Below are 144,179 nucleotides of genomic sequence, written 5' to 3' on the forward strand. Positions count from 1 at the left end.
AGTATTGCCACGCAGTTCAAAAGCCAGCATCTTTGACTGTATGAGGGGCTGCATTACTACATATGGCATGGCACATTAATGCTGAACAATACAGGTTTGGGAGCAACATATGCTGTGTTGGTGAATTCTTCTTTATGGAATGCTTTAAAATGTCAATCCAAATTCTGCTTGTAATACAAAAGTCAGGCTCAACAGTGCAAGAGTCTGGGTACTAAAGTGGCCTGATTGCAAGCCAGATCTGCCACCTTTTGAAAACATTTGGAGTATTATGAAATGAAAACTTGAAAAAGTGACACCGAACTGCAGAGCAACTGGATATTCTGTATCAAGCAAGAATGGGGAAAATACCTTTTGCTTTCAAAACTCAATTTCCAAACCCCAACAGAAGACTATTTGAAGAACTGTGCAAAACAGAACATACTCGGACTATGTTTTGCTTGAGTTTCATTCAAAATGAGCATAGTATTTAAAAAAAGGCTTAAGTCATGACTGTCTTGGGATTCAAACACATTTTACACAAATTTTCAACAAGCTATCAATTTATTTGTTGATCCCCCACCTCCATGTTCACCTTCTCTTCCATCTGAAAGCTGTTATTCACCGAAACCAGCACCTATATAAACCAGATAAAGTGTTTTCAATCTGTCCTTCATTATAGATAAGGCCAGCCCTCTTCTTTTTTTCTCCAGAAGAAACAGCTGCTAGAGTTTTGTCTCCTATCAGGTATCAAGCAGATGAAAGGTAAATTGATAACACTTCTCGTGTTGGATTAGGTCAGAACAAATCAATCAGATATAGATTCTCGAGTTCAGCAAGTCCATAACAGTCATTCGGTGAAATCAGCTCACAGAGAGAACAAAAGACACAGATAACTTATTTTTTTTTCTGCCATGATTTAGGGGCTTATCAGTCCAAGCATATGGCCTGTGTGATAAGTCTGATTCCAGGTGGCTGTGTGACACTTTTTCCAAACACAAGGCTACTGCTTGCTTCACCCCTCCTACTTTAAAATATACCTTCCTACCTTAACACGATTTGTTTAAAGAAATACATTTAGATTGCGTGTGTTTTTGCAGACAGGTGTGAAGTCCCGCCACAGATTGTACTATTGTCTTTGTAAATCTACACCTATTCTGTGACAGCTCAGACAACACAAAACATGCTTCAAATTGGTGCACGCAGCAGACCGGAACCGACAGACCGATTTGCAGGGAGACCTGAAATGTGACTCTGTCTCTGAGATGCCTGCAGTATGTCATGCTGTATCAGGCAGAAAGACTGGCCTGGACTCAGGCTTTTAAAATGAAGGTTTGATTGCAGATATTGTGTTACAGCTGGAATTTTGCCACTTAAGGAGCATCCTCCTCCTGAAACACGTTCTATCAATGCAGAGCCTCAAACTGGACAAAAAGAAGGGCTGAAGGAAAAGGCCCAATAAATAAATAAATAAATGTGAAGTGTTGGTGACTTGTTTTGAACTCAACTGCCCCCATAATATAACATTAGAGGTAATGCGTGAATGAGCGAACTCTACTGGACAATAATTATAACACACGACTGCGCACACTTGATCAAACCACACAAAACAAGGCACCAGATTCTATCGATAAAATGCACGACGTTCATTTTAATTAAGTGCAATATACATGATACATGACAAGAAAAAAAAGACAAGATGGGGACTCTGACCTGAAATCATAAGAGCTTGAATAAGGGCAACTGGACTTCGTTTTGGATCTAGAAGTCCAGTTGTCCCTATTCAAGCTCTTATGATTACCATGACCTGTACGACTGAGAATCTTCATCAACACACTCCGACCTGAAGGATCTGGAAAAAACGTCAGAAAGCTTAGGTTTTGTGCTCAGATGAGAAGTTCCGGCGGCGCATCATCACATGTCATGTGGCACGTTCTGTGGCGCAGCCGCATCAGCTCAGTGTAAGCAGCGCAGACCTCTCAAACTTTTCAGCGCATTCATGCCCTCATGTGTTGAGACTTGTAAAACAAAAACAAAAAACACAAGGTCCGTCCTAACTCGTTCCTGCGAAGAAAAGTTGTCTGCGCAAACTATGCGCGTTGACTGCCCGCGTTCCTCGGCGAGAAAGGACCCAGTCAGTCAAACTTTCAACCTTGGCGAGATGTCGCAAAGAAAGCCGCACACGGGTCACCGTGGTCAAAGTTTTTGTCAGAAAGGATGCGGACTTTTGCTGTCCAGTAACGACAGCAACAAAGGGGGACACTTTTGTGTGGAGGCGCTCCGGGCCGTCAACGACGCGTTGGAGGAAAGAGGCGCAACTTTGGAACATGAATCCCGGATGGCGAGGCTCAGGTGGAACAGGAGGGAGCAGTCCCTGTTAGCCCAGGTGACAACAGTACAACACGAAGCTCAGCTCGCTGCCCTCAAGTACCAACGGAGACTGCACTATTACTTGCTGCACATCAACAGTATCACAGAACAGATTGTTGGATACTGCCAGGTGAGAGGACATTTCATGTGCACATTTGATGCAGCAGTAATGGAAACTGTAAGTTTAATGACTTCTCTTTGAGTTCTCTCAAATACGCTGAGCACACGTTTGTTTGTTGACTAAATTAGAGTGACTTCAGCGCAGCAGCTGACATGCAGAACCAGGCATCTGATAAAATAACATGTGCAGAGGGAGAGCCGCGGGAAGCGCCACAGGTAAGAGGAGAACTCTAATTCTTCCCAACAGCTTTTCTGTATGTGCCCTTTTCACACTCGTGTCCCTGCTGCTCCTCTCACTGGCAACGCATCTCATTAATGCAATGTCCCCTGAGACGCTGCTGGTGTTGCCGATGCAGGATCTGGGACATCAGGACTTTTTCTGCCTCTTGTGGTCTTGGAATAAGCTTCTTACTCTGTTTCACCTGCTGGCTCTGCTTACTGTTAGCCAGACATTTCCTCTTGTAAATGTTGACTTTGGGATCACAGTCTGACTGACGATGGCTTATAGTAGGTAATCTCCCCTCACACCCTTCTGTTTATCATTTGCTATGGAGTGGTCTTTTATCTCCTGCAGCAAGAGTGTGTGTTTATGAGAAGGAAATTTGTTCCATAAATACCAGGCTGTTGGGCCTTTGCATATCGACTGCACTATGCTAGAGGACTCTGTTCAGTCTGTGTTTTCTTCTCTGGGGAACTTGAGAGATGATTCCAAAGTAGTCTTTATTTTTCTGATGTCATAGCTTGATTCTTAGATCACTGCAGATCAACTTTATCTGTCATCAAAAGGTAGTGAAAAATCATGGATGTATTTAAATTCAACATATGGAACATTGTTTACAGGGACAGTATGAAAGTGAGTGTGCTGAATCCGACTTGTGATTAGTTTCATCACTTACTCATATTTACTTTTTCCCTAATGAACTGATTGCAGCTTCCACTCCCGAAAACTCTTTATTGGTACAATAGAAGATGAGAAAGGCTGACAAAATAGAAGAAGCAGGAACTGAAATATGCCATGGACCGACTCTATATTACTTGCTGCAGCTCTGCTAAAAGAAAAAGAATCGCATTTGATATTAATATTCTGGATTAAACTTTAATCACTGTCTTTTTCCTTCTAAGCTTTTACATAATGTGTTTTCTTGAGACTACATTGACATCATTTGTCATTTTTTTTGCAGTCTCATCCATGCCAGTTGATAATTGATAGGCTAAACCGTACTTACTGCTCTGAGTCCTGGTTGTTGCAAGGATTTATTAAAACCTCTCCACTGTGGCTGCTGAATCTAATATTAGCTCTTGTTTTAGTAAGCCCATGAGGTAGTCTAAAAGTTTGTGTTATTATCCCTCTGGCTGGGACCTTTGGTTGTGTTTGGGCTGCTGTTGAGGGTGGATGGGTTTAATAGTGGTAATGGTCACTTAAAGTATCCCGCTAATTGCCTACAGCATGCCGGGAGTGCAACAGGCTTGGTTTTGATTAATGTGGAAAACTGCTTACTCTCCGGCCAAAACTTGGCAACATGGCAGCATCTATTTTTGGCCCTCTTATTTCTTGCCTAAGAGCTCCTCTCTAATGCGTCTTTAATAGTTTTGTCACTGTGTGTTGCTTTCCAAATGGATTTTCCAATACTTGAGAGAGCTGGGTTGCAGTTCAGGAAGTAAAGCTTTAAAGTTGGCCCTAAAAGTTATGGGCGTCTCTTTTAGGACAGTAGAACTGGATAACTTGTTAACATCCCAGTAGTAGTTGTGGAACATTTAAGGTCCCTCTGTTTGGCTTCAAATCAAGCCTATTTTCCCCATTGCTGAGCTCAGTTTCAAGTTTTATATTCTTATATGGGACACATTAAATGTTGAATTTTTTCACTAATTAATTTTAGAAAACTGTTGAATTGTGTTTTTTAGCTTAATTTTGCTTTATGACAGCAGCACTTGAGCTTCATATGTCTAACAAGTTTATGCCAACCTAATAGGCATGTTCCAGCATGATCAGACATTGTCCCCCCAGAGGTTGGTGTGGCATCAGAAATGTTTGGTCGATTCAATCTCCTAGTAAATGTGGAGCTTTGTAGAGTTGGTCGTGAATCAAATTGAGAATTCAGTTCAAAATCCTCCTTGTTTGTAAAGCTTAGAATGATCTGGCTGCAGAATACATCAGTAAACTTTTAATGCCTAATATTCGTGCGAGACTCCTCAGATCCTCTGATCAAAGCGTACTATCTGTTCCTTGATCTTGATTGAGTGCACAAGAGGACTGTGCTTTTGCTGTCCTGGGTTCCAGACAATGGATAAAACTTCCTTTGGGAGTCAGGATGGCAGATTTTCTGAGGTGCTTTAAATCGCATCTGAAAGACCAGACGGTTTTCTTTTGGAAGTATTTTTCTGTCTGACTTAAACATTTCAAGATTCTGCTAGGTGCTGCTTTACATTGTTTCACTATGCTCCTTGTTTTAAGTGTTGTTGTTCTTTTTTTTTTGCTTTGGTTTTAATATAAAACACTTTGTAACCCAGATTTTGAAAAGAGGATATACATGAATGAAAATTCCTTGACAGTATTTGTCTTCTGATCAGGTGAAGGTTGAGGAAAGTCCACTTTTCGGTTTTCTTTGGTCTTCATGTAGTTTTAGGTCATTATCCTGCTGCAGAATGAATCTTTCTGCAAACCAGAGAGTGTAGCATGTCTTTGAAGAAGTATTAGTCACCATGTTTCATTGTTTGATACATGGTCACATATTTCTGCTTCCTAATTGTCCCCTTACTCATTATCTTATGTTAGAGCCACTAATTTGTAAGCTTTCTGCCCTGTTGATTCAGATTCAATCATAGCAGAGAAACAGCTCTAAATTAACTTTGGAAATCTTAAGTAATCTTAAGTTTTAGGTCTGCTAGATCGTACTTCTGCCTTTGACAGTGTTGATCATGGCAGTTTATTTCAAAAGCTTTAGGAATCAGTTAATTTGACAGGTCCTTAACTGGTATTTAAGGGAGTTAAAGTAACATGTTTCAGTAGGAAATTCTTGAAGCTGTAGAAATGAAAACTCCCTCAGGGGTTCCACAAGTGTGAGTTCTTGGTCTGCTTCTCTTTAACCTTTATGTGCCCCCTCTTGGTAGTTGTAAAAAATTCTATGTCTTACCATTTATATGTATCAATTTCCTCCGCTGATCTGACTTCTCTTTACAGTTTTACTGTATCAATGACAGCTGAACCTCCAGAAACTTTTTAGAACTCCATGAAAACTAAACTGAAATAGTTGTTATTGACCCAAATAGTCAGAGACAGAGAATTACTTCGTACTTGTCATTGTTGTCACTGAAACAGTCAGAAACCTTGTCATTATTTAATTTTTTTGTGCGGATTTTATTTTATTTTTTCTCGAAGTTGGTTTGAACCTAACAGATGCTCTCATTGTAAATGGGAATTTCAGCTCTATTCTTTTTTTTATTGCTGGACTCTCGCATCTTTGTCACAGGAAGCATCTGGCTCGTGTTCATTACGATGGTTGTATAAAATCTGGCTCGAAGGAGGAATTTTTAACATCACAAGTAGTGTAGCTGGGACTCTTTGTCTAATTCACATCTTTATAACAGTGCAAAGTGGAAATTTTGAAGTCTACATTGCACTGACCTTCAGTGATATTGGAAAAAACTCTTACTCTGCTTCTGAAATTAAAGATTTTCCTGTTTATAGTCTTGATTTTTCAGTGAGAGACGAGGCATGAATATCATTTGATATTCATGTGATTTATTATACTTTCAAGGAACGCTTCCCAAATGTGTTCATATTTGCGAAAGACATCCAATGTTTGAGCAGATTTGATGCCTAGGTGAAGGTTTCTGAGAGCTTGTCTTATTGTTTTGAGCTTGAAATTAGAGAAACCAAGTGAAGAGAGTGTTGAAAGACTGACCTACGAGTGTGAGTCACAGTGTACTTTCCCCATGTCCCATGTACCTCAGAGATGTACTGATCTAGATCTTACTGATTGTGTGCTCACTGGCCTGATAGAAAATGTAGCTGGTGGTTGTGAGTCTTGCTGAAAGGTCAGCTTTGTTGTAAAGGCAACAGGGTTAGTTGCAAAAACCATACTGCCCTTTGCTGGCCATGCAATGTGCCCTTAAGTTTACATAAGACCAGATGAAACCACAGTTGATGTAAAACTGTCCTGCAACTCTTCTCGTCTCCCAAATCCACACTTTTTTTTCTTGTTGGTACAATGATTGCAGACTCAGAGGGCATTTTCATGTTATTCCCATCAGACGGCTTGTTTTAATTTCCTTTACCAAAACCTGCTAAAAAGTGAGGGGAAATCTAGTTTGCTGACCCAGAATATATCGGTACCAGGTAGGGAGAGGAGGAGAGGAAAGGAAAGGAGAGGATACACAAGTATCTGTGTCTTGCATGACAGGCGGAAACAAAGGCAGTCCAGTTCGTTTGCTGCCACTAAAAAATATAACAAGAAAGGACTGAGAGAAGAGAGTCTGCATTCATGACAGTTGATTTGATTTTTTCTTTCTTTGATACTTTAAGTTCCCAAATAGAATTAGCAGCAACTGAATTTGTTTCTTTCTTACGAAATTGTGGAATTGGCCTCTTGGAAGGAGAAATCAGTTACACTATTTGAGAAATATAGAAAAAATACATACACATTTTCCTATGTTGCTTTAAACAAAGGCAGATATCTAACGGTGGCGTCACTTGGGCCCACGGTTGTACACATCTTTTTGCTGCCTGTCTAGACAGCTTTATAGTCTCTTTGTGCTCCAATTCCCCAAAGCATTTTGTTGAAAATGGAAGAAATTGCTTGAGTTCACAAAAAAAAGACATAGGATTACAGCTTGCTGTCTGTTACACTCACATCTGGGAGATTGAGGGGAACCCCCCCCCCCAAAAAAAAAATCTTTGCTGAAATGGATATTGAGTTGATCACAGCCCTGAGCTAGAAATATGGGCTTGTTATGTTCTGTGTGGTTTAGCCCCCTGGAGGTGTTTTCTGTACCTGTTCTGCTCTGTTTGGGATGCCATTTACTCAGAATTTACTCCATGTAAACTGTTTGTCCTTTGCCTGTTAGAGAGAGGGACCGCCCTGCTCACCATTTCCTATTTCCTTTCCAGTTCCAGCACTCACCAAGATGCTAAAACAAACATCAGTGTTCCTTTACGTAGATTTATCAGTTGGATAAATTTGATACAGATAAGGACTTAATTTTTCAGCCCTCCTTTAACAGACATATTGTTTAATAGCTTATTATTAGCTCCCTGACTATTAATAGGATTTTCATTAGTCAGAGGAATTTTCAATGTTTTCACAGGTGTTGGTTTGGCAAACGAGCTGTTATTCCAAAGCTGTGAGGCAGATATTGAGATGTGGATAATCCACAGTCCGACATTGTGGATTTGGACCAAACCAAGGGCAGTGGCTGCGTCATGAATCGTCTTTTTGTCCGTAGATGTGTGTGTTCTTGCGTGCATGCGTGTGTTTACTTTAGCTGTTTAGGTCTGTTGTTTTAAGCAGGAGGTGTGAAGAAGAAAATCATTCCATAACACACCACCGTGCTCGTAAAAATGACAGCTTGGCCCTGCCTCCTGGAAAACTCCTTTAAAAATGTTACTTAGCATAATCTGTGGGCTGTTAAAGGGTGACCTTTAATTTTTTTTTAATTAAATTAAGTTTAATTCAATTAAATGATCCCCTAGACTTTTTAACACCGATGAAGGTAACAATGGTGAGCACTTGTCTCATGGACAAATAATACAAATCGGTATAATTAATGCATGTGACTTTATGCATCCTTTGAATTCTTTTTTTTCCTGAGGTACAAGTTTGCAAAGCCAAACTGCTTCATTGCAGTAAACGATACCAGTGGTTTGGTAATTAAACTGAATACATTGCTAACTGTAACATTGAATCACTTTGTGTGCAGTTTATTGTAGTATATATTGTACTATATAGTATATATAGTAGTATATGCAGATTTTTGTGTGCATCTTTCCTAGCAGATGTTCAAATTTTTGTGAATCGCAGCTCAATTGTGTTCTGCAGCACAGCTCTGGGGTAACCTTTGGCGACATGATCCTTTAGTTAATCCTGATGAAGAAAACTTGAGTTTGTGTACAAATTATTGATTGTAGCCCGCTGTTCTCTCCTGCCTCTCGGTTAGATTATCGAGTTCAGGATTCAACCACCAACATCTGGAAAAGAGCCTAGTGTCAAGGAGGCTATAAACTAGGAGGCTGAAAAAGAAACTGATGAAATTTCCAGGTCACTTCCCACTGTGATGTTTTGAGGTTCCTTTGCGCTGACACTGCTTACCTTTGTTAGGCCTCCTCAAAGACACACACATACATACACATTCATATAACGGCACGCTTGCAAATGGTCGGCAATAGATGAAATCCTATGCCTCCCACTCCACTTAAAACTCATGTCAGGCAACGTTCCTTTGTAATGGAGGAGTTCTCGTGCAACCAAACACTTGAGAAAATGACTTGTTGTTTGTGGTCAAATACAAACTCAGTCGCCCCCTCTGTTCCCATCTTTGCTACCAGTAGGGGGTTCGATTAGTCACCGACTCGATGCCCTTTGAACTCACACAAACCGTACTGATCTCTCTCAGCTTGATAAACATGTGGCTTAACGTGCAGCTGTTACAGAGAAATTACACTAAAAGGCCTGAGTCATCATGTTCACAGTAGTACACAGTCAGCTGTGTGTGTACATAACTGCACATAAACACAGCAGTGGTCACTTTGTCATCAGTTCCTGTCAGCTTGTGTGGACTGTGTAATGAAGTAAATCTGTGGATACACCTTCCACGGTGAGAACCAAGAGTCACTGCTCTTCAGCCGAGTAAAGTGATGAGTTATTGCTGATTTTGTTTGGTCAAGTTAGTACAAATCCGTAGTTTTCTTTTTCTTTTTTTTTTAACCAGGAGGAAACCAGAGTAAATGACTGATTACAGTTAGTTTTTTTGCAAATAGTGTCTATTAAAGACTCTACTCACTTGCCCACAGCTGAAACGAACCTTTCCTTTCAGCTATTGATTTCTACTTTTCTACAAATCTAGAATTTCACATGTTTGAGTAATTGGTTGGTTGTGGCCGTGAGCTGTCTGGACACAAAACTGGGGCTTTAAACTGCAGGAATCATCCACATAGGGTTTTGAAATGCCCTTTTGTGGATCTTGCTGGTCCTCCCATCACGGCTTTTATTAGACAAGACCGCGACGTTACCATTGACCTTTCCGTGGTTGTGCATCATCATCTGAACTTTCATCTGCAAAGTGAATGAAGGCCACCTCTGCTGTTGTCGACAGGAGGATTAGAGCTTAATTACATCTGGGCAAAGGCTGCTCATACATTCAGAGAAACAGCTATATAATGGGAGACTGGAGCACCACATTAGGGTGGTGTTGAGGAATGGGATATAAGCCTGTGTAATATGCCAGGTGCGTCGAGGGTATTAGCAAACACTGGCAGGGCCCTGTGCGTCTGCCAAGACAAGGGATCAAAACATCCATACTTCTTTCCCTGCCCTGGTTCCATCTCGAAGGCCAACAGAAGGGGAGACATTACAAGTGTAAGCACAAAAAACAGTACACACAGCAACACAAACACAAGCCGGTAGAGCTCTAAGACTCTGCGATGTAGCATTATGCTGCACCGCACATTGTTTTGGTTTCATTTTTTCATTATCGTTAGATGTAACGATATTTGTTGTTGAGATTTCTGCCTTTTCCCTGGTACAAGAAAGGAATTTCTGTCTGTGGGACATACACCACTGGAAAAACAACCCTGGAAAACCTTCCATTCCTATATCTTGAGGATCAAAGTATCCATGTTTGCGTCTACTGTCAGAAATGGAATATAACAAATTATTTAACCACTGTTTTCATAAGCGTGCAATGCCAAAAATGAGAAAGGTTTCTGTTACAGTACATTTCAACTAACCCTTCGTCGAGGGAATGGTTCCTTGTGCACAGAGGTTGTCGTACAGCTACCCAGAAAAGGCTGGCTTCTCTGGCTTCTCTGGCTTTAGAAAGAAAATGTAGTTGTCTTAAGAAGTCACCTTAGGTTCCCTTGAACATGTGGAATGGGAATGTAGGGTGAGGGGTTTTAAATTGGTTGTTGTCTGAAACCTCACTGCAGGATGTCACTAAATCCAACTAACTGCAGCCGCTTTGATTCCCCATTATTTCTGAAAATTCACACATGCCACTATGATCGGTTTTCAGTTGTAGAACTTTCAAAAGGACACTGTTGATAAGAATGTGGACAAACTCAACTAAACCTGACCCTACTGTATATCACAATACAACTGAACCAAGAAATAAAAGGTAAAATGTAGCATTTGTAATTTAATTGTTTTTGGAGTTTAAAGCTTTTTCAGCAGATTATTTGTCTAAGGCAGGGCCCTTTGTAATTGCCCTTATAATCGCCAGAGTGATGATTGCCTGTTGCGTCTTGATCTTTTAGGATCTTTTGAAGGCTTAATGTATTACTTCAGTCAGATAGAGCAGCCTAATTCTATTCTAATCATTGCCTTCTTGACATTGCCTGAACTGAGAAAGGTTTTTAATTGGCTAAATGGCCTTGCAAAGAAATTGAGTATGAATATGCACTATGATTGCTGCTGTTCTACTGACAGCAGTCATAGTGCAAAGTCAAATCCTTGAAAGGAGAATATTTGTTTTAATCACACTTAAGTATTCTTTTTACCTATGAATTATGCTATCATATCATTAAACCTTTTAAAGACGTTTGATATTAACAAATGATGTGTGAAGTCAGTGGTTTCTTATATAGTAGGTTCTAAAACAGTATTATCCTGACTAGTACATTTATGTAAACATGGCAACAGTCAGAGGGAGCAGTTGAAAATACTTTTTTTTTTTTTTTTTTTTACATGTTTAAACTTGTCGAACAGCTAAGTCGAGAGATTTGCACCCTTGATGATACTGTACATGCTGAATGTACATGTTCAGTGTTTTACAAAGTCAATTTTCATATTTCCGTATCCTGACCAGCAGTATCTTTGTTATATTGCTTCATTCCTTGCAAAAGATGACGCATAGATTTTTTCATAACAGAAAATATTGCTCTATATGTGAACAAAAAGTGGTCTAATATACAGATTAAGCTAAAAAAAAAATTTAGTTGACTGAAATTCTTTAAGACAATGTAATGTAGTGCTTTTTATTATGGCACATATCGCCAACTTGTTCATTAGTAAAAGGAGCATATGAGAGTGTGGCAGGCTGAAATGTGTTTTTTTTTTCTTTGTTATTTCTCTGTGCACATACGTCAGTGTTTCTCTGCCCCATTTCCTGCTAATTGATATCAACCAGGAGGCCGATAGCGATCTGCATGTGTGTTTGTGTGACTACCACCAGAAGCCGAGCCAGATACATTGGACCACAGTACAAATGGTGGTGTTGAGTCAGCATGCTGAGGTCACAGCACTGGTGTTGGTACCAGACCTCCATCTGGCTGTGTTATCGCGCAGCCACTCCAATCTCTCACTAGATCTGATTCTATCTCAGCACTCAAGATTGGAGTTGGCTTTGTCGCAGTCTCTCCACATTGAGAACGCACCGGTAGGCACGTCATGCAATTCTCAGTAAGTAGCACTTGTTTTGCAGATTAAGTTGAAACGAGGAAAAATAAGTATTGCTGCGCTCTACTGCTCAAATCCAAACCACAGCTGAACACAAGTGGAAAGTGTAATGGTGGTCTCGCACCAGCAGATGGCAGAAAGTACACGTGTGCCTTGTGTCTGTTGTCTGCAGTTCTGTGCAGACCATGGTGGGGCTGTTGTTGATTTGTAGTCCTTCATGTTTGGCTGCACATGTGGATGCTGCATGCATATATGTGTTGTTGCTCGTTTGCTCCAACAGCGATTCCTCATTTTGGGGTTTTAACTCTTACTATGTCCTGAAAACCCAAAATGTGTGTTTGAATGTAGGCGTTTTTTATAATAATTATAGTTGAGCACTTTGTTGTGTGCAATTGTACATTTTTGAGGAACAATCTTTTGAAAGCAGAATTACGTCTCTCTCACTGCACAAAAAAAGATCAAGAAAATGGCATATACGCGCACCACCTCTACAATACTTGAAAGGACTTTAATGGAGTTTAATGCACTGCTGTGCTCACCCTCACCTCAAGTCTTTTCCTCTTATGTGACTCATCAAAGCTGTGCACTCTGTTTCTGTTCTGTTGATTTTTATGAATTAGAATCATGTAGCCTTTACATTAGGGTATGCCAGTTTGTCTTTTGTATATGTACGACTTAGATCGACATAGCAAAGTGTTATGAGGCACTCAAAAGTATCATATAGATGATCAATGGAAACACTGTGGAGTGTTGATTTTTAGTTGCTTAACAGCTTCCACCGGCCACACTGACCCACTGGGAGAGCAGAGACACACTCTCCTGTTGTTCTCCCCATTAGCCTGCACAGGTTGTTGATTAAGTTTCAATAGACTCTAGTTGGTTTCCTCCGGTTTGCCTCCTAATGAATGCCAGGGATGATTTGGCTGCGATTGTCTTTCCTCATCACTGCAAATGACTGTTGAATGCTGCAGCATTGTAAAATCAATAGTCTTGGACTATCAGAGCCTCGAACACGCGCAGTTTACTGATGAGACTGATTTGAAGTGTTTAGCTGCGTGTATGTTTTGGATGTGACTGTGAAAGAAGGAAATGAAGTCAGACAGCGTACTCATCATATAAACGATTGTATGATTTTTTTTTTATTTCACACATGATCATTTACTCCAGGATAACATTTTTGGTCTTTATGGAAATCTTGGCCCTTTTAAAATGTTGGCAAAATGGCAAATGTTTTTTTCTTCTCAACAAAGGCAGCACTTTAAAGGGTTGTCAGCTATCAGTCTGTTGCTTATCAAAGTGAATAGTCAGCTCCTTATTGTTTTATGTTTTTTTTTAATTGGCTTGAGCTGATACATGCAAGCAAAGAAGGAAGAAACAGCTTTTCAGTGCCGTGGATGTCAGTGGAGATAATGAGACTTTATTTCTCACTCTCATTCAGCATTGTATTGATTGATTCCTTAATTTGCTATTCTCTTTGTCTTGAGTCAGACGGGGAACGTACTTGGTGATTCATCATTTTTGTCGCTCATGGAATTTTTTATTCCAGTTTCACCCTGTATGTCTTTTTTCTGCTTTGCAATGTTACGTTATTTCAAGGGTCTTTCCATCTTATTCGTGTGTATGTTTGTACACAACCAAAGGCCATAAATCAGCCCTCCATTTGCACTCCGCATAATGTATCTCATGTTTCGATGAGGAAATGTGGGTGATCCTATGAATAATACAAGCTGCTCGGTCTTTGATGCCAGTGCAGATTGTTATAAAGCAGGTTTCTCCCAATGTGGGCCAACCATGAGTGCCAGAGAGCCTGGTACATTAGCTGTAGACGGCTGGTGATAAATCAGGTGTTCACAGAGAGGATTGCTTGGCACTGGGAGCTCCCTTCGGAGGCCTCCCAGAGCTGTACCATAAGGTGAGGCAAGGCATTCAGAACACCCTCCTTACCCTGTACCCCAGGTCTCAAGGGTGGCTTTTAATCGCCACAAATGGGTGGGAATAACAACTGTTGTATTTCACATTCTGTCCGATAGTTACAGCCTCCTGTAGCTTTTACGACAAGGAGATGTCAGGTTCTGGCCATAATTGGCTCTTCTATGGGGATTTTATGAGTCTGTTTACTCTGTCTGTACTTGTCTCTGGGATGCGCTGCTCTCCTAAGGGCCTCCTGGGTTGGCTGGTTGATATACTTTAAGCTTGTGTCTATGTAGTGTGAGGATATGCAATGATCATATACTGATTGATGTGCCTATACGGCCAAAGCCAGGGGTGTTTGGCTTTATCTCAACCCAAATCTGACCATCCTAATTCACTGTGGCACCCTCACATCTGTCACTGAGCTGATGTATCGCTGCCGTGTGGCCCAATCCAGGACTGTAATTTCATACTTTTCCATACAGCAGGGTTTCCCCCTGGTAGAGTGAGTGAACTGTAAGTAACCTCTTTTCTTGTTTTTAACCATACAAGCTTGTAGTTTATCCTCCCAGTACATGTTTCTGTCACAATGCAAAATTCCTGCAACCCACAGCAATGCACACCCACTTCTCCGGCTGGGTTGTAATAATTCATGCACCCAGCCTGCTGCACATGGAAGCATGATGCTCTTATCAACAGATGGAAAAACTATTAAACATAATTTGCTTGTGTGGAGAAAAATTGCAGTGCATCTCTCAACGAAATGAGCCATGGAAGAATAAGCTTTGTCTTGTGATTTGTGTTTATTGTTTGATGTTAAAATATGATGATGTGATAAGAAGATGTCCTAAAAATGTTAATTGCATCATTTAGTCCTGCACATTAAACCTTAGAAAGTAAGTTATTATCTTGTGTTTCCTTTAATTTCACTCCTTTGATGACAATGCTCGGGAGTCTAGGCAAGGAGCCCAGTCTTATTGTACTATTTGATACATAGTTGTTTCCCAATCCAGGCTTAGAAATTGTGAGATGATAATCTTTTGGCAGGCAGTTGCTTACTATATGCATTACTATACGAGAGATGCAACCAGTGAGTATTTAATCATGGAGTCTGTGTCAAAGTAGTTTTCTAACTCTAACCAAGTATTTTTAACTCCTAACTGTGAACACTAGCAGGTGGGAGTGAAGTAGAGAAGTAAATAATCATGGAAATAGAAAAGTAAAAGGGCTGTTGAAAAGACCGTGCAAGTCGGGATCTGAACCAGATGTCTTGCTAGAAGGCCAACAGGTTTAAGACCACCCATCGACCCCTTCAATGGCATTTTTGTCCAATAGTGCAAGCTTTGGACATCATTACGTGACAGAAATGAAAACATCATGAGTAACCTAACTGCAGTTGTATCGTAGTAGAGGACTGAGGATGGAAACCATAGCTATTGTACAATTAATGAGCCTTTTTTTGTATAATTGCTGCATATTTTCACATGGACCAACATACCTATTCACTTATCTGTCGTGAGATCGAGCTGATGTTGGTGAAAGGAACAAACTAGATGAACTGGAAGCTTATTACCTGCAAACTCATTGAGAAATGAGGTTTCTTGCTCAGCAGAGTGAGAGCCACCCTCTTTTTAATGTCATATTTTACAGTGGTCTTGTGTACTTTTCCGGTGTCTGCCTCTGCATCATATTTGGCACTTTCACGAAAAGGGTCTAAGATGAGTCATTTTCAAGTTTTTCCCTCAGTGGCTTTGAAATAATCTCATATTTATCTCTTGCTGTTCAAAGTTTAAGCTTTATTGAGCCCCAAATCTGATTACTGGATTATCTGTCACAGCTCTGCTTCTTGTTAATGAGAATAATTAACAGTCACAGGATCAATCCCCTATTGCAGACAGTTGTTTTTTTCCCTTAATTGTCTTAATTGTTTGGGTAGTCTGGCTACATAAATTAATGAATTGGTTCAAACCCTACTTAAAGTAATTTCCGTATTGCTTCTCCTTACTTTTTGTTGTCGTCTTACTGAGCTTCCACCAAAACTCAGCTCTGCACTTCCCTCTAATCACCAGCATGTTACTACTTTGGTACCCGCAAAGTCCCACAACACCGCATTAATTATTTATGATGATAAACATTGGAAGAAAGAAGGGCATGTTTGTGTAGGCAAGGCTGTGTGTGTGTGTGTTCCAAAATAACTGTGTAAGAATGAGCCACAGTACTGAGACGGCCGTCTCCCCATTGTCTTCACAGTTCCTCGCACTCGCTTCCTGCGTGACACCATCAAACTGATACCGTTGTGCTTTATAACACACAGCTGGCTGCCAGTGACATGCGCATGTAATTATCCTTGCGTGTGTATGTATGTCTGCTTGTGTACGTGTGCGGCCACATGCTGTGCGGTGCCGCTGCCGCACCTGTTTCATGTGTCGTATCATGCTCATCTTTTGACAAAGCCTTACAGGCCTCAGTGCCCCAGACATAAGCTCATACAGCTTATACACACACACACACACATGCACATTTACACCTTGATGAATAATTAAGGAGGTGCCATGTAGATAAGAGGCCAGTGTACCTCGAGGAGCGTCTCAGCCTCCGTGTGAAACATTCTCGGATTAAACACTCTTTGTTTCCTCTGTCTTTGTGTCAAGGTTCCATCTGGCTGAGAACATTTGACGTGACTGGCAGCAGTCGACAAAATGGTGCAATTTGAATGTTTAGCGCAGCTGTACTACACACGCAGATGGTTGGTCTTAGTTATCCAAGTTTTTAAGTCATCTGTTTAAGACATTTCACTAAAATTCTCGCAGGAAAAAAATAAAAAAGACGACTGAAAAATCTGGAGGTAACACTTCTTGTCAGAAACCGTGTCCTGAACAGAGTTCACTGCTCTTTCTGGACCACAAGCACCCTTTCAGTTTTACAAACGCCATTCTCGAACGGTGTAGGCACCAAAAACCAAAATAAAATCTGCTTCAGTCATTTAAACGAATACCCCAAAATCTTGGTAAATCCAACTAAAACTATTTCAGTACCATGGAAGAGTGTAACATATATTTGACTGAACCTACCCTTTAAATTCTCTATATATATTTTTTTGTATCACTTAATAAAACCCTTTACCAAAAGTCACAGAATAGATAAAAATGATAAATAATTAGAATAACTCATGATGAATGCCTCACTGTAGTGCTGAAACAGCAAACATTTCCAAGGAAACATCAGTGTGTTTGCATATCAGGTTGTAGCACATCATCAGTGTGTAATTGAGGATGCTGTTATCACGGCAGTCAGAGTACTGAGAGCCATTAACTGGCTAGTCTTTTATGACATTCTGTATTATGGATGCCTTGTGCGTGCAGTCTCATCAGAGGCTGTAAACATCAGCCCAGTCAGCAAAGTCCACTCATTAAGAGACATTTAAATGTAATTATTTATTGATGCCTCTTATGATCTATTGTCCGGGCTGCTCCGATGTGGCTTTTTATTTTTCATGTCATGATGCCTGGTCTCTAAGATTGTCCAAGTTAACAGCTGTCTTAACTGTAAAAATGCTAATGAATGTGCCCTTTTGTGATGTTGGAAAGGTCAAAGAGAGAAGAAACAGAAATGGAGAATAAACATTTTTTTCTTTCTTTTTTTTTTTTTTGAGGCACTATAACAAGCTGGAGTCTCTTTTGAATCTTTTACTGAATAATTCTGTGTTTGCAGGGATGTTCATCACTTTAGAAAAGTTCACGCTGTTGTCTGGCCTCATATAAGACGAGCGTTGAAATGAAAAATGATGCAAGTCATGAGAGCTCGCATTTAGATAAGTGGGTTGCTGTGTCTGTGTTGCTCAGCAGTTCTTGAAGGATTTCAGAAATCAACACAGATTTGACTAGCGTAGCTACATTCTTAACAAACAGAGGATTTCACGCATCATGTAAAATTTTATTGGCCATTTTATGAGAGACTTTCATGGGGGGGCCAATGAAACTCTCCTGTTTGACATTTGCTAAAGCCAAGATGATAAAGCTGTTGAACCGACGCATTTTATGGAAGACGTTTTTGCTCACTTAAGGTTTTATTAGAATACAGGAAGGCACACATAACCTCACACAGCCACGAATGGCTGTGAACTCGGGCTGAGAGAAAGTCATTAAGAGTTCAAGAGCTGTCGAGGGGATGAATTAGGTTGTTCATATTCTCTCAGTACTGTCACAGCTGCTGTCATGCCAAACCTTCCCCTTGACATTTCAGTTGGCAGTAGAAACTACTGTATGAGTGGACTGAATCATTCTTGTTGAAAGGGACATGTCTGCAGATAACTCACTGAGATTGATTTCTGTGGCCGTACTGTACCTTTGGTTTCAGTCGTTGTGTAGTGCGTAGATTTTACTCAAAACAAAGCTGAGTTGTTCTCTAAGACTGTACCAGACACACGGTTCTTTGACCAAAAATGTTGTAAAGCACCCAGCAAACATACCGGTAATACGATTGGCTGAATAGTTACTCCTGAAATATCAGTCCTCTGAGTAGGTGTGTATGTAATATAAATGTAATTTGTTTTAATTTCCAGTGTTAACACGCTCTCATTGGCTCTAAACTCAATCAACATCTGAGGCTGACCAAATAATGCAGACATGTAATGTGCTGATGTTTTATTATGGACAACAGGAGCAATAGAATAGCAATACCATTATCAGACCTACGCTGTAACATATCAAGATGCAACATAGATTGATACAAATGCCTCCTCCCATTTGATTTATAAGTAACTAATGCCAGTGTCAACGGAGACCGTTGTGACCTATTAAAGTTGTCTTTAGCAAAAGCAAAAACCCAACTCGTGTTTCCTCAACTAGTGATGGATAAGAACAGAGATTAGATGAGATGCTGCATGGAGATCCATGCTTTGCGCTACAATCCTACATGCATAATCACACCGTGTTATTACAGGAATATCAAGCAACGGCATTCACAAGCCCAACATGGGAGGAGGCAACAGAATGTGTGTAAATGCAGTGCTGTAGACTGTGTACAGCAAAATGCCTTTTTTCTGATTAAAAAAAAAAAAATTCTCACTTCTGCATGAAGAGAATTTTGAGGTCGTATTTCTCCTCAGAAGGATCGAGACTTCTTGAGAATTGTGATTTTATGCCCCTCCCCCAAGTGTGACTGTATTTCATAATAGTTGCCAACAGTTGCGAATCTATTTCTCGTAATATTCTGCTCAGTCTTTCCTTGCCGTCTCTATCAAGGTTAAATAAGCAATCGAATCAATCAAATAGCTATCCATCAAAGAAAATAATGGGAGAAAAATGCACTGAACCTGATTAGAGACCTGTAATTTTTCAAAAGGACTTCACATCCATGGGCTATAAATTGCACAAACAATTTCTTATATGACATTACGCATGAATAAATGTGGGGTTGGGGCTCATGTTGAGGATCACAGGGGGTCTAACTGATTATAGGTGGATCCAGAGGGATTGGCCTGCCTCAGCAGATAAAAGACGTTTGGCAGTATAGTGACAGGCTCCATTCATCAGACACAGAGGTGGCACGTCAACCACTTTTACACAGCACTGCTCGCTGACGGATGACTCTGCCGCTGACATGAAGACATCTGAGGGACTGTCATTACCAAGGTGCGCCTTAGTTAACTGTGGGCGCAGTACCAACTGAAAATCAGTGGGACTGCACACAAAAAGAAGACATCAAGGTTAACTTCAGTTACTCGAAAGTTTGAATCTGAATAGATTTTTTTCAGTTCTGGCAGAGTTCTAAAATTATACCTGTCGTTAGCCTGTTCATACACTGAAATACCTTATCCTTACACTGCTGCAGAGCCAGTTTCATGAAGTAATGTGTGGATGTATATCTATATATCTGTATATCTCTTGTGGATTCCTAGCTGCATGGGCTTGAAGGGATATTATATTTTGATTTAAGTAGGGTTGTGGGAAGTACTAATGAGCAGTGTCAGTGTCTTATGTGCTGTAGACAATGATCAGAGGGCTCTTAGTTTGGAGAAATAGGGATAAATTTGGACAGGGAAGGTAAGCTAACAATCACCCAAAACGGGGCCATAAAAATTAAAATTTTCGTCATTTGAAACAATTCAATCCCCTCCAGTTTTGTAGGGGTTTACACAATGCTATGCTTATTATAATGGCTTTTACAGTGTATTGCTTAACTATTTTCTCAGCTGAAGAAAGTCTGTGTTGCAACGCTGCTCAACATGGCTGCCCAACCTATTCTGTTGCTGGTCAGCTAAGTCTTCAGACTTGTTGGATAGCTTCCTGCTTTGCAAGATTTAAAAGATTTTACAGGCCAGAACACACCAGTGGTGCAGTGTTCAGCATGTCATACAACTTGTGTCAAATGCCACCAATAGCATTGATAGGAAACACCGCGATCTGGCCTGCGTGGGTCAAGGACTGTGGTGAAGGACCCAAATGTGGTCAGTTTTTGATTAATAAGTTAAAAATGTATGTTTTGATCAGTGATATGCTGTCTTGAGTGTTGAGAGGTTACGCCACGCCACGTTATTGGTCGTTGCCGTTTGGCCTTCTGGTTGCTATTGTGTAATAGTAGCCACTGTGCATGTATTGACTCTTAGCAACACAGATGTTTCTCCATTGACAAAATAAACAACTGCCTGATGCAAAAGGGACGCAGTTTAAAATTCGCTATATATGTAATCTAAGTTGAAAGGTTCGAGCCGTTTTAATCAGATAATTATATGGATGCTATTTTACAATCCTTCCTAATCGGTGCCCATGTGTTCCCACATACCATCTGTGCTGTGGAGTCTGTGGATCATTACCTGGCTCTGCCAGGTTCTCTTACAATTTGAACAGAGATGTAACCATGCAAAAATGCAGCGCTGTCTAATTGACATGGATTTGTTTTTAATGACTGGCATCATTTGGTTGTTGGCTCAAGCAGTATTAGGCTGAGGAGAGAGGGAAGCATGCGGTGTTAATAGGAGTACTGTGGCCAAAGGTCACTGTTAAAGCTCATATTTGTATTTCATGTGATTTCTGTGGCTGAGTCACAGACCATTTTTCCTTCTTTTTAATGGGGATGGCAGTAATTGCAAATCTAATGGAAGTTCACTCTCCTGCTAGTTAGCTTGGAAACAGTGGCTTGCTGCTCGTTTACATATTGAAGGGAGGACAAGAGTGTCCACAGTTAGAAAGCCATTACATTAAATGCATTGCTACTTTATACTGTTTGACACAGTACTACCAACCCTTCTTTTTACTGACAGAGCTGGTAGCCTAGGAGGATTTATCCTGCTTATTTAGTGGCGTACACGCAGCTCCATTTGAGGATTAAAAGATAAACATAATTAATCCTCTTTAATTCGATAAATTGCAATATTTATGTTGATGGTATCTCACCTAGTCAGAGACCCAAACAATCAACCATCATTACAGTATCATACTAGAATCTAAGCTTTCATATGATCAATAATGTGTTTTTCGAGGCTTCTTGCTAGATTTAGAAAATAAATTGACAAAAAAAAAAAAAGAAGAGTTAAACCGCTCAAAACCGGTTTAATTTTTCTGGTGGCTTGCAGTGACCTGCAGAGAAATGGTGGACTACTAACATATTGCATTGACCGATAGACCAGCGCATCAAGTATGTCACAGGGCCTCATGTACCACAAGAGATATGGGAATGTGACGGCTACAGATCATTAGGATCCCACAGCTGGGAGAATAGCCTTCAGTCAAACATTTATCTCCAGTCGTAGGCACCCTAGCTGAAAAGTCTTTGTTCGCCCTCAGTACCACTGATGGAAGTCATTCCTTTTCCATGTCCTCTGAAATCAATGTAAAGAACGAATCTGTCAACCTCTTCTTCATCTCCTGCCATGGCTGAAAAAAAGTGCTTTCCAGTTTCACCCTGTCCTCTTTAAAAGGATCCAATTTCCCTTGAAAATCTTCCACCTAGTCCTCATTAGAGATGCACATATCCTGTCACTTCATTTCCTCACCATCAGATCTTCCGCCTCTTTCCACAAACTACCCTTCAATTAGTTCAGTTATCAGGAGTCTGGGGCTTAACCTGAGATAGTGAACAAAACTGACTTCAGCCATCATTTCAACAGACCTCATTGCATGTGAGGACGCACTGTAAAACTCATTTTTTGTGAGCAGTAAATACCGTCCATAGAAGTTATTTAATTTTTACTGAAGCATGTTATTCTTGAAGTGAAATGTACAGCGATGGATACGTGAATGTAAAATTTAGATCAATAATGGGTGAAGTCTAACAACATTATCTCATGTTTGACTAGTTTTTTGAGCTTGCTTTCTCTGATTTAAGTTTAATAACCGTATTGATTAATTCCAGTGGTCGATAGTGGTCCCATTATAGCATTCTCACTTGGTATGCCAAGGAAGTTTCTGGTGCTGTGAGGAGTTACTTTGACAAACAAGGAAATATTGCTCTACATGTTTTACTTGCAAATTTTGTTTGCACAAACTAAGCAAAAAAGGCGTCTCTTTTTTTACACCGTAGGTCTGTATGTGATTCTGCCAAAATGCTGCTGGCAGACCCACTGCCGTTCAACCCGTGTAGCTTATGCATCCTGCTGTTGCTGCCCTCAGAAGTGTGTCTTGCTTAAAGTTTGTAGTCAGCAATCTTGTCATCCCCGCAAATGTTTGACCTCAGCCGTATGACGTCAAGAAATACACAGCGCTCCCTCCTGGTCTTTCATATGAAGTATGACAACTATTTTAGAAGGAAAAAAAACAAACAACCAAGGGCATGTTTTGAAGTTATGGCTGAAACTGCCACTCAGAGGAAAAATATTCATCATGTTGCTGGTTATGTGGTAACAAAGATGCTGTTAACAACTGAAGTGTGGCCATCTTTTTCGAAAGATCATGAATAAATCCCTACAACTTGTTAAGCTGTATGTACTGAGCCACACACTTTTAGTTTTATTTGTAAATGTCATCATTGGTAAAGCACTGTAAAGGGAATGCTGCATCTGTCATATTAGTAAAGGTTATGAAATTAGATGGGGCCAATAAATTCAAAGCTTATTGTTGTCTGACTTCATAAACAAAGTTAACAAAAAAAGAGGCATTAGTTTTCATAAAAATTAGTGCAGTAATGTAACTAATTACTTCCTAATTGCTTTGACCCTGTGATCAAATTAGTCACTTTCAAATGTGATGTTTAACCAACATCATGTTGGTGCAGATGGTTCAGCATGATGACAAGGCTATAAGAGCTGTGAAGAGGCACTTAAACTCTTTCCGTGATTTTAAAAAGGAGCGTCACTAAGTGCCGTAACATTTGAATTTTGTAGGCAAAAATGATCGTTCTGGACATTGTAAAAGTTGCTGGACATTTTTTAACCACTGTCGCTGTTTAATTCTATACTTCCTTGCGGCTGAGTTTTTATAGGTAATAAGTTGTGTAATGAAATCACAAATCACAGCAGTTTTATAGAGCAGATTCAGTGGAATAGTTTTTACAGTGTACCCACCCTTTGGCTGGTGACTCTGGGAAACGTTAGATTTCTATTTAAGACAGGATGGTGTTATATTTAAGTCCCTGGAGAAATAATAGTGGTCTACAATACGAATGTCATTGGCTTGCCCTTTATGTTTATGGATGGGAGGCTATGTTCTGAAGATCTATAGCAAGAACACTGCTGCGTGGGGTTACTATACATAAGGGACTGCAAATTAAAAGCGTGCCATCCATTGGGAGGAAAATAGTGTCTTCAAAGATTGTTAGAATGCTCTTTATATGTCATTGTGCTTCTGCTGCTTAAAGTCTTGTAATGCTAGGTGAGTCTGTACAGCACTGTGCTTTATAGCATTTATGCTTTAACGGGACGTTCTTTGTGACAAATGTTCCAAAAAGCTTAGCTGCTCTCAGAAAGTCTGTGGTACAGCGTTAAAAATTAAAGCATGAAGTTTTTCTTTTTTTTTTTTTTTTTTGTCGTTGTTTTTCAATAAAATTGTTTTTGGGGTTTCACAGCAGCAGCTTTTGTGCAGAAGTGGAATCGGCATTGGTGTTCTCCGGAGGATTCGAAACAATCAGCAATTCTGATTGGTGTGCAAAATATGATGATCGAATCGTTTGCAAGGATGTAAAATTCTTCAACTGTTCAATGAGTCGGCGACGATATCCAAACAATCTCCTCATGTATAATTGCACATTCTGTACCCATGGTCCACCTACCCATTAAGTCATTTAATTTTGAATCTCATTTTCATGAGAGGGCTGGTTTGAAGGGTGGGCATCATTAGATATAAATTAGATTGCTGTGGGTTGCCATGGAGGAGACCTATCTGTGGGGTTACCAGGCAGGGGGAGCAGTGTGTGTGATGATGCCAGGTGGGAGGAGTGGGTGGATGAGCAGGAAGGTTAGAGGATATGGAGTTGATTACTTTGGGTTGCCATGGCGGAGCAGACTAATACAGCAATATCCAGCTGGTTTTCCTTGGCTGCTGTATGAATGGGAGGGTGATGAGGATCTTAAAATGAAGATTAGATTGGTTTCATTTTCCACCAGTGCAAAGTCATCTGCATGTGATGGCAGTTAATAAACAAGCTTTTCACTTGTTTGGGTTTTACTTTTTGATTTTCAATTGACCCCCTAGTTAGATGCAAATTTCAACAATAATCTGTCTGCTAAATGAGATTCTCTTCAAGTCTCTCCTATCCTCCTTTTTTTTCCTCTGTACTCCACCTTTCAATCAAACACTTAATTTCTTATGGTCTCCCTCTATGCCTTCTCCCCCTGCCTCTTCATGTTTACCTCTGGTGTAGTTTGCCCTGATTGTCTCTCCCACTGGTTGATGAGAGTGTTGATTGGCTGAAGTTGGTCTCCGGGATAGGGTCAGCGAGGTTGGCACTGAGCCGTCCAGGCGCGCTGTGTGATAGCGGCCCGAAATCAGGCAAGATGAGACGGCGACTCTCTAGATGCTTATTTCTGATCATGACCACAAAAATGCACGCAGAAACACACAAACGCACACCGAGGCGTCCAAAGCTGCTCTGACTTTTATGACTGTGGCGCTCAAACACTCAGAAAAAGGTGTCTCTGATTTGGAAAGAAGGAGAAAAGCTGAAGAAGTAAACAAGTACTTTAATGGAGTATGATGGTACAGTAAAAATACAAGCTGGCATTGGAAGAAAGAGAATAGCTGAAAATGAGAAATATAAAAGGAAATGGAGAATGTGTGGCACACTGAAAAATGAAATATTTGCTTAGATTTTGAATAATATCTTATCTCATTGATTTTCAGAGATAAGGCTGATATGCAGGCACAAAAAATAAGGATGATAGCATCTCTTGTCTACAGCTTTTTAATCAAGCAGCATCAGTGACTGATATGTATGAAATAAAATTCCCAATTCAATCAAAAACCAAGGTTTCATTTCCCTGAAACAAGTAGCAAGAGAAATAAACATCAGCCATCTGTTTGATATCCTCTCTTCTGATTGACTGCAATCCTCTCACAGATAGAAAAGCAGGAGATGGAGCTCTGCATTATCCAGGCCGTGGAAGGAGAGTATTAGCATAAGAAATAAATAATAAAAACACAGGTCGTCTTCCAGAATTGAGTTAATTGACGTTAATCAGAGGCAGTGTTTTTGCATGCCGTGGTTGTTGCCTCTGTGGATTGGTCTTTGTTCTCCTCAGACACCTTTTAAAGTTTCTTAATGAACCCCCCGACTCTGTGACCTGGGATCTGTTCTGAGGATCTGCCTTGACAGTTAATTACAGTCTGAAGCCGGGAAGCGTCTGCGAGGTGGTGGTACTGCACTGGCATCGACGTGGTCTGATAACACACCGCCCAAAGAATGGAAATGCTGGTGATGTGGGGATGTTTGTTGTCTCTGTCTTTTACTGAACTCGACTGAAGCCTTACAAGGAGAATATGAGGATTCTTGTTCACACAGCAGTACAGTGTCCTGCAGCAGCAAAACTTAGATTAGGCCACAAAAGCTTTGTTGATTTATGCCGTGTGGACACTGTAAATCTTCATCGATCTGCACAGAATATTTACACCCTGACATCATTTCTACATCACTTTAATCTGTAGATTCTATAAAGCGCAGTCACAAGAGCCAATCTAATGTCTTATGAGCAGCACGAGTAAAGAATAGGAGGAGGAGGATTTTCACCTCTTCTGAATACAGCGTTTCATTATGTTGTGCTTCATGTCCAGGTCAGTTCACATACTTATTAGGAAGGCAAGGCAAGGCAAGGCAAGTTTATTTGTATAGCACAATTCAACAACAAGGTGATTCAAAGTGCTTCACAGAGACATTAAAACAGAAGAAATAAAAAGCACGATTTAAAATTTAAACAAAAGAAGGAAATAATAACAATAGATAAAATCAGAAAAAATTATATATATGAAAGATAAAATCAATAGTTAAAACATGATTCCGTTTTGAAACTCAAGCTTATTCAAATGCAGCTGAAAATAGACTTTAAAACCTGGACTTAAATACACTGAGTGTTTCAGCTGATCTGAGGCTTTCTGGGAGTTTGTTCCAGACATGTGGAGCATAGAAGCTGAATGCAGCTTCTCCATGTCTGGTTCTGACTCTGGGAACTGATAAAAAACCGGATCCAGATGACCTGAGGGGTCTGGAAGGTTCATAGTGGGTCAGGAGGTCACTGATGTATTTTGGTCCTTGACCATTCAGAGCTTTATGGACCAGCATCAGAACTTTAAAAGGAAGGCATATAAAGGAGAAATTCTATGTCTGCTTGATGATATTAGCACAATTAGTGTGACCATAAACATCAAAACCGAATCAAATTGGGGAAAAAGAAGCAGTTGGGAGATTTTTATTTTTAATACCTCAGTATAGATTATTGTTCAAAGAAAGTCTGTTATTTTGCTGGAATATTATGTTTTTCAAGGTTCTCTCAATAATAAAGTGTAGCCAAAGCTTGTTTAAGTTATGTCTCCGAGATAAAATGGAATATCAATCTTGCCTGCTAATAAATAAACAGTTGTCACGAATGCTTTGATATATAATGATGGCTCACAATTAATAGAAGGCCCCAAATAGACAGATTGCAATTGGTTATTGGCCCATAAAATCTTGATTGGAGCGTCAAAGCCTTTATGTCTGATTAACTGAAGGGATCTTGCTTGAGAGACTGATTTTGGTTGGCAGCTGAAGCAAGCTTGTTATAATTCAGTTAATGTTTTTAAAAACGTGTGTTGATTGTCAATGATTTAATTGTTGCATCATAGAGTTAAAACTGAAATGATGGGCTGAAGACTCGCATCCTAAAGTAATGTGCAGATCTTTGAAGATCGTCCGCCTTGTGTCAGTTAACAGCATCACAACAGAACAGGCCTGAGAGTATTAGTTCAGTTTGAATATGTTCATTGAATAAGGAAAGAATATTTTGGCTGTGCTTCACTAATGTCACTGGGATCTTTGCCTTTGTCCAAGTGGATTTTCTGGTATGGTACAGAATTCCCTGATGCGAATATCACGAGACAAAGTCAGGGGATTTTAATAGGCATTGTTAAGAATTCAGAGAACAGCAGATAATTGAATAACTGGATCATTTTAGTGAATTAGTACATTGTATAAGCTTATTTAAGGCTTCATACTGATAATAGGGAACTATTTCAAACCAGTTGGTTTCCTTTTGGCCTTATTGTTTCTTTTCTTTTTTCCCCCAGTGCAGAGATCGCTTGTATAGTGTCACATACTGTTTTTCTGGCATTATTAAATTTACCTCTGGTATTAAACATCTCTCTAACCTTATGCAAATGTGAAATTTTTTCACTTTCTACAGTAACTTTTCAGAGGATTTACTATTTATCTGGAAACAGTATTTAAATTCTGCTCTTGTGAATAGTTCACGCAGACTACACAGTGTGACTGCTATAAAGACAAATAAAACTGTTTTTATCCTTTTTATTTGAACAAACCTGGGGTGTTAAATCCCCGGAGTTGCACATAAACATTCCAATCTTCCTGTCTTTAGTCATGTCAGACCTAAACTTACTTTAGTGATTTTTTATTTTTATGCTTTCCATTAGCGGCCCAATAGGATGCCTGGTTATATAAAAGAATATTAAAGAAAAGATTAATTCATCCAGTGATTCAATTTTGCTCCTACGAGGGAATATAAAACCCAGACTTAAATTTGTTGTTGCGCTGGCACTGCTGTAATTGAATAGAAAAAACGTTTTCTAATGTTCACATGGAGTTTATTCCGTGCATGTGGATAAGAAACGCATTGCATGCTTAATAAACCATAGACGTCATTTTTTTTTTATTAGAGCAGGTTAGAGCTGCAGGTCAGCAAATAGACCTAATGGTGCAAAAAATCAACATAAAACTGGAACCATATGCAGTGTCCTGTGCCCGGATGTTTATGAGCTCTGAGCTGGGCTTACAGTAAATCACCTCTTATAATCAGGCCCATTGCTATTGGTCGCATATAAGACGAGTAATATGAGTTATATCCCCATATTGCATAGCTGTCATCCCCTTCATTCAGTCCCCCTCACAAACCAGTGCAAGGCTATCAGCAACGACCTTGCCACTGCACCCCAGCTCCAGGTGGAAGTGATAGATATTCACTCTCTATGACAGCCGGTCCTTTCTGTACAAGAAAAGCCATATTGATTCATGGACCAATAAATACGCACACAAGCGGTTTTACTTCAGCTGCTCCTCCCCCTCTATTTGGACGCTCCTGCTCTGTATTATTTTTTTTTTCTTTGTGTTCGCTTGGTCAGAAAAACATTTAAGTTCTGTCTTATCAGCTGATCAGGACTGTGCCAGGCTCAATGGCAGAGACAATGGAGGGTCAGTGGGAGGCTGTGCTTCAGCCTCCAATGCTGAGGTCTTATCGTGGCAAGCTTCATCAGTGGCTGCCAATCAAAAGGCTCTTGGGTCACCCATAGAAAAAAGGGCCTCATCGTTGTGTTTTGGAGATAACAGGACAGCCTCCTCCATCCTGAAGGTTCACTCTGCTCAATGGATTAGATATCGATCATAATAATCCTGAAAATTGAGTTATTATTTTCCCCATGTGTCATTACAGATGTCCGTGCCAACTCTCCTTTGCAGTAGGTGAACACTTGTGGCAAATTTATATTTGTGTCATCAGTCAAAATGAAAAAAGAAGAGTAGCTGCTTTGACCTGCAGGCCCTCTGCTGTTATATAAAAGTCATATTGATTTTTGTAAATGTGAGACATTTATTTATGGTGTGTAAGTGGCTATAAGTGGTGGCAATACATTTTTAAGTGTCCACAAATTCTTTGTTCATTTCACTTCATCAAAAACACATGCACTAGGCATGGGATGGTATGAGATTATTTGGTTATTATAGAACTCAAATAAAAGTTAATAATTTTATTTTTTTTTTTTAATTAATTTTGCTGAAAATTTGTACTACAAATATAAGAGCAAGCTGATGTTGGATTATTAGCCATGTTATCTGCCTTAGTAGCAAGCCTATAATAGCCTGTTTATTCAACCAATGCTAGGGAACAGGTCTGCATGTTTAGTCTTTGACAAGTCATAAAAAATGGCAAAAATGACATTTAAGACATTTTTTTTTTTGAAACCGAGATTTTTTGAAAGTGTATAATGCCCTGAAACTGGAAGCAAACCTATTGACAGCACTGAAATGAAAACAAAACTATTCCTATTAATCAGACACTAAAAACACTCTCCAAAACATCTCTTGTTCCAGTTGTATTTGGAAAAAGTGTCAAATTCTCCCATTGGATACCTCATTAAATATATATTTTTTTCTGTAATCCTTTTGGTGTCAATAGCTATGTCCACTCTTGATCAGTGACGCATATACCAGGCCTCAAAGATATTAGGGCTGTAATCAATCAAAGATTATTGGTCAACTGAAACCCTGAAATTTCAACTAATCGGCTAACTCGACTCTGAGAGGGTTTTGCATCACGTGCATCTGCGCAATATAATAGCCCATGACTACCGAAAATAGACTGATATCAGCACAATAAGGCAATCAAACACAAAAGGCAATTCACGGTAAATTATCTTTATTAAACATCCCAGATCAAGACAAGTGCAAACGAAATAAAGCTGTGCATTACTGCATTAGTTTGGATGATAGAGGAGGCTTAACATCCAGCGTGGTCTGGGTGTGTCTGAGGGATGCTGCCGTTGTTGAGGGCGGGTGCGCCTGCAGTTACAAAATGAAAAAACGATTATTAGACTAAAACAATTAAATATGTTTAACATGATATTAATAGCCTATAATATTGAAATATTATCGTTTTTAGATGATACACCATGTTTGTAGCCCAGCTGTGATTTACAAACTGTTGTTTGCGAATTTTGCATTCGACTCTTTCCCCTCCATCTATTTTGGTAAAATTCTGCCACACTGCCGATGTCTTTGACATGGATACTAGAGGAGGACTCACTGTAAATGAAATGCTTAAAATAAAAATAGATATTCAGCAAACCACCGGACGTTGAATAATATGGACGTTCTTCAATCTACCTGTCTCTAGTGGGTTGGGCTAATCCAACATAGTGAAAACAAGGGGGGTGTTCTCTGAAGACAGGCTGTTACCTATAAAACAGGGGTACTCTGAAAACACCCCCATTAGCACTTGGTACTTTCCTGTATGAGACTGTATGAAATTAACACAGCAAAAAATCGACCAATCAGCAATTAGTCGACCAGTCGACTAGGACTTTACAGCCCTAAAAGATATATGTTCTTCTTTCAATCAGGCTTTAAGTATCACTCTCAAGTTCCACCTTCTTGTCCAAATACGATCAGCGCTGTTTAAACAAGACTTGAGATGGCAATGCTAAATCCAAGGTTTCAAAGTGGAAGTTCACTAACAGGTGGTTCACATCATGCTGGGCAAGCCTACTTCTTTGTTTCTCCGAAAGATCCACCCCATAACAAGGTGTAACATATGAAAGGAGATGGTGTGCATGACTCGTGTTCATGAATGTATGGTGCAATTCGATTTCAGCCAAAGTATGCCATTACCAAAGCGACCAATATAGGTTCACCTGCTTAAAACATGCTACACTGTGACATTTGCACATTCCTCACACATTTCTTTTAGAATATAAATCTTTATTAAGAAGTGTCTCACCGATTTACAGCCAAAATGATCTTTTAACCAAGCAGAAAGATTGAAAAATGAATTTTTCACTAGATTGTGCCTCGAGACTTGCATGTTTTTTGGTGAATATGCAATCTATATCTGTACTGCCTGGCGCAGTCTCAGGATGCCTTGATAGCAATACAGTCCCAGACATAATATTGATTTCTAGAACATTTCTCATCAAATAATAAATTACACCTGGCATGTCATAAATTACGTTTCACATGTCCTTACAGTGACCTTTGATTGCCAACACAGTAGCTCAAAGTACATGCCACTACATTTCACATTGATAAGAACTGGATGTTGTTGCTTAACATGTTTTGCTCGGCGCACTTAACTGCTGAGATTAGATCCTGTCACTGGCAGGGACAGCCATCCATCATGATTAGCACTATTGGCCTTTCATAGTAAAAGGATGGTGAGCTAAAATACTGTATGTGCCTGGCCAATTCATAAGCGGCTGAGAGAGAAATATCACTGGTGTCATTTCCTCCTACCTTGAGCTAGTTAATTTCTGATGTAAATGTGCATGTCATGGCTAAATATGTTTCTCTGATATGTGATTTCTTCTTGATTTATTGGCAGCACTGTCTTTTTATGGTGTTTTATTCAACACCGTGGCCCTTTTCACAGTGCATATGTTAGCAGAAATGTGGTGTTTGTTAAATTTTTGCATGAGATATGATTCAGTCTAGTCTATTGAAAAGCCCACAACCCATCATCTAAGATAGAAATAAATTCATAATTTTTCCTAGAAGTTTTTCCGTGTCATTGGAATGAACTAGTTATCATTTACTAGTTTATTCTAATGATGCTGCTTGACATCGTCTTAACTGGGTGACTTTAACGCTCCACGTCTGTGGTAGTTTCAAAATCAAATTATGGCTTAACTGCAGCAAACCTTACCACAATGGGAGCATATCCAATCACATTTGTGTGAAAAATGAGACGGGCCATATTTTCAATTACATTTCAGCATAAAGGGATTGCTAATCCTGTCTCCCATGCTGCCAGAAGCTGTTAATGAATTTGCTTATCCTCCAAGATACCGATGTGACTTGACTCCGCTTGGGAGAAACACAGAAAGCAGCCCGTTTTTTTGTAGTTCTGCTCACACAATATCGTGTGGGATCGTAATGCAGGTAAATCTATTCACAACCAGGTTACACAGTTTGTTTTGCTGAAGCTGCTGCTTCTGTTTATGTACAAAGTTGTATCTCGTGATCTAATCTTATGCTGAAGCCCCGAGCCATAGTTTGCTGAAAGCCGAAGCCCTCTCTGCCAGCTTTGTCTGTTTGCTGATTTATTTGATTGAAGATATTTTCTCATTCCCAAATTTATTTTTTACTGCTAGGAACTCAAAGCTCTGATGGCTACAAAACAGTTTGCACATGCATGAATTTGTGGGCTGCTAAGGGAGTTTTCTCACATTACTTTATGTAAATGGTATTTACTTAGTGCTATTGATTTATAGTGTTTTTAGTATTTCAGAATAAATTGAGAACTTCATCCAGCAGGATGATAATTTGTTAGGTGTTTTTAAAAAAAAAAATGGATTGATTTATTTTTTTTCTTGAAAAAGATATTCATTCAACCATTTTCTATACCTGCCTTATCCAATTCAGGATCGCGGGACGGTTGAAGCCCATCCCAGCTCCTATTGGATAAGAGGCAGGATACACCGTGAGCAGATCACCGAACAGTTGAAACGAGACATTCAATTGTTCAACTGCCTTCGATAAAAGAATAAATCAATAGATCAAAACACAGAATGAAAATGCCAAATCTACATTTAGAAGCAGACACGATTTCACTATTTGCTTAATGGTATCAATATGAAAACATAGATTAGTAGAATGGTACAGCCGAGGCTGAGAACATTTCATTAGTCTCAACAATGCTGGTCATGAGGGGATTTTTACATAAAGGTCACACTATTGCAGGATTATCTCTGGCCCCAAATGATGACTATGATTGTTCTTTGTTTCTGATTTATTTAGATGGCTTTTCTTATTAGAACTACAGTCCAGAGAACAATGTTTTTAATATGAGCAATAATGAAAGACATAAAACCAAAGAAGTATTTAGCATTTCTGCTTTAAAAATGGCCCTAAAAGCCTTATTATTAGAAAAGGAAATAAGGAATTCTTTGGATTTCTTTTCTAGGGATTGCGATCCTCCTAAAACCCTCAGTATAATCACATATTTTCTGATTTGATCCATCAAAATGTACGAAGCCTAGGAAAGCGCTATCAAAAAATAATTTTCAGCTATTTGTTTTGGTGGGGAAGTGACAGTCCATAGTTTACCCTGAGGGGAGCGTCTGTGTTAAATTTCTATATGTTGTATTACATTCAATCTGTCCAGTATACTGAAAATTTAAATATTTTATTGAAGAGCAAAGTGGTGGACCAACTGACTGACATTATCTTGACAAAAGCCACACCGTTAGAGGCTAAAATCTTGTTGGGACTAAATCTTCATTTCCATTCGTCTTTGACAATAAAACACCTATTTTGCTTCAGTTTGAAATGTGACCAGCTGAAGCGCAGATTGCTTTGATGCACCAGATCTGGCTCCCATTAAGGGAGCAGATCTGGTCTTTTTGAGACCTGAAGGTCTGAACTAGTCAGCAGTTAGCTTAATGATGGATGCTGTATTAATGCTGCTGGTCCCTGTCTATCATCACTGTGCATTACGCAAATTAGAAAAAACAAACACACAGTCACAAAGTCAACCTCCCCACCCACATCCCCAACACACTCACATTTTTTTCAACACCATGTTGTCTGTGCTCATACCGCTAATAGGCTTATTGTGTGTAACTGTGTTATTACTTTGATGATTGGCAAAGTTCTATTGAATTTACTCCAGTGGATCTACAGATGAATGACATCATCCCATCTGGCTTACATCAACAACGCTTTACATTTCTCCTAAATGATAAATGGGGTTTTCACTGTCAATCTGCTTTCGTCTTTGTTCCCTTTTTTTCTGCATGACAATAACTGATTTCAGAGTATATGATAACCGTGAACGAGCTGAATCGTATTTAAGCCGAAAGCACACTATCTGGTGTTTGTGTGGGCGTTTATGTGTGGGTTGTCTGTCTGAGAGGTTTGTGGCACATATATTCAACATGCATGAGCAAACATACATACACACACACCAGGGTGACACGGTCACTGTCATTAGACCTTCACAGGCATCTGCTCATTCCTGCAACGTGACGTGATCCTTCACCTTCTACATGACAGTTGCCCATTTAAGACTAAATTTATGCCTCCCGTGCCCTTTATCAGTGCATTCGTGGGGTGGGACTAGGGCGAGCAGACAGAGGGCGTCACTCGGTGTCCTAGCTTTGATTTGTGTTAACGCTTTTACTGAATCAGACATTACAATGACATGTTAGGCTTTTGAGAAGCGTTAATGGATGCCGAAGAAATGAAGGTGCTGTGTGTGTACATTGAATAACATCCTAATAAATCTTGTTAACTGGCAGCTGCTTCAACTATATAATAGTCATGTTCAATACTATTCCAGTATAGTCTCCTCAAGTATAAAAGTATCTCTGATCAAGTTTATAAACAAAACATCTATTTTTTTTCAAGTTCATACTAGTAAAACACTACATGTATCATGTTTTTTTTTATGGGATATATTATGAAAAAGGTAACTTTTATAATGGAGCACATAATTGGTAATAAGTTAGTTTACTTTCTTCAGTTCTAAGGTTTTAAGTATCAAGACATGGAAAAAAAACACCTAGACCTTACCAGGTCTTAAAATGTGGTAGATATAGCCTCAAATGAACAACACATAACATATTAGAATATCATTACTATATTAAGCAAAAACTAAGACAAACTACTAACATTGTGAAAAAGCTCCACTGCTTCCATTGGAATTAATAGGGTAAGTAGCAGTCAGATACAGGTCATCAAAAAGAAAAAATAAACTAAAGCTACATCCCAGTCTCTACAGGCCTTAGTTACTGTGTTAAATGTTAAAGATTATGACTGCACAAGACTGAACAAGTATGGTTTCATTGGAAGAGTTGCCAGGAGAAAGCCTTGTCTCGCTATAAACATGACAGCGCAGTTTCAGATTTGTAAAGTTTTGAACAAGCATCTGAACAAACCACAAGACTTCAGAAGCAGCATCCCTCTCCAAAGTGGAGATGTTTGGTCTACCCAAGTGTTAAGCATAGTGGTGGAAGGATGATGATTTGGGCTTGTTTTGCAGTCACAGGACCTGGACACCTTGCAGCTATTGAGTTGATCATGACCTCCTCTGAAAACTAAAGTATTCTAGAATCAAATGTGAGGTCATGTGTCTGACAGCTAAAGTTTGGCTAAAATTAGCCACCTAATACCCACCGAGGTGTTGCAATGGTCCTGTCAAAGTCCCAAACTCAGTTTGATTGATATTCTTCGCTGGACATGTGTTGTTGTTCATCTGAAGTTGTGTTTACCTACTTTTAACCCCTTCCCTTTCAGGTAAATCTTTCATACACACATATCTAAGGCATCCCTAAAGCAAATTGGAAGCAGGAAATGCTTAATTTTTGGCTCGTTTGAGACCTAATTCTCTAAACTTTTTTCCCCTGAAAGTCAGTCGTCGTATATTCTTCTTCTCTCTTTTCCGTAAATGACTGAAATCTTACATTCTTGTAAATTACACTATATTGTGAGCTTTTAGCTGAAAAACATGATTAGACCATAGCGTGATGCCTCACTGAGTCTCTATGAAAACTTCTATTATTACAGCATTTGATCAGTATATGTTCAGATGAGGTCCACAGAAAATGTATCCATCTTTGACATCTCCTACCTCTCAGACTCATCTTTGTCACCAGGACTGCATATTTCCACAGCATCTGGAAATATGTTTTTTGTGGTTTTGTGCAGGCAGATACGGTCAATAACACCGTTCAATGACTGTGAGAATTCCCAGTTCCTTCAGATTCATGTCCAGTCTCCTCCCAAATGTTCTTTAGGAGCTCTCTGTCCCTATGCCCAGGTGAGGTAAGATCACAGATGTGTTTGTAGTTCTGTACACATTCACACAGCCTCTCTTCAAGAAGAGATTTTTGACATTTCTGTTTTTGTCCTCTTCTTGTTTGTTCCTTTCGCCAGTTGCATGTGAGCTATACTGCACAACACTGCCCTCACGATTTCTGGTAGTACTGCTCCATTTGCTGCATGAAATGAATGCAGAGGGACTGAAGGCTCCGTCGCTATGCCTGCGTATTTAATGTTGAGCATAAATGATCCCTAATGAGCCGTTATGTTGAGGGGTATGAACTAACAGCTTATACGACTGTTGAGCTTTTTTTGGTCGTGCCACATTTTGACATCAGGAACGTGGGCTCAAATAAATATTTCGCTTTATACACACGTGTGCACAAAGAATTCACAAATGAATCACTGCAGCTATATTGCTTTACACAGTACTTTTTTTCTTTGGAGATTTAAAGTTAAACATGCATATTTGATGTATCTATCCCCAACAAGCACATTTATAGCTGATTCAGTGTATATCTAACATGATAAAAAAAAAATTGAAATCACTATAGCAAGACTATTTATATGCAAACTGGACTTATAAGAAAGAATGTCTGAAAGATGAGGTTAAAAGATGACAACTGCTGATTGATGCAACAATAGCATTCTGTGGAAATATATTGAAAAAACAATATTTCTTTTGAGCTAAAAGTTTCTCTGAACTGGACTTTTGGGACTTTTGTCAATGAAAAAATGTTTTCTTGGGAAAATATTGATTAGGCCAGGAGAGTTTATTTGTAGAGCACAATTCGTACACAAGACAAAGTGCTTTCGTGATTAGTAGTTTATCAGTTGTAAACGAGTTTCAGTATTGGAATTGCTGTCTCATCTGTGTGGTAGTGTGAGCTCAGTTGACTGTGTGTGCTATTGTAAGCTTTCAGGCTAGGTTCTGCATTCTCTTTCTCTTTAAGCATTACTAAGTGTCTTAGATGCATGTTTATGTGGAAGAGAAAAGCTGTACTACCAAGCTGTGCTCAATGGAAGAGATTGGTGTTGTAGAGTAGTCTCTCTGCTACCTAACACCATAACTAGTACTGCATTGCATCTTCTGTCACTACAAAGCTGTGGAGGACAGCAAGGTGTGAAGAGAGGCTAAAAGCAAAGATAGCCTAGTGTCAAGATTTTAAGAGATTCCCCCACTTCTACTCTTCCAACCACCCACCAAAGAGCTCTATCTCTAATCTCTATCTTTTCTCTTATCTAGACACTGTGACGTTAAAGTTTGTTCTTTACTTGTCATTTTCTGTGTGTTTAAGTATTACCGCCATCAAAATATAAACTGGGATGAAACACATCGACAAAATGATGACAATGAGTTATCTTTTTGGATGACTTTGTTTGGATTTGTTTAGCTTCTTTGGGAATTAAAAATCTGATCATTATTCAGGGAAAGAGATGAAAAATAAAAGGAAAACATACACCAGGTGAGGGATTATTGCATTGTTATCACTGCTGCATGAGGTCTGCGGGGACTGTCAAAGCTCTGCGTTTTACTGAAAGACTTTGTCAGTGTCTGAACAGACACTTTTTATATTTCCCTGGTGGCTGCAGAAACTTCAAAACATTGACGAAGAGACTGTGAATAATTTAGTAGACAGCCTACTTGGAGAAGGTCACCTCTTTGTTACTCTAAAAATGTGAAACTTCTTAGCGTTGCATAATCTTCCATTGTTAGTTTGTCCTAAAGCACAACACAGTCGCGTGTGTGTCCAAACTTGACCCTTGTGATATTTGAACATGTAATTTACAAAACAATTTAGATGGGAAAGTTCAGCCCAGTTCTCGCTTAAGCTATTAAATCTGACATGGGCTGAAATAGGAGTAGAGCGAAGGACTTTGTCAGTGGACCATATTCAGAGACAGTCCTTCTAGCAGTACTTTAATTGCAATAATTAGATTTTTAATTTGATGATAATGTGTTCTAGTTAATCAAGACATGTACTAGCTGTGCTGTCATATGGTAACATATTCCATCTGTCTCTCTATTACAACAAAGAAGTTAATAAAAATTAGCTCTAATGGACTAAAGCACTTGATTTTTCATGCATTTTAGTTTTATTTCGTAACCATCTCACTATACCATATAAGAGGTAATATATGTTTCCTGTTCTCCCTTCAAAACTTAAACTAGTTCAAGTTGAAAAACCGCTCATGACTTTCAAAGGCATATATTAAAGGTTAAATGGGTTAATGTCACATAAGACCCATCCTTCCTTCTCTTTTTTTTCTGTTCCATCTGTTTGGAGCCCTCTTCACCTCTTCTCTGTGGGGGAGAAAGTGTGAATGGTAATAGGGACTGACGATCATTGCAGGCTAATGCTGCCATTACCCAACCTTTGACAGAAGAAGCCATCGGCAGGTGTTATCAGAACCAGCTGTGAGGGCTGAGGGTATGCATTAAACATTGCAGTAAGCCTGGCACTGTGTTATAGACATTTGTGGCACACATACATTCAGACAGGGTTATAGCATTCTGCAGAATCTGGCTCAACTTATATCCTTCAACCTGAAACACAAAAGTAGAGTCAAGATTGTTTGGTAAACACTACTGTACAATACCAAATGTGGTATCACTGACTTATCTGCAAGTGTGTAGGAATATGAATCAGTTCTCTAGTCAAGATCAGTCGCAATCATATGCATACGACCTTATCAATTCCTTTACTGATGCCGGCAGGTGCTGTAGCCATGTGCATCGCTTGGAAATGACTTTTAGGACAGCCAATAGCTACTTTCTTTACTGAGGAGTTGGCTAAACTGGTCTAAATATGTTGCCATAAAAAGTCATAAGAAGTAAGAGTCATAACGAAGAGAACAAAGTGATCCAAAAACATGGCGGCAAAAATTAGAAAATAAATATCTGTATAGCGTGTTTTTCTTTGACAAAGAGAGCCTAAATGAAAACTATATTTTCTAATTTCCTCCATGTTGAATGTTGACAGAGAGATTGTTGCTACAGCTAACATTAGCTCTCAGACAGCTGGCAGCTTAGCAGAACCCCTTCACACTTGCTGCACATGCAGGAAAGTATTGAGCAAGGAAAACAATCAACGTGGCATCAGAAAATTAGTATTTTTTTGAGATTGGCTCTTTGATGGTTCAGAATAGTCAGTTGCATGTCGATTATTGCAGTCTATTCAGTTTAGTTGACAAAGACACACAAAGTTTGGGGTTTGAGATTGGAGCAGTTGTCTTGAAGCTCAAAAACTTAAATAGTATACTTATCATTGGAATCTTAGCAATTCTTGTTAACCTCAAGACTTTGCTCCATCTGCACTCCATCTTCTCATGCCATGTTGACTTTCATACATACTGAACCTTCTATGGAAACTTTCATATGTAACCTCTGGGGATCTTTTGTTGTAAGTGCTTTGCTTGATTTTATGCCACGTTAAGAACAGTACATACAAAACATGACCTGGAAAACAGTTGGCATCTGCTAATTGTCTACTAATACTAACTGATTACTACTAATACTAATGGTTTGGATTGAAACTTATGAAACGGCATCTGAGAGTTATAGCAGATTATCTGATGAAGAGTGGTGAAAAGTTACAATATTTGTCTTCTCTCTTCAAAGTGTTATCAGATGCTTAACAACAGTAAGAGGGAAAAAAAAGAAACCTCTTTGTAAGTATGTTGTTGCCAGTCAAAGCATCCTCACACAGTGTGGGAGTAATTCTGAAGATTTATAAAAGAAAAGAAAAAAATGACACCATGGAAAACGCTTAATACTTAAGAGTAGATACTTAGTTATTTTTCCACGGCTCATAAAATCTGTTTGCAGCTCTGATGGTGCAAGGATCCTTGAGTGTAAACATAATTGAACTATTAATAACTCCAGTCATGAATTGATACATGCTTTATTTTCACTAATTGCACTAACTTAGACTTCTTTTGAGGACTTCAAGAGTATTGTAAAAAGACCTGCTCTGGAGATTCCATTCACAGGGGAGTGTGTGTATTTGCATGTGCTGTGGTGGTTAGCACCGTCACCTCACAGCAAGAGGGTTCCAGGTTCAACTCCCAGCTGGGGCCTTTCTGTGTGGAGTTTCTCTATGTATGCGTGGGTTCTCTCCATGTACTCTGGCTTCCTCCCACCATCCAAAAACATGGTTAATTGGTGTCTATAAAATGGTCCTTAGGAGTGAGTTTGAGTGTGTGTGGTTGTTTGTCTCTGTGTGGCCCTGTGATGGACTGGCAACCTTTCCATGGTGTACCCTGCCTCTTGCCCAATAACCACTGGGATTTAAGCTGTTTGGTGTCTTTTATTGTTAGAAACTAAAACAAGAACCTAACTGTTGCTAATATCATCAAATGAACAAAGTTTGTTAATGCATTTGACTTTCTTTCTTTTTCAAAATTGATATTTTTGCAGGGTTTGCAGTGCTATTTTGTGTAGTTTATCAGCTGTTATTCGGTGTAAAGCAGCATCAGCATGCAATATTAGGTCAATTGTCACAAAAGGGCCACCTGTATGTGTCAGCCAAGCTCGGTAAGGATGAAGAATTACTGCTATATGATATCTAACGCTGTTGTTATTTGACTAGATGTCTTTGGTCAGGTATATACACGTACACAATGAAAGTACAATGTTTCATACGCTGGTCTGTGTACAGCACATGCAGGGTCGGGTTGCTTTGGGATGAGGTGGCGCAGGATGCGGTCTGAAGGAGAGACAAGAAAGAAAAATTTGAAGGAGGCATGAAACCATATTGTATTTTGCTGTTTGATATACAACATACTTCGAGGAATTCAAGCATGCAGGCGATAAGGTGGCTCTGTCTGTCACTTGCTGGTTTTACCTGATAAAGTTGCCAGACTCTCCAGTAAATTATAGATGCTGGTTTACTTTGATGAGCCTCTCCTGAATTTAATCTGCCTGTGACCGGTCCACCAACTGCTCTTACATATTCATGTCTGTCCAAGTACTTACAAATTGCATACAAGCAGAAACTGGAAGGTATTGTTGTTTTTTGCTGTATGTGCTGTGCTTAAAAAAAAGAAACAGGTAATGCAGTATTTTTGTCAAATTTAGAATAGCGCATATGAAAAAACTGTTGATATGAATGTTAATGGGTGCATTCTTAAAGAGAGCATTCACATCATCAACTTGAATATCAGAATTCCCTGTGTGACACGCACAGGTTCTATCTCAACAGTTTTGAGTACTACCCCCACCCCCCCACCCCCACCCCACTGAGAGCTCTCAACCTCCAACACAGCTTCTAAAGGCTCGAGTGGTGAATTGGGACAAATGATATTTAAATCAAAGCTGCCTGAGCACAAAATGGAAATGAGGATGAGGTCTGGTAATTGACAGGAATTCATAACCATCAAACACCCAGTGACATCCAGCAAGTCTCACACTATGTGAACACGCGGATAGTGGATGATTAGGACTGTGTATTCAGATGTTGCAGCTCCCCTCTGGTATGGACCGATACAGAAAACAATGGAGCTGTTGGCTTTTATTTTTATGCATTTAGTCTAAGGGGTGACCCTGAATTTGTTCAGCAGAAATTTTATTTATTGAGTGCAAACATTTACTGAAAGAAACGCACTGTCACGCCAGGTTAACAGCCGTGTGAAATGGGTGTGATTTACTGCATATTATTGCAATATTTTATTTTTCTGTGATATATATGGGGACATTAAAGCAGCATTATGAATAATTTGTTGAATTTGGAGCCTGATACAGGTTTGGAATACAACTGTACTGCTGCTATATGTGAAGGGTTGTAACTGCTGTACATTAACCGGACAGCTGCCCACAGGCTTCTGTTCCAAATCTGTGCGATTTATCTGACAACAAAGTAGCATGTCAACTGACAAGGTTAAGTAGTACTAAGGGATTTTACACAAATAGGTCCACTGCTTTTTTTACAAACATGCCACTAATCTGCATAGTTTATTTTATTGTATTTTTCAAGATGAACAAATAATGCCATTTTCCTAATGAGTTTTTTTTATCTCATAGGACATTATTGGCTAAGAGTTTGAATATAGAGTACATCTTATTGAGTAGCATGACTTAACAGGCACTAAAGAGCACTTACTTCTTACACCAGGATAAAACATAAAACAACAATGTGGGATATTCTAATGGATTAGGAACAGCCACACACCCAGATTTAGCAGACCTACATGTATTCCTTTCAATGTAAGTTTGGCAAACTGCTAGTCTATTGAAATGGACTAAGTGGGCCAGCAATCAAAAACTACTGAGTTTAAAAAGAGCAAACACAAGAACAACACCACAAGATGTGGCAAGCTAACCCATTTTGTTCAAGTATTATTAACTATTACTTTGCCATTATTTACTAGTCCAACAACAGCTTACTGTCTGTCACACAACCATTTATCTCACAAATCTCTTGCCAACTAGTAAAGCTAGTCCAAGAGTTGGTCTTATTTAAATGAATGCAAACTAGACATTCCATATTTTCCCTATTTAAAGTACATACACCATCAGAATGATTGTGAATCTCTTATTTTAAGATATAATTCCTACATTATTTCACTTTAAATTTCAGATTTGAATGTTTTATATGAAAGAAATAGTAAAACTGCATTGACTGGGATTATTTTGTTGGGCAGTGAAAAGTAAAGTACACTTTAAAAGAAAAAAAAACAACAAAAATGTTTTTTTTTTCTTGTACTTTAATTACTTCCAAAGCACTGGAGAAAAATGCCCTATGTGCCTTTTACTGAGGGAACATCATTAATGCTCCCTTCCTCGGGGGTAAAGCTGTTTCCTACGCTGCTCTGTCAGCAGCGGCGGTAACAGCAGTGTGCAGAATAGCTGCGTAAACTTAGCCTCATAGTAAAACTCTTGTTCTTTATTGGTGTACCGACTAACAAGGGATGGAGCGCATATCACTGTGGTAGGCCTGCGAGAACTCCTTTCTGAGTGGCCAGGCAGCTGCTGCGTTCCTGTCTGTCTGAAAGAAATTATTTTCTCTGTTGCGGTAGGCTTAAATGCATTTAAATAAATTAACTCACCTTTCCAGTCTGGTCTTCCTTTTCATGACAAATAATCTGTCTCTGCCCATTTCTCATTTTCTTTTCTCAATTTGCCGTGCATTCAGAAGCAGCATGTCACTCACCAGCAAAGAATAACAGTAAAAAAAAAAAAAAATACTGAGGTTGCAGTTTGCACTAATGGGAAATGTAGACTGTTTATTGGCTAATTAGCAGATCATGACGGATATGACATACCAAACCTATGTTCCAACCACTGCAGCTGTACTTATTTGTAATCATTATACCATTTAAGTGCTGTTTGAGAAAATAGACACTGCATATATTTTCTTTGCATGAATAAAACAATTGCAACACACAAAGTGTGGTTCTCACCATGCCAACATGGGTAAGGACTTTGGGGACCTCCGGTTGTCCTCCCCACTGAATTTAAAGGGACATTTTACATCAAAGTAATTTAGCTATATCGTTTGCTCACTCCAAGAGTACAAGCTTGTAGCAAAATGGAGAGTAATATGTCTGGCTAGACTTTGTCCTCTGTGGTTTAAATTAAGTATATATCTCAGAAAATTGTGCTCAATGTACCAGAAGCTCTGTGACTCTTGGGTTTTTAGTGATTTGTTTCCTCATCAGCGCTCACTTGTCTGGAAAGTGCACCGCTAACATAATATTTCAGCAACACTGTAGTATTTCAGTCAAGGGCTGTTCTCAAGCAGGATGTGACATACTATTACATTTTAGCTGGACTTAAAGGGTTCATTTTTATTTTCATTGGCCATTGTGAAAGTGAGACTTCACTGAAGCCTGGCACATTTAGTTTCTGTCAGAGAAATCATTCAACAGTGAACAATGTGAAGCAGATTGACCCTGATAAGACTCTTTAGAGGAAAATGTCTCTACAGACAAGGAAGAGAAAGATTGACAGAGGCATAAAAAGGGAATACAGAGTTTTGCTGTACGAGAAGCTTGGACGATTTGGTAGTCCAAACACATACTATAGGTGCGAGTGTCATGCAACAGTAAGAAAGAAGGTCATGTGTAGTTTAAGCTAACCCTGGGGTGAAGTGGTCCAGATGGACTGCTCCAAAGTTCCTCTTTCCGCCAGTGTATCAATTAGCTGCCATTAACAGTCCAGTGATCACTATAAATAAAAGTCTGATGGTGCTTTTAGTGCTTCTGCCTTTACTGATTGATTCCAGATTTACACTCGCACAAGTAAATGTACTTTTCTCATATGGCTTAACAGTCGGCCTGCACCTATTGATTTTCATTTTGCAATAGTTTGTCTTTTCTTTAAAAATTTAAAGTTTATTAAATAACGGATTGTAAAAAAAAAAAAAAGCTTTGAATATAAAGACATGGTTGAGAACTTGGTTACGATTGATGCTTAATTCAGTGCAAGTGTTATTTTGTGTCCATCGTTTGTAAGAGCTGGCACCAGAGCTGAGAGTCCACAAAGAAAGGATTTTATTGACAAAATATAGATATAGTCAGGTTGTTGAAATAGTTTTAGGATTATAATTAATTTTCACTTTTTCTTTTTGTTGAGAACAACACGTCACGTAAAGGAAAACTCTCAAACTTTTATTAGGTTGGCTTCATCGAAAATGAAAAGCAAGAGGTTTCTTGACCATCACACACAGGTCAGGAAAGTGTGGCCCTGGTCTTCCACTAATCCACTAAGTGGATAACTGCGTAATAAGATGTTAATGCATTGCGTCTGACTCCTTACCCTTCAAAGCAGCTATGTTTTGATTTCATTTTAGAGATCAACATGACAAGAGAATATATCTTACCAGACTTTGAGTTATCTTTTTGTGGCAGCAATACAAATGTTCCCACCAGTTAATATCTTGCAGCCCCAGGCGTGTTTTGGGTCCTCCTATTAATTTACTGGTTCCATGTTTAGTGCTTGATTCACCTGATTGGTTTATGCTTACCCGTCATTCAGCATGCTTACATGACACTGGAATTAAAAAAGAACTCATTGTTTTAGTCAGACCAAAACTGGACTTGCTCAGCTTGATTCAAATGGACCTACGAGCTCCATAAATGCTTCAAAGTTCCATTTGAAGCTCCATGGAAGATTAACTGTTTGTTGCAACAAAATAAAAGTGAATATTGCAAACATGCATGCAGCACCCATCACTGGAAGTTGTGAGTTTGAGTGTGTTTGTGTCATCTTTCTTGATCTGCTATATTTCATTGGTAAAAAACATTTTTCATGTTATCGATCAGGGCATGTGGCAAAACAGTCACAAAATGGCTGTCAAGAGGGCCCATTCTCCACAGGAGGTCATCAGGTGGAGGAAAATGACCCAGGATTGCTGCAGCCTGTAATCATCTGTATTAATGCTGTGTGAGCTGTTACCAGAGAAAACACATCTGTCCAAGCAGACTTATTGATTTCATAACACAGCCAGAAAAGCCAACGTTGAAGCTTAGCAGCAACAGACTACAGGCTCTCACCGTGACGAGCTCCAGCGTAAAAGAAAAGGATCTGAGCGGAGGCGTGAACCCTTTCAGTGATTCTCAATATACTAATGCTCCATGGAAATGCAATTTCACATGGCTATAATTGAAATTTAGTTTGTCACCGCAACGGCAGGCCAGCATCATTTACCGAGGTTTGTCCTTCCTGTGTCTGCAGGGATATATCATGTGCCTCTATAACAAATGGCATTTTAACCTTTTTCCAGGAAACTGCAGATTAATCATTCAGATGAAAACTGATGTTTTAGGCTGTTGAATATCTGCGATAGACTCATTCAGTGTCTGCTCCACTATAACTTGGCATGAAAGTTTTTTATTTATTCATAAAACACACACTGATTCAATTGTTGTTATACAGAACTAAGGAAAAGAAAACTTAAAAGTCTGATATAACCATCAAAGTTCATCTTCATACAACATTCGGAGGCACAGGCCTCATTCTCTCTGGATCCCACAGTGTGATGTGGAGGTAACCACAGCATCAGACCTCACTCCTCGCAATCAAGCCGAAACACACAAACAGAAATAACACGAAAATCATGAAGTGCATGTGGCCCTGCTCGAATCAAACCCAGACTCGCATTGGACTCCTCTAGCTGCAGATTAAAAAGGGAAGCAATCATATTTAGAGCATGTGGCAGTTAAATAAGAGCAATCATTTAAAATAGGGAATTAATGCTTTTCAGAGGCCATCACTCATTACCATTTCTATTTAATAAACTGATGGTTTTATTGGCATTGTTAGTATGGAGGAGATTATGTTTGTATATAATGTGTGTGACTTTTTAATTTTTTTAATTTTATTTCTTCTTATTTCCTGTTAAGCTCACAGTAGCCCCACCCTTTAATTAGTGTCATATTCTTAAGGGCTCAGTGACATTGTTTGCTCAAAAGGTTGTTTTCCTCTGGACTAATAGAGAGTTAGGGCTCCTGTGTGCATTCGGTGAATCCGGGGTAAGGCAGTTGGGTTCTTGACAGGTGGGCTCATAATGTCTGGCCCCTCAGGGGATACACAGACATGCTGTAATTGCTCATGTGGTAAGGTGGTTTTCCCTTTTGTCTGCACTGGTCAGTCACAGAGAGGAGGATTGGGGTGGGGTGTTTCCTTCTTTGTCTGTCCTTAGATAGCAACTTGATGGTGAAGTCACTGCTCCCCGTTTGCCACTGCCTTATACCACATGTGCATTTTAGTGCATTCAAAAATGGCTCCACCATTTTCAGCACAGCTGTTTTACAAGTAAAGTAGCTCAGTTTCATCTGAAAATTCTGAATATAAGTCTTCAATGCATATACTGTACATGTGTTCTGTGTTGAGAAAAACGGTGGCATGTTTTGTATGTGTCACACTGTTTGTCAGTATATGATTTATGTTTATGAGTATGTACAGTATATGCATGATTTTGTGTGCTGTGCCTCAGCCCCAACACCTGGCACCACCATCATTGGTTTGGTGAGCCCTCAAGCCTTTTTATAACTGATAGATGACACCTATCACAGCCTGTCAGCAGGGACCCAGCCAACCAGCAACTTTATCTTCCAATCCTTTATCTTCACCCCCAGTTTTATTGCACAGAGAGATTGAGAGATGACAGGAGCAAAGATGGTGACTCAAGGCCTTTCATGAATATAAAGATTTGTGTAGCGTTGTTCTTAAAACATAAAAACTCAACATCATGTAAAAACGCGCTTTTATTTTGTTCTGGACAAAATTTTCAGTAAACAGGAAAAAAAAAGCAAGAAATCCAAAGCAACGCTTCAGTTGCAGAGGACCCAGCAGTTTGCGTGTTGTCTTCAGCTGCTACATGTAAATCAACATCGCACTGAATGTCAATGAGAAAGATAAAGAGCTTTCTTCGTTGTCCAGATGTAGTGTTTCATTGGTGTCCAGGAACAGGCTGTGTTTTAGCACCATCAGAAAAACCTGCCTTGCATCTTCTCACCTGACTCTGTAGGCTGAGGCAACCATTGAAAGCCATCTGTTGTATAATTTTCCTTGCTTTAAATCTTTGTCTTTCCTCTTTATTGTTTCCTACTCATTATCACAGAAGCTGATAGTGAGGGCAAAAAGCTTGATCACCCAGTGTCACAATCTCTCTCCCCCCGTGATGTAATGCATTGCCTCACAAACTTGCGTACAGTGCGATAATTACCATGAGATTTAGAGTGAAGCGTTTAGTAATAATGGTGTAGCTATAGCATAGTTTACCACGGGCGACATGTGATTAAGGTGGCTACCTAGACACCACTTCAGGACCAGCCAAAGTATTATTAATTAGATGGCATGTCCAAAAAGGTAAATCTACACCTTATTTAAATTTAGCTCTTCTATCACTGAGTCCCTTTGCACAGCAACACACTGCTCTGCTTTGCTTGTAATGTTCCCAGAAAGCACCATTCTAGCCACTTGTCTAGTTGTGCCTTGTACTGGACTTTCTTCTCTCAGTCAAAATGGTGACCCCTCACCCTGAATTTGATTTTATTGAAGCGGAAGAATTTGTATGGTGTCAAATTTGGCAAGTGAAATCATTGGCGGTTTAGGTGATGGAGCCCAAAAATTTGTGCATTTTCAACAAATTTGATTGGATGCACCCTTCAAGGCACATCTTTGGAATGTGAGAGAAAATTACAAGCATTGCACCAGACCTCTCATGCAGCTTTCTGACTTTGAGACCGCACAGTCCTCTACGGAGGATTCCTGTTTGGTTCTTGGGTTGTTGTCATGGACCCAACACTTGTCACTAATGACATTTCAAAAGTGCACTTGCAAGCTGTGAGAATTCTTCTGAACCTTAGAGTTCTGATGATAGTAGCTTTGTATTATTTCACAAGTTGACCATTTCCAAACTACTGGATTAGTTCAAAAGATTAGATCTTTAGTTCAAAACCAGCACTGAAGGTATTTGTTGATTCTCCCCCTTCAAGATTGTGATATGTGTGTGTGTGTGTGTGTATGTGTGTGTGTGTGTGTGTGTGTATACTGTCGGCCACTTGTTTTTCTATCGTTGATTTCTATAAAAACTCAGGATCAAGGTATAATGTAAAGCCAACTCTGTTATGGTCAGTAACTCCCATCCCAAAAAACAGAAGAAATTCTAAACCTTATCATATACATGTATAAAGTTACTATTTGCAGAAACATTAACACTGAGGTTCATTTACACAATGAATCTCGTATTGAGAGGTTTTTGTGGAAGACAGAATGATGGCTGCTTTAACAAGGAATTAACAGGCACCATCTATTTTAAAGCTACTTTGCTTTCTTTGGATAGTGGTGCTCTGAGCACATTTAATGTTATATTTCTTATTGACACACTCACTCAAGCAGACACACTCTGCACAGTAAAGTAAATCTGCACTGCCCAAGCTCTCACATGTTAATGGATTAACCAGGGTGCCCTGGATGAGATTTGACAAAGTGCCGTCTTAGGGCCGCAGTAGCTTTCCTCGTGCCTGATAATAATTGATGGATGACTACGGTGCAGGACGCTGACAGCCTGGTTGCCTGGCCTTTACCCTCTGCCAGCTCAACCTTTACATGTGTGAAATAGCCAATTACTCTGACGCCTATTGAAAGTAATAGGCTGATGAGCAAATGGCTACTGTGGGACATTGGAAAAGCTTGTAGATGGAGGAAGAATAAGATAAAGTTCCTGGAACAGCTGCCACCACCCCAGCTGGGACTGCTGACTACTAAGCACTCAGGAAAAGTAAGGGTCAGCTCGGTATTTTCAACCTTAAAACGCAGTGTCCCCAGACTGTATTGACTTAAAGTTTATGATCCATGATACAATCATGTTATACAGGAGCTAATTTACAGAAATAAATCCTCCTGTTAGAGGCTGTTAAATGGCTAATGGAAACAGCAGTAACCATTCGTTCTCAGGGCAGTGTTGAACACCATTTTTGCAGGGGTATGGGAAGTCATATGCTGAAAAGCGAGCTAACGCTAGCCAGCCGAAAATTATTGACAAAACAATCCATCTTTATAAAAGACAGTGAACAAGTCCAATCTATTTTCTCAAATCACATTATCTGAAGCCATATATGACTGCATCTAAATATATACAGTAGGTGTGTGTATTGGGGTCAGGAGGGACGATGAGATGGGGTGTTCCTCTATAGTAAAGCATCTCAGACAGAAGGGTGAGCAGTCTCTCTTCATAATTGGACAGGTTATTTTTACACAATGCTGACGTCTCGGGCTACTTGCTGACATGTGTAGCCATATTTCTTTCAAATATTCTCTGTAATTCTCTTTGACCATCTCTCCATGTCACCTCCTCTATGAGTCCTTGCGTGCCTATCTGCCATTCCTTCATCTCCATCTCCTGCTTAACCCATTCATCTTTCCTCTCTCTCCCTCTTTCATTTAGTCTTACTCCTTCCATCTACTCTGCAGTTCTCCCTCATCTATTGTTGGCTTTTCAGCTTTTTGGGCCTCGCGCTACTCATACAAAGCATAATTGACTGATGTTTTTGGAACGTCTTGCTTTGAATGGAGACACTGATTGGACAGGGCTTTTTCTCTTTGTAACCAAAGCCATTCGTTTTGTGCTAATTCAATTCCAGCTAGACTCCCACTCTAATCTATTGATGCTTCAGTTGAAGGCAAACGAAAATTGGATCTGGACATGGATGTAATGCAGCGTCTTTTAGTTTTCTTGTTTATTTGTCTTGCAATTCATTCATCATTAAACAAACTCATTATTGTGAATGCGTCAGCATGACAGCTCAGTTTTTTTGCTTGCATCTTGTAATCATCCGGTTAGATGAGGCAGACTCGGGCATGTGCTCAATAAAACCAGCTTTTTAGTTTTATGTCCCATGTGCACAAACTCTTGAAGGCATTTTGAGTCTAATTCAATTCCACCAGTGTGTGCTGTTACCTCCACTTAAGAGTTCAAAGACAAACTTCTGCTGCCCTTGGCGTATGTCTGACACCTGGGTGTATTGGGTCCTCCCCTGCCTTACAGAAGCCAATAGTGATGAATGATGTGTAATACATCAACAAATTGGGTCAGTGGCACATGTACTTGTGAAGGCTGGTGCAAAATTTTGGCTTATCTGGAAGAAGAATAAAGTTATAGGAAATATGAGCTTGCCAAACTGATCTGACGGAAATATAAATATTTTATCTGATGAACATCATTTATCATCACTGTAACCATCTTAAGTCCTGCTATGTAAGAGCACATTATCAATCCTCTGGATTTGAGCTCGCCTGTTTGGTTGAATATCTGGTTGTGGAGGTCATTGGTAAATGTAGCTGACGTAGCTTATTTTAACTGTATGTTTTTTGCACAGACTAGTAGTCGGCTCAGTTGGTTTATACAAGACAATGCTGATTATGCGGAAAGCAGGGCCTTGAATGGGCAAATTATAAAGCCGATACATTGTTGTTTTAATCTATTATACATTTTTTCCCCATCTGAAGCAATACAAGAATTGTATTTGTAATTAATGTTGTCATATTATCAAAAATATTGCTCCGCTGCAGTCACATGGAAAGACTAACTGCGCTTCTTACATGTCAGCATTCTTTATTTTTTTTCAAATAATGACTCAATACTGTGTTAAAACGGCAAATCATTACTCTGACAATTAATTGGTCAATCACAAACTCTGATCTAAGCACAATATGACTAATGGTTAAGTAAGCTAACTCAATTCTGTACATTAGGAGAAGTACAGTACGGCATTGTTAGGCATTGCTGCACATCTATCACTGATGGAGTGATTGACATGGGCAATGGGGCCTGGGATTGGAGATGGCTGTGCAGAGCATTGGTGTGAGGGAGAGTTGTGCTCCCTTCATTAGACAAGCCAGGGGAATGCCCTGTTGACCCCACACTGACCCCTCCAACACAATTACAAACCACAGGCCTGGCGCCGGTTATTGATGCCCATTACTGACATGAGCAGCTGCTCTGGGTTACGTTCTCACTCATAATGCGAGCTGTAGTGTATCAGACTCACTGAACTATGGAAAACCACATGTGTCCCTGTGACTGAATGATCGGCATTCTGTTTAGGAAAAAAAAAGGCCAATTTTGTTGTATACATTTTGCACCTGGGACTAAAAGATTAAAATAGAGCCTCGTCTGTACTGGATTTTAAAGACAGTAATGATATCACTACATCAGGATTATGTTGTGTGTTCATTTATCCTTTACTTACCTTACCTAAAGGGAAAACAAAAGCCTCTCACATTCATAGAGCCCAAGATTAAATCTTGTAGTTGCTTGTTTTGTCCATTCAATAAACCAAAACCCAAAGTCATTCAGTTTGTCAAGATGAAAAAACCATAAAAGGTAACATGCTGCTGCCTTTTAGTAGACCTTGAGGAGAGAATGAGAGGATATTGCTGCATGATTCAAACACCTGTGACACGGCAGGCGATTATTTTAAAACTAGTAAAAGAGCTTTTTCTTGGAACTCTCGTCTCTCGTGAAAGTTTTTATCAGCTACTATTGTGTGAGCGTGTGTGTGTGTTTGGTGTCCTCCTCCACTGTACCTTGTTGTTGTATTTGTGATGTAAGAAACTTGGCTGCAGTTGTGGTGTAACTGGGAAAAAAAACCAACAACTTTCAGCTTCTTTTTATCTTCTCATTTTTTCTCTCAACAAGTTGGCAATAAGCCAATGGTCAGCCTATCGATTTTCTCCACCTTTTCTTGTAAAATGAAAACTGAAATTGCCCCCCCCACTTCTCACCTCACTTTGCAGGTTATAGCTCTTGATAAACTTTGCAGCCTGTGATTTATATAATGCTTCTCTTTTTGAGCCTCAGGGGAGAAAACGGGCTATTTTCATCACACAATCTTGTTTTCGCAGTGTTGCATTTGGCTCAGCGCCACTATACCTGCCCAGATTGCATGTTGGCAGCGCCTCTGCATTTCTTATGGTTCTTGATTCCAAATTGACATTAGGAATCCCGTATTCTACCTCTCAGTGGCAATAATGGGGGAGGCACTGTTAATGAGCCTTTGTCCCTGCTCGGTGATGGAGGACGCACAGCTCTGGGAAAGTGGCCCATGTGATTTGTAAATTGTGGTTAATTAGATAGATGAAAGGGTCACCAACAGTGATAAAGTCAAGGGAATCTCTGAATGATGGTGGTGTCAGCTGATGGTATTAAATGAAGAGTCCTCAGAATAGCGTGGACTCTGTAGTAGTCTTTAATAGATGGTGATTAAGAGCTATTAAAAATGACCAGACAAAGGCAAAACTGTGCTTAGCTGTCATTTAATCTGCAGAACCACTCATGTCTGTGGTAAATGGTGAGGGGTGAACAGATCAGTTAACTCCTCCACCCCAATAGCAGAGGTCTATGACGTGGACAGCCAGATCTAATAATACCTGTGTGATCTTGTGGAAATGTTAATGTGAGAAGAGGATTAAGTGGCTGCTCTGAATGATCCCCTGTATCACCAGACCAGTGTCATGGTCAGAGTGTCCGTCTAGTCCATCCAATCAAAAGAAGATTGGTGGGAGGAAACGTGGGAAGACAAGAGGCTGATGATGTGGGTGGAGGAGAAGGAGATGATGAATCACAAACAGGATTCACACTGAAAAGATAAGATCCATATCAAGGAGGGCATGCAGCCGATCTATCTCCACCATCAGACATTCACCTCTTGTCTGACTTCTATTTATCTCCCAGCAACATGCAGCCAGTTGGAGAAGAAGACAAATATTTGCTATAATTCTTGTTTTTCTCAACAGTGGAGCACAGTTTGAGCAGTTGCATCCACCAAACTTTATTCTAGACATCTCAAGGAGACTCCTGGTGTGGTGTGTCCCGCTGTTTGAAGAGTTCGCCTTCTGCCTGGCTTCTAGCAGGTGTGTGAGCCAGCTCCCCATGTTGGCTGTAGCTGACCTCCTTGCTCCAGCACTGGGCAATTAGTCCACAAAATGGCTGACTGTAAATCTCCTGCTGGAAGGGTTTGGCAGGGCCACCCCGAGGTGAGCTCCACAATGAGGAATTAAACGCACGGTCTTAGCTAACAGCAGTTTTATGATGTGAGGAGCGGAACAGGTGAGGATGGGGGCAAGGATGCTCCTCTAGTATCAGTGACGGAGCTGTGTTGTGTGCTGTTGTGTTTTTCGAGATATGAGTTCTTACCGTTTATATAGGAAATGTTTCATATAATGAGGTCCATTATAAATGTGTCAACACAGAACGGGTTGGAATTGCTTAGCCAAGGTAAGTGAACACAAGTAAGGACAAAACCCAGACTGTGTGGCAGAACATTTTATACCAGTGTTGTGTTGCTGTTCATATTTTTGGGTCTATTACCTGTTCTTTTAACCCATTCCTCATACATGGAGCCTACATTTCTGTGCAACATGGGTGATGTTACTTTTTTTGTGTGTGTGTTTCTTTGAATAAGGTTCAGGAGGCTTAGATACATAAAATAAACTATCCAGGTGTTTTTCAGTTAAAAACTTACAATTTCATGAAGAGATTCTGTTCAATCCCCCTAAGAGCTCGTGCTTAGTGGCTATGGGGAGGAAAAACATAAAAGATGGTATCCACTTTGAATGGTTGAGGCAAGGAGACAATAGGAGATAAAAGAAGAGCATTAAGAAACAACAAACGGAGAGCCAGAGAGGCTTGCTGAAAATTAGACAGAGGAGTTGATTTTTAATACATTTCAACAATGGTGAGATGAAAAGGAAACTACAGCCCTTCCTATTTCTCTATGCTACTGATAGTATTTCTTTAACTTTGTTTTCCTCATATCAAGGCTGCAGCTAAATATTTAAAATTCAGTTATGTAGTCTGATTGGGCCTTTGCACTGAATGTACTGCATCGAAAAGAAAAACGATATGCATTCTACTGAGTGAAAATTAAATGTTGGTAAGTCTTAAATAAAAGACTCAGCGACAAATATGTGGAAATGATGGCAAGACCACATTTGGAACCATGATGAATTGTGTCTCATCTAATGTGTGTTAGCTGTACAGCTCAACATGCTCAGAGCACTGAATCTTGAGTGTGCTTATGATATTGTCATTATTCATGTACTTATTTAATTATTAATGTGTAGCTGAGACAATTTTTTTTTAATGATGGTAATGATATATATCATCGGATTTGTTTTATTTTTAAAGAACAAATATCAATTTTGACAGTGGCTTGTAACCATATTCTAAAGCTGTGACTTTTAGGGTTTATTCATGATGGCGTAAAGTATCCCTCTGAATCCATCTCACCCCACGGAGAGAGGGATGTTTGATATTCAACCGAAGCGGGCAGACTTCTGTTCAGTCCTTCAAAAAGCTAACAAAGCCACAGCCCTTGGACATGTTTTGTTGAATACTGATTGGTGGAAATTTAGCTTTAGCCTGGAGTGGATTGACAATGACAGATTTTATCACAAATAAAATGAAACACCAAAAAATAAATAAAGATGAAAAAAAAAACAAGGAGGCAGAAGCAAAAAGCACATACAACAGCTGCACTGGGCAATCTTCATTATGTTATTTTAACACTTAGTTTCACTCCACCATGAACCTGATGTTTGCCAACAGCAGAACAAAGCTAAAGGACCAACAACAGTACACCAGCATAACATGAGGTAGCCCACAGCTCAGATTGTTCCACATGTTTTTGAGACCGCCCACAAATGGCAGCAAAAGGCTGTAACATGTGGACGAGTGTGTGCGCGAATCGTCAACTCTGAGGTTACAGAACAGCATTCAAGTCCTTAGTCCCTTGATGTTGAAAGGCTTGTGGGAGTTGATAAGTTTAGCTTTTCTTAAATGGTCATCCTTATTTTAATTAATAACACAATATACTGTTAATTGTGGCTTTGTTCCTGGGAGACTGAAATATAAAAAGCTGTCACTGGGATTTTAAATGGTGTCTTTTATTGTTTTGTTTTTTTTTTCTTCCCCTTGGCCTGTCCAGCATTATGGCAGCATAATTGTAATCTGAATACCTTTTATGCCAAACAGATTTGCTTTGCCAAGGGAAGCTTTATAAATGTAAAGCTCCCCTTGATGCCCATCAACCGCCCATTTATTTATTTTTGTTCACAATATATAACATGTAATAGAGCCTAACTGTGGAAAAATTCGATTGCATTTTCATTAGTTTTTTCCTACTTCTCCTCATCATCTTAAAGACATCCTCCTTGCTCTCTCCTCCCAAATGTATGAACTCAGCTGTGAGGTTTTCACTTAGAAAATGAAATCAGCATGGAAGCACACAGATGCCTAACTTAAACAGACTTTTCTGCAAGTCTTCTCAAGTGAGTGCTACTTTAACAAAAAATTCACCGTGACACAATTTTTCCTGGCGGCTTGATGGTCTGTCTCTACTTATCCTTGTCTGTCTTTTTCTTTAGAACAATATCAGCACAGCTTTCACTTGTACTTTTTTTCAACAGCAAAACTCTTGATGTGTGCCCTTCTAGTGCTTGAGCAACTTTTGCAGAAACGGTGTAATCCCTATCTTAGTAAAAAATGGGCTCTCATCTACCTTTTGGAACATATATTTCTGAAATGTATCCTGAGATGTTTTTGATGCTTGATGTTTACATCACTGTTTTAAACAATGATCTCACCTTTGAAAGACATAACAATCATCAGTATGCTAAATAGACACCAGACATATGAGCAATGTGTTTCATTTCTATAGGAGCACTCAAACTATGCATTAGTTCAAGCAGCGTGATTTTGTAGCTTAGACTCCCTCTTGTCTGATTTTTCATGTGGAAAAAATGGAAAACATGGGGCCGGTACATCCAGTGAGCAGAATCTAGATTGTTTCAATGGACCAGAGAGTGTGCAATAAGCCCACAGTGGTGGGGGTCTGACAGATAGTGTTACCTCTTTCCTCATAACCATTGGCTGATTTGTGAATATTGTTCACCTTTGGTTTAATCTGCTGTGTGCTGTGAGGCAGAAACTATTCCCAGAGGGCTGCTAGAGGGGATTGCTAATTCATCTCCAGTGTATTAACAGTGTCTTGCCAGAGAGCGCTCCCTGACCTTCTCTTTACCAAAGCAAACAGAGGACATGTTGACCTGTGGTGGCCCAAAACCTTGAGATTAACTCCGTTCAATGATGAGCCAGGCGGTCGGAGGGCACAACCTCACCCCTGCACAACCTCACTTCCCCTATGGACATTTATTCTGGGATACACAGTCAGTTATTTCCTTATGTGCTGCTGTGTGTCTACACAGAGGGGGGGTCACCCTTATACTTCCGACATTGCAATATCTGTTCAACGCCTAGAGGATGCGCTGGACAACAATCCTATTTGTTTAAGGGTGTTGCTTCCTGTGATACTGCAGAATTTTTGTCTCACATGAGTAGTGAAGATGCCCTGCAGCTATTCAAAGTCCATCAAGCATAAAAGACAAATCAATGAAACACTATGTCTATGATGTATGATCTCATTAACCAGCTGCTACAAAGAAATACGGCCTTATATGATTATGCAGTAGTTTTTGTCTGCAGTGTAGTCTCAGAGCTCTGATTTTTATTGCTTGTTAACCACGGTTTGCCCATCTCCATCAATGCTTGTGTCTATAAAATGTTCTGTTGCTGCAGCAGTTGCACTGAGCATGAAAGTACAAATCTTTTCCACCAGCTTCAAAGTTCGTTTCGAAGTGAAATTTTCCTTCATCCGTCACAATGTTGGAAATTCGACCTTTGTCATTGAAAGTGCAGTGGAATACTTGAAAAATTTCTAAAAGAGTTGGTGGCATTTGGACTCGTGGATGTGGTGGTGCGTGGCGCAGTTAGCTTCTAATACAAAGGTTCTCATGTTTCAATATGCAGAGGAGTTCTTTGTCGTAAGGTCTGTCAAACAGCTGTGGTTGCCATGGTGACGTGAAGTTGACAAAAGCCATCCGAGAGGAGCCCCTGCAGACCCCAACACTTTATCAACTGACATTTAATAATTTGATGTTGACTGTAAACAGAAAATCGATGGCTCTCCTTAAGGATGTAGAGTGCTGGAGATACAGACAGTGACGGTGTGTGATCTGTTTTGTTTATCTGTTTGTGTCTGTTCCTTTCGCTCAAGAGGGCAAACCAACAAGGATGTTTTTCCTTTGAAACATCCACGATCACAGGCAGGCGAGAGCAATCTACTGCTTGACTTTTGTTGTTCATACATGTGAGAAATAACCATGTCAAGTCTCAATTTCACATTCTGATTGTGAAACTCCTAATCATCATGAAAGATTTACTTCATTTGATATTGTTTGATCAAGATTAAATCCTTGGATTTGACGCCTTTACTCTTTGTTCTGTTAGAGATAACAGAGGGGCAAACGATCAGAATATTCAGTGGTTTGTGAAATTGTTTTTCTCATAAAAAATACATCAACTCAGTTTTGATCAAACTCTCCTCAAATAAAGATGAACCTCATTAACTTCAAGAAACACAACAAGGCGGAATTTGTGGATGTTTTCCTCATGATTTCTTGATTTGATTATTTTATTATCATTTTTAAAAAAATAGAGACAGTGGTGGTGTCTCATAATGCTTGTAACTCTCATCCAGCAGGTAATATATAAATATATAATTTTTCATATATATAACAACATTCAACTTTATTTCTGTAATGAAATAACGAGTAATATGACAGAAAAACTAAACCAGATTACCGAATCTTCTTCTTCTCTCAGAGTAGGGGGGGTGGTTGTGCTATTTTACACAAAAGTAATTGCATGAAGGATTTCAGTGTGAAGGTATTTTGTGAAATTGTCTCTTTAACCAGATGGCAACGTCTGCATTTTGAGATTGAAGGGGGTTTTGATGGTGATGCTATACACATGATTATCAAGCTATAGGCTTGAGTTCTAATGCCATCCCAGTTGAGTATATTTCAGAGTTGCACTGGGGGGATATGTCAGTAATCCAGGCAGGTGAAATTTCAGTTCACAGCGGGAGATGAACCGTGATCTGACAGACATGTTTTCAGTTTTGTCTGGGATTGAAAGCGTCAGATTCTTGTCATCACTGAGCTACTGCGTTAACAGTAACCTGCATGGGTATGTTTAAGAAAACATCAAGACTATTATAATGTACTGCATCAAAATATCCTTTTTCTGAAAAAATTGGGTGAGAACTCATGGCCCCCTTTGGCAAAACAAACTAAACTTTCATGACATACTCATAATAACATGTAAAACAACAAGTTTTGGCTCATTAGCCAAAGGAAGGAAGTTTAGTGAGGCCAGCACAAGACATATTGGACATGCAAACCAAATTTCCCACTAAAATACAGAACTTTAAAAGTCGTCCAAAATGAATGCAGAATTCATGTACTACTGCTCAAATCCAAAGTTTTATGATTCGTTACTTTCTGATATTTTGCTGTGCATCTGGGCTGAGTGGACAGAGTTCTTTGCTTAAATAACTAAAAATAAATTGCGGTATATCCCATTTTATCAAAAAATGAAAGACTGAAGAGACTCCTGGCCTGTGTCTGCTCTGTGCTGTCGAGCTTAGAATACAGCTGCTTTATCTTTGCTCGCTTCTTCAAACTTTTTTTAGGAGTGTGATGAAGTTTTAAGTATCTTTGTAAATTAGTTAATCCGTACATTTTGTGGGCTTAACAGTAGTAAGAGACTTTAAGTTGTTTGTATACTTTACATTGAAGAACTTCCACACCGATACAATAAGTGAGCATGTCTTATCAGTTATGAGGTTTCTGTGGAGACCTTCTGAAACTGAAAAATAGGCATCCTTCTGTGGTATTGAGGGCATCTATATTTGACTTGTAAAAACTGTAACCATGACGGTTATGGTTGCAAAAAGAATCTATTCAAGCCCGAACCAGGATAGTTTTCTAACGCTAACCAGCTAGTTTGAGTTCTAATCCTCATCTAGTAGGTTGTTGCCTAAATCCAACGCCCATATCGTGTGTCTAACTTGCTCTTTAAAACCCAACATAAGTAAGAAGGATAAAGATTTCACTGAATCTTCCTTTGTTATACTGTAAGTGATTATTGTAAGTGTTATACTGTAAGTACACATAGCGTGGATGTGTGATCTGAATTGAAAGACCTTTAAGACAGTAAGATGCTTAATTAAAGCCGGTTGTAAGAATTGCGAATAGAAGCTACGGGAGATGTCATTTGTCGAAGCCATCACTGAGACATTACCCATCAGACCCTATCTGATGCAGTCCCCTAAACTGCCGTGCCAACACACCAGCATGCAGCACAGCATGTTAAATCACACACATCTCTCTTCCCATTTGGTTGCAGTCTGCTCTTGTTTTCTTATCAGGACTACAGAAAATAAGATTCCTGCCCCCTGGGTATCATCATAATTCCAGACTAATCTGTGCGCTGAAAAATAAGCATGTTATCCATCTGCAGGTCTGTTATTACCTCTGGATCTGTGTCCATTCTGTTTCTGGAGCAGTGCAGTTTAGATGAAGGTTTTTAACCCATCCTCAGACATACCGATCACTTTGTCCCACCTGGCGCAGCAAGAAACAAAAGTCACAAATATATATAAATGGATAAATAAGAAAGCACTGCATATGGGAAATGAAAGGGTGTACACCTACCAGGCCAGATGAAGCGCTTGGAAGAACACGGTGAACAAGCCCTCTAATTATATACGTAGTACATAAAGAGCACAGGTGGTGGATTGCTGCTGCATTATGGAGCAAATACAAATTAATGTCATGCTGTCAAAGTCTAACTACGTGGAGTTTGTTTCTCAACTTTCCACAACCTTATCGCTTTTCTCCTCAAGCAATTTGAGGCAAATTGAAGCAATTTGGGGAAAGTGCATCATTAAATTTTGGTAAACCAAAATAATGTTACAACCAGTGCAAATTGTGATGTTTCTTCAAAGTTCCAGATTGAAAATAGAACTACAACAGAACACATCTATAAAAAAATTCTGTCAATATACATTTTTTTCTAACTCAACATATGTTTGTTTGGATTCATGTTTCTGATCACTTTTTGCTTTTAGCCTTGTTTTGGTCTCCATCACCCCTTTGCGAAAAAGTTACTTTTAGCTTGTAGATCTTCCTGCTGTCTTGAGTAGCTTGTTTGCCCACTTTGCCGTGAGTTGGTTGAGAGAAAGAAAGCATGAAATCAGTTTCACAGAGAAGCATATAGGAGCTGCAAAGCCAAAACAACAAAAACTGGGTGGCTCAAAACTCAGTGGAGCCGCACAGAGCTGCTGATTCTGGTCATTTTATTTTACATAACAATTAATTGTTAGAATTAGTTTTATAGTGAGTAAATAGTGTTTTGGGAATCTATAAGGCTGCTGACAAAGCACTCTTCCAATCTTCACATAGTGCTTTGTACAATATTTTGCCCTCTATCTTAAAGGCGCTTGGAATGCAGATTTGTCAGACAGCCATTTCATGTGCTTTAAGTGACTTTGTCTCAAAATGACATTGGGGACAAATGTCAGGACGCTTCTATTGTGTTCCTAAAATTAGATAACCTGTTGGTGACATTGCCTCCAAAGACACTTGATAGGACACAATCAGAGGTTGCAGGTTTTCTCTTAATGCTGCGATCAGCATAAGACTTGAATAGATGGAGCAGAGCACATTGGTATGGAGTCTAACCTGTTCGCCCTCTGAGCTGATTGTCTCTATAGATTGCGGCTTTCTCTTTGGGAGCACAAAACTTTCATCTACAATCAAAGGTGTATTGAATGCGTATTGATGAAAACTCAGCCAGCAGTGCTCACATACTGAAATCAATGAGATGACTGTTGTACCAGTTGTCAATGAGAATTGCCACCTTGAGCTTCTGTGACAAATAATTATAGTTAATTTGTTCTGTATACTTTAAGAAAAATGAACATAGAAACTTAAGTGAATATATTCAAAGCATGCGTTTCTTGTTCCACCATTTTGGGGATTTTAAAGGGTTTCTTTGGATGAAAAGTACACGATGCACGGTCTGCTACACTCCTGTCCTCCTTAGAAAATGTAATCCCAAATTAGATTTTCCATCTCAGTTGCTCTATTTGAAATGCAGCAACACATGATATTATGATGTTATCATTATCTTTTATTACTCTACTTTACCTTACTTCTACTTGTTCCTTTGCTTTGAGGTTTAGACACTGCAGCTATGGATCTCTTAAGTCTTGATACTGTATGCTGCCCACAGCACAGAGCGGAATTGGAGCTCTATAACCATAAGTATCATTATGAATCTCCCTTCTGTCCCTGTTAGATCAACAGATATATGACATACTTAACAGCCAGCTCCTATTATGCTTGAGTGCCTGTGGATGCATCTGGAAGTATTACTATTTACCTAAAGGCAGGAGGGGCTTTACCAACCACTGAGGCTAAACATAAGGAAGCAAACATTTTCCCCCCTTAATTCCACCAGAGCTGCAGGGAGGCAGCTGCAGCCACAGTGCAGGATGTCCTGAGGGTGTGCTGCTACACAGGTGGTGTTGGGGTCACGATGTGATGGGGTTATGAGTATTTTCATGGCAGCAGTTGGTGTGGGCCACACACTCTGCTGCCTCGGGTCGAATGAATATAAAAACAGACAGGAGCATCAAGCAGAGAAGGTGGTGAAAGCTGCTTGTCTTTCACTCACTGCTGCCCTCATTCCACTCTACTCCGACAGCTTAAAGCATCAAGTTGAATGTTTCCTCTCTGAAAAGGTCATTGCGCCTACATGTGTTAAGATGATGTTACACTCACTGCTTACACAATGGACCACACCTTGTTCACACTTGAAGTATTTCTAATATGTTGAAGTAATTGGATTTCCTAAATGCTCTAGAAGAGAAGCGTGCGTGTGGCAACAACAGTGGTGAAAATGTTATCCAAGTTAGGGTTTAGTGTTTACATCTTTAATTTAGCAGCGTATCCAGTTACAGACTGTGAATGTAAGTAGGAGACAGTGATTGCTCCGGTGGTAACTTGACTGACTGAAAAACGTCTCGTACGGAGCAACATCAAAAGAAATGAGACATTCTGGCAGGTGGATGTGTCTTGGCAGAAAAATGCACCACCACACACTTTTAGTTGCTAATAACACATGATTGAAAACACGCGGTTGCTTCGGGAAGAGTCTATATGCATAGGTTCTAACTGACACCATGATTTAAAGGTAACCATGAACTTTTGATCTCTAAACTTAACTTGATAGCAGCTCAGAATGCAAGGTGTAAAGGAAAAATAAATGTCATAACCCAATGTCAAAGACTGTTTGCTGTGCTGAGCCCTCTACGATGAACATATTTTTCAGAGAATAGCCTTCTGTTGCTTTTCTTTTCTCTTTCTCCTCTTTTTTCAGTGAGGAAGAATCCTCTAGTTCTAATATAATAAAGCAACTACTACTCAACAACTTTCCGAAGCTGTACCGGACTCTATTAGTCTCAACTACTGTGCTTCGGCCCCAAACACATAGCTTGAAAACTGGCAAGACGGACATTGTGATTGTGATATTGGAAACCTGGAATAGATTGAATTGCATCACAAGGTAATCCAGCCCCTTCAAATGCAAGCGTCCTTGATAAAAGGTCTGTGTCTGTGTAATTGACTACTTAAAACGTGACACTGGTATGCTCACCTATCACATCACCTGTTGTGCAGGTTCTGTAATGGACTGGCGGATCTATTACATGTTTAGCCATGATATCATGTCAGACTCAACCCTAACATGTATTTTACCTAGACACGAACAACATCTCTTGTGTCAGGTAGCTGTAGGCAGAAGATATATCTGTACCAGTCTGGCTTTAATATGATCCCAACACCAACTGATATTTTCCTTGCAGTCTCCTGCATTTTGTCTCAGTAGCTTTACCAACACCTGGCATGTGTCACCTAAATGATTCAATGTCAGGTTGAGAAAACATGGAGCATCCAGTCTCATTTGTGCTTTGCTTGATCAGGCTGTCGGTACGCATCAGTGATAATCAGATTTCAGTTTGGAAATCCTTATTGAGTGGTCTGTTATAGGTCTGCAATATGCTGCCTTGTGTAGATCTGAAAGGTAGGTGCAGATGTAATGTCTCAAAACCCCACTCGTGAGCAGAAAAACAAAATTTAAACTGTCAAAACAACATGGAATGGAAATGTCATGCAGTTGCCTACACTCTATTGTTTCACAAGGTTTCTGAGAGTACATGTCAGTATAAAGTCAAAACAAATTGCAAAGAACCACAGGGTTGTACCCATTAGTAATATCACTACTGGACACGACGTTAGCTCAGAAAATGTGGTCAGAATATTTGATAAACATACAGATCAAACTGTCAAACAACAGAGTAATTCATCAGCAAATATGTAAAGGTTTGAAATGAAAGCCTTAAACACTTTGTGGATAAATGTGAGTTTAAATAGGCTCGTAGGCCATAAATTAGATCACCATTTAGCTTGAAAAGCAACCCTGCATGCGCTATCATGCAAGGTAGCCTTTTATTGTGCTATTTTTAGCCATGGTCATGTTCCCACATGAATTAAAGATTCACACCTCTTTAATAATTTAGCATCATTGAGAAAGATGTTTTGGTCGACTTCCCACGGTCTGGTTGCACTGGCTTTGAAGCGTCCACCTGTGCATTTGTGAGTGGATGTTGGACCAGTTCCTGTCAAAGCTGTCATGAGGGGAGCTGGCTGCCACGATGATCCATTCATAAAAGGCCCTCATTTAATTACTCTCGAATCAGGTCACATGGATACCCAGGAGAAACGACTGCTTTATGGTGGCAGGATGCGATCAGATCTGAGCCACACATCAAATCACAAACCACTCTCTGATCCCCACGGCTCTTCTTCGTTCACGTGAACAGGATTTCAATCTTCAGCGCTCAGACCAAAGAGATTTCCACCCACCCGGTGTCAGAGCTGGCCTAATAAACCTGTTTATGTTTTAAACACTGTGGGGACACTTAATATTCCTGACAGACGTTACCACAGACAAGTAATCACAGCGATAACTTCCTCTTATTAAATCTCCAGCTCCATTAAGATGCTCTCTTGTTTGGTTTCTGGTTGCTGTTGGCACGTATTGGTGCTGTAATACCAATGTAATTTTTTCCCTATCTGTGGATGATCCCTACTTTTCTGTCCTAGGCAGACCTGAGTTATGCATCTATTCTTGGTATTTTAAAATGAGTTTCTATGATATGAGCCTCTTCTTTCACCTAAACGGCTGCAAATGTCATTCCTCATAATAGAAGTTGAAGGCAGCAACAGGTTTCTCGAAAAATGTACACTACAGTGGAAGATAAAAATTGTTCACCTTCTTTAAAGTTCAGATGTAATGCACATAAGCCTGTTGAACCACATGCAGTAGACTATCGAACCGGTCCAACTTTCATGCGCCGTGTGATGGTTTGCGGAATTAATCCCAGGACAGGAAATCAATACAAATGCTATTAGTGGGGAATGATTGTGATTTCATAGCCCACACTTGCAGTGTCCTGATCAGCTGCGTTTGTGTTCTGTTTTGTGTACACGTGGTAGACAAGAGAGATCGAGTAAAAGCCTGTGAGTGCACTAGATAGGCATGTCTGAGGCCTCAAATGTTTACAAGTAAAGTAGCTCACTTAGCTTATGGTTATGCCTCCAGGTTTAAGGTGAGCTCAAATATCAGTCTGTGAGGAATGCAGTAAAAAAAAAAAAAACAAAGAAAAGACAGCTCACAATCTATCCAGCACACTGAGGTTAAATCTCTTCTCTGTTCCTCATGATGTGAGGCCCATAACTGAGAATGAACACAACTGAGGAGCTGCTTCTACCCGCACACGCAAAGGACAGAGCGAATGATATACGATGGCCGGATAGGAGGAGAAAATAACGGTTGGGAAGCCAAGAGGACACGAGAAGGAGACAGAGTAACTGTTTATCAATATGAAATACAGGTTTAATACACAATGGCTCCTTTCATTTTCTATATAAATGCTAAACAACACATATTATTAAGTTTCTTTCATCACTGACATCAATCATAACTTCCAAAGTGTCAAGGGACACACAAGAAGACAAATTATACAACCAGTAGAGCTTCACCTTATTAGAAAGTAAATAGTTTTATTGAATCTTGAGTATAATGTGCAAATCTTGCCCTCGGGTTGCTCTGGAAATGCAGTCTCAGGTAAATTCACCTCGTCACACTGTAAACTCAATGGCCATAAAGCACTTTGGAGCACCTTTTATTAGACTAAATACTCTCCTCAAAGAGCATCCTTCAATCTGCATGTGCTGTTGAGGCACCGCTTGACCGTCTGCTGCTGGATCTGTCTCGCTTCACAGATGATGAGAGAGACCATTCGGGTGACCGATGAGCATCTCAACCTTTTGGGGTCATGGAGAGTTTTACAGAGGTGATGGCGTTCCAGTCCTAAGACAATAGACTTTCAGTGTAACGTTTGGATTTCTTTGTGAGGGGGACATTGTATTTCACCCTTGGTAGTTTTACGTTTTCATCTCTGCTGACTGTAGGCAACTAAATGGACAGTGCTTCTTGCTCACTCACACTTCACAGCTTCAGTCCTTGATATGCAATTTCAGAAGACAGCCTGTGAGTCACATTTTCTCTGTAGTCCATTGTACCGCAAGCAAACAGCACCTCTGTTCATCAAATGCAGTATTATGCCCCAGCTCCGCCGTTGCCCAACAAGACTCTTTGATGTCAAATTGACACTTTAGTGAACAGCTCTTCATGGATTTGATATTGCCTGGCAACCGCAGAAAAACCCACTCCTTGTGGCTTCTTCAGGCTGAGGAGCGGCTGGTTTTGAAGACAGTTTGGATTCTATAGAGGAAGAGGAAGGACGGTTGATGGCATTATTCATTATAGTGATGTTGCTTTCTGTTTGGCTTGCCTCCAGGCAGCAGAGCAAAATTAAAGCCCAGAAAATCGGATTATGGAGTCCCTTAGGGGTGGCATGCCCAGTAGCCAGCTGATGAGCGCTCATCCACTCCGAGCTGTACCCTGCACAGCCAGCCCTGCTGTTGGCTGGGAGGCCAATTTGTTAACAGTTATTGCTCGTTAGTGTAGCTTCCTGCTCATGAAAGGGGGTTCCAGAGCGGAGACAATAACCAAGGTCTATTGTCTCGCAATTATCACAGTTTGAGGGACTGCGGTGGTTGATGTATTGTCTCTCAAGTCTCTAGGATTGCTGATTGCCAATTTTCTCTGAGGATGCCCATTATCAACATCACCTGTGGTGCCTGAATCATGAATATGCAAAGAATGTTCACTCTTCATCACAACTTGTCTGGGTCACCTCATATTTTACTTTAAAGAAAGTTGTGTGCTGTAGCAATCAGATAAACAAGCAGTATGTAGTCTTAAAAAATCTGAATGTTGTAGTGAGGATGAAGAAGGATCACAATGTTGATTCTCTTCATCGTAAGTTGGGCTGCAGCTAACACTTATTACCTTTATTTAGGCATTGATAAAGATATCTTATAATTTTTATTATCATAAATTAAACAAGATATTCTTTGCAATTATAGCTTCCTTTCATAAAGCAAATCAATTTTCTTACAATACTCTCCGATGGAGGAACATTTGCACTCAGCTGAGTGCCCACGAGCCCACAGTGTGCTGTCAGAGCTACCTTAGCTTCTCATCGGACCTGCTCACACAAAGGAGCCTATTGTGTAACTGTGCCTCGGTTTTAATCGAGCAGCGCTTCTGCCCCAACATACTCCTCTCTCTATGTCAGACTCCTCCCCTTCTCCCACCTTCCTCATGAATATCAGAGTGTTCTCCCTCATTATTCATGAGCTGTTATTGGCGTAGTCATGTGCGCCGAGACCGAGGAGGAAAGGGGGGGGAGTGTCTCAGTGAACGAGAGTCACAACTCTGGTGGGTGAGCGTGTGTGTGTGTTTGGCTGAAATAGAGGGAGAGAGGAGATATCCCGGCTGATGCTGAAACGGCTCCTGCCACTTGTACCGCTGCTGAAGCTGCTGCCTCACACAGCACATCTGAACCCTCTCTCGTTAGACTCAGCAGGAGCTTTCTGTTCCTCTAAGCTGGGGCTGTTTATGACTGTAAACGTGTGAATGGGACGCCTGCAAGAGATGCTCGCTAAGGAGTGACTGATGAGAACGAGTGCTCCAGTGTGGAGGGTGACCCCCTGTGTCCGTACCGCCACTGCTCGGGGAGATTTGGACGCCTGGCGTTTCCACGACGACTATAATGGGCTGCAATCTGTGCACTTTACAGAAGCGAGAGGAGCACTACAAGCTGCTGTATGAGATTGCACAGGTGAGCGCTGGCAGGGCTGACTGGCATCGATTATGTGTTGTTGTTTTTTTTTGTTTTTTAAATCTATGCATGCTGAGAAGAGAACAGTTCTGTTCTGGAGCTTTGTTGGGAGTATTTTTTGGTATATTATGGAAAAGGTTGGAATGAGGGATTAATGTGTAGAATGAAAGTGAGGCTGAATAATGGAGTGGTGGGGGCCACTTACTCACCAGCCGATGTGTTTTTGAGTAATGAGCAGCTGCTTAGAGAGCAGCTAGTGTGCAGCCCATTCATCCTGCTGTACGAGCTGTGCTGAGAAAGCAAGTTTTTTCTTTTCTTTTTGTTTCTTGCTGGGGTATGATGCTCTGAATGGTTTGTTGAACATCTTCTGTATTTTATTAAGTTGTTGCACTTCTGTTCTCGCCATCAAGTCTTGTACCAACAGGTCTTGTCTTTCATTTCTTAGAGAAAACTTGATGTTGAAGGTCTCAATCTCTGCACAAATGTAGGATACACTGATGCAAGTCTAAGACTGCACCATTTCCTATGATATACAGTACTTTACTTTATTAGAATGACACTACTACTGGACTAAAATCAGAGATGAGTAGGCAAAGAACACTAACTTACATACTGAGAGCAAACCAGAAAGATGAACAAACATTTACCTAACCACCTCCTGTCTCCCCATCAGCCCTCTTCCGATGACAGGCTAATAGCTGTGAAGCTCTGTGCCTCCTGGAAGTGGAGAAGCACTCGTCCCTTCCCCTCCCCTCCCCTCCAATAGTGCCTGCTTTCACGCTGTTGTGATCACAGCCTCATTAAGAGTTTTATTCAACCATCCTGTGCATTAATTAGTTGTGAAACATCTCTCTTTTGCCTTGTGAAGACATGGGATAAGAAGAAGCTGGGGAGGTAAACGAGTTAAAGTTAAGGCATTCAGCTCATTTGCAACTTGAGACGCTGTCAAACTCCACTGATGCACATTTTCAGGAGGATTATGAAGTGCATTAAAGATTGGGGAAAAAGTGCTTCAAGCGTAGAAAGAGTTTCATTCTTTCATGGTCTGATTCCATTGGCAAACAGACTGAACTATCAAGGGATACTGAAGGAGAGGAAGTTAGAGAATGCTGCACCTGCCTCCCCACAGAAGGTTCATAAAAATAGTGCTGTCTTGGTACTTATCTTGGCTTTTGTGCCTCTCTTTGCACCAGTTGTTGAGTCAAATACTGTTGACTCTTTTGCTCGTGGTTTAGCAGAAGAGATCTGTATTTACCAAACGGGGCCAGTCTCCAGGGCACAGTCGGTGCTGACAAAAGCTCTTCAGCATGTCTGTCCACCCACTGATACACTGAGCTGGTTTCAAGCACGAGATGCAACATCAGCACCTGCTTCTGATCACCACTGTGGGAGAGAAGGCGGGAAGGTTATAGAGTGTGGAGCATAAAGACCGGGGTGGGAATAGAGAGTGAGCTGTTAAAGATGCAGAGTAAAAGGGAAATTAAGAAAGGGGAGAGAGAACAAGTGAATCATCATCAACATGGTGTAGAAATGAGAGGAGAAAAAGATAGAACATACCTAAAAAAAGAAGAAAAAACAGATATTTCCTCAGCCTTGTGTTCGCACATCCCTGCTTGTGCTTGGAGATGTCCTCTGAGAGAACAACAACAGAAAAAGCATTTCATTCTTGGCAGCAACACATCAAATTCCTTTTTTTTTTCCTCTCTCTTTTTTTTCTGGCAAATTCAACAAAAAAAACACAACATGTGGAAAAGAAGAGGAAAACGGAGAAGAATTTCCTTGGGTAGCGGTGCATTCCCTGCAGCTGCACGAGCATGTCACTAAGTCTTTATTGTCAGGAAAAGTGTGTTTTGACAATGGAAAGCTTTTCTCACTGCTCACACCACTGGCACTCTAATCCTCTTTCTTACATACCGTCTGTCTGGCTTGCTTAGCTACCCCCCCTCCACATTTTTTTTTCTATCATTCTCAATACTTTCTTGTTTGTTTGTCCTTTTTGTTCCGTTCGCCCATGGTTCAGAAGCACACACACCTAAACATATAGTTACACCTTCTACTGTGACAATGCAGCGTTGGAGAATGTGTGTATGCAAATGAAGCGGAGGTGGCGTGCTGCTGCCACAGCGTGACTGACCAGCTATGTGGCAGGTGGATTTGAAGAGCAGGAGTCAGTCACAGGGGGTTGGTCAGTCACCTTCCGCTACTTCCTTTCACACCCAGAAACTATTTTGACACTCTCTCCGTCTGTCTGACCCCACAAGCTGTGGGAGATTTATTACTAGCTGGCTCCCCCTCTCTATCTCTGCTTTCTCACTTTCCTCTATTCTCGTGGCCGCAGGTGTTCAGCATGAAATTGTGTTCACCTTTCGAAGCTGGACAGAAAAGCTATCTTACTGAGCTGACTTTTTTTTTTTTTGATTTATTGAATCCAGTTTCTAGCCTGAAAAGGAAGACAGAAGAACCTTTGTACAACCTCCCGCTCACTCACACTTGTCCGTCTATCTGCCTTTGTCTTCCTGTCTTCTCTTTCTTTCTCTCGGTTTGATTCCACTTTTTTCTAATCCCCATTGATTGCATTACTTTCCACCTTTGCTCCAGCTGCTCTCCGCTGGATCCCACTCCAGTGAACCTTCCAGGGTCTTTCTTGTAAGACACATTTTCTTTTCATCTTTAGCCAGTAGGGATTAAAAACTTGTTGAACCTATTTACTCAAAGCTCATGAAATGCTATCTTTAGCCAGACTTTTACTAGCTTTTAATGTGCAGTAGGTAGTGCCTAATGACATTTTTCCAGTCATACTGAAGTTGATTCTCTATATGATCTGGGAGGGATTTTTAATTCCCATTGTGTCCATAAGCTCCCCCTTGTGAGTGTCACACATTGTCTGTGTATCTCTAAAAACCAATGATGTGTGGCTTTTCGAAGCCTAATTAGCGAGATGGCAGATGTTGATGAGAGGATCAATGCAGCATAGATAGTTGGAATGAATTTTTCAGTGTGCACATACATCAATGGTTTGCATTGTCTTTCAACAATATATGTATTTTTAACTTAACTGTCAAAGCTAATTTTGATGGGTAATGAATTTACCAAAGAGCAAATACCTTCCACGTGTCATTATCCTGCTTCTTTTCCAATGAGCCTGGCTTTATTTTTGCTGGTAAAGTTTAGAAATCAGCATGGGCAGTTTTGTAAGTTTTATTAGGCAGGAGAAGAATCACTTTCCACTGCATTTGAGAAATAAATGGAAAGCAGCTTCTCAGCTCAATGAGGCACAGCAGTCCCTGATAACTTGCTGATGCATATGAATGCGAATGAGGCACCCACTGCATGCACTCACTCACTCACTCACTCACACACACACACACCCGCAAATGTTTCTCCAGGAAACCAAAACCCAGTCTTAGTGAATATTCTAATATAAAACCTGAAAACTGTGTTCATGAATTTTAGAGTGTGACAGTGCTCAGGAAGTCGATTGCATTGTAATGGAATGTCGGAGATTAGCCACGTCACGTTGAACAGATCAACAAGGTTGCGAGGACCGGACAGATGGATAACAAACAAACAAAAAAAAATGCTGAATTAATTTGTTCCTGAGGTGAAAGGCAATTCCCAGGAGGCTCGCTGCAATGGGAAGGACACTTAGTTTTTTTGTGCTAGCACCAGATGTGAAACCTGTGGACCGGAGAGGGCCCTTAGAAGGACATAGCTGACTTGCTGTTGCCGCCTCTTCAACACCAGTGGCCATGTGTGTAATGGATGTCTGGTCAATAAAAGGTTGAAGAGCTATCAGAAAAGCCAGACCTTCCGAGCAAAAGGTTGGCAAGCTGCACCGATCTGCCTGCACCATCACATACAGCAGAGTTCACATTTGTTTCTTCTGTTCAAGCAAAGCCAGTGGTTTACTTTCAGTATGAAGAGCTGCAAAGTGTGAGAGGCCTTACTTCAGCAGATTGGGGCTCAAACCTCAAAAGTTCTAATTGAAAAGCCTACCCAATGGAGCCTACCCAACAGTAGTTATTATTATTATTATTATTATTATTATTAATAATAATAATAATATTGTTGTACAAGCCAGTGTCTTTAAAGAGTAAGAAGAGTGATGAGTTAATCTTCACAATTACATTCATCTTTTATTTTCTGTTTGCTTTTATTTTTCCTGATAAACTTAAGAACACCCCCCCCCCCCCCCCAGCTCTTATTAATCACCTTAAAAAGCTTTTTCTAAAGTCTTTCTAAATATTTCTAAGTTTTTGCCACCAAAAAATAATTAGGGCGGAAAGGATGAAGCTAAAGTATACAAGGTCTTCTGCAAGTCTAAAAATCTGATTGGTAATGTATTCACTGTGCAAGGCTTTCCACACCACTCTCAGGCAGAGCCGGGACTGTGCATATAGGACAGGGAACTTGACAGAGAAAACCACACTTTATGATTATTTTGGTGGTAGAATTCAGCTTTTTTACGTCACATTTGGCTGAAAACTTAAGACTTACTTTTGAAGAAACACTATGATTGCTCCGGATAAACCCAAATCAACTTCTCCCGTAGTTTAGCATCTTTGAGTAAGACTGTGTTTTAAGGGCCGATCGCCACAACACGAAGGCTTAAGGAATCGAGTTCACGTCAATGCAGCCACAAGCAGAAAATGCCGGGTCCACCATATTTGCAACTAGAGCAAAACGCAAAACGCCATGCTTCTTCTGTCACCTTCACCTAGCTTGTTCTAATTTCTCCTGTAGCTTGTGCTACCTTCTCATTTAATCATGTCCTTACAGCTCATGAAAAGTGTCTTTAAAGCTCCACCCTGCAAGTGGATCGCTTCATCCAGTCTTCTACGTGGAGGATACGAGCGATCTGAGCTCAGCTTCCTTAGAAGTTAGGTGATGCGCAACTAATTTAAAATACAGAGAAAACCACTTTGAAGTGGAACTTTAATATATTTGGCTTTAGACAGTTTCAATTTCTTTAGGAAATTCCTATCTGCGTCTTTAATGATTATGTGACATTGTAGTGAACTGACTAATTGAGGAGGTAACCATCTGATTAAACATTTCTTTAAGTATACTGTGCTGTGGAAATTTACAGTGAAGAAAGATGCGTCTGGTCCCAGCAGCTCTCCCACTTCCCTGCTTTATGAGTCTTTCTTATGCCCCTGAAACATGTGCCTGTGATGGCTTTGCAGGTACATTAAGGCTGTTGAACCTTGCACTAATGCTCCCAGACCGCATCTTCAGCACTGTCTCCAGACAGTTAGCTGCAAATGTTCTCATCCATCTTCTTGTCCCCATTATATTGTTTGCTTGTTTTTTTTTTTCTGTTTGAATTTAAGATGCCCCTCAACCATTAAGATGGAAAGGAGTGAAGAAAGAGGGGGAGGAGAGAAAATGTGCTGCTTGACTGATCTTATTTCCACCCTGGAAAGATTAGCCTGAAATATGTTTTTTTGGTGCTGCTTTTACAATTTCAAAACAATGCAAACAAATGGACAGGTGACCACACACAAATCCTCCTTATGCCTAAGTAATTTGAAATACCCATTTTTCTGAGTCAGCTCTGTCCCCATCATCAGCTCTAGTGCGCTTCTCGAGGTTTCCAGAGGCTGAAATTTAGATCAAAATATGCTGAGATGATCTTTTTCAACTCAGGCTCTTTACATAGGAGCGTTATTTACCTCCTCACTCCATAGTTCCCCTCTCAGCGTTTAATGCTATTTCCACACACTGTTGCATAACCAATGCCTCACGCTGACTTGGTAATTGGAGATTTCATAGTCTCATTTTCTGTGAATCAAACATTCAATTGCATGACTGCTTCGATATTGTCAGATTTCAGTGGTTCATATTGTTTTTTTTTCAGTCCAGTGTCATAGATAAGGGCAAATTAAAAAGATAATTAAAATCAAGATCACATGTTTTGGCTCAGAGAGATGTGCTGCTCTCCTTGGATACAAACAATGCCACATTTGCCCTGAGACACGAAGTCGATGGGTTTTATCAGTCAGTCCACTAAATTTCACTATGGAGGAGCAGGAGGGATTTAAGAGGGAGTTGATAAATTGACCTTTTCCTTTTCATGTGTTTCTTATCTCAATAAGAAGCCAGCTGACCTTTTCAGCTGCGGATCAAGCCTCCGGACTTCTTGGCTGTCCTCTTACGACTATCCAGCACGAGCATTGCTCTTCGGAGTCGGGTTTTATCTCCTGTGTTTGCCTGCATTTTTCTACCTATTTCTATTCAATTTTCTCACAGCTGCCGCCAAGGAAGAGTCACACAAACAAGCCATGGCATACTATTTCCCTTTGGGAAGTAAAGCTGTTCCAGAGAATACATATCTCTACATCTCTCTCCTGGGTGTTAGATTTTCGTTTTGGCTGTCTGTTATTTAAAGACAGTTAAACTAGGACTGTCATAGCGATGTATCATCCAATGGACATGCACAGACACAAAACCAGTTACTGATGCAAGAAAAGTCTTGGAGGACATTAACATACCTCTTCCTTTTAGCAATATCACCTTGGGATAAATGTAATCTCCCTGTGCTACTTACTGGGTCAGTCTCACTTAGATGAGGATGATCTCAGAGTGGCGTCATCTGTGAGTAATATTTAGCTTCATCTTGGTGCATGTTTTACACTCAGATTCTCATCAAGATCAAAGCCCATCAACTTCTATCAGACCTCAGGAGCATCGGAGAAAATGAACTGCATGCCTTAGATTCTCAATGTTAATCCCCCCTGAACCACACATCCATTTAATGAATCAAACCCAATTGAAGATGAGTCATTTGTGGTGTGTTTGTGTGTGTAGAGCTGGGAAACAGCATGTTACTGTGGCTTGGGGGGGAATAAAATATTGTCTGGCCCAGTCTTTATGTTTGTTACCGTATCCCTGCCAAGGAAAGCAAAGGACAAAGGAGGCATAATTTTTTTCCTCATTACTATTATCCGTGACTTGATAACTCAGAACATGACATTATGCATTTCAAAGCAGCTTTTTTACCCTGTGTGTAAGGTATGTGCAAGTGTGGCTGTTTATGGAAATGTCAGTTTGTGTGCACATCGCGTACTTACGCAGAATTGTTTGTCTCTGTCTAAACTAGTTTGTGTCTGTGTCCATTTGCAGCCAGTATGTGTGTGTGTGTGTTGTATGCACTACTTTAGACTGTTAAATTATGCTCTCAACTTTTGTGTGTCTGTTTGTGTATTATGTATAGAGTGCGAACAGACCTGACAGCTTGTGCTTGTCGCTGCAAACATTGGTGAAAACAAAGAGCAATGGGATACACACGAGGGGCTGTGCATTTGCATCCAGGGTGCCTCTTAGCTGATTATCTGTGTTTAAGCAGACAGAAGGGCCCTCATTAATTTCTTGCCATTCACTTGAATGCATTTTCCTGTCTCGTTCCAATTAGAGAATATTGTGTGATGGGATGGATTTCTGCTAAAAACACAGTTCATTCATCAGCACAGCAATAACTGTGCAGAAAGAAGATCTGTTGCTGGAATCTGGTTGATTTAGTTTCTGGTGTTGTGACACAAAAGACTTTGAATTGCATTTAGAACTGTTATTTTTTTTCAAAACGCCACAGACTTTTAATATTGTACACACAGAAAATTGTATCAGTGAGTAATCTCCACCATATTGCATCAGTCAAGCTTATAGGTATCATAGCACCAATTTCTACTACTAACTCATTCTGATTAAAGGACAAAGACACTACAGTGGAGGTTGGCACACGTTCAGCAGTATCTGGGATTAACAACCTACAATCACTGTCACATGCCCTGAGCTGAAGAGCCCTGAGCTTCCTGTCACCATAGGGGATCTCTTTTGAGCATTGTTTCCAAATGTGATCAGGGATTTCACCCACGCTGAATACAGATTTTTTTTACTCAGTGCATAATATAAATCACTGACAGATCAACAAGCGGCCACTGACTTTGTAATGCTTAAGGCTTTGACTGTTTTCCTCATCAAATAATGACGTCATTCCTTCCCTGTGATTGTTGTAATGAATCTGTCTTTTGGTGGCTGCATACTTGTTTGAGTAAGTGAATCTCCACCTTTGAAATGCTTCTAGAACTAGATGATAGAGTTGAGTACAACCTTTCATTTCAACTCACTTTTCTATTTCTAACCCGAAACAATTATTTACTTTTCCCCTGATTTCTACCCACAAAAGGTTATGATTAGAAGGTAAAAGTACACGGTTGCTATTAGAATTGACGTACATGGTTGGGTATCGATTCAACGAAATGCACAGTTAAACAGCTGCAAAGAATCTACAAGATTACAGCTTCTACATTTGACTCATCACAATTTGGGTTATGGGTCACAATTTGTACTATCATGTGAACGCTGCCCAACAGAAAATAACAGGCAAGGGATACACTGCCTACTTACAATTAATAAGTTTGTAGCTTCCAAATTTTGTGAACAGACATTCATATTAAACATTTTCATCTGCTCGAACATCACTGGCATTTGAAGAAATATGATAGTGTCAGGGCAGGGGCTGCCTGCGCCTTCTATATTCAATAAAAAGATGTGACAAAGCATCAAGTTCATGTGTCAGAACCTTCCACTGACAGACTGACAGGCCTTTTTAACTTTGTCAGCCAGCTTTCCTGCTCTCCTTTTCTATCATTATTTTCACTTTTATTTTCTAGCCTTTGAGTGACTTCTTGGACTCAGGTGTGGATGGTCGGTGGCAGGTCTCTGTGTGTGTGTGTTCATGCTTTCAAATACTCGCGCACCTTTGTGAGTGAATGACCGCTGCCGGCGCAGGTCAGATGATCATTCTGTGCATGTGTGTTGGGGGTGGAGGGCGTTTGGTGTTGGAGGGGGGGTGTTGTGGTGACACAAAGCCCCCCTGGGTGAGGCGGCCCTGCTGGGTGTCACTCCACAGGTCAGCAGACACCCCCTGCACCTCCCATGATAAGCTCAGCCTGACAGCCATTTGATGGGAAGGGTGACATACACACACCTCCCCGCTTCACAGCTCACAGGGCCAGGCTCTGGTGAGGGAAGCGATAAGAGGCTCTGAGAATGTATCTAACAGTCATTCGTAAAGGTTCAAAACACAAGGAGCAAGTTACATCCGGTATTTTCAACCAGTAGTCAAACAACCAACCCTTAGCCGTGTGTTGTCTTTTGATTAGCAAAGCTTGAGGTGCTCTGTTTTCAGGCTAAAACATGATGAGTGTATGAGTCCAGTGTGTCGAGCCGTGCTGTGGCTCCATTGTTGCCACTACTGTCGCACTGACACACTGACACAGTTACAAAGCCCTCGCTTTTAATGAGCTGCATTTGAAATGAGAGCATCGCAGCAGCGTTGTAAAAACTCTCCCTCAAAAGAAATCAATGTCTCATCAATGTAGGGTGAGTTTCAGTTGACACCGCGGTGTAAATGTAATTTAATTGGATTGCAAAATCTATTTAAAAGTCCAACTGCATTACAAATGTAAGTAAGCATGTATATTGATTTACAAGATGTGTTTCATTTAGCACGGTTTTGTAAATGTTATCTCCGTACGACAAGTCTTGGTTATCTCATCAGATGGCAAAGTGAAATGTATCATTTCTAACTCGAGTAGACTTCATTTTATATTAATTAATATGAGGACATGTGAACGAGAAGAAACATTTTTACAACACAACGCACTGTTGTGAAACAGCAGCTCGCAGAAGTTCACAGAAGAAAGAGGATGCAATCCTTGTGAGCTTGGAATGGTGACCGTGTTTTCTCCCCCGCAGCACTGCAGTCAACCCAGCACCTCCTACACAATCCAGATCTTCTCACACTCAGCTCTTCTTCCTCACAGTCTCAACACTAGAAGGCAGACTGACAGAGGGGAGGAGTGCAGGCGGGAGGCACCTGCCCTATTATTTTCCTTGTTGTGCAGAAACATAATGCTGCATTTGGGGATTGATTTAGTGAGGGCTTGAAGTGTTTTAACCCTGCTACACAACCTCAGAATGCTTGGGTATAACCCAAGCTTACAATTTTACATGCATCCTCTGTCAGAATGGTACTATATGTTGCTGCAATCTGGCAAATAATATAAGAAATGCCTGCCAAAACAAGTTTTATCTTCCAATATTTTTAAGACTCATTTTAGTAGTCTTTTTTTAATAATACAATAGACTCATTCATATTGTAAGCCCACGTTGTGGTGGCCTTGTGCTATCTTTTTTTTTTTGTTTGTTTCACCGCACTAAGCTCCACTTTATAGTCTCAGTTCTGTTTCAAACCTTTTCATACTTGGGGTGAGATTACTTCCTCCTACGTGGTTTGAATCCCTCATAATCTGGCATTTTATGCGAGAGCAGTTTCCCATTCAAAATATGATCAAGTAGTAATAACTAATTCACTTGATGCCTCCCAGAGATTGACAAGTTTGATGTGTCCTCAGCTGTTGCGTTTGACTGTCAGGTGAAGAAGAGAAGAACTAAAAGATGAGGCACTAATCAAAACGTTCCAGTATCTTATGAATGGTAACTGATGGGATGACATTGTACAGTGAGATTTTTTCATAGGCAAGCTGCCTTATCCTTAGGCATATGATGAAGTTGAATATGTAGATGGATATTGATGAAGAACCACCAGCTGAGTGCCCAGTTTTGATTGGTATTTAGAAGGTGTAAATGCTGCTGCTTGTCTCCTCATCCTCTTCCTCTTCATCAGCAGCACCAAAGCCAAGGCTTTCCTATGATATCTTGGTAGATACATTCTTCATTCAAGTTCGTAACTGGAAAGATCTAGCTACTTGCAAGAAAATGTTTTAGTCATCTAGCAGTTTTTTGCCAAACTTGAACAAGATTTCTTCATGTGCACAAGTCTTTTCAAAACAGGTTTCGATCCACGACTCTCTGGGACTCTCTGTCCATCCATCCATTTTCTATACCTGCTTAATCCAGTTCAGGGTCCGGGTGTGGGGTCCACCCTTGGTGAAACTAACTAAACTAATGTTTCCATTAACTGGTCTGATACACAATTTTTTTTTTTTTTTTTAAAGATCACTTAAGGTTTTGCTTCACTAGTGAGTACAAAGTTATTTCCATTGAAAGGAGACGGTTGACAAATATCTTCCTCATCTTTGTTGAGGACATCTCGTTTGAGAAAGTACTGTGTCGATGGACCCCTGAACACATCCTTTGTGTCTCGGGAAAACTTCAAATAACTCGAGAAGAGTGCAAAATGACAGAATTGATGAGAAAGATATTTTCCACTAAAAACTGAGATATGACTAAGGAGTAAAGGATGATTGAAAGCATACAGCTAATACGCCATGGTGTGTATGAGCTTGAATTTTTTTTCCCAACATTTCTCAGTATAACCTCTTTAAAAGACAGGAGATGATGGCTCTAGGTCAGCATGAGCCAAACTAACAGTAGAGGTGCTGTTTTTAAAATGCATTTTACACTCGGTGAATGTGCACCTTCGGTACATGTTGATTTGATTGTCCTCTGGAGTGAACTGTGAGCGTGTGCCAGAGACACAGATCAAGACAGACGAGCCAGAGACAGGATAATGTCAGGGGGCCACAGAGTGGTAGTCCATTAGTGTCATCGGCACGTCACTAACTCTGAGTGTCAGTGGACCATGTCAGTTTCTCAGCACTGCTTGTCAAATGTGAGGTGGGAGTGGCCGCTGTCGACACGCAGACATGCTGAGACAGTGAGTGACCAGTGCTGGAAGACCACAGTGAAGTCCCAAAACTTGCTCAAGTCAAGTTTTAGGTTAAAAAAAAAAAATGGATGCTTTATGTAATGTAAACCAGCCTGGCAATAAACCTCTGATATTTGCTTGTGATTTCTTCCATTTAATAGTGAAAGCAGTTTAACAAAGTGATTTGATTTGATAGTTTCCCTTAGAGGCAGTTGTTCAGGTGGAAGCTGCCTGAGGGGATTAACACAGAGTTAATCAATAAAGGAACGCCTGTTTTTCGATACTTAGTGCATTTTAGACTGTTTGTGAATTAATCAATAACTGAGTATGTTTAGGGAGAGATGAAGAGAGGGGGATGGGATGAGGATGGGCGACATCTCTCTTCATTGTGGAGCTGACAGGCAGCTGGGAATTGAAGAAAAAAATGGCAAAGACCATTTGAGGTGGTGTTTCAGTGTGTTTGTGTAATCTGGTTGTGTCTGTTGGTTTCTTTCCATGTCAAAACATGGGTTTTCAGCTCTGCACTAGATCTAACTGCACAAGGGAAAGAGTTGTATTTCAGGAAACATCTAGTCTGGAAATATCCTGGCAGCTTGGGGAAACTATCACACTCGCCCGTTTCCTTGCACAGGAACGAATTTGGCAGTCCCACAACTGAGGGAGTTCCGTTTCCTATCTGTCTTTCTGAGACACGTCTACACAGCAGCTAACACCTCAGCGATGACCCCAGGTGAATCTGTGATACATAAGCTCGCTTGTATCAGAAAATGGCCAGTTAAGGATAAAGTCTGCCACCATGGAAAATGTCTCTCTCTCTCTTACAGCTGTGATTTACTGAAAACAGTTTTTAAAAAAAAAATCACATATATTATTCCCTAAAGCAAGCGAGGTGAATGTTTAAAAAGCTCGCTGGCATTTTGGACGAAGTTGAACTTTATGCTCTGCATGCAGAACACTTGAAATTTAAACCACCGGAGGGACTGGCATTCTTTTCTGGGGACATAATCTTTCTGAGGTGAAAAATAATCAATCTGTGTGATATAGAACAAAGGATGTGTCTGAATAATTATTTTACTTCTGCAACTTACTAGAATAAAACACATGTATAATTTTAACAAGACTGCTTTTTCATTTGTCTGATGACCTGACAGTTGATTAGATGAAGCCAATTCCCCCAATATATGTCTGTCTATGGAGGAACAGAGATCTGTGAGGTTTACCCACTTGTTTTGGACTGTATCTATATCAACAGATACAATGGATATAACGATATGAAGACTAGGGTGGCATTGGACCTCAGTTGAGGTTCACATCCCATCTCCTACCAGCTGTTAACATCTGTTAATTAAGTTTCAATTAACAAAGCCATCAACATCTTTCTTGCCTGACCCAAATCAAGAATAAGTATAATATCTCGATTATGAAGAGTTGACAATCATACTGTATCCACATACCTCTCTACATCTGCACCCTCTGAGCTGTTAATTGTCTGTGTCTGGTTTAAATGTGTGAAACGGAGTGAGAGAGAGGAAACCAAAAAGTGCCAGATGTAAACAGGTTTTAACAGGTTGCCCCTCTGCTGCTTGGGACCAATTAGCATTTGTCATGACCAACTTCCATCCTGCACCTGTCTGTGTATACTTTCAATAAACATTTTGTGCTCGCTTGCAATATGGCTCATATTTTATTAGCATCTCTAATTGTCTCCATCTTTAGACCTCCTCTGCTCTCCAAGTCATGGAATTGTTATCTGAAAAATCACAGTGGAACAGACGCTTTGCTCCTAAGGAGTTGCGCTCATCTAATTATAAAACACTAGGTAAGCGCTGAGCAGATGCCCTCCACCAATCCCTATACCCCCCCTCCTTCACTGCTCTCCAATTGAGAGAGCCATTTGGTCTCATTCTAGTGTTACATTGGCTCCACATGGAATGGCGGTCCTTGCCAAGTTGCTGCCGTGGTATAAACGGACCTAATCGCACGCCAACTCTGCATACTGTCCGGAAGACGAGAACAAAAGGACTTCTACTTTAGTTTAAGTGGTGTCACATCCCGCTGTGGTGCCTGGGTCCTCAGCTTATGGTGTGTAGATTAAGAGTTTGTGTCTGCAAGAATGCTTGAAAGTGCCACTGTCAGAGGAGGCCTCGTTACTTTTTAATGACTAAAAGCTGTAGTGGCCTTGCACAGGCACAAAAAACAAAAGAGACTAGATGGTATTGAATCGGATGGAGCAAAGCGGGACCAATGACCTTGTGCAAACTTTCTTTGTTTTTAAGTTAGTCTTGAACCCTCCTGTGTGAACAGCTTGGTTTGCATTTTGTTTCCTGTAATCTCGTTTTTTCTAACGGCATTTTTTGTTAGTTTTTGCTATATCATGCTTCTTGCAAATTCTGTAGCATCCCTTGATTAAACTATTTTATTTCTTAGTGCTGATTTCCGCACCAGCCTATCCTGCCTGTGCCAATCAGAGCTTGAAAACACCACTTGTTCGTCTTCAGTGAGGTTTCTTTGGTTTGTGGCCTCTGGAAATGCAGTAATAATCGATGGTTGTTGTTTGTATTTAATGTTGTCCTTGTTGTGATGTGATGGCAAATATATGCCCGAACAATTATGACGAGCAAAACTGCCAGCAGCTACTGGAACTTAACGATGATGTTAACTTCAGAGAAGAATCAAACTTCAATCTGAGCAACATCTCGTGAAATCATGCAGAGAATATTGATAACCCAAGCAGAACATATTATGCTGCATTAACCGACTGTTGTGGAAAAGTGTCATTTGTTTATTTTAGGCTCCATGCTGTCCCTTCTCCTCTTCTTCCAGAGTTCACTTCTTTCTCCTGGCTTCATTACTCCTCGTATCACACACTCTGTGCTGGAGAGGCAGAGCAGCTGTCATTTCTGTATGGCAAGAGTATTTTTCCTCTCCACCACAGCCACTAGTGACCTGTTCTTGTCTCTGCGCCAGGACAGATGACATCTCTGCAGCTGCCTGTATGGTCCAGGTGTGGGCTCTGGGTATAAGCTTCACCGGAATTTAAACCAGGACTGCCATTGCACTAAACGGCAGCATAAAATGTATTCTTGGGCTTGCAGTTGTGGGGATTAAACCTAGTAAGATAATTCTGAATTTGTGTGAAAGATGATCAGTGTGAGACGCACACATGCAGGAACAACTGCATGCTTGTGCACAAAAACATCTATTACACAGTTTGACTATAAATCTGCTTTGGAATTAACCAGTGAGAGGAGACTGATTGCTGCAGCTCTCCCATCACATGCTCAGGAATGAGAATAAATGAGCGGACGGTGGCAGGAACAAACCTTTATTACACACATTAGCCGGTGAATCCGGAGCCTTGCAAAGCAGGAGACCCCAAACACGCAGCCCAATCGACACATACAAGCCCTGCGTATGGTTCCCATGACAGTGTGAAGACCCAACCACCCACCAGACACACATAAAATTGCCACATTGTGCTCCGTTCACACAGTCAGTGGATTCAGTTGAGTTGCTGGCTTTGTCTTTGTAATGTCAAACTATTTCTAAGGTGCCACCTAATAAGTGCAGCTCTGGAGTGCATTCATGAGCTCAGTATGTTCATCAGCACTTTCTCTTTTCCTTTTTGGAGAAACCTCAGGTTTTGGCAGAACCATTAATCATGAACTTTGCCATGTGTTGCTTGTAAATCATTCCTCTCATCCCTGGGAGCACTCTTCAAACAAACAACGGCGCCAGGTGTTTTTAATCAAGATCGGTTTGTTAGATTGTTGTTTTTTATGTTTGTTTTGCAGATATTAAAATTGCCAGGTGGGCTATTTATTTTTTTTTCATTAATGTATTCTCCATCAAGAGCAAGGTAATGTTACAGCTCATTTACTGAGTAAAGCTCCAGGTTATATAAATATGTTCTGACAGGTGTTTCATTACACTCAGAATAAACGGGCAGAAGATTTTGGAAATTAGCTTTTTCAGCATGTCTCAATTCTGATTTTGGCTGTTAAAATCCAGTCGTGTCCACACAAGAATCTGAACTAATGAAAGCTCCCCATTTTGATGAAAGCCCCCCATATCATTAAACAATGGTAGAACACTCATCCTTAATGGCAGGATTACAGATTCAGCTCCAGGTCTTAAACTTTACAGATTGTCACATATTTGTCTCAGAATTTTGGGCCTTCCCAATTTTGAACTTAATACAGCACACTGCTGTCGTCTGAGTACCGTGGCATGCCAAAATTTGTGAACCCCTAAAGAGATCAGTGCTCTAAGATGACTTTTATCTATACCTCAGACCTCAATTAGCTTGTTAACGTTGTGCCATGTTCACACTAATCTTTAGGAAAAGGGGTGATGTGAATGTCTAAGTCTTATAAATACTTGTGACTCATCAATCATCTGTCATGGGGTCCTTTAAACAGCAGTCTAGCACTTTGAAAATTTAAGTGATTGATGCCCGGAAAGCAGGGGAAAAAAGGAGAAGCGGAGGTAAAGATGAAAACTGGGAGACCAAGAAAACTCTCAAAGAGAACTGCTGACAGGAATCAGAGAGGTGTAAACTCAAGTTACACCTCTCAACGAATATGTGCTACATGGAGGAAAAACCTTTCCTGTCCGCTCGTCTCAAAGTTTTCTATCAGAAATTTGCACTAAGCATCTAAGCAGAGGCAATTTTTGGTGGGCAAAAATCCTGCGGACTGATGACTTTCAGGTTACTTTTTTTTTTTTTGCCAAAATGAAAAAAGAATCTCTCTCTATCACTATTAAACATGTCAACATGGCAAACGCAGTCATGCTTTGGGCTCATGTTGCAGTAGATGGCACAGCAATGTTTTTACTGGGAGTGTGAAATGGATGCAGCTCAGTTTGAGGAACGTTTTTGCTTTGGGTCCTTTTCCCTTTTTTGGTGTCATCAACTCCCAGTTGCTCTACCTCATGCAGCAATTTACAACGACTTTCGTATGTTTCACAGACTGTATTGGCTGTATTGCCAAGACAGTCAGAAAAAGATGCAATCAAAGAACGAGTTCATAAAAGAAAACTATGCCAGTGCTGTTTTTATGAGATCAGTGCAACGACCTGACGCAAATGTTCTCTTCGTGCCAAATGAAACCAACTTTTCTCATGCTCTGCCTTTCACAAGCAGTAACCATTATAAAAAAAAAAAAAAAAAGCATAATTTATACTCTACCGTCAGATATATCAACGATTTACAGAAATGGCCCAGAAATGTAGTCATTGAAATTGATTGTGCAATATTTACACATGTTAAAGTGTTGAGCTATTAATCAAAGCCTTGACAAGACGTATTTCCCCATTTTTTTCAGCAAAAAAACTTTGTAGCTCAGTCTGAGTTCATGGGATTTCATGGCCATCCCCGATGTATATCTCTGGTTTAATGTGCGCCTGCACAACATTTGCCAAGTACACAGTAACTCCTCTAAATATGATCTCTGTCTCTACTCATTCAGCTGTGTAATCAGGACACAGCAGTAAACACTGTATTGCATCCAATTTCCCCACACTTCTTTGTTTATTGACTGAGGGACATGACGAGGAGTGAGACAAGTGGGTTGAGAGGAAACCATAGACACCAACTCTTGTAGACTCTCGCTACCACTTTTGCCGTGCTATGAACAACACAACAGGGAGCTGTGAAGTAGATTGATTACACTCGTGATCACTCTTCTAAGATAATGTCCTACCTTTTAATCACACATTGTGCCTTTGCTCTTTACAAGGATAAGATTATCATCAGAAGCTTCATCACTGTCTCATTGTAAATGCCATCCTAATTGAACAGCTCGGCTTTTTGTTTGGAAATTTGGTGTTTTTTTTCCGCTGTGTCCTTGAGCGGAAATGGGATCACTTTTGGATGCTGAGTGTCTGCGGTCCTCTGCTCTATGTGCTGCCTTCTTCCTCGCATAGAGAACTGTTGTCTTCACTTTCCAATAACTGTATTAGAAGGACTTTTACTGCTTGAGTGTAGATTGTTAGTTGCCAAGTGACTGTAATTACTCTACAAGACTCCTTAGGATGCCATCTGTTCTTTGTAAAAATCAAAGAGATGGCGGCATGTTAGCTTGAGCCCTGTAGTGTTGAGCTTTAGTGAAGTAAACTAAGTAAACTGAAGTCGATAACCTCAGAATACACCACAGAATTTCAAAGCTTTACAACACAATTTCTTAATATAACATTTATAAAATGTTAGAGATTCAATATAAGCGTCTCCTCAAAATAGCTTCCTGCATTGCTGGGTCAGGATCCACACATCATTTTGCAATGTGAAAAGAGATAAATAAAGCTAATGAGCTATCACTTTACGAGTATGTGCAGTCCAGACATCGTTCATCTCACATTAAGTCACTGGGGCGCACTCACCTGCCCCACAGTGGGAGGTCCACGGTAACTTTTAGGTTCAGGGTCTTTGCTTCAAATCATTGTATTGAGTTCCTCAGTAAACCCCACCATGAAGCACAAAAAAGGAAAAGTGATGGTTTCAGGGTGTTTTGATGCTGGAATTTGGTGAAAATCCAAGGCCTCCTCAACCTACATGTACATTACTCCATTATGCATCATGACGTATGTGTAGGAAGTCATTTGATAGGTCCCGACTTTGTCACTCAGCAAGCTCATGACTTGAAGCCCACCTCAAGGCTCAGTAAATACACTTTAAGAAAGAAGGAACGGTGTGCTATCAGTCATGGCTATCTGAGTCACTAGACCTCAACTCAATAGAAATTATTTGGAGGAGCTTAACCAAAGGGTTTAAAACATGCGGCTAATAATGCACAACTGCTATAGCAATGTCTTTGAACAGAATTGGGGGAGATACTGCAGCAAGCTTGGTTGGTTTATAGAGCTGTAATCAAGCTGAAGGAATTAAACATCTATTGAACTTCACGTTGACTGCATTGTTAGGTTCAGAAGTGATGTTCAGAAGCCGAACCTGATATGGTGTCATATCACCAGCCGTTTGCCATGCATACACCTTCTTGTTTTGCTTTCAATGCAACATTTCCTGTGCTTGAATGAATATTTGAAGATAAATTTGATGAAACAAAAGTTTGAATGCGAGCTCCAACCTCACAGCACTCAAGTTATTATCACTAAGTCATTTCTTTTATTCTGTTTGACGTTTTTGTCAGAACTGAGCCGATTTTCTTGCTGTTGGTCCATGAAGCCGTTTTGATTTTATCAAAACCTTCTTGGTGATTGACATTTGTGATGAGTTTATAGTCAATCTATTGACTATTTCTCGACTATTTCTAATTCCATACCTAACTCTGGGGACACTAGACAAGGTGTTTAAAACAGAAGCTTCAGCATACCAGCCCACACGGAATACACATTTAATTTAGTTAATTTATATTTGTTATTAATCATTTTTCCATTCTCCATTCTATCCCCTTTTATTTCTTAACTTGCTTCTTTCCTCTACTTCCTCCCGTGCCGTCTTAGCTTGACACCCCATTTAAACTAGCATCTAGTTAATGGCTAACTGGCAGATCAGTGGTCAGCTGCAGGGGTCCTGACTGACCTTTCAAAGCCACACAGTTAATTATTTTCACTGTCAAAGCCCCACGTGCTACCATCTGACCTCCTTCATTCTCAAACCAGCCACCTTGCGACAGCCTCAGACAAAGAGCCAGTTGGAAAGGGGAAGGCAAGGGAAGGAAGATGAAGCCTTTGTTGTGATCACAAGTGTGTCTGGCATTATGTAAATAGCATTTATCCAGTATTAATTGCCTCTGCTGCCAGGATGAGCATATCAAATGTGAAGGGAAACATTTTCCCACTTTCAAAAATCTCTCTGGGGCACAGTGAATAAGACTGGACCTCGCATTTGATGACATTGCTAGTGCCATCTGCTACCAGTGTCAACTGATATGTGCTCTACAAGTGAAATTACAGTCATAAAACTGGCTCATTACAACCTTTGTCATATTTATCCAATAATTTACCTCTATTCACACATTGTACACAATTAAGTTTTTTTTTTTTGTTTTGTAAAATTTCTAAATTGACAAACAGAGTAAGAAACGTATGCAAGAAAAATGGCAGAATGCCAATATGATTTCCCATAACATCTATTATTAAACCAAATCCCTGTGTAAAATGACCGGTTGTTGGGTTTAGGTGCTGTGATAAATCCCGGTGTTCTTTTAAAACTCTCACTGGATCAGCTTCTTCTTCTTCCAGCACAGAAGGATTGAGCAAATGAAGACAACGGCAACAAGACTTTATGATGTATACAGGTTCATAACGGAGGTCTGAAAAGTACTGCCACTACAAGCTGACGAATGAAATTATGACTTAGATGAGCGTTTGAACATTAGTGCAGATATCACTCTCAAGTCTTTCATTTTAGAAAGCGCAAAGCATAAAGAAGGGGGGTGGATAGAGAAATGAAGCATGAATGAAGAGATAAAGACTGACATACGCTCCGTCAATAGTACATCAACACTTTACTAAAACCCTTTGGTCACTTCCTGGTTAGGTTTAGACTGACATAATTTGCTTAGGGTTAGAAAACAATCTTTAGTCTGAAATAAGTTCTTTTTATAGCGCAACCGTCCCCTTCATGGAAGCCATTTTGCTGGTTGCCATGGTTATATGTTAACAAAACAAGTTTCGACAACACGTCACTTTTTGTTGGCTTTGGAGAATATCTCTCGATTGAGATTAGAAATCAAAACTAATTGTTTAGGGTTAGAAAACAATTAAGGTTAGGCCTAAGATCTATTATTTTTACAATGCAACTGTACCGTCATGGATGACGGCTTTACACTTCACATGTACCACAAGAGCTCACATATTCTTTGAACACAATTATTGGTCATATCTGCTTGCACGAACAAATGCCGAATTGGCATGTTTTAGGGAGTAGAACAGCCTCTGCTTTTGGTATACATTGTGTGTGTTTTCTTTCTGCCTTTCTTCATTGGTTGCACCTTCCGTCTGCCTCATTGTCAGCACATAAAGAGGTGTTCTCTATCAAAATACTTAGTTGATTTTAATCAGTCAGCTTATGGATGGCATCGCTTCTCCTTAAAACATAATTTCATGCCAGCTCTGCCGTTTTGCTGATCTGCACAGCATTTAGCATCATCCGACTACCCTTCCATTTTCCTCTTCTTTCCCCCCAAACCAATTACCAGATATCACTAAGGGGGGAGGCTTTTCGTTCATTAGTTATTCATCCAACCAAGTGCTTCTTTTTCTCTAATTTGATTTTTTTTTCCCTTTCCATTTTACATTTAAGATGTACATCCAAATCTTATCAACAAATACATCCTGCACCTACTTTTACCTTTGAATAGGCTCATTAACTTAGCTCTGCAGAGGAAATATCTGTATAATTATTTTATTCAGTTTTATTTCTATTTATCGAGTTGCCACAGATGGAATCAGATTATCATGTGACAGAAGATACAGAAATTAGCTGCCTGGCTGGTTCAACCAGTTTAATAACCATATTATTTCCATACTGAACACATTAGACATTTAAATTATTTACGACATATTCATCGGTACAAGTTGGTCCGTTTACTGTCCAAGGCTGACTTCTGTAAATTATGCGATCGATTACTCCTTTGATCATTATAAGGATCATTTCAGTTGTTCACCACAGTTTGATGGTAAGCTGTAGTTTTTGGAACCTGAGTTTGCAGATGAGGAGCCATTAAAAAGAGACATGAGAGAAAAGGCAGTTGTGGAAACACAACATAACAATGTACTACAGGTCTGTGAAGACTGTGGCTTGTGGATGCAAGACTAGGAATTTCTCTCATGTGTCCAATAATGAGAGCAATCCCAGCTGTGGGACAACAGCTAATGCTCGACACAATTTGTACATGTTTTGTGGTCAGTGATATATTGATTAGAAGGTCAGCTGAAAAAGTTTCAGATAGAGATCCAAAATAGTTAGCTGAATGGCCTTGTGTATGCTTTTCATTACATAACAGTCTTAGCTGTCCAATAGTGAAAACAAGCCCTTTTAATCTGTAGGATCGTGGCAGGTTTGGGGTTCCCAGTTATGCCATCATCAAACACGGCCTAATGCCAAAATGTATAATAGCTATGTCAGTCCCGTCAGGCTGCTATACAATTCTAAAATGACTTGATTTATAAAAGTTCAGAAATGTTGCAGGCCTACATTTGAATCCTGATAACTTTGCCCTATTTGATTTTGTTATTAGTCATAGTTGATTATGTTTGAACATCAGAAACACATGGTTAGGATGATAGTAACAAGTTTGCACAATGTTGCCTGAATGCTTCCCATTACTAAAGAACAGGCAATAAAAAAAGTTACCATCACACAATTTCTACACTGTAATGTAACACTACAGCGTTTTGGACTAATGTAAGATGTGTTGTTGTTCGACTGGAGACTCACAGTAATGAAATGACTGCAAAGATTTTTGTACCTTTTGAACACTTTTGACCCCCCAAAAATGGGTAAACACTGATCACGTTAAAAGAAAGAAAATAAAGATTTTCCTTAAACGATGACCCCCAAGTTGGTTTGGGGAAGTAACTTGAAAAATGCACCTCATTACTTTGTCCATTGGTGTCATTGTACTTAACGATTATTGGAAATGATTGGATATTAAACGCATATAAAAAGGTGCACAATTAATTTTAAGGCCGATTGAAAGGTGGTGGTGGAGGTGATGCACGCAGCGCGAGTTGCGCAATAAAGGGAGTACTCCACACAAGATTGGTACTCAAAGAGGAAAATTGGCAGAATTCATCAAATGTTCTGCGGGCATAAAATCTTGGCAGTAGCACATTGGGCCTTTAATGTAAAAAATAGCCCAAGGGCCTTGTGGAGTGTGTTTTATGTGGTTTGGAGGGGTTAAAGGAGGCTTGTACATTGGTTCATGTAGAGATGTTGAGGGGATTTTCAGATTTCCCCGGTGGCATCCTCACGCTCTCTTTCCGTTTCATGTCACTGGAGCGTTGTTTGAGTCGCTGAGACAGTAACGGTTACTGTCAAAGAGTGATTTATGCAGTCATAAGAGCTGGACTGTAGTAGACCTTGGCCCGTTTTTTATTCTGACACTTATTATTGAAATGAGACATTTGGGTGCAAAGAGTAACTCAATCCGTTTTCCCACCGAGTGGATGCGGTAGCAGTCATGTTCACATCGAATCTCATTCCTCAAGCTTTTGAAAAGTCCTCAGAGTGTATTTAAATCCACTTCGGAAGTGAATGTTCTCACTCTCACTTTAATGTAGTTTGTATTGATGAAAATGCTAATTCAGTTTCAGGATTGCAACACGTTGATGGGATCGGTGGATACTGAGTCTGCGTGGAGGCAGACTCCAGCTGGCAGTGAGCAAAACTCTGTTTGATTGTCCTCTGCTCTATTGTTGTTGAGGCTTTGTTGGAAGAATCAACTGATAAAATTGCTGCTGTTTTTGTGGTGGTTGTCTGCAGTAATAAGCAACACATTTTCTGCATCAACAATGTTATATTTGTGGTAGTTTGAGCATCACTGAGGCTCGGATGGCCATTAATCATCGGTACGAAGGCAGAGCAGAAATGCATGCCTTGGCATTCTGGCCATCATCTCTCAAATATGTAGAAATACTTCAGAACTACAAGTTACAAGCATCTGTTTTTGATAAAACATCTAATCAGGGCTTCATAGTTGTTGATTTTTTTATTTGTATTTAATTATTTTAGAATATTAATGCAATTAATGCCCTCACACATTATATTAATCCATATTGTAAAGCTGATTATTTACTAAGAAGACAGTCAGGGGTTGAGTTCTTAAGTTCTCAAATTGAGCTGTTACATTTTCTTAAATTTTTCTTTAACCTTTGATTCTAATTTAAAAAGAAAAAACACCAACCAAACAGCATTTGAGTGGTATTTCACCACTCAGGGACATCTGTGTTTCTATGTTGAGATACTCTGATGAATAAAACAGCAGTGAAGCTTTGGGTGAAAATATGTGCCCCTTCTTTGCTTTTCTCAACAACCATTCATGTGAGCCACCTCACAGTTGGTAAGAGTATTGCTCTGGGCTTGAAGAAATGCACACACGAGATTGAAGATTTCTGAATAAACGGCTTACATTTCAGCAGATACGCAGTTCTCGGTCACTTTCACAAAGGTTCATGCAATATTGGATCAGCTGGAGGGGTGATTTAATCTGCTATTATTAGCTGTCTTGCTGTCAGTGGACACAATCCACCATCTACAAGTAATCTAGTCACAGATGTAAAGAAAAATAAGGCAATAGTCAGCAGCCTGAATAATAGGATCACAGTGAATTATATTCACCCAATAAGTTACTGTAAAGTGAAACGGTTTGTTTGTTTTTATGTCCAACTGACCTGAAATGCGTTCCCAGAACTATCAATGAAGGGCAAATTATATTTACTAAAACAAATGCAGAACATCTCTTTATAGAGATTGTCTTTATCTCTCTGTAGATTCTTTCTGGACAGATGTAGCCGTGCACAGATACTTTATGGGACCTGTTTGTTTCTCTTACTTGAGAAGTAGCCTTTATTTCTGCTGTCCACACTGTGGTGTACATGTAGTTCGTGATCCTGGCCTCACTTGATAAGAGGTCCTCTGACTGACAAACCTTAGTTTAACCTCTGTTCATAGCTGTCTTCTGTTCAAAACAGTGGAATAATGTATGTTTGCATTAGCTCTGCTCCTCAGGCATCCTTCAGAGACACAACGGCCTGTTCCTCAAAGGCACATTTTGAACAGGCATTGCATTATTTATGATAGGGAAATTGTATTTGGAAATGTCTCCCCTCCCTCAGCACACAACTGTGATGTTTGAAAAAGTTTAGCAGTATTTCACTGAATCTAAATCAAATTTCTAAAACTATCTTTGGAACCATAATTGAAATTATCTGCAGAATATTCCAGCTTTTTCATTTTTTTTATCTGACGGTTCCTCACATCTGACTCGACCCAAACGACGGGGGTTTCGTGTTGCCTTTTCCCAAAAGATGAGGACCTAAAACAGGATTGTAATTGACGTCTGTAAGCACCACACTCCCGGGGTTGGATGACCTACATGTTACACTTTCTCCATCTGGCTGCATACGCTTATCACCCCGCAGGCTGCCACTCAAACCAGCAGGTGAAGGCGCACAGTAGATACAGTTGACTGTCTGTAGCAGAGACTCGCTGCTTGTACACAACACCCAAGGTTACACGGTTAAACCTTGGGCGCTGCTGAAGGCTCCAACACTCCACAATCTATAAATTTGAAAACAAAAACATTTCATTAAGATTCAGAGTGCTACATGTAAGCCATAAAGTTATGTTATGCAGTTAATTCAGAGGCATAAAGCTAATAGACTATTAGTTTCCTGCCTGAGGCTGCTTCCCTCCTTGCAGAAGAAAGACATCCATCACTTCTATCAGTGATCCCCTGGAAGCTGCTGGCAGCGCCTGTGCCTTCTACCACAGAAAGCAGCAGAAGTTGCCATGTTAAAGGATGAACTGCCCGTGCTCTCCTGCCACTGTTACCACATTCTGCCCTCAGTCTTTGGTGATATTGATGGTGGGGCAGCAGTCAATGAGACAAAAGTAGTGATAAAGGAGGCGCCTGAAGAGTCGAGCAAAGCTGCTGTGTGTTCCTCCTTGCTCGTCTTCGTACCTGGGGGACAAATGATAAGATGGGACACAGATGAGAGCATCGTAAGGGTTATGCTTTGCTTTGGGCAACTTGAAAAGATAGAAAAAAGTTTTTAACCAAGTCTGTTTTTTGGCAACAGCTTCAGAAGTGTTTAGAGTGACTTGAGATATTTACTAGAGCTGAGACTTTCTGCCATCATTTGTCTCACAAGTACCCTTTTTTTCTTATTCTTTTTCTGTTTTGTTTTTTTGTCAATATGGGACCTTGCAACTGAGAAAATTGAAAGAAATGAAAAGCAAAAAGGTGTTTTCCTCCTTTTGTTACACTCCGCTAAGCTGGTTTACTGCATTTGTTGCTGGGAAGCTGGTGGTCGTCTCCGGGGCTTTGAATGAAAACACATTTCTCTTCTGGCCACAGCTGCTGCATATCCCGTGCATACAGCCAGCAGATGTGTCCTTATCCAGCCACTCCATCCCGGCACCCATTTATCTCCAACTTCGCATTTACCTGATCATCTCCCATCCCAATTGTTGAGCAAATGATCTCTCCTGAGTAATTGCCATGATATTGCTCCAGACCAATAATTCCCATAATTCATTATGACTCTGTGCATATAGAGCACTTAGGCCTATGGAGCAGTTGCAACGCTGCTTTGGAGCAACTGAATGCTACAGCTGCTAAATAATTTGTTGCCAACAGATTTTGTTTACATGCATGTGTTTATGAATGCATGTATATTTGCATACTTTGCAAGCACACTTGAGGAGTTTATGCTTGTGTAACTGTACTGAAATGTGTGATGAAATTTTAACAGGCTTTGAGGCAGTTACTGTGGGAACACATAATGTTTGAGATTAAGGAATTTAGCAAAGAAGTTGACAGTAAAAACTCACCTTCTCCATCTGCTTGCCTGCTGACTTGATATTTCACTTTGTGGTGCTGAAGGCAGATCTTCATTTTGGGGATATCTGGAAAGCTGCAGCCGAAAACCCTACCCATCTGTCAGATAGGACTACAGAACCTTACAGCCATCCCTGGCATTGTGTTTAGATGGATAGACATCAGTCAAGGGGACACAACAAGGATGGAAAAGTCCCTCATGCAGCATTTAAGACTACTTAATATTCTTGTGTTCATTGGGGATTAATTGTTCCATCTGGCTCTCATGAAAACCAGTGAACAAAAAAAAAAAAAAAAAAAATGGGAGGAAAACAAACATTCTGTCCCCTTTTTGTATACATGTTTGCTCATTTCATTGTGACTTGTCAGGTACGACTGAGCACTGAAGCTTGGAGGAGGAGGAGGAGGCTGAACCGGACAGTCACTACCAGAGGGAGAGCTGGGAAATGTGATCATTTTTCTTGGGGTCTGTCATACGCCATAGGCTGCCTCATTTGTCTGCTCCAACTCCTTTGTTTCCACCAGACTGGCTGTTCTAGGATTAGGTGGCAGAGCAGGAGAAAGGTAGCAGCAGAAGACAGAAAAAAACAAAGAGAGACAGTAGTTTGAGCTAATTGTGTCTCCATGTTTCTTTAATGTAGCATTTAAGTTTAAAATAGATGCATCAGTATTTGATACCGACTGAGAGCCAGAAAAACTGAATAGAATCAGGTTCAGAGTGTGAGAGAAGGAGAGACAAGGGAGGTCGCCGCTCCTCCTCCCCTCCAAATTGCCCTGCAGTTCCACTGGAGTGGTGTTGACCCAGTTTATCACCTGCTCAGGTGATTAATGCAACACAGCTACAAACAAAGGTCACGGCGGGAGGCAGGGGAGCGGGCCACATCCCGACAAGAGCTAAGGGAGTTATATGACCACTGTTATAGCTGAGAAAACAAGTTGTTCTTTGCAGAGCATCACTCAATCTCTGGAGACACAAATGGAGAGTGAAAGAAAAACAAAGAAAAGTGCGCACACAGAAATGAACCAGGAATGAAAATAACACACAACAACTAGAGATGCAACAATTATCGTAATCCAAAGTTGGTAAAGCAGGATCATTTCTAAAGTTTGCTTCAAAATGTCATATTTAGATAAATATGGCATGTCTCAAATGCACATTAAGCTGTTTTTCTGTCTTCCCCTTACATTTGGGCTACCACAGTTGGGATAGATGCCATTTCCTCCACAGAAGAAGCATGATGATCACATATCTGCATCGCCAGTCGGTCCAAATTAGTTGGAAAAGATTGGCACTTCAAATATCAACAAAAATGTAATATCTTGCACTCCTAAAAAATAATTGATTTCAATGATCAGAAACAAATCTCAGAGACGGGTCACGTATATCTCAAATGGAAAATGGTGATGCATACAGAGATGTAAAGATGAATTAGAAAAAAATCAGAAAAGAAAACATTCCACGCTGAGCCTGGCTTTAGAAATAATTTATGCCATCAGGGTTCATCGATACGTCCCTCCTGTTTGAAACGTTCAGCTATTTTTCAGAATGTGCTGTGTCTAATTCACTGAGATGTGGACTTTCAGGAGATGAAAATATAAGCCTCCTCTGTGGGAGATCCGTGGTGCTTTCTGTGTCTTTAATGTTCATTTAGAAGCAGCACATACACTCAGCCAGAGATAGTTGAGACTGTTGACTGCTGGTGAATTTAGGTGAGATGTGTTAAAGGCAGAGCTAGGCTTTGTGTTTTCTCGATGTTACATTTTTAAGATTTTTTCTTTTTCTTTTTTAAGATTCAGGTCACACAACACTGCTGCCTTTGAGTTTCCCAGCCTAGCTTAATCTTTCTTCATCTGGCACTTATGAGCAGAAATGGTTTATTTTACTTTAATAGTTATCATTTTCACCAATTTCAGTTTGCCGGGTGAAGAAAATGCTCTACTCCAAAAGCTATATTTAAAAAGAACATTAGATGTAATTATGCTCCATTTATTCCCTTTTTTCTCACTTTCTGTGGTTATCTAAATTATAATCTCTGCTTTCGGCATTTATACATTTATAGCACATTCCTTGAGGTATTCCACAGTCATGGTTTCTCTTCCAGAGAAATTACTTGGCTAAATGAAGCAATGATTTTCTTTATATGTGCCAGCTGTAGTGCAAATGGCTTTCAGTCTGCCAGAAACTCCAGTTCATTTTGTGGAGATGAGGTTGAAGATGAAATGAGTGAACAGGGGCCATTTGGGCTTTGATCTAATATTCTGATAATGTTGCTTCAAAGTGTGTTTTTGCATGTATATTTTCCAGCGTTGTATTTATGAAGATTTATTTTTGATCATTTGACAAGAAGACTTTGAAGGAATAAGAAAAAAAGAAATCCGAATGCCTCTATTCTCACTGCAGCTCTAAAGCTATGTAACACTGAGAGAAAATGCCCCAAAGGAGCTGATGGTGTCTGTGTTGGATTTTTAAACACGACTATAAAAGCGATAATATTGGGATGTGATGTCGAAATTTTCCATGAAACCTTAAAACCAAATTCACTTTTATCCACATTAAAAATGTGTTGGCTTCTCGTTTTCCTTTTTTTTGTTGGCTTTCAGTGTAAGATAAGAAGAGGTTTAGATGGATTATGTTGATCCCACAGCAGATCTACTCCCATCAAATATTTCTCAAGCAAAAAGGCACAAAAAGCTAAATAAAGCATATATTTTACCATATTACTGTCGAAATGTATTCAGTAATACCCTTGTCATCCTCAGGTCAATGGGAGGGAACTGTCTAAGTCCAGCCATGAGGAGACTGTGGAGACCTTTCGAGCTGCCAAGGACCCCGTCGTGGTGCAGGTCATCAGGCGTACCCCCAGCGGCCGCCCCCATGGCCCCCCTCAGGAAATCCATGTGGTGGATGTGTGCACTCAGACCGACATCACCTTTGAACACATCATGGCGCTGGCAAAGCTCCGGCCTTCAACCCCTCCTGTGCCTGACGTCTGTCCCTTCCTGCTCTCTGACAGGTATGTATAACAGGGAATGTATGTGTTTGTTTTGCATTTCAGGAAAAACCTGAATGCTTTGGTCCCTTTTAGTTCCAGTATTGTGTGTATTACATCAAACCTCGTAAAGATTACGAGCCTCTCTTTTATACGCCAAATAAGTATAACTGTTGATTCACAATTATAAAAAACAGTTCAGTGATTTCCAATCATTTCTTGAACTCATATTACATTTCACCGGACATGATTACAGTGATAGTGGTTCAGTGCCGCAGAGAGGGAGACAATTTGCTGTTGTGTCCTTGTTTTGACTTTCACTGCAACTGAAGATAATTAAAAGGGGGGAAAGCAAGTTGTGAGCTATGAAGCAGAAATATCAATTTTTACATGATTAGCATTGCAAAAAATGCAAAACGCTTGTGAAATAGAATTATATTGATTTACTAGCTGCATTTGGAATTCTGACAAATAAAGTTTTGTTTGATGAATGAGCCTCTTGATGTACTTCACATCTTCGTTTTCTACGCGCACAAAAAAAAGAAATGAAAAACAGGACTAAGGATTAGCCAGTTATATATAGGAGGAGTCTGCGCTTTCACATGTTTATGCACTTAGTAACCTTAAAGCTAAACATTAATAGCAGTGATCTACAATTGTATTTTCTGAGTGAGGGGTATGCAAGCGAACGAAAGTACACATTAAGTTGTTAAGAATGATTTTCCCTTCTGCATCAAACTTCTACTCAATTCTCTCGGTTTCCATAGAGACAACTTCAGCAGAGAACCTTTGCTTGTGGTCTCACTAGATCTATTTCAGATGTTTTGGGAGTCCTTTTGAAGCCTGGAAAGATGCTGAAAAATAACACTTGAGGAATTTTCTTTGTATTGAAATGTGAAGCTACGGGCTCCTGAACAAGTGTCCTTATGTGATGAGTGAAGAGTGAGAAGGGTTTGCCAGTTTTGCTAAATGTAACTCATTAGCTTTCCGACCCGTCGTGTCAGTAACAGATAAATCAATACTCACAGTTTGAATGTTGAATCAGTCAGCAAACAGCATGGAGTCCATTATCTATCTTACACAATGTCCTCTTTCTCAACTACCTGTCAAACCTGAGTTATTTCTAAGTGTGTTTGACTTGCGTGTCTATAAAGAGAAAATAAAAGATGCATAAAGCAATGATCAGCAAAGATATGATCACATCATAACTGGATGTTGAGTTTTACATCAACTAAAAATATAAAAAGTTTGGGGTTTTTTGCTTGTATGAACAGCATAAAAAAAATCAAAAGATCTTCAAAGTGTGAAGTGTCAACAGAAAGTTTTTTTTTTTATCTTAGTTTATTTTCAGTTCTTCTCAGAGGAGAAAACTGGGAACAAGAGACGTGAAACATAAAGAAATATCTAGGTTTCACCTCCAGGGACTGTAACACATTTATAGCTCAGAACAGAGAAATTAGGACTTATTTGGTATTCTGCATATTAGATGATTAATCCCAACCACGGTACACATTGTAAAACACAGATCTGTTATTTGTCACACTTGTAGGAATCCCACTTGGCTTCTCCATCTGTGCAAAAAAGGATCAAACATCATTAGAAAAGTAGCCATTTAATCGGTGTTGCATGCTAGTTATAAAGTACTCTACGTGACCTGATCAAAGTCATTACATGTGTATGTACATATTGTCACCACAGAATTCCCCACAGGGACCTCTTTCTATAATTGCACCTGCTTTGATTATCCATTTTGACTCAAGTTAGGTTTACAAGGTGATTAAAGCAAATGAGCTAATAAAAACTAGTCCACACAATGTAACGTATACTTACAGCCCGAGGCCGAGTCCAAATGTAATCAATGTGTCCCATAAAACTCACATTTTCTACTCCTCATCTGAGATCAGGTGCACAATCCAATATACAACTGACATTATGGATTTTTATAGATAGATATAAATGTTCGGCATCTTATGGTTGAGGCGAGATTGTAAAATTGTAATTGTATTCTTTGCACCCACTGCGACACGCTGTTCTACGAATGATATTGAAGCATCAAGCATTCTGACATTTACCATTTCACAGTTTTATCAGTGAAAGGCTGTTTTCAGACAGTTTTACAGTGCAGGCTTATCTCAGAGGCAGACAGCCCCTGAACACATCACTCAACATGTTCAACAGGGTGTCTTTTTGAGGTTTTCATCCACAGTGGTTATCTTGTGTGGCGCTGAAGCTGCTCATCTTGTTAAGGCCTCACAATGCTGTTTTGTTCAATGACTGAAGGAAGTATAATAGAATTATACTGTGCAGTGTGGGGGGTTTGTCTGTCAAGAGCAGGAGGCAAATTACTGAGGGTGGATTTGCTGTTATTAACAAGGGGCTGTACTTTTATCACACACTCCAGCAGCATTGAAAGCCCTTGACAATTCCTTTATTCCTCTGATTCCAGTGAAGACAAAAGCAACAGCATCCAGTCATTTTCAAATGTTGATGTCTTTGTAAAGAAATTGGGAAGTGTTTTGCTAACACTCAAAACTCCACTTCTCTCTGTTTCCTTGACTCCCTCTGTTTCTGTCCTTCACTTTCTTTCTCCTTCTCTCCTGACAGCTGCCATTCTCTGCATACAATGGACCAGGATTACTACGAAGGGACAGACTATCTCTCCCCAGCTCCAGCCGACGGAGAGAGGACAGAGGAATTTGAATATGAGGTAGGACTTACACTTGACATGATTGCTAACCAGGGGACTTATTTTTAGAAGAGGACTTGCAATCAATTTCAATATGATGTATGACTTAAGAGAAGCACAAATAAGCTGTTCTTTATTAACCCTGACTTTGCTCAGAGACCAGATAAAGAATTATTAATGGAAAATGGAAGGAACTGATTTCCAGAGGCAGGATGTTTTGAACTGAAAACAGGATGCTGTCTTCTACAAATACCATGTCAAATTAGAAAGAAATGATGAAAGGTCACATTATTTCTTGTTAATATCAACCAGTTTCTGCCCCTGCTTATTCACTGTGGCAAATCTGCTAGTTTCAATTGTCAGCCCACTTTTTAGTCCACTGAATAAAGTGTGTTTCCTGACTTGAGTGGAATTTTTCATTTTCAGGATATCATCTGCCAGCAGAAACTTTGCTTTTCACCTTTCATCCATGGATATTTCTGTTTAGATCCTCATTTGTGCTGGCATTATATGAGAGGAAACCCCAGCACAGGTGCTGTCAATACAAGCTCACTTTAGATTTATCAATCTCTAAAACACTAGTTACACGTTGGAGTCGTACAACATGCTGAAGTATTTTTGCTCAGTGTCTCAGTGTCAAATGGAAGGATGCATTTAAAAAAATTATCTTCAGACTAAATGTTCTACTGTTAATCTCAAAACATTTTCATAAATAGGAAACCCGATACATTTATTAATGAACTAGTCGTCAGAAAATAACCGATAATTGCAGTTAAGACGTGCCGTAAATGAAGAAAATTATTATTGTAATTGGAGGGTTTTCACGCCTGAATACACAGAGAAAATTGTTTTTCTTCTTTTGAAACATTCACTCTGTACAGATCTGGGTCCCAAAAGTGTGAAGTAAGAGAAGTTCAGCTCAGCTCTTCTGAAGCTTCAAAAGGAATGAACTAAATCAACACAGAGTTTGCGTTATTAAATATCACCTGATGCTTTTGTTAGATTATTAATCTCTGAAGTCCATCGTGAGAAAGGATTTAGAGCTTAGAAGTGTAGAAAGTTTGACACATTAAGTATTCATAAACAAAAGCACTGAACATTCATTCCCTCAACAATCAACATTTCATTATGATCATCAGTGGGTGGAAGGGCCCAAACATGAACTTACTGTGGGCAGATCCCAGTGCGACTCTAGTGACATACAGTCACATTGCTGGAGGCTTATATACTTCAATGCAATTGGAAGTTGACCCCATGTCTCTATGCTTTTTAAAAAGTTGAGCCTGAGATTTGCTAATTGTTTTCCACTCTGGAAGGAAAACCTCACAAGCTTGTATACTCTGAGTTTGATTAAACCCAGTTAATGAGTGTGGTAGATGCTAGTATGGAAGAAATTTTTTTTAAAAAGGCAGAAACACATCTTCTTGGTTCTGCACATTTACTGGAATATAAGGAGGAGATGAGGAGGATAGGTGATGTTTCTAAGACTGTTGTTCTCTGACACATACGGATTTACATACATATGCACGGATTTGGCTGTGACGGGAACATATAAACAGACTCTCCTCTCTGCTTTGGTCCAATATAATTTATTTCCGAGTCATTGAGGTGCAAGCATACAGCCAGCGAGGCCTCCGACTGCTCTGATGTATGATGATTGCTCAGCCCTCCCTCCCTCTGTTTGTTTCATTTGAGTTTGTTCTGAATGTTTCCACCCACTGAGCTGGAGCTGTCTTTTCACATCCTAAAGAGATTTGCTCACCCACTTGGATCTCCGAGGCCCTGATGTCAAATCCAAAATATATAATATATTAAAGCATCTCTTTATGCCTCATTGCTATTAACAAATCCTATTACTCTGTGTATGCTTTGCAGCCTGCACTGTTTCATGCTCGGGAGGGGGGGTGGGGTTATACCCCCACTAATACGGCCCCACTTACAGTATGTCAGCTGAAAATGGTAGCGAGGGGGGATGTAGGTGGAAGCTGAAAAGCCTACCTCAGACTAGACCTGATCCCTGACTCTTCTCTGAAGGAGAGAAACGAGAATGATTGAAAGACACCTCCTTCAGTAGCACATAGCTGAGAAAACGTCTAAACCTATTTCACCTCTCTAATACACCAAGACACTGATGTTGATGAGGTGGCCGATGCCAAATCCCACTGAGGTGGACATTTTTACAGAAGTATAATACGAATTGCTCTCTCAAACATTTGACTTTCTGGTTTGTGTTAGCAGATACTTTGAGCTTCTCCATCAACCGTGCAACTCTTCCAACAAACACCACGAAATAAAAAAATACTTTTTTTTTGCTTTTTGCTTTGACAGATGTTAAAGCGCTCTGTGAACACAGATATATCGTATGGAGGTGTTTTTTATGATGAACTTGAAGTTTGTTGACAAGCCATTATAAAACAGTGCTGTATATTCAAAAAAAGTTTGAATAAAATTGAATACACTTCAACGCTCACAAAGGTTTCATAAGGCTTCTGTGTTCAGTTTAAGTGCGTTCAAATTTCTCATCCCTCTCATCAATTTTACCAAATTGCACATGCTTGATTCCTCTACTCAGCTCTTCTTGCATCTTAGTCCCATCCACCAGAGCTGCAAGCATAGAAGCACGGGAGAGACACGAGAAAAGCCTCATTTCAAACTGCCGTCAGCTAAAGACATGTGGCAACTGCATCATCTAACCGTTGTTTAGTTGCTGCCTACCACTTTATTTAATTATCCCAATTAGATGATTGTTAAATGTGTGTGTGTCACGGTAGATATTTACTTCTAATTCCATTTAAAGTGAAGGATTAACGTGCCACGGCCCCCTCAGATGTGCTAAAAAACTTCCACAAAGAATAGACAGGTGTATTCTCGCTTAAAGCGCGTCGCTCCTCCGGGGTGCTCTTCGGAATGTGAGACATCCTTGAATATATTTGGCTGTGAATGATTTCAAGGTCACAGAAAAGAGGATGGAGGAGAAAGGAGACGAGGAGGCTGAAGTTAGACAAATGAGATGAGCCCATTGTGTTACACAGTTTAGGATCGAGGACAGTGCCTGACAGCAAGATAATTTTCACTCTATATCTATATCTTTTAATTAAAACAAGAAAGGAAACCTTAGGAACTTACCAAATGGCGAGCTATCAATGTAGCCTCCATCCTTAATTTTCTGGGAAAAGCTTTTTTGCTCATTGTGAAAAAAAAGTCTCTTCTTGGAACATTTTTACCTTTTTCATTCTTTGCATTAGAGACCTCAGGAAAAGGGACAATACAGGGTAAGGAGCTGATATGGAATTCCAGTGAAGCTGTGGCTAGATAAATTGTTCATTCAGTTTAGAATTAATCTCAAAAGCCTTGAGGTGGGACTTTAAATAAGTCCTGTTTCCTGGAACAAAACAGGGGAAGAGGGATCTAATTGTGAAAATTTCCAGTATACTAACTCTAATTTAATCATTCATCCTGTAGAGAGTGAATTTCTCTGCCACCAGGGGTTTATAACATCTTTGTTCTGTCTGATCTTTTGGATTCTTTGACTACACGGGCCGTATCTTATTGCTGCAATTTCACACCCTAACATCATACATTTCCTAGGAATCCTTGATGTGTATGTAGCCACAGTACCATGTTCGTAACCATCCCTTTGATTAGTTTTGGTGAGTTCTGCGGGAAGCAAGATACTCCAAGCTCAGATATATTCGTCTCCCCTCTTTCTGCCAGTGGTAGCCATCCATGCATTTGCGACTGCTTTTTCAATTACTGGTAATCAAAGGCGCGATTATTATGACGGCATCCAATATGCTTTGATGGTGGGCAGCAATCTTCCCCTTAATCACGCCATCACAGTCATTAATTTACTGTCAGCTCTCATCCCTGTGATGCACTGCAATCTCCTGCCTAAGAGGCAGAGAGCTCGCTGGGAAAACGGAGGAGAGGAAAAAAACTCAAAAGGCAACGGGAGTGGCAGAGATTGGCGAACGTTTTTCGACAGTACAGAAGTCGGCCACCTTTTACCGAGACATCTGAAGGAGTGGGTGTTCTTTTTTCCACACATTTTTTTTTCTTAAAGCAACACGGCTAAAGAGCATCTGATAAAGAAAAAAGGGGGGCATTGTTAAACAGGCACAGACTTGATCGTGCGTCCAGCATGTTGTGAGTGTAGCAGTCTTTTCTCTCTCTGATCATTTGGCCACAGGTTTTCTGCACTTTACTTAACCACTAATTAGTAGGAAGTCAATTCTGGCTTGTTTTCAAGATAGAGATCATGCAGCACCTGTTCACACCTCTGCTTTGCCTCACTATCTGCAATTAATTTGTGTGGTGTATTTTTAGAAATGTCTCCGAGACATTGCTAGTGATTTCAATGTCTCCCACAGATATCTCACAACATCGCACGTCACTTTAGCATGCAAGATGTGCACCTTATGTAGCTGCTATAACTTCTGTTACTGCTTTGTTGCTTCTGGAGGTGAGCTGCTCCAATAGTACCTACTAACAACAATGACAGTCCATTAGAAACATTCTTGATAGAGTTAATGACCGTTTTTTTTTTTGGAGCTTACTTTGTTCTGGTAATCACCCTCGTTTCAAAGGCTCCTTCATTCCTGTCATCTCCTAACGCATCAGCTGGGATTTGAAGCTGTCATCATTTCTGAGGCAGCCGGTTAAAGATCTGAGTTCCACATCAGATGGAGGCTGTCAGAGAAGGATAAAACGACAAACTTCAGATGATGCTGTTCTTCATAAGCTTTCCTCTTTGCTTGTGCAAATGTGTATGCTGAGCTGAGTATTCTTTTATGCGTAGGTATAGTATTTGTGAAGAGATGAAGGGATTATTTAAGTTTTTCAGTGTCTATAAGAGTGTGTAGCTGTGCAGCTGTAAGACCCTGCTCCAAAAAACCTAAATGATCTGAGAGGTATTCATGTGACGAGCCGAGATGCAGATGTGTTGGAAGATGGGGGGGAAGGAGAGAATGTGAATACAGTCTAAAGGTTTCTGTGTGTGTGTGTGAGGAAGTGGGGGGTCATAAACAGCTGAGAGGTGGAAGCCCAGGCGGCAGGTATAGGCCTTTTCCACTTTCTTTCATCTCATCCCACCACGGTCAGATTTCCACCCCTCCCTAGCCCCTCTTCTTAAAGCTGCGCCACATCTAACACATGTAACCAGCCAACCTGCTCTTGTCATAGACGGAATAAATCTCTGTTTTCGTGCTGGACCCCCTGTGAGCCCTGCCAGAGCCACCACCTCATTTCTCTCTGCCCGCTCCATCCACCTCTCCACTCAACCACTTCGCTCCTGCTGATGATAGTCAGTGTGTTTCTGCTCTAATGAAGACCTTGGGAGGGGAGACCATTTCACACATGATTCCCTCAAACACCCTTGATGTGTTTCAGCATTTGAAGACGGGGCACAGGCTTGTGCCGATTGGTGTTTGTCTGTATTTCTGTTGTGGAAAACTGCAAGTGCAGGCTGGGAGCAAACGGTCCTGTGTGCATAACTCTTTGGAATGTTTGGGGGAAAGAATAAAAGATCAATACACAAAAATGTAAGATTTTACGTTGTGTTTATAAACCTGAATGAAGAATTCATGCACATACTCGCAATTCTCCAAAACGAACAGTTTCACAGGTTTTTATTGTATTTCTTTGTTTATCTCTTTACTTTAAATCTGCTGGAAATATGTATTTCATCAGTATATATCATTCATTTTGTGCAATATTCTGTAACTTGGGAAAGACTTCACAGAAGAAAACATTCGAGATCTTCAGACATTTAACCCTCCGGTCAAACCCTCCAAACTGAGAATGTCTTTCATGATCAAACATTTTCAGACTCAAAAAGCTTTGAGAGTTGGAAATCCAGACACAAAAACAAGGAGGATTTCTGCACCAAAACTTAGAGAACCTTGTTGTGTGATGTTCAGAGGAGCAGCCTCTTAGTGTTTTTGTAGCCACTGTTACAGTATATGTATCAAAGTCTGTCAGTAGCTTCCCTGAACCTTTCACTCATATCGATTACGCCCCAGCAGATGGAGTCTGGTTTTCATATTCCTGTATTTTTCTCTTTATCTACATAGGAAGTTGAACTTTGTCGACTCACCAGCCAGGAGAAGTTAGGGTTAACTCTGTGCTACAGGACAGATGAGGAAGAGGACGTGGCCATCTATGTTAGTGAGGTGAGTACACGACTTGAACTCTAGAATTCCTCTACTGCATTAAGTTGTTCCAGTGTGTAACAGGGTATCTATTGGCAGAAATGCAATACAATACATATACACATACACATACAGTACTGGTATATAGAGTCTTACAAACTCTATTTACAGGCATTTCTTGAAGTAGTCTTCAGGAATCTTTCTCTAGGCTTTGTGAAGGGCATTCCAAAGCTCTTCTTTGGATGTTGGCTGCCGTTTGTTATGTTCTCTGTCAAGATGATCCCACACTGCTTCAAAAATGCTGAGGTCCGGGCTCTGGGGAGGATGCATTACTCCAAGAGACCTGCGGTCTCTGATTTTCTGCATAGCCTGTGCGTCATTTGGCATACCTCAGCCTTTTCTCCCCGTTTCCCTTCATTAAGAATGGCTTCTTGACAGCCACCCTTCCACGGAGACCATTTCTGATGAGACTTTGGCCAATAATAGATGGATCAACGGAACGTCTACATGCTTTTCTCAGGTCCTTTGTCAGGTCTTTGTTGGATTTTTCCTACTTAAAAAACTTCTGCAGAAGATATATAGATATAGATTGTTTTTATAGGATTGCCTTGACTTTTTGGGAACTACCTTGTTGGTGCAAAAATACTAATTCTTGGTTATTGGTTTATCCTTTGAGTTTGGTGCCTTATATATATATATATATATATATATATATATATATATATATATATATATATATATATATATATATATATATATAATTTAATGATCCATGAGTCAGAGTTAAGTGATTTTACAAAAAAAAAAAAAAGACATTCCTCTGTTAATGGTCAGATATGGATCTAGACTGAAAATGAGTGAAAAAAGCATCCAATGTCCAAAGAAAAAGTGTGAGGTTTTCAGACAGCCAGGAGAGATATTGCTCAAGACCATTTTGATTATATTTTGGATTACAAGAAAGTCTGTATCATTAGAAGCAAAATATAAAGAAATGAGGGGTGGCTTAAGACTTTTGCTCAGTACTATGTTTGACTTTAGCCTCTTTTATATTTGCCTTTTCCAGTCGAAACTGATGGACAATTGTTGTGCATCGTGTCATATGGGAGAGTACAGAGGTGGAAGGTGAGGGGGTTTAAGATAATCCGCTGCTGATATACTTCTTAGCTGGTAAGGAAGGTAGTAACAGAGGCGCAACGGTCCTGCTTCGCATAGATTTACACACATCAAGCAAGCATCACAGAACTCGCCACTCTCCCGCACGGTGCTGTCATCACTAAGCTGATTCCATGACACCACCTTGATGTGTGTAAGGACACACATCGACCGGGTTAACGAGGACATATTTTCTTGCCTAGAAGCCACAACGGGTATATAAGAGAATGAAACTCCTGCAAATTAGAATCATATAATGAGCTGTTTACACAGACAGTGAGAGTCACCTTCCAAAGAGTTTCCCTTTTGATGCACTGTCATGTTTCACTCTATCCCAAAACAAATTAACACTCACTTGCTCCAGCTGCAGACTGGCATTTAATTGGCTGTAGTCTATAACTTCAAGGCAAGATGTCACTTAATCTTACATCCTTCTCCTATAAACATCTAAAAGCTGAAATCTATTCCTCAGAATGACCTTAGTCTAATTTTTGATGAAAATATTCCATTTATGCCTGAGGAATGGATTTAGTCTTAGATGCCGTATGTCAATGAGCAAACTAGTCTCATCTCCACCACCTCTCTACTGCTTGCGTTATGACATAAATTTTGACAATTTTGACAATGTTTAACCTACTAGAGTAGGTTACTAGACAGTCACTAGACAGTGACAAGTTGGTGAAGTTTAACCATAAATTTTTTTTAACCTGATTGGGACTTTGAATAAAATAAGAAGAGTGAGTTTTACAAGGTCAACGTTTAAGTGTTTAAGAAAGTTAATGTCTGCTGTGTGTCACTCTCTACAACATTAGTATCTTAACAGTTTCAAATGACTCAAACTTTTGGCTGAACTATATCGTAAAACAGTTGATAGTTTGTTTATAATGTTGGATGAACCTATGGACATTTCAACACGACTAGAACTGGAGGGCGTCTTCGAGATACTGCACCATACTTACTGAATGTAAAAGGGTTTATTTATTTTATGTAACACTGTGAGTGTTTCATCTTCTTCCTTCACCCTGAGGGAGTCATGATGAAGTACTGAACTCTGACGCTCTGAACTCTGGGATCTCTATTGTTCACTGTGGCAAAACTGTGTCTACTATCCGTGCCCCTCAAAAGTATGATATACTACAGAAACAACGACCACACAAGGCTATATTATCCTCTCTAAAGATGCCTAAAATGACCATTTTGCGACTCGACAGCAGATGTCAATTACACAAAATGATGAGCGTTAATATCTTGTATTTCAGTTTACTGCTGCTGGACCTGAGTGTCCTTTATACAGGGAGCAGAGAATGAATGAAAAAATAGGGGGTTATTTCAGAGGCAGCACAAGTTTTTTCTTTATTTTTCACCTCTCTGCCTTGTTCCTGGAGATGTTGGGAAAAAAATATGCATCATACATGATTCTCCTGCCTGATGTTTTCTTGCCAACCACCAAAGTTAGGACTGCTACTGTAGCTGTTTGAAAGATAAAAATATTAATACTCTTGGGGCAGAAGCTCTTCTATCTGCATATTCTACAGATATTTCAGTTCTTTGAAGTCTCACATTTACATATTGTTGTCGGTTATTCAAACCGACAATCATCATCTTTCTCGATCAGGGTGCCCAAGTGAAATGTTTTAGAGATTGAGAATTTGGCGTTCCTCAGAGCAAATGATTTGTGACATTTAATATTCATCTTCTAATATATGATTTGCTTTAGTATTCATGTGAGCGAAGGAGGTTCCCGGTTTGGTCGCAGTACTTCAAAATCGACCTCTTATCAAACACAGATTGCATTATGGAACAGATCAACTCCAAGATTACCTTCCCAGGTGGCAGAATGAGATGACCGCCACCACAGAGAAAAATAGTAATAATGATTTAAAATAATTTTTAAAAAAAAGAACTAACAAGAATGCTTTTTGGTGGCGGTGTGTTATTCAGCCAGCCTCAGCGCAGCTGCAAACAAGCAGACTGTGATATTAAAAAATAAGACTCTTGCTCTCTGTTCTCTCGCACTTTTTCGAAGCAGAGAAAATACTGCTCTCCATTCTGCTCTGCTTTCTCCCAAATACGTTTGAAGTTGACTCGGCCCATGCAAGGTGTTCACTTGAGAGGTGAGCAGAATGTAAATCGCAATGCTCTGAGGTTTTTAGGCTGCATCTTATGGTGGTTTTCTTTTTGTTGTTTAAGAAAAAAAGTTGGGTGTGTGTTCTGCATTTAGATGCGGTGACTGAAGGTCACTAGAGGAGAAGTTATGATCTCCGATTTTCCGAGCACAGCACACAATTTTTACCAAATTAATAGATCATGTAAAATGGCCATATTCCCAATCTCTATTTCATCTGCAGTTTCATCCAGTCTCTAAACCTCTGTATTTCTGGACATGAGTCAGGGTGATGGAGTCTGTGTCAGTAAGACCGAAGAAACAAAAAAATTGCACAGGTCACCAATCTGTTGCCCAGCCAGTAGGCACACTAATTCTCAACGGAGTGTGTTTTCAAACCACCTTCCACCTCTTTGTTTATTTCCCCCTCCAGACCTATTTCTCCTTTTTACTTCCCAGAGTTCAAAGACAGTATAAAAAGCAAAGTCCACACATCAAGGAGCAAAACTTAACAAATCCTCAAGTCTTCTACCTTGTTTCTCTGTGGTAAAGCCGGAACTGCAGCCATTTCACCAGTTACAATTATATATGCAACAGCTTTTTTTTTCTTTTTTTCTTCCCCCGCAAATTAGTTTCCAGCAGATTATTTACGGATGCAAGGTCTGCCCTACACTGCAGAGCAGCTTCCTTCAATTTCCTCTTTTCCCTCCAGTCCTTCACCCATTCCTTATCTAGGGACCTCCCTCCCAGCTTAATGAGAGGCCCTCTGTGTGGGAGTGAACTATCATGAAGATGGAGTGTCTCCGTACCTCAGCGTATACGGAAATCCTCTCAGATAGGAGAAAGTAAAACGAATGTCCCTGGACGCCAATTGATTGGCTGATGAAGGAGTGGCCTGCCTCCTGCTAACTTGCATTAGTTGCAGAAATAGCAGGTGCATCATGTGTTGGGGTTATATTATCGGCTCAAGATGCTCTGTATAAATGCTTGTGCGAGATCAACTTGTCACAAAATAATAAGTGAGGCAGACACAACTAAAGCCTTTAATGATCAACATGATAACTCACTTTTGTGTGGATTTTGCTCAGCTTCTAAACAGAGCAAGAGCACTTTAAAACTGACCAGACAGCCGCGGTGAAATGAGTTGACATCCCAAGCCAGCACACACAGTAGCTGTCTAGACATGTCTTGCTCAGTGATGACTTCTAAATTATCTTATCTTCAAGCACTCTTTGATTCTCTTGAAAATGAAGTCTGAAAGCATCTTAGAGGCATGATTTTGTTCCTTGTACTTCTACAGGTCAGCCCAAACAGCATCGCCGCCAGAGATGGACGCATCCGAGAGGGGGATCGCATTTTACAGGTGCAGTAAAACACACTCTGGCTCGACACCAGCTCTTGTTCGGTTCAATGTATAAACTTTTTTCTTTTTTTTTTACTTTGTCTTACTCACCCATTGTCTACCAGCAGAAAAGTCAATTTATTCTTAATGGAAGCACATAATGGGAGGGGATTTGCCCCTCATTGTGACTGTCCCCCTGGCTGTTTTAGTTACAGACTCAGCACCAACAGGGTTTTAAAGAGTTCTGCTTCAGGGTGGTGCTGCGCTGCAGCTCGTTGCTTCCTGTGAGATAGCTGTGAGGCTATGACAACCATTACCCGCTAACTTCGCTGTCAAGCCTGAGAGCAAAGAGCAGGATTTGTCAGGCCATATGGTAAGATGGTGCTCCATCTGAGGATTACAGTAGGAGGGGGATTGTTTTTGAGAAATTAAGTAATGGCCTCTGGTTTTATTGTTAAGACTCCATTAGTGGATTTACTTTTGCCACTTATAAGAAGCATGCCAAGCTCAAAACAACATCTCTGATGGCACACCCTTAATTTCATTTCTATGATAATTACACAGTTTCGACAGATGCAGCAGCATTAGTCATCTTTATGGCACATTACAATCTTTGTCTTTGGAATTTATCTTACACGATACACATCAGTTTTAAATAGTTTCTCTACACTGCCAATATTATTGAGTAAACATGACCTGGACTGCATTTTTGCACTTTAGGTCTGTTCTCAAGTGTCGTCTGCTCACCTGTTTCTTCTGGGTGACTGGCTCACTGTTGTAGTTGTATTCAGTGTTGTGTGCAAGTATGAAGATCTTGTAATGTAAAAAGAGAAAAAAAACAAAAACAAACAAACAACAAAAAATTATACATATGTCACATAGTGACCTTAAAGTTTGCTTTGTTGCTTTTCCCTGATAGACAAAGAAGAATTACAAAGAAGCAAATTGATTTTTGGCATTTGCTTTTGCATTTCCTAGTTTGAGATAAAAGTGAATAAACAAGTAAAATTCTGTGCTCCCACTGTGAGTTTTGGGCCACCCGTGGGTTTTTTGTTTTCATAACACCAAGCTTATGGGAAAAATCAGGCTCTGCAGCTCATTTAATGTTCACTGTGTTTACCAGGTACTGTTTGGCACTAATTGGCATCTTTCAGATTACTCATGTTGAGTCACTGAAAAATGTTAAATATATTATATGTATATATATATATATATATATATACATATAGTGTTTGCGCATCTTAAATGTTGAGAATAGTGCCATTCCATTAGGAATAGTAGATGAGGTAAGGGTCTAGGAATCGACACAAAGTATGATTTTTCATAGCTTTAATTACAGTCTTAAGCCTCTTTCACATATGCCTTTTCAAGCCGGGACCGTTGTGCCTTCATTGCACATTGTGTCATGTGTGAAAGCACAGAGGCAAACTACAGCCAAACGATCCATTGCTGATATGCCTCAGAGCCAGAAAGTGAGCTAGTAACAGAGGTTAAACTGACATGCTCCGCACTCACATCAAGCCAGCATCACGGAACTCATGTAAGGACACAGAGATGCAGCGCTGAGCCCCCTTTGTTTGGTATATGAGAAATATGAGGAGAAACAGTGGTGAGTTAACGAGGATATTTAGTTTAGCAGTATAGATGGGGAAATGAGGAAGAATAGCAGTCCTACATTTCATACTTGTAAATACAAGCTCAAAATAAAATAGCCTAGATTCACATCTGGATCTCAATTAACTCAAAAAGTTGGTCACTTTTTAGATGAGCCAGGTTTCCATCCAAAAAAATACATCCATAATGTTATAGGTATCCCTGTTAACAAATTGTACCAACCACTAAACCACCCAGGTGAAAGTAGAAATAAGTAAATAGGAAGAAGTAAATAGTCTGTGCTACAGGTATTTCAATAGATGTGGGGATTGTTTGCATTAGCACTTCTGGTCTAATTGTCTAATTGCATCTATAATGAGCTGTGCAACTGATTTGAAACAAGAGGTGTGTGTGTGTATGTAAGGCAGACCTGTGTTCTGGCGCTATTATCCACCAGTGACAGGGCCATTACTCTACTGGCAAAAAGATGGACGCTACCTGTCAGTGGCCAGTTAATTGTGCAGCTAGATGTATGAAAGCTGCGGGATACTTTGGTGAACATAACAGCCCAGTCGACCCACAGCCACCTTTTCATTCATAATCAATGCCAGGCTCCTGGTTCCTATTAACAGGGGAGCATAGAGTGTTTACAGTGTCCTCGAGAAAAGGAGGCATTTACTGTGTTACTTTGTTTTTTCTTGAGGGCTTTTGAAATGGAGAAGACTCACTCTGTGGATGTGTGTGTGGGTCTGTGTGTGTTTTCTTGCTTGGGTTTGACTTAATACTGACTGTGGTAAACATGTTTGTCATCTTCAGATTAATGGCCAAGATGTACAAGACAGAGAAGAAGCAATGGCTGCACTCTCCAGTGATGAGTGCAGGAACATCATACTGCTGGTTGCCAGACCTGAGATGCAGGTTAGAAATGACTGCAATTATACATCATACTGTACCTTTCAGCTGCTGTCTCAAGCGCCAATAATTTATAAATTACAGTCCTGAAGATTTTTCATCTACAGTGTATTTGCTCAGAGCAAACCTTAGCAGTTTGGGATGGCCAACCAGCTCCCTCCCACCGCACACACATCTACACATCCCACCACTGAGACACCTCATCATGTTTTATTTTTATGTAGCCCCACTGTAATTGACTTCCAACAGTAAGCCATAAAAGCTAATGGCATGCTAATGTGGAGTGAGTTCAGACCCAAGGCCGAGGGCGAGGAAGTGGAAGGACTCTGCCGCAGTGCAGATGAGCAGGAAGCAGCAGTAGACTCTTTGTAATTAAAAGTATCTTTCAATAGTAAATGTGAGATCATCAGATATGAATACCATTTGGTTCACATCAGACAGACTGATCGATGACACGGAGCAAAAAGGTCAAAAGTGGGAGTTTATGGCCATCAAACCGGATTGGCCTGATTTTAAGATGAACAGTTTTGTCAGTAACAAAGTAGGGAACTGCATATGAGCCAAGCGCTGCATGTTGATGCATTTAGTTTCTTATATTAAAACCATGCTGGGGCGTTTTTCAGGAAATCCCATTTGTGCACCCATTCGGAAAATCCAGCTATTTGTTTTGAGACTCTGTCGCCACAAGCTCTGAGCTTTGACAAATAACACTTTCCCCCTCTCGCCATATGCTCGCCTTCTTCATTCACCCCCAGCTGGAGGAGGCCTGGCTGGATGATGAGCACAGTGAGTTCCTGGAGCAGCTCAAGATGGAAATGTTGGAGGAGCAGCAAAGAGAGGAGATGGAGCTAGCTGCCTTACAGGAGGAGCAGGAGAATGAGCAGGTCAGAAAAGGCTAAACATGTCGATTGTGTTGACTGTTTGACAATGCTTTCTAATCTGTAATCAAGACATTAGAAGTTTTAATTGCTCTGTTCAGTGGAAAAAAGCATCCTAAAGCTAATTAGGGAGACAAATGAAATCATGATCCACGCACAGTGTTAATAAAACCTCCTTTTGACTCATTATTCGCTGTCAAAAAGAACCTTTAAAACTCCAAGACATCCAGTTGGAGGCATCAAACTCTTTAATGACTTTCCTTGCAAAGTGAATGAAAATAAGCTTTGTCCTTTGAATTGAGAATTGAAGAAAGATATTTGCATGAATATTTATGGGTGGGGACCATTGAATCATTTAAATTCCAAAGATTAGTAACCATAATCTCAAATTCTGTTTTGTTGGGCGGGTGATGTGCTACAAAAAAATAAATCAGGGTGAATGGGACTTCAAAGATATGGTGGAGAGGTGGCAATCCCTGAAGTATCAGAGCTGTACAACAGTTATGCAAAACAGAAAGCGTATTCCTTCAGGAGATTGTAAAATAGAGTTGCCCTTATTGGAGTCTAAAAAAAGTTTTTTTTATTAGAATCAGAAACAAACCCTGTATGCTTCTACGTTCATTACCACAGAGAAATGTGTAAATACTTGATGGTATTTATCATGTGTGAAAACTGCAAATAAGTTTTAAAACAAGCATACATGAGCAAGTTGGTCATGAAAAGCTATCTGTGCACCAGTACAACCATCATACAGGCCTGTTCACGTGACACATTCATAAAAACAGAAAGCAACCATTTGCATCTCTTAGATTTAAAGCGATAGGTAGTATTTTGAAAATGATGAATAAAATGTTTTATTGTTTTTGTACATATATGCTCATTTTAAATGTACTGCCTGCAAGTTGATCAAAATGAATGTTGGGACAGGAACATGTTAACAGTCGTCTTGCATCACCTCTTCTATTATATTCCCCCCCCGCAGTAAAAATCCAGCTTTTACCGTGTCCATAAGAAGTTTTATGTATTACACGACATATCATGAGAAAAATCAGCCATAAATGCTATGGATTAGGATTTCTGCTTTGACTCTGCAGAGCACCATGTACAGCCTCAGAAAGGTGAGCTCAGACAGCCTGTACGTTCTTCCTAAGATGCTGGAAGAACCAATTCTGATAACTTGCTGGGATGTGCTTTTTGCTAGCGCTGTGAGGAGCTGATGACATGAGAACCTAGTGCAAGTAAGAGAACTTACCACAAGCTAGGTAGTGGAGAAAATATAAGCAAGACCGGGGAGGAAGATATCACTTGAGGGAATAGGGAAAGCTGAGATGAGCACAAAAAGCCACCGGCTGGGAGAGACAAAACCTTCAGTGAACCATGGCATGGTTACTAATGCATCCCTAATAAGACTGCTGACTAACGCAGCTTCCGTGGCTTCAAGAATGAATTTAGAATTTTGATTCGTCATATCAGAGTACAGCTTTCCTCTTTGCCTCGGTTGAACTTAAATTAGTTTGGGCCCAGAGAAGGCACCGTTTCTTCTAAATCTTGAGGGTTTTTTTTAACTTGCAATAGTGGGTGCTGCAGATTGATTCTCTAGATGTTTTTATATAATGTACTACAGATGATGAAATCTCCAAATTATTTGCAATGTTTAAAAATATTATTCTTAAACTGATGAAGCACACAGTCCTTTACAGAGACTCGGCCTATCTGGGATGCTGTTCATTGTTATGACATGTCCAGCAGGTGTTTCTTTTTGGCACTACCTAACTTTTCAGGTCGTTTATTGACCATGTCCCAACTTTAAATTCCTAATGACATTTTTGTTTGTCCAGAAACTTGTCTTGTTTTGAACATTTCATGTTGTTTGTGTTATTTTTTATTTTCTCCAAATCATTGCACTTTGGGTTTTTTTAGCTATCCCTTCCCTGGAAATGTGTTCGTTAGAAAAAAAAAAAAAAAAGTTAGACTTTTGTATCTGTTATTCTGGAAATATTACAGTTTTGCATTTAATCAATTTCAGAGAGCAGAGGATGACAAGCCTACCTGTTCAACGCTCCCATATCTTAAGGACAGCGTACGGAGTATAAGAGACAGAATGGAAAGTTCCGAACAAAATGTCTTGGCACAAATCCAGAGACGTCTGTCCCAGTGCCTGAGAGATAATCTGGACACGCACTGTTCCACCAGTTCGACACGGCTGGAGGACAAAGAGGATGAGGATGATGATGAGACAGAGGGCGATCGTTTTCAGCAACTTTTGGAGCTCAAGTGTCAGATACGGAACAGCGGTGAGTATGATCTGTTCTACAGCCGCCGCAGCACCATTGAGTGCAGCATGGCGGAGCAGGGCGGCGTACAGCACGAGCTACGCATGCTCAACGAGGAGCTGCGCAGCATCGAGCGTGAGTGTCAAAACATCATGCAGGCGCATAAGCTTCGTAAGGATCAACAGTCTCCTTTGACGGGCCGCTCTGCACCCTCCACCAAAAGTCAAAGCACCCACCTTGGGGAACCCACAAGGGGTAAGCTGACTGATATAAATGAGAGGCTGGAGAAATCTGATAAGGACAGCTCCAGTGCCTATAACACTGCAGAGAGTTCACGGAGCACTCCTCTGGCAATGGACCGCTCCCCAGAACACTCGCTCCAGAGAATGGTTAGTCTCACCAACCAGAGGAACCTCTGCAGCGGCCTTGCTATCGGTCATTCTCCTACCCCAAGCCCCAGCCCAGCATGCCGTGCCCCAGTCCTGGGCAAAAGCAGCAGCCCCGACCACAGCAATCCTTCGGAGTCAGACCAGACACCTCAGCCTGAGGAGGAGAGCGAAGGGAAATTAAATCAGTGTACTTCTCAGAACCCTTACTTCTCTCCTTCCCACAGTTCCCAGCAGAGGCAGTCCAACATCCCAGCTCATGCCCGCCACTATCAGAGCTACATGCAGCTGATCCAGCAGCGCTCAGCAGTAGAGTACGCTCAGAGCCAGCTCAGCCTACTTAGTGTTTGCAAAGAACCTCAAAGACCCATTAATGAGCCCAAGATGGAGTGGAAGGTCAAGATCCGCAGCGACGGCACCCGCTACATCACCAAAAGGCCTGTGAGAGACAAGATCCTGAGGGAGCGAGCCTTAAAGATTAAAGAAGAGCGTAGCGGGGGAATGACCACTGACGATGATGCAATGAGTGAAATGAAGATGGGGAGGTACTGGAGTAAAGAGGAAAGAAAGCAGCACCTGGTCAGGGCAAAAGAACAGAGGAGAAGACGAGAGTTCATGCAGCGTAGTCGGCTGGAAAGCTTGAGGGAGAACCCTCAGAGCAGCAGCGAGGGCCGCAAGGAAGTTAGCATTATAGAGCTCAGCCACAAGAAGATGATGAAGAAACGCAACAAGAAGATCTTGGATAACTGGATGACAATCCAGGAGCTGATGACTCATGGTACAAAGGCCCCTGAGGGAGCAAAGGTGCACAATGCCTTCCTTTCAGTCACTACTGTGTAAAAAGAAAAGAAAAAAGAACCACACACCTTCTACCCCATGTGGTATAACATACTTGCCTCGTTCAATGTGGCATTTTTATGAGGACAATGAGAATATTTTTCACTCTTTGTAACCCAAAAAAAAAAAGAAGCATTTTGTAAAGAATTTATCAGTGGCGTCATGACATTTTCTTGATGTTTCTCAAAGTTGTTTTTTCACATCACTCTGTGGGGGGATAAAAGCATTTTCTATAAAACTATGACAATACAGTTATTTTATTACTTCACTTTAAACATGTTTATCTTTTCGACTCTATTTTGATATTTATGTTGTAACCCTGTAACACAAGAGAGTTGTAAGAGAATATTGGAACTTTTCCTTTGTGTTTTTTTGTTCACTTGGTGACGACGGATCTGAGGGAAACCTGCTTTTCGCCTCCCTTTTTAAATGCTACTTTAATCAACAGACCATCTGTACCGGTCCTTCAGAGCTGAAATCCATTAAGTCCCACACTGTACTGAGAGCTGAGATTATGTTTCACATTTAGTGCAGATAGGCATGGTATAGAAACCCATTAAGTCTTGAAATTTACCAGTCAGCTTCACACATCATAAAGTGTTGATTGCCGAAGTGTCATTAGGATTAGAATAATGTATCCATTTAAACTTTAAAGGTGCACATACACACATACATACATACATATGTGTATATATATATATATATATATGTATATATATATTCCATTCCAAACATCACATGGCATCTTAATGATAACTATGGAAAATTATACATCATAAGTGACTGGTCACTTGGAATGCAGTTTCATGGTCAAATTTACTTCAAAATGTTATTACAAGAATTTATGTATTACAACAACAAATGTATTCCATGTGTCTCAAGAAATCTAAGCTTTGACATACTCCAGTATACCCCCGTCTTATCTTTATCCACATGAATCACAGTTAGGACAACTGGATTAAAATAATCCAGTGTCACTTAGAGAGTTGCAGCAACAAGGTATTGTGGGACAGAATAATCTCCTTTCTTTCATAAAGGATGATTCGGTGTGTCCTATGCTAAAGGAGATCTTAAAGAAAGCATTGGACCTTCTTTCTTAAGCATTTGGAGAATTTCCAGGTCATGACACTCATTTAGGAAGATTCTTAAGCAAAATAGACTATTAGACAAGTCCCCATTTTCAGTCCTGCTAAACTGAAGCCTGCTTTAGGTGCCATTGGGTGAGAGATGGGGCACAGCCAGGACTGGCTCCCAGGCCATCATAAAGCCTAACCAGAAACTAACATTTGGAAAGAGATTTGGGTCTAAAATGTCACTTTTTACTGTATTCATATTTTTCTGGGAGTTTTGCAAACAACATTAGTAGCTGTTTATGTCCCTCAGTCATGTCACTCTGGCTAATTCAACAAAAGCGACTGATGTCGGGCTCCATTATAACAAGATTGTTCAAAAAGCTTAGAAATGTCAGCTTTCTACCTACGTTGGGATGGTTTGGTTGTGTTTTTTTTCATGTTACAAAAAAAATTTAAAGTCCAGGTTCAAGCAAGAAACGAAGTCCACCACCTGAGCAGGTAAAGAGACACTTCCTTGTGTCAGAACAGTGTTTAATAATTGTTCTGTACAGATGCAGTTTTGGATGAACTTACTTTCTTTTCACTTTGTGATCCTCTGTCCACATTTTAGAATTCAAAAGTCTTAAATTTTATTGGGGAGGGACTCTCTTTTTTCCTGTTTATGATTAGGACATGGAACTGAAAAGTATTGCATTCATTAACAGCTTTAAAAAAAATGTATGCAGTTTAATTTGTACTTTAATGTTGCTGGAGTTTTTTTCCACATATTCAACAGCAGATGGACCTGCCTCAAACTTTTACATGCCAATATTTTTTGCATATTTTGTTACTCATCATAGCCTTAAAAGCCAAACCTCAGTGACAGATAGGTGTGGCAGCCTCATTTCATACACAAACAATAAACTGTGTGTATATATCTGTGCAACAGAGAGGTTTTGATCTGCCTTATTCATATAATGTATCATTTGAGTTTTTGAATTATGTTTGCAGTCACATTAAACTGGTGTTAGGATGATCGCCACTGAGCAGGACTCAGAACAGTTTAGGACTTTAAGTGAAATGAATGGTTTGCCTTTAATCAAAACTCTTTATTAGTTCAGTAACATGTACAGTAGTCATTCCAAATGCCTCATTTTTAACTGAAGTATTGTAAATTTGAAAATTTAAACCAGTTCCTGTATGTTTCGAGTCAATGTCTGATGGTCGAATTTTGAGTAATGCATAGGTGGCACATTTGTAGCGAGGTAAAATGTGTTATGATGGTGATCTTTGCAAAAGAAATGATAATAAATTATTGTTTTTAGTATGACATCGAACTGAACTTTTTTTCCGTTGATTCAAAACCGTGATTAAGGACACAAGGAGTGAAATAAAAAATCCGAGTGAAGAACGGTGGACTTTTTAGCAGAAAAAAATTCTGATCATACTTTTGTAACGGAGATTTGTTTTCAGAAGACACTTTACAATCCAATTAAAATTTAACTTCTGTGAAATGGCTGGTGTTAAGTGGGTGAAAGTGAGCGGGGGCAACATTCTGCTTTTGTAGTCATCTGTGACAGCGCCGTGGGGCAAGGAAGAGGGGTGGATGTGTCAGGAAATGGTGTTGTTTCACAGAAGTAAGCGGTGCAAAGAACACAAACAAAAACTACAGTATGTCTTTGAGGAGTGAAGACCAGCGTGGTGAAATGAAAGAGAATTGCTTCTTCACTGAACACACGTTCACCTCAGATATCTCCTGAAGAGGAACTCACTGCAAATATGTTCAGTTATTAAACAGAAGGGGATTTCAATTAAAATGTCCTTCCACTCGGATGGCTTTGTGTTCATTAAATTGTACCAACCACTTAATCATGACTATGGCCTTGTCATATGTAGGGGAGAGCTACTGGGACACTCTGGTCCCCGTATTATCTTTAGTTGTCAGTGTGCTAAACCTGAAATTGAAGTGTCACGAATACCACACAGCCTCGGGACTGTTCTGTGCTTTTTTTCATTTTATTTTCTGTTCAGCTTCACTTAAAACTTGTTCCACTTTCAGAGAGTGGTAAAATATGAAAAAAAATCTTAATCTCAGAGTTTTTTTCTCAGAAGAACAGACTGCTCTGGGTTACCCAACAGCATTTATTCTATTTTCTGTTGCAATACATGCTTTAATCTTCACTTTTCGACTGGCCCGTGAATCTCCCCTCCCAGTCTCACACAAGACAAAGATATTATTGTTTAAACTGTGTATCATTAAGAATTCCCCTTCTAATGCCATCGTCTCACTGACATTCAGTACGTTTTTATGATGCCAAAGTATCACTTACTGTGGGATTCTTAAGTTGAGTCAATACTTTGTTTTTCAATAGTCTGTGGCATTTAACAGCATCTCTGTTTATACACCAGCCAAACATTAACATCCAACTTGGTATTGGAAAGTGAACCCCTGCCATCCCCCCGAGCTCATTTTCTCTCCCCACATTTGTTAATTCTCTCGGTCTGTATAGACCAAGACCATTAAAATGCCAATAAAAAGCCACAGAAGAACCTGTGTAAGTTGAATCAACCCACACCAGAACCATCCCAAGTGCTCGCAAGCTAATTAAGTTCATCCATGAGCTCATGAAAGACCCAGTCAGGTGTAATTAAAATCGAGCAGGTGACAGCCATGGCATTTGTCAGAGCTACCCAGCAGTTCAAATACCGGTACTGACAGAAATGTCAAGCAGATAGCAGTGGCTCGTCTCCTCTTCAGTGAGACACTCACCTACACACACACACACACACACACACACAGACAGAGAACTTCTATTATGAATGTTTGCTGATAACCTTTAAGATTCCCTGAACAGCAAAAACTACAAATTCTCTCTCGTTATTCATCTTGGGAGGCCACCATTTATTGACATACAGATCCACTTGACACATGATGGTGCACTGTACATTGTGCACAGTGCTCCTCCTCCCTGCTAATCTCAGAGGCAAGTAAACTGGTTATTCGGATGCGTCTCTAAGTGTCACTGAGAAATTAACTGCGGCTTTGATCTCTGATATCATAAGAGCCGTGTTGTGGTAATTGGCCCCGTCAAGACAGAAGCTGAAGTGTGCATGTGGGCGCTACAAACAAACTGCTAGGCTTAATTGGTAACAGTAAGGCTTTTGATAAAGAATTGTGGTGCATGTAAATGCCTGAAATCTACTCTTAAGTAAAAAATCCAACCTGCAATGATGATTTTGCACGTATCCTATCATAAATAAACTATTAGACAAATTACAAAATTGACATGATGGTGGCACTACCAAAAATTAGAGTGACTCTGAAGTTTTGTGTTACTTCTGATGGGAAGATTAGTGGTTGCACTAAACATCATGACAGTCAAACAAACTAATTAAAACAACAACAAAAAAAAAGGTGGAGCTGTATGTCATTTAAATAGTGTACATATACCACTCAAAATGTTGCAGAAACAGCATGCTATAAGCAATGCAATGAGATATTAATAATTTTAATATTAAAATAATTAAGTAATATATAATATTTTTTATTTTTATCTTATCTGCTGATTCCTGTTTTTTTTTAAACAAATTTAGACAACATACATTTTTTTGTTGTTTTTCTGTAGTGGAAAAATGTAACTCTAAGTTAAAAGAATAATTGCTTCCAAAGCAGCACCAAGTGACGAGATTTTCTGTCGATCAAACAAATTTTAAGATCAAATTCTACAAGTTACTTAACTGAGCTTTTTCTCACAAAAAGGAAAGAGCATCAGTGAATTCCACCATGTCTCACTTTGTCCGATATAAAAGATAGCGGAGGCTGTGACTCTTTATCTAGTTGATTATTCTAAATGTTCACTATGCTCTTTTGTGTCCGCTTGCACATACAGAGACTAGTGGACAGCTCAATTTGATGTAACTCATTTGGTATGTCGAGAAAGATGTTCTGTCTGTGTTTGAACCCGTACTAAAGTATTTCCAGGCTGATGACATGTTAGCATGCATATCTGGCTGTGTAATAATCCATGAATCCATTCATTGTTGTGACCCCTGTGTAAATCAATTCTATTTAGACCTGATTAATCAGTAACCAGTTATGGCCAATCAAGCTAAAAGAAAAAAACGGCTTCAAGTCCAATGGTACATCTAAACAAAAAACTTGACATTAATTAATCAGATTTGATTCCTGTCACTGATTTGCCAAAAATGCTTAAAAATGGATACCAAACAAATTTACACATTTACACAAGCAGATTAAGAAATGACCAGTGTTGTTAACTCTCCAACACACTCAGGATGATTAACACCTCAAATAAATAAATAACCAAGTTGAAATAGTACAGTAATGCATCCCAAAAAAACTTGTACATCAGAGGAAGAGAAGAGAATATATTTTAGAACCAAAAAGAGGAAATGTCAAAAGTCTTCTCACAGACATGCACAAAATCTTAGTTTTAACATACACGAGCACAGATTCAATTCAGTTCTATTTATATAGCGCCAAATCACAACAATGTCACCTTAAGGCACTTCCAAGATACAGTCCAACTGAAGCCCATTAGAATCCAATTCATTCTAATGCAATCATAATTCAATCAAATTCATTAAATTCCAAATTGGTCTAAATCATACAGAGCCAATTAAAGATTACATTGCTAAGGAAGCCAAGAGATGTCACTGAAACTTATCTTCAACACACATACCCCGTCCTGAGCATGCACAAGGCGACTGTGGAAAGCAAAAAAACTCACCTTTAAACAGGGAGAAACCCCTGGCAGAAGCAGACTTGGGGAAGACGACCATCTTCCTCGTCCAGCTGGGGGTCGGGAAGACAGGACAGACGAAACAACAAGCTCCATGACACCAGAGCAGGGATACCTTCTGAGAAAGAGAAACACAAGGTAATAACAAGAATAATGTTATATGTACATGAAGAGTAAAAATGAGGAGAGGTGCATCATGAGAGGTCTCGCGGCAGTCTAGGCCTGTAGTAGCGTAACTATGAGACTAACTAGAAGCTTTATCAAAAAGGAAAGTTTTAAGTCGATATTATGAAGGTGAAGGAAGGAAGTCCTAGAAACCTCTTTTGTATGTGCATCAAAGGAGAGATCTTGGTCAAAAATAAGTCCAAGGCTCCTCAGTGGAGTACTAGAAGCCAAGGAAATATCATCTAGAGTAAGTAGATCATTAGACAGTTTCATCCTGAAGCGCTCAGGTCTAAATTTATAAGCAGAAAATTCATCCAGGTCTTTATATCTTGTAGTCTAACCAAGTGGATGGTTTCATCTGGTTTCATAGATAACTAAAGCTGAGTATCATCAGCTTGGCAATGGAAATTTAGGTCATGCCAAAGAATTGGTCCTAGCACAGAACCCTGCAGAACTCCACGACTTACTGTGGCGTGTGAGGAAGATTCTTCATTTACATGAAAAAAAACTGGAATCTATCGGATAAATATGACTTAAAACAGCGTAATGCAGTTAATTTAATCCCAAAACATGTTCAAGTATCTGTAATAGAAAGCTGTGATCAATTGTATCAAATGTAGCACTGAGATACAAAAGAACAAGAACAGACACAAGGTCGCTGTCAGAGGCTAAGAGGAGATCATTGGTAACTTTCAACAGAGCTGTTTCTGTGCAATGATGCACTCTGAATCCTGACTCAAATGATCACAAAGTTGAGCAGCAACAATTTTTTTTCAACAACATAGAACATTATGGCAACACGGTGACTCAATCCAGTAAACATTTTTAACTCAACTAAGTGTAGAAAAAATTGGACCAGAAGAGAACCAGATTGGGGATTCTGTTTGACAATCATGTTTATAACTGTATAACAGATATTTTTAGCTTTTAACTTCGACAATCACTCATTTTGTGATGGTTTCACAAAGACTGCACTCGGCAATCCATCACAGAGACAAACCAGACAACTATGCACGCTCATACTCACTCCTGAGATCAATTTTGAATCGCCAACTAATGTGCATGTTTTGGACTGTTTTGGACTGTCAGAACATGCAAAACTCCCCACAGAAATGCCCCAACTGAGATTTAAACCAAGAACCTTCTTGCTGTAAGGCAACAGTGCCAACCTCTAAACCACCAGCCCTACTTAATGTTTTGTGACAGTTTTTTAAGCTTTCACAAGACTGTGTTGGGGAATAACAAGAGCATATACCAGCTCTATGTAGCTTGCCTTATCATCTTAGTGTTTGACAAGTAAAAATTGCTACAGCACTCTCATAGGAAAGCTATTTCATCTTCTTCTTGGAATTGCTGTGCCTGCTGATTACAGTCGGCCCTGGTTATGAATACAGTTTCTTTTTTATTAGCTTTTGTGGTTTCCAAAGCTCTGTTTTAAGTGTTGGTCCTGCCTTGTTAACACCCACACCCCAACGTTTGATAATTAAATTCAAAATATTTCAGTGTGCACAAAGTGTGGGACCATCTGATTAAACTGGCAGACCGGCGCTGCCATTCATGGCCATAAAAACCACTGGCATTGCTAATAAGTGTGACGAATCCAGACTGCAGATATGTGTGCGTGTGGATCACTTCCGACTCCAGTAATTCACCACGTATTGCAGTACATGAAACTGGTGTGCAAAGTTTTTGACGGTGTAGAAACACTGTGGGCTTCAGTGAAAAAGGTACTTCATTGTAATTCAATTTAATTTAATTCAGTTCAATCAAATTGATATTTTGTAAATCCCCAAAGGAAAATTATATTTCTGCAGCATTCATTATTGTTAAAGATATGCTTTTGGAGAATCTGTAGAAACTTGAAGTGTCGCAGAGAGGATGATGTTGTAGAAATCTTCAGAGTTTGCCATCAATGATTTGAGGTGTTTTTGTATCTTGGCAATAACTTAGCTGATGATGTCACACGCAGCATCGACAGGTAACTGGTACTCTCCGAGTACACAACATGGACAGAAACTCACAGCCAACAGTTCGACAACTGGGATGCAGAGACGCTACTTCTCAGAAAAATGTCCAGGACTACACCATCTGTTGTTAACAAGCACTGAAATCCCTCCTCTTTCACCATTACCTCTCTGTTTGCACGTACAGTCTGAAAGCTGAGCAGTGAGGTGTTAGAGCTGTTCCTGTGGCCAAGTCTTGATGAAACGAATGATATTGCATTCCTGATATTCCCACTGCATTCTCATTAAGGCTAATCCTTTTTGTCCACTAGTGATCTCACACTTCCCATGATTAAATGGTTTAAGCATCCTCCTTTTTTCTCCATTTTTCTGCTCTGCATCCTAAACATCTCCTCTTCAATTCATTTTGACTTGGGGTTGTATTCCAGGCATTACTTGGGCTTTGGAGGGGTTATATTGCCAGGGATACACCTCATAACAGAAATAAAGAAGTGACAGGGTAACCAGTAGAAGTGCTTCCAGTAGCACAGCATCCATGGCAGCACAAAAAATGCTCCAGATATCATGTGAAAATGTGAAAAGACATCTTTTCACGGAAAGAAAGCTCATTAGAAAATCTCAATGAAAATGCAAAGCAAGACTGCATGTCCAGGGCTACTACAGCAGGCTGCCTGCCTCTCTGGCAGTATCATTCTAGTAATACAAATGAAGAAGTTAGTTTGGGCATATCAAATTTAAATAAATTCAAGTATCACAACATCATACAGGAAATCTGGGCCAAGTGCTACGTGCTTACAGCCAACTGTGAATATAATAGTTACACATGTTATTAGTTTTAAGGATTAGCTGGTAAATCTAATCCTCTTTTATCCCATTCTTTGCTTCATCACAGCTCTGCGTATTCAAACTCCAAATTATTGCCTGACATCTTTTATTGTGTAGGAGAACCATTTGGATTTCTTCCCCCCCTTCATCCCATGTTTTATGACTCTATTTTTTCTCACTTTCACTCCAGCCAAAACCATTTTGGGAACTATTAAGCATGAGTAGAGCTGCAGTTACAATTCATTACTCAACAAACAGGTGAACCACCCTTCAATAAATACTGCAGAGGTCTCACACATGTACTTTTGGTCTGCAATAAGAATGTGTATAATGGTTCCTGAACCATACTAATGTGAGCCCTAGACTGAGATATGCTGGTACATTACTCATACACATATTGCAGATTTTAAGAGTTCGGTATTAACTGCAGGGGTAAATTACTCTCTTTGCAACATTGAGTTTGTTCTGTTACTAAAGGTAGTGTAGCTGGTTTTCAAACAGCCAAATGCAAGGATTAACACCCCGAAGGATTCAGCCAATTTTAGTTAACAAACTCACCTATTTAGTCATGTTTGGCTTTTTTTACTAGTTGGAAGAAATAAACATTAATTTAAAGCTTGAATTTAAATCCCATAAAGTGACTAAAATACTCTGCTTCCCAATAATCAATTAGATATCCCCAGCAGGATTTTTTTATTTTCCCACCCCAGCGTTTCTTCCAACCTCAAAAGTGAAAAAGATTGACAAGTGTGGCCAACCATGCAAACTCTTTGCTGGATGTAAATTGAGCACTTTTCTAACCTTTGTACATTCCTTGTCTCTCTGAATCCCATTAAAATTCACGTAAAGTTGGGTTTTTCCCTATTCATGAGCCAAGGGTCAGAGTCTCTATCCAAAAGAAGTTGCTTTTATAATTCTGAGTCCGTTCCCTTGCTGAGCTTCAGAATTAATAAATTATGTCTGCTAGTTGTGCATTTGGAGTGTTTCCCATTTATTACACATTGTAAACCCTAAATTCACCTCCTTTTAAAATTGCTTAATTGTCAGCATCATTACAGAGGAAAGGCTCTTTCATTAGCAATTTTGAGCTCTTCGGTTACAGTTTAATGCGCAATACAACTAGTTCTGTCATGAATCTATCTGGGCATGGATTTAATTTTCTCCTTCTGCACTGAGCTTTGTATCTGTAGCTGGAGAAGTTAACTGAGATTTCAGCACTTCTTCTGTCAGGTATGATATAGTGCAGGATCAAGCAGCTTGTTCAGTTGCATTCTGGGTAGAGGTAGCAGGACACCTGCACTGTTCGTAATGAGAATCTTGCCAGGAGGCCTTGCTGGTCAGAGCTCAGTTCTTCACTGCTCCCGGGCTTTGCTACAGGCGAGTGTAGCTGGGAATATTCCACCGTGCATCTGCAGAGAGCAAGTCGGTGAGTAATGGCCTCACTAAAATAGAAAGTGTTTCTTCTGGTTCTTTGGCGTCCTATGTACAAGTCATCATATTCAAAACTGTATATGCACATTTTGCACATTTGAAGCTCCCTACATGCCAAATGGAAACTCACCCTAATATGTCATGATCATCAACTCACATTACATGGCATCAGTAAACTGCACACAGAAATCAGATTTGTAACAACCCATCTAATAACAGCTCATTCCTTTCTTTCTTTGTTTAAAGAACATGAATAAATTTCATTTTCAAAATGAGACTGAAATGTAGTGCAGTCTACTGTTGCACTACTTTGTTTTTCAGGATAAACATATTCATTTTCTACAGACACAAGGTATGCGTTGTCTAGAGATGAACCGGGAAAGCAGTGCACATCAAAGCATAACAATGACTGTTCCTAATTAGCCACTTAAATCAGCTTTTCTACTAAGAATGTCAAAACAATTTCTCCATTTCAGGCGCTAATGCATGCACCATTCTCCACCAATATGATGTGTATTTACCAATTTTTCATTCTGAATCTTTTACAATTTTGTTTGTAGCTACACAGAAAAAAAGATTGATTTCAACTCCTAAACATGATGATCTGCATCACCTTTGAGGTAAACAAGGGTGAGAATTGTGCTGCTGTCCAAAGGTGGTTGATGAATGAAGACTTAAGTGAATGCAAAAGCGGGGCTGATGCAGTCGACTGCACATCGGACCCTTACTTGTCGTAACTGACCTTGAGGCTGGACCATACCATCATACTTTATGACAGTAGGTTACAGAAATCAGTGAAGGTTTTATGAGTTACGGCTACTGATTTGATAGTGCTATGCAGACCATTTGACAAGGCCGAGCTTTATGATGAAAAAATACTACGGCAGAAGAGTGGCTATTGCCACAGAGAATAATTTCTTTAGTTTCCAATAGGCTTTGGTGTCAAAAAGTGAAGTCAGATTTGACTTACTGTACAGCTTCTTGCCACCACCGCCAACAATGACACTGTAGAAGTAAAGCTTCGGGGTGTTAAACCTCAGCAAACAACATTTAACGTCCACATGATCAGAACAGATTACAGGGGGTCACCAAAAATGGGTGTCATCAATAAAATATCAGAGAAAATGCTAAATATAGTACCTATAGAGATTTATGACATCAAAAACTGGCTAGCTACCAACTCAACAAAACATTATTCCACTGGCTATGACCCATATGGAGACATCAAGATGGGTCAAAATACCACAACACAGCGTGCTATAACTGAATCCTTTTCTGCCCTGCCTTTACGTCCTCTTCTTAAGTGGAAAAAAAGCTGTAGTCATTAAGAAATCCCCCTTGCACAGTTAATAGAAGGTCACATTTTGGCTGAATGTGGAGCCACGTGTACATTCAGAAGGGACTGCTGCTTTTGTTTTAATTTCAACCTTTTCAGGTTTACTAATAGTGCAGAATCAGGAAGCAGTGGGATACCCACTGGGAGAAATGTACTGTACACCATAAAAAAGTACTGATGCTCCCAATAGCAAATAGGCTATATATCACTGTCATCCCGGTCCTCCTGTTTTGAATATCCTATCTGCATTGCACACTGGTTGCAAGAATTTCTCTCCTGTGGAATGGTTTCTGGTCACTGTGCAGCTGCAGCATGCATAGACACCAAGAGTTAGTAACTGTTGAACTAGGGTGGGGGTAAAAAAAAAACTAGATTATATCATTATATGCTCTTTGAACAATGCAAAAACATTATTTTTCAGGATCTTAAGCTCTTTTTTTTTAATGCATGTAAATCTGGCTTTGAATCATTGCCCTTAGTACATTCTGCTGCGGCAGCACTGTTTCTACTTCAAGAATAATGCTTTAGGGGTCCCTTGAGCTTAGACTCCTCAGGTGTATCCTCCGCTGTTTAGGCACCTGGGGATATAAGCTCAGAGAGAACAAAGAAATCTCGTGCAGGATGTAACGGTATGTGCATCTGCTGCTGTGCTGCAGTGTAATCAATTAAAATTGCTGCTGGACGGCTGTATTAGTCGGGTTTTAAGAGACTAGTGTGTTAAAGAGTTGGGTGCTCTCATTACCCTAAATCAGTGTTTCTCAATTCCGGTCCTCATTCAAATGATCAGCTTGTCATCAAGCTCTGCAGCAGCCTGATAAGGAGCCATTCATTTCAATCAGGCGTGGTGGAGGAGGGAAACTTCAAAAACATGCAGGGCGGTGGGTCATGAGGACCGGAATTGAGAAACACTGCCCTAAATGCTTGAGATTTAATGTAGGTGAGCATTTTTAGTAAAAAGGACTACCTGCCCATGTAAACATCTGGAAAGTAAGTCAAAATGTGTTTGACCAGACATGTTCAGTGAGGAAATCAGTAGTTTATTTGTTGCAGTTATGGACTGATCACCATGATTACAGTCGTTTTCACTCTGTAATGTACAACTGATATTTAGTGACCATTACATTATCGCTCCAGTGGACGCTTCCTTCAGTTTGCTGTTTATTGGAGGAGGATCTTTGTTTCATGTTTAACCAATGTAACTAACTCATCTGTCTTGTTGGGCAACAGAAACTGCAAGCCAGCATAGTCAGTACATCTCAATACCAAGCGTGTTGTTGCAAGTGCAGCTGGCTAGTTAAGCAGAATATACAACCATGTGTACACACTTGGGAAGAGGGATATTAAAACGGAGATGTGTCTGCAGGGCAGTCACAGGCTTTTTTTCAGTATCAGCCCAACCGAGTGAGGACATAAATACTTCCCAGAAACAATATATTGTGCCACTGTATGAATAAAATAAAAACAGTATTTGTTACATACAGTTGAAAAGGCTCTCTGCAGTAAACCCGCCGCGCACAGCACACTTTGATGCCAACCTGCTCGAACACAGTGCTCTAAATAGCACAATAGGAATGTGTACGGGTCCTTTGTGCACTTTATGTTCTTTCATTGTGAAACTGCTGCGGTCACTGTGCTCATGGGAGCACTGGATAATTCACAAATGACTGAATACATTTGTACTGATCCTTGGTTTGCCACCGTTTTTATGATAGGTTTCGAGGCTTAAGTTTTGTGCAGAAATGGACTGTGACCAATCAGACCAATCTACTGATTAGGGTTAGGCTTAAGGTGAGATCACTCCACATTTATTGTGTGTAGTTTTCACCAGGGTACATATAGCATGTTATTTAACATGCAAGTCGATCACAAAATGAACACGAACAGCTTTAGTCTTGGTGATATTCTACAGAGCACAACTGGCTCTGCTTGGTGGAAAAACAACAATGTATCATTGTGAAGCAAATAAATAGTTTGTTCAGTTGCCTGCGAATGTTAAGAACTGTAATCTTTTCAGAAACAGCAACCCACTAATTATAGTTGGGTGGCTTTAATTCCTGCCTCATAGCTGATAACTTACTGTTTGGACCACCGCTGCCGTGAGAGATAAATTTGTAAATTTGCAAATTTGTAAAGTTTTTCTCAAAATTTTTGAGACACTAAATATGGTGTACGATATGTGTATATGTATGTGTATGTGTGCTTTTAACTTTCAAGTCTGATACCATTAAAGGCCGTGGGTAAAATTTCAACAAATGACTAAATTAAATTGATTTGCAGTTAACTTGAAACTAATCTTGTTTAACTACAGACTTATGATTTATCTGAATATAAAAATGTAATTGCTTGACTTTCACGTCTTCCATTTATTGCGTTTTTAATAAAATACATGTTTTAACTTGGTCACGGTGGATTATCGATTGTACATCAATGGGCTAAAATGGGAATTTTATCATCGTAGAATTAGATCTACTCAACAATAGATTGTGTAAAATCGACGGTTTCTGAATATAATCAAAGAATTGTGGATGTAAACAATCCTGTTCAGAGGTGTAAATGGTACAACTGATGATTTATGCATGACATACCCTTGTTTCTTCTATTGTCTATCTATTCTATTACCTTCCTTTGACAGAATGCAGCCCCAAGCCCCTTATCTTAATCCTCCTGCATATCCTTAACAAAAAAACATAGAAAAAATTGAACTCTCTTTGGAATGGAGGTTGTCAGGTGGGTGTTGGCTGCCTCCTATAGATAGCCTTGGCTGGGTTTTAGTCCGGTGACTCGGGGAATCCTGACGATGTCCAGCAGTCTCTTCTGCCAGGCGAGCTACGTGAACTTTTTCTCAAATCATTATCATTATGCTATTTTTCATGTTATAACTGAGTGCTTCTGGAAGAGGGCGGGATTTTTGGAGTGGATTGCCTCGAACTATTAGTCTTGTTTGATTTGAGACAAACCGGTCCTAGGTATGTGAAGGGTTTTCCCCTGGTTGGATTCCTCCCCAATTTTTGTATCAGTTCCTTCTCATATTGAAGAGAGATTATATTTTTTCAAAATTGTAAAATCTGTGGAGATCATGTAAGGTCTCTGACTAGGTATGCAGCCTTTCTGCCACTCGTTGCAAAACCCAAACCTCATTAGTTTAATATCATCAAAAGATTTTGAGAATCTTGAGACGTCTCCATGCCCAAGAGGCAGGGCCAAAAATCAATATCAAATGCTCATGGCCTTTGGGTCTTCTGGTGGCACAGCATTAGAAGACGGGCACGGTCCTATCATGGGCTCAGGAACACTTCCACGAATCATTGTCTGTGGACAGAGTTCACCGTGCCATCCACAAATGCAGGTTGAAGGTCAATGATGCAAAGAACAAGCCATGTGTGAACATGATCCATCTTCACTGGGGCATTTAAAATGGATTCAGGCAAAATGGAAAACTGTTCTCAGGTCAGACCAAATGACATGGCAGCAACTCCCGTGTTCTGGGAGGTAAAATGGATTTCTCATGGTTTTAAAACCGTTCACCTTGAGACAGGACTGTCTGATTTGTTTAAAAGCAAAATTTCTAACCAAAGTTTTATTCTTGTTCAAATGTGGATGTCATCCTGCAAGTATTTTATATGTGACTGTTTAAAACATGTTCCTTTTTTGCCATCTCAGTTTTTTTTTTTTTTTTGCACAGACTGTTTTTTGCTCCATGTGAAAAGTTCTGTTATTGGATAAAACCAGCACACTGCACTAGTGCATATGAATAGTAGCCCTTTCCAATATCCTCTTCTTTTCTTTTATATAGTCCTCTATCTGTTCCCAGCATATGTACACTCTCAACTCATATTACAAAAGAAGGGTCTTGTAAGGACGATGTAAATTAGATTCTATTCAACAATGGACGCTGAATAGATTGGTTAATATTTCTTTTGATGATCAGAAACCCATAAGGGCCTGATAACCATTCGTGCGGTGGTCATATTGTTAGGCTAAGGTATTGGATGAATCACATGTAATCTACAAAAAAGTCAATATTTCTGTCAAATATCGCCACCCTTTTTAATATTCTCTGCTTGACAGTTTTTGATGAGACAGCAGACAGTGTCCGCTTATAATGGTATCAGCAAGGGCTTTGGAGAGATAAATGTGTCAACATAGGACCTCTAAGATGATTGTGGAAAAAATATAAAACCATTTAGACATGCAAGGTTGATGAATTAATCAGTCAAAATGCAATTAAAAGAAGATGGATGTACATAACAACAGCATTCATTGTTTGATTCCCTGTGAAAGGGCTTTTGTCACATCTTAGATGAGCCATAATAGATGTGTAATGGGGCCTTGTGTGAGAAAACCATACATCACAAATGTAATACTGTAAATTAGAGCACTAATTTGGGGTGCAATTAAACTTCCCTCATAGTGTACAATTTTAATATTTCACAGCAGCATTACAGAGCACATATGTTTCTGAGGAGTGTAAATTTAAATTTGTTCATTCCATAGCCACATTCCGGGTATGACATTCACAAATAACGCAGTCCAAACAAACCATATATCATCTGCACAAACAGCTTATTTTTTAACAGATACATCACAGAAATGCCCCTTAGTTCCTGGTATAATTATGACGGAAGCAACAAGGTGGCACAGAAGGGGTGGATGACAAAACACTGAACTTTGACATAGAACAAAAACAAAGGCTCACATTCCTCTGAACCCTGACCACTCTGGGAAATCAGAAAGTTGTTTCACAAATTTGTCCCATAACTATCATGGTTTTGTAACTAAACTACTTATCAAGTGTGTTGCTGTTCCGGCTGTGGCTGACCGGTGTCTTCCCCTGGGAGAGACAGCTCACTCGCAGCGCAGTGGCACATCTCTTCCGCTCTCAAATTTGACCCAAAAACAGTTGGGTTTGCCAGTAAACTAATTATGAGGATGGATGCTACTCCAGCTCTTTATCTGGGAGTCACCGCGGGTAGGAGAGGGCATGTTGGTAAGTTTATTTTTTCCTCATACATTTTCTCTCCCATTCTCATTAGCAATTCATGCTATTGAGAAAATATATATATATATACATGAGCAATGTCACCAGTAGCAGTATTTCCAGCCTGTTTTCCATTTCTTTGGGAAAACACACATTGTCAGAGGCACATGGTTCAAAAAACCTTCAAGGAAACAGGCTTTTCCTGGGGACTCGGACGTGTGGTAAGTTTCTATGAGTCCTTGAGAAAGTGTTGCTCTTCCTTGGGTAGACAGACCAGCCCAGCAGTAAAGGTGCTTTGCTGGAAAATGAACTAAGTTCAAACGATTGCTGCATCTTATGTGAAAAGCCCATGTTAGCCCATGGAGAGTTAGCAGCCCTGATAACATTTTAATTTAATTGTTTTTTTCTTCACAAAATGAGTGCAGCAAAGCGATTTTTGCAGAATTGGCAGAGAGTTTTAGTAAGTGCTGAGAGGGAAAGATGTGGCTGGAGCTCATCATTATATTCATAGATCCCAAGGAGGACATTACAGAATCATGGCAGATTTTTTTCGTGGCAAAAAACTTTAGATTATGCAATTCTCTAAAATAATTATTTTCAAGGATTCTAAAGGGATCAGGAACTGCTGGAGCAAATTAAAAAAAAAAAATCATATAAAGTGGTGGCAGGCCATGGTGTGTTTTTCTAGATAAATACACTACAGAAGGTAACATGAGGGTAAAGTGGTGAGAATGTCACATCACAGCACCATTAACAACTTGCAACTGCATTGATTGATTTGAATGAGCAGATAGAGTGCATATAAATATGAAGCACATTTATCTCATTTTTTATTTTCCATAGCGACAGAAATAACATTATCTGCAAGTTTTCACGATCTTTAGCTGCATTTTAATGATGGCAAATTGATTTAGAGCTGCAAACATGCATTTGATGGTTGTATTTAGCTCTACAAACAAGTTTACAACAGTTTCTGAGAGAGGTGAAGAGATGAATACAGAACAAATTAATCAACAGATTTCATATTATCCTTGGAGAATCTGGTTAACTTCTTCAAATGTTCAGCTGTATCAGAGCGCTGCATTGCTGTATGCATTCAGGCGTTCACAGAGTAGTAACATGAAATGCATTTTGCAAATAAAAATGCAATAACTTCCATCTGTCACAGTGACAACAAGCATGCAGGGCGATGAACCATTCTTGCTAAGCTGAATGACCTCCAGCTTCATTTAGATGGAGCTTAATATTGCCGTGTATCACCAGCTATTTGCATTCGGCCATGTGCTCAAATGCCAAAGAAGCATGGGACCATAATAGCTTTCATTTCATCGTGTTCTGGTACAAGAAAATTCTTCATCTGCAAAAGAGGTTATCATTTTCCTCTAGTGATGATTTAGCTAGTACTGCGGTACAGTATGTCAAACACACGTCCAGCCCCCTGAGGTGGGGAAAACAAACATGTTACTCTGCTCTACCGTGACAGCTTTAGGACTTAGACGTAAGGACTGTTTGAGCAAACGCTTTGTCTGTTTTAGAAATGAGATGAAGCTCGTGAATGAGATGTTTTCCAGGAGCAGCCGCCCCATCGTTTTTTTTGGGTGGGGGGGTGGAAGAGGCAGTGATGGCTGATGTGTCTGTCAGAGATCAAAATCAACACTTGGTATTAAATGAGGGAAGAGAACTTGCAAATTACACCCGCCTGTCAATCCACGTCAGTTTGATTCCGCCTCGTTGTCAGTCTACATCAACATTCTTCACTACAACATCATTTGAAGACGGAAAACTGGCACACAAACCATGTTCAGACACGTGACCGTTTTCTTTAGTTGACTGCTTTTAAACAGAGTCGACTAAATCTGAGACAGCCTCCTAAAGCGTGTGTTAAATCTTATAAAATATCTCCAAAGCAAGTCTATTCTGACCTCTTCTTAACACGTTTCCTGATCTGCTGGCTCCTCAGATGCTGGCTTACCTTATTACTAACACCTGTATGCCATTTGAATTACAGAACAATTGTTTCATGCACTGTGCTTTTCAAAACAATATGCATTTTTGTGTTCTGCATGAATTATTTCATTCTCCTTCAGGGCACAGTCACTTTCTACCTCATTATGGGGTTAGAGCGATAACCGGTGCTTATTTTCAGTACATAACCACCCCAGATTTGTTGATAAAATCAACTACATCATGAGCAGTAAGATCCTTGCTGCTTCTGATGGAAGGCCATAAAATATTAATTTCAGAACAGCTGTCTGGAGCTTACCCTTATTTGACGTCAGCTGTCAGACTTTTAATAACCTTCCTGGGTTTTTGTCTCATTTGTGTATCCCCGTCGAGGTGGCTGTAATCTCCTTCATTATTAATCTCACGGAGCAGAAATGTCATCCCGGCAAACTCGGCATCATTTCATTCTTGTTTACCAGCCCTCCTATTTCGCCCCGGTGCAGCCGCCTGCTGCAGCCACAGCAGCATGATTTCCCCTGAAGAATATTCTTCTCATTCTGTCAGGAAACAAAATTTGCATCCAGATCCATGGTCTTCCCCCCTGCAACACAGCCTTCTTATCATGCTACTAATGGATCTGTGCTTTGTGACTGTGTGTACGGACTTGTGTGCGGTAACTGTGTGAGTGAAGATACCTTCAGAGAACCCCTGAGGGAATTTTCTAAGCTGATTTTACCCTTTTGTTGTGTGTCCTACTTCCTGCTCCCTCATCTCTTTTCCAGATCCCCAGACTCCTGCAGCTTTAATGTGGCATCACAGGTTTGTGTACCTGGCTGGGACCTCCAGTTGGATCGAAAACAGATGGAATTTGGCAGTTTGACTGAAGGTTTGTGTGATTTAGCAGGGTATTGTAAATGAAGCTGAGAAAACAGAAGTAGAACGATAAAGATGACAGTGAGCTGCTGATTTGGAAACTGATATGGAATTTCCTTCGAGGTTTAACTTCCATTATGTTGATACAAAGCCGCTTTCTTAGTTTTCAGCTATATTTGAAACTGCACTTAACATTTTGAACAATGGCATAAATCCTGTGAGTGACATGAAAGGTTTAGCTAACAATGGATATTCATGTATATATATCAAACCTGATTAAGACCTTACTCTGAACAAGACACTGTCACGTAAACAACTCAGTCCACCTTAACCCAAATAAGATCATGTTCAAAGTAAATAATAACAGTTACATTGTGTAGACAGATTTCACAGCATCTTGTGACACATATAGACATGTACTGATTTATTTGTAGAGCACATATGGATTTAATACGGATAGAATTAAGGCTTTGGATGGGTGAAAACATTGCAACTGCATAGGTGGACATAATATGGTTGTGAATCGTCAAATGAAATATGTTCTATAACAAATAAATGAGAATATGATTGGAATATCCAATCTGCAACTCATGCAAACAGCATAATCAGACCTGTGTCTTATTTAGATTACGGTCAATGGATGGAATATTTTCCTTCCATGTACACAAGACAAACCACAGACAAACCCACAGATACTTATCACCTCGACCCTAAAGTTCCTGTAAAATTCACTCAGGTGTTTTGCTGTAGCATCTTTGAGGTTATAGTTATGGTTTTATAACTCATATATTTTCATGGTTTTGATTCATTTTACTTTCTTCGATTAAGAGTAACATTGCTTATGAGATTTTCAACAAGGTTTTCAGACCAGTTTTCCAAATTTTGTCTTTTTCTTTCAATACTTTTATTTTCTTCTCCCAGAAAAACTTATTTTTTTTGGATTGTTGTGAAATATCCTGTTTACTGAAGTATTTTTGGGGCTTTTATCACTCTCTGAACTGAGCATGATACTTGTGCCAACATTAAGAGCAGATGCACTGAAATGAAAAGGAAATTAGATGAAAGAATACTTTGTTTATCCCAAAGGGAAATAATAACATTGCAGCATTTTTTTTTCTCCCTCATCCATCATTATAAGCTGTCATTATGCATGGTTATTGCTGCTGGCAGTGATGACCTGCTGTACCATTCTGTGTTGCAGCAGAGCTGAAAACACAAATGTTTGCACAGATCTTTGGAGGGATGCAAGACACTGTCTGCAGCATTTTCACCAAACATACTCAAAAGCACAGCAGCCTGTATAATCATAAAAAATTTAAAACTACCAACAGTTTTTCTGCCAAATGCAATACTCAGGGACAAAGCTCTCGGGTCAGACAGATAACCAACAAGCCAATGGTTACTATGAATAAGATGAAAAGTTCCTTTGTGGAGATTTGAGAACTGTGCAGAATGAAAAATATGAGTGCAGGACTCTATCAATCAGGTCTGTAGTTGTCAGACTAAAAGGCACATAAAAGCCTTCTGAAATTTTGCTAAAAGGCACCTGAATGACTCTAACCATTAGAAGCAAAGTCCTCTAATTTGATGAAATAAGGGTTGAACTATAGGGCAACATTTTACAAATGGTCTGTCTGGAGGAAACTTGGCACAGACCATAACCTCTTACCATCCGTACGGACAAGCATTGTGAGTGCAGCATGACTGGGAGAAATTGAAAGATGGAATGAAGAAAATTGAGTAATCCTACATGAAAACCTTTTTCAGAAGGTAAAAAAAAGAGAAATTATTCCATGTTAATGTGAGTCTGAAACATAACAAAATGTGGAAAACCTGAAATTGTCCGAATACGTTCTGTCAGCACAGCAGTTCCGGAGTGGAGAAACGCATAACAGTCTCAGGAGAAACAATGGACAATTATGGCAAGAAAAGTCATGGTGAAGAACTTTTATCAAAAACTTATAAACAGTACTGCATGGGAGGCAACATGGGCTTCAATGTCTAATTTAAGGACACTTCGACGTATGGTTCAGGGAAGCCAAGAATTAAACCACCGCCCTTCCGATTGGTAGACATGAGGGAAGACCAGGCATCCAAAGGTTCTTTCATTTCTCTCATAGACAACCTTTTTTATTCAGCTTCTTGAGACCTGCAAAACATTAGTTCACGTTGACAAGTCTCCCTGATTCTAGTTTGTCAAAATCTGCATTGTGCATTACTGCCTCACAGTTCACATCAACTCCCAATTATGTGCCTACTGCAGCTGAATGTTTTGCCTGTGGTTGTATGTTTAGCCTAAATTAGCCAAACAGGTGGTGGTGGTTTGAAGCCAGATTTCGGATTAAGACAGCAAGCCTGGGTGGAGGTCCTGAAGGGGCTGAAATCAGAGGTTGGGAATGTCTTAGCGAGTGCATATGTGTACCACAGAGGCCTTGGCAGTTCAGTGAGCTCGTATATTAGCACTTACCAGCTGTTCTCCCTTATAAGCCAACTCCTCCTTTGTTTGCTGACAGGCTCATTGGCAGATGCACGTGGGATAGGGAAAGGCACCTGTCAGAATTATCAATGGAGACTCAGCTCAGCTCCACAAACAACGTCACAACAGATGGGGACTGCTGGAGAATGTGGCATGTGCCTATGTAAGCTCTTGTTTTGAAAGTTATTCTGCAAACACAGTATTGGCACATGTCACATAAAATTGGGGAATTAAATTTGCGGGGGGGGGGTCAAAGTTAACATGAGCAGGAGGTTGTTTTTTACAGTCAACCATCTGCTTTTTCATAACTGTTATGGAGTCTCTCTCCAGTCAATATCGAGTTTAGTGAAAACTTAGAAATGTACAATTATGAAGAACAGATGAGGTTTTAGGGGATTAACAACTTCTCGAGTTGGACTTTTAATTGGGAAAGCACTGTGAGATAAGTCAAACATGGGAGTGGTATCTAAGTAAATCAGATCTAGAACAGTGGTTGAACTGTTTGGATTACATTTTGAAATATGCCAAAAATTTGCCTTTTCGGTTGATTAGTTGATTTTGTTGGTCATAGATTTGAGCTCATGCAGTTGAAAAGGTGTAACAGAAAGGGAGTCGTGTGAGTTAATGTTACTTCAGCGAAAATGTTTCATGTTTCGCAGCCTGTTTACCAGACTTGCGATGTAGTGTGTTACTGTCAGTGAAAGCAGTACATCAGGACAGTCGGTGTCCGAACTGTACGCAGATTTCAGAGAAATTACAGACTCTTAGCGGGCTTTCCAACACCACTCCTCAAAAACAAGGTGAAAAGCAACTCAGATTAACCCACAACCTGCAACTTTAATATGAAAACAATCACATAATTGTTGTGTAAATTAATGTTTACTTTAAACACAATCAGTCATTAGGTGGGTACCCCATAATGATGATGGATTATTAATGTAATTACATTTCAATTTGTGAACCATGGTTGTAAATACAGTAAGAGTGCTATATTCTTTCAGTTTACCACATTAAAATCTCATTAGAAACATTCACCTTGTAGTAGTGCTTGCATTCAAACAGATTTGTAGCAGCAGAGAAATGAATAGCCAGTTGCAAATCCCTATTCCACTTATTTATCTAGACACATATTTATAAAATAATAGGCACGCTGTTCCAGGATGAAAACATCATGGCCTGCACTGATAATGTACTTCTCATAGATAAATTGTAAGTCTCCATGAGAATGATACTTAGAAAGTACCACATAGGTTGAACACCACTGTTCATTAACAGATTTTTTTTGTACCGTATTTTCCGGACCATAAGGCGCACCTAAAAGCCTTAAATTTTCACTAAAAACGGCTGTGCGCCATATAATCCGGTGCGCTTTATGTCTGCACTGGATACCGCCATTTTGAATTTACCGCGGGGAGCACCGAGCATTCATCGGGGCATTAATCCCCCTCCGCATCAGTCACCGCTCTCCCTTCCAAGTTTCTAAGTGTAAAAACGACCAACGATGTTGTCCTTGACCATCGGACCATTTCCCGCTGACACAGGGACGTAATACATACACTCAGTGTGTTGGCAGCAATAAACCAATCAAAACCAATCACATTAAATAATACGCACGCCTTATTATCAGGTGCGCCTTATGTATGGATTCAGTACAGAAATTAACCCCATAATTGAAGGTGCACTTTATAATCAGGTGAGCCTTATAGTGCGCAAAATACGGTACTTACTTCAAGCCAGCCAATTGACACCTTTTACACAAAGAATAAACAGTGAAATGAAACAATGCCTCATATAATGAAAGCATTGAAATTGTCTGCAATAAAGAGCCCTTTGATGGGTGTTCATTGTTATTTGTTTTCAGCCATCGTCCTTAGACACAGGTGCTATTTGAAGATATCATCATTTAATTCAACCTGTCTATTCACATTCAGAAGACCCAAAACACAGAGCTGGGAACAGAGATAGAATATACAGGAGCCCCGTTGTCCAAGAGGGACATCTCTCCAAATGCATTCTCTGTCATATTTAAACTATATCAGATTGTAATGAGACAGATAAGCGGTGAAATAAAGCAATGACAATAAACACATCTGACAATCACGTAGGTCTGGTTTAGTGAATGTGGTAATACAAAGGCTTTGGAAATCCAAGGTTCGCACAACAATATAGTCTCACTGTGTTTATGTCTGTGTGTATTTAGAGAGCCTCGCTTCAGATAAAAAAAAAAAAGAGCAGAGCTTCTAAACTGAGCAGTAATGTAATACTGATGATTCGGCTGTTAGATGCTCTCCATTCTTGTGAAACTCAAAGAATTGCGAGTGGCTAATGAGAATGAAAGGCGAGGTCCATTCAACTTGATTGACAGAGCAGATTTAATCAATACATCTGATAAAAGAGTCTCATCTCGTCGTAGGAGAGAATCAACCCATGATACAGAAACAGGGCAAAGAGATTTTAAATGATCTGAAGTACCGCAGTCGGCTACTGTTTTCAAACACAATGAACCAGCTTTTCATGGCAGCGTGAGTCGCTCAAGACTATAGAAGAACTGTCTGAAAAGTAAATTGCTTTAAATCATTTATGTTTCCAGCTTCTAAATTTTATCATTAAAATTACCTGCCTCACCAAATTTAATCTCTTAGCTGCATACAAAAAAAACCTGGCTTTTTGTGTTGCTTTTCAGTCTTTCATATCCAGTAGCAGAACTTGATAAATATTCATTAGTTTAATTCGAGCAAATGTAATGTCTATTACTGCCTGGTGAAATGTTTCATTCAGTTCATTCATTCAGGTCTTGGGTCTGCCAAACAGTTGGTGGTGTTTACAAGAGAAGGTTTACCCACAGATAAGCCTCCATTCATAGCCTTCCATCTGACAAGAAGCTGAATTTTCTGTTGTAAAGACTCCCGTGTTTGTGTGGCAGAATTTAAAATGCAAACAACACACTGATTTTGTCGTAGCTCTATCCATAAACTCAATAAATTAACAATTTTTCTATGTCATAGTCATATTTGCTGATGACCGAACTGATAAATTGCACATGGTGATAAGTATAATCTCTGAGACTACCTCAGAATTTCCAGAGTAACCTCAGGACATCAGCTTGGGTTATCAGTAACAGTAAGAGGTCAAAGATGCTGGGTAACAACAGCTTCTGGATTGCTCAGTCTGAAAATTTGTGGACTGTGCTTATGAGTCGGGTCAGAGCCAGAGAGGGAGTGCTGTCTTTTAAATGGAGCCACTGCGAGAAAATGTCAGTATCTGGACACGTGAAATCCCTGTTCAGCATTGGAAACGCACCACGCGCTGGATGAAGGTGGGTGCACGTTCAGCTGCATGTGGGAAGAAAAACTTTCATTCTTAGCCACTTTGATGTCAGGAGCGATCCCTTACTGTGATCAGAAAACTCTACGCTCCTCAGATCAGAGCATTGTGGCAAGATTCTGAAGTTTTCAGTCCCAGATACAGCTGTGTTGCCTTCAGACAGAACATGGTTCATTTTGTTCACATGTCTGGATACTGATGTTTCCCCCAGTGAGGTATTTCTGTTATATAGTGTAATATCCTATATTTGGATGATTATCAACATGATGAAGAATGAATTTTCCAAACATACAATTAGGCTCTACAAGTACTCATTTTATTGAACTCCTAGCAATTCGTGTGTGGAGTTATTAAAAGTCCAACTGTCACAGTTTAGGTTTTTTCTGTCACAGTTTAGGTTTTTCAGGTCACAGTTTATGTTTTAATAGTCTTATTTTCAGTTTGTTTCTCCCCTGTCACGTTAGGTTCACTCATGTCACCTGTTTCATTGTAATCAGCTGCGCGTCATCCCTAATCACTCCCTCCACAGCATTTAGTCTCCTGGTTTTCTTTCATTCATGGCAGAATCCTCACTAACCCTTCATGCCACAGCCATTGAGAAGTTAAGTCTGGTTATGCCTCATAGTCTTGTTTTCATAGTCTTGTCATTGATTATTAATCATAGTCTTGTTTTCATAGCCTGTTTATTGTTTTCCATAGTTTAAGTATTTTTGAGATCCGGCTCTGCCGCGCCTTTTGTTTTGCCTTGCTCCCTGTTTTTTGTGGTTTTGAAATAAACCCTTTTTTTTTTTAACTGAAAGAACTGCATCTGGGTCCTCCCTCACCACCGATCGTGACACCAACCAGAAATGTGTCAGAAGCTTGTTGATGGCTGACAAAAGCACCAGGTCAAGGTGCAAATTGCAAAGGGAAACTCAACCAAATGTTGGCTGTATGAATTATTTTAGGACTGTGAGTTGATTTCCTACCAAACTTAATTAAATCCTTTTAATGGACTGTATGATGCTCACATGTTCAGCTGAAGAACGAAAAGAGTTCAAAGAAATAATTGACATTGTCTATCAAGAGTGGATGTAAACTCTTGACAACAACAAATCTTTTGCCTTTCATATGATAATTTAATACCATAATGCACCAAGCATATTCAGAATTTGGAATTGTAATGTAGAAAATTAATTTAAAAAAACACTACAACCTGACTTGCAGCTCTTGAGTATTTGATTATATTGAGTTCATTTTGTGATATTGCCAAGATGAAAGAGCATTCTTCCTAAGCAAATGATTTGTGTCTGTAGCGACTCGGGTGGACTTGAGGAAAGTGCTATCGGGGGGATGAGAGGAAAACTAACCAACTAACTAACTTTCTGCTGAGATCGATTGCTGTCATGATGCTCGAGTAGTGTTGTTGGTTTGCTGTCACACACTGATTCAAAAGACATAACAGAAAATATCCAAAACCTGTTCTCAAATATTTTTGTATGAAGGTTTGCTGATTAGAGTTCTCTTTGGCACCATGACTTGCTAAAATAAGTTTCCTGACTCATCCGAGTGCATGCATGCATGCATGCATTTTTTTTCCAAATCATTCCTTTTTTCTTTTTTTTTTAAAGAATTAGTCACAATGAAGTTAATTTTCTTTTGGATCAATGAGCGGCTTTAACCTTTTG

The 144,179-nt window shown here is 39.9% G+C and overlaps 1 protein-coding gene across 2 annotated transcripts; it reads left to right on the top strand.

Moving 5' to 3' along the window:
- Nucleotides 1-1,893: 1,893 nt before the first annotated feature.
- On the top strand, nucleotides 1,894-118,931 carry LOC140307351 (PDZ domain-containing RING finger protein 4-like). Of its 2 annotated transcripts, XM_072386194.1 has the most exons (9): nucleotides 1,894-2,476; nucleotides 2,596-2,682; nucleotides 96,840-97,093; nucleotides 99,674-99,776; nucleotides 105,827-105,925; nucleotides 110,461-110,523; nucleotides 112,912-113,013; nucleotides 113,763-113,891; nucleotides 115,912-118,931. In XM_072386194.1, the coding sequence occupies exons 1-9, from the start codon at nucleotides 1,895-1,897 to the stop codon at nucleotides 117,382-117,384; spliced, it is 2,892 nt and encodes a 963-aa protein (XP_072242295.1). In that variant the 5' UTR covers nucleotide 1,894; the 3' UTR covers nucleotides 117,385-118,931. The 2 variants fall into 2 exon arrangements, with proteins under 2 accessions (XP_072242295.1, XP_072242296.1); XM_072386195.1 differs by lacking the exons at nucleotides 1,894-2,476; nucleotides 2,596-2,682 and adding an exon at nucleotides 67,526-67,877.
- The last annotated feature ends 25,248 nt before the right edge of the window (nucleotides 118,932-144,179 follow it).

Source organism: Leuresthes tenuis, unplaced genomic scaffold (genome assembly GCF_036924035.1).
Source record: "Leuresthes tenuis unplaced genomic scaffold, fLeuTen1.0.hap1 SCAF_5, whole genome shotgun sequence".
NCBI lineage: Eukaryota > Metazoa > Chordata > Actinopteri > Atheriniformes > Atherinopsidae > Leuresthes > Leuresthes tenuis.

Bases quoted from the DNA above. Each gene is read 5' to 3' on its own strand.
- LOC140307351 (XM_072386194.1), top strand. From the start codon at position 1,895: ATGTCATGTGGCACGTTCTGTGGCGCAGCCGCATCAGCTCAGTGTAAG. The intron at 2,477-2,595 runs GTGAGAGGACAT...TGACTAAATTAG, and splicing joins AGATTGTTGGATACTGCCAG to AGTGACTTCAGCGCAGCAGC. The intron at 113,892-115,911 runs GTCAGAAAAGGC...AATCAATTTCAG, and splicing joins AGGAGCAGGAGAATGAGCAG to AGAGCAGAGGATGACAAGCC.